At 45.2% G+C, this 109,170-nt stretch overlaps 2 protein-coding genes across 2 annotated transcripts; one reads left to right on the forward strand and one right to left on the reverse strand.

Annotated features, from left to right (window-relative positions):
• The first annotated feature begins 32,727 nt into the window (after positions 1-32,727).
• On the forward strand, positions 32,728-54,046 carry CDC37L1 (cell division cycle 37 like 1, HSP90 cochaperone). The gene is made up of 7 exons (XM_064140257.1): positions 32,728-32,894; positions 34,317-34,598; positions 38,814-38,904; positions 40,119-40,234; positions 40,541-40,663; positions 42,896-43,051; positions 53,252-54,046. Exons 1-7 carry the CDS (start codon positions 32,790-32,792, stop codon positions 53,351-53,353), a joined length of 975 nt encoding a protein of 324 aa, XP_063996327.1. The 5' UTR covers positions 32,728-32,789; the 3' UTR covers positions 53,354-54,046.
• Positions 54,047-56,982: 2,936 nt separating this feature from the next.
• AK3 (adenylate kinase 3) lies at positions 56,983-76,419 on the reverse strand. The gene is made up of 5 exons (XM_064140193.1): positions 76,079-76,419; positions 70,181-70,300; positions 66,843-67,015; positions 59,895-60,013; positions 56,983-58,593 (listed from the first exon to the last, which is right to left on the reverse strand). Exons 1-5 carry the CDS (start codon positions 76,224-76,226, stop codon positions 58,464-58,466), a joined length of 690 nt encoding a protein of 229 aa, XP_063996263.1. The 5' UTR covers positions 76,227-76,419; the 3' UTR covers positions 56,983-58,463.
• Positions 76,420-109,170: the final 32,751 nt, after the last annotated feature.

The following is a 109,170-nucleotide window of genomic DNA, read 5'->3' on the forward strand; positions in this document are numbered from 1 at the left end:
AATACGGGCACCACTTTGGTGGCTGAAGCATCCCCAGGATGAGGTGGAGCCAAGGAGGCTGAGTGGGCTAAAGCCTGTCACAGCCATGACCTGAAGAGCATGCCTTAAACATACTGTTTAGGTGAGCAGCAGCAAGGCCTGTGGGGGGCAGGGCGATGGCCCTCCTGCCAGCTCTCCCTGCTCTGGCCCAGCACAAAAGGCACAGGTGCATACAAAAGTCATGGAAAGTCAGTGGCTTCAGGGGCAGTGAGAAAACCTCTAAGACACTCTACACCCTCAGACCCATTTTGTGAACCTTCCAAGCTTACAGACCCATTTTGAGACCCTTTCACAGCATGGTAAGTGCACATGTCCAGCAACTCTGCCCAAGGGGGAGGACTCTAAAAGACAGAGACTATATGAGGCACAAAAGCAGACAGATGAAACTGATGCCCTGACATTGCAGCTCTGAGACCACACTACATGATGGTGGAGCCTGGCATGGTAATAATCCCACTCTCATTTTTGTTATTCTTGTCCTCTCTTGTCTGTCTTTCCTTCCTCTACTCTTTGTAACTTTCATGACAGGGACACCTCCTTCACTGTGTTGCCATTGCCATTTGTATTTAATACTGAGTTCAGCTGGGTTCAGCATTCACTTGGTGCTGGATTCACCTTTGTTTGTCTGCAGAGGATCTTGGCACTTGGTGTGGCACTCTGTGCACAAAGTTTGAGGCTTGGTGTAATGGTAAAGGGTGAGATTTTTTCAAAATTAATATAATTTATTATTTTTTATATTCAGGACTCTCACCACCAACCAATATTTTTAGTAATAGGTTCTTCACAATGGTCATGAAAACATTACACAGAGGAAATGGCGGGATCTAGAACACTTAAGAAATACCTAGCAATAATACAAACATTAAGCCCATTAGAACTGGAAAGAGGTTCTTGTAGTCAATTATACTACTTGCCCACTAGAGGGATTCGAGAGCTCCTTACTGCTTTAAGGCAGAAGGCACTTGGATTCAATTACAAGAAACTTTAAGTATTTACTTACAAAATACAGTATCTGCAGATTCCCAGGGTCAACTACAGTTTCCAGACAGTACCCAAACCCTTCCAAGGAGTTCTGTCAGTGTCTTGTCAGCCCTTAAAGTGTTTAGATCTTCCCAGACACTAGCAGGGTGCTAAGAGAGAGGCAGACAATCTCTGACCTGATTCTCGTTCTCTTTGATGACTTCAGATTTGGCATGGAGTTTGCAGAGTTGCAGGCATATTGTCTTGCAGGTGTGCGGATGGGCACAGTGCTGCTCTGGGTAAGTGAGCCTATCAGGTGAAGGCACTTAATGTCTATTCCCTGGTAAACTAAGGCAAAGCAGGTTTCCAGGTAGACAAACTCAAAATATCAGGGCTTGTTACTGTGTATCAAGCAGATTGTTGCAGAGTGTGGCAGGTACAACGGCAGAGAGCAACGAGACGGAAGCACAGTAAGACAGAACACACTGTTTTTTATCTACTCGTCTCTTTTTATCAGTGTATCCCAAGACTAATGGCTCCTTGGCCACAGAGCTTACCCAATCAGAATGGCAGTTTGCCAAACATGACTATATTAGGTAAAATCAGAGCTTATTTTTACATGTTTAGGGCAGAGCACAAGCAAGTGCACAAACCTGTGCGAGTATCCTGTTGACAAGTTAGTAAGGGAGGTGGAGGAGACTGGAAGGCATCAGGCTTTTGTCTTCCTTTCCCATCCTTGTTTTGCCCGACAGCAGAGAGAGGGAGAGCAGGAAAACATGTCTGGGAAAGCCAGGACATGTTTAGGCCTATTTTAGCCTTCCACAACATTTGGGTTGCATACCCAGTTTCAGGACAATAGTGACTGCTAAAAAAAGAAACTAGAACATTGGCAGAACTTTTCCCCAGGGCTGAAAGGGGAATTTCTCCCAGGACATGAAGACTTTTCAGGAGGCTAATAACTGATTTCACACTTTCAAAGGGCTGATGACTGATAGAAGTATTAAAATGACCTCCCAAAGAGGAACAGGGTAGTTGTCCCTCTCCTTCAGGCATGACCTGTACCCAAAATGGTTAGCACAACCACAAGAGCTGCGGTAGATGGAATAATGCTGATCAAAAGAATCAAAAATTTAAATGCAGTGAGCAAAAGGCAATAGCCTGTATGGTATCAGAAGCAGCCCTAGCAGTTCTCCAACAAGAAAATCATGCCCACTGGCAAGTAGAAGAGGAGGTGATTCAGTGTGGTAAAGGCAATGCAGGGCAAAATAAAGGCTGAGAGTCTCAAAGAACTGTTAGCAAAGGAACGGGAGAAAAACAGGCAGAAGCACTCCTGGAAAGGGCGCTCACTGGAGAGCAAGCAGAGCTTCAGTGAGATCAGGACAAGTGGTATTGGCTGTGTTGTGGAAGCACCAACAGTGGGTAGACTCAAAAGGGAGGTGGCAGAAATGTGGATCTTTTTCCAGTTCATCTGCTCTGGGTAGCCTTCCCTCTACCCACCTCCAAGTAGTAAAGGTAAAACCCCATCTGTTGCTTATGTGTGCCTGAGAGGAGGAGGCAGCATCAGTAATTGCAGAGCTAAGGGAGCAAGAAATTCTAACTCATTCCCTATGGCCTATAACTCCTCTAACTCTCTACTATGGCCAGTCCAGCTGCAGCTAACTGTTGATTACTGGCACTGTCCCACCAACAGTAGTGATAACCTCATACTGCGGAGCTGGTAACAGCTGTCAGAAAGTAGGTTCGCCTGATTTAAGTCACTCTTGTCGTAGAAGAGAGGGGCATTGTGGTCCCCCGTCAGGCAGCTGGCAATGGTTTGCTTTTCTGTGGCAGAGTGTGCAGTCTACTTTTGCTTGCCTTTCCTGAGGTTATCGTCATTCACCCACACTTACACACAAAAGAGGTCAAAATGTATCAGTATATAGAGAGTGCGCTAATTGGCAGCCTTGACACTGCCCTGGTGGTAGAACAGACCCAGAAAGAATTAATTACAGGGTGAACACAAGCCAAAGTTGCTAGGTGGGTGTCAGAATATAGTGTAGGGGAGGCCCTGAAATTAGGCCAAGTCCGTTCAGTCAAATAACAGGAGCCACTTCATGGCAGCAGCAGTGCAAGAAAGAGCACAGAATGAGGGCGTTCAATGCGTATTTCCCAATCACTGCTGCCCTCAAGCAGACACCATTGTAGAACGTACTAAGGGGCTGCTAAAATGAGCACTAAATCTACATGACCCAGGATAAGCACAGCAATTAAGAGACTAAAATGAAGAGTGGCAGGGGAGTAACTGTCTGTCCCAGCTCATTACCTTTTGTACAATGTCACCTGCAATTATGCTCACAAACTGAGAAAAATAAGACCCAGCCATGCCCCTGGTGGCACAAGAGCATTTGACTTCACACAGAGTCCTCCTCCCCCTTAATCTCTATCCATGGGTGGCCACCAACACCCATGGAAAAGAACATGATATTAGTATTTCACAGGTTCACAGAATGCACTGCATTGTAAGGTACCCTCAAAGGTCGTCTTCTCCAAACCCCCTACAGTGAGCAGGGACACCTCGAACTAGATCAGGTTGCCCAGGGCCACATTGAGTCTGATCTTTTACGTCTCCAGGGGTGGTGAGTGGTGCCACATCCAGCTGGCGGCTGTCACTAGTGGTGTCCCTCAGGGATCAGTGCTGGGCCCCATCCTCTTTAACATCTTCATAGAGGATCTGGATGAGGGCATGGAGTCAGTCATCAGCAAGTTTGCAGATGACACTAAGCTGGGGGCAGATGTGCCTGGCTTGGAGGGCAGAAGGGCTCTGCAGCGGGACCTTGACCGCCTGGACAGACGGGCAGAGTCCAAGGGGATGGGGTTCAATAGCTCCAAGTGCAGGGTGCTGCACTTTGGCCACAACAACCCCATGCAGAGATACAGGCTGGGGTCGGAGTGGCTAGAGAGCAGCCAGACAGAGAGGGATCTGGGGGTGCTGATTGATACCCACCTGAACATGAGCCAGCAGTGTGCCCAGGTGGCCAAGAGAGCCAGTGGCATCCTGGCCTGCATCAGGAATGGTGTGGTCAGCAGGAGCAGGGAGGTCATTCTGCCCCTGTACTCTGCACTGGTTAGACCACACCTTGAGGACTGTGTTCAGTTCTGGGCCCCCCAGTTTAGGAGGGACATTGAGATGCTTGAGCGTGTCCAGAGAAGGGCGACGAGGCTGGTGAGAGGCCTTGAGCACAAGCCCTAGGAGGAGAGGCTGAGGGAGCTGGGATTGTTTAGCCTGGAGAAGAGGAGGCTCAGGGGTGACCTTATTGCTGTCTACAACTACCTGAGGGGTGGTTGTGGCCAGGAGGAGGTTGCTCTCTTCTCTCAGGTGGCCAGCACCAGAACAAGAGGACACAGCCTCAGGCTGTGCCAGGGGAAATTTAGGCTGGAGGTGAGGAGAAAGTTCTTCACTGAGAGAGTCATTGGGCACTGGAATGGGCTGCCCGGGGAGGTGGTGGAGTCGCTGTCCCTGGGGCTGTTCAAGGCAGGATTGGACGTGGCACTTGGTGCCATGGTCTAGGCTTGAGCTCTGTGGCAAAGGGTTGGACTTGATGATCTGTGAGGTCTCTTCCAACCTTGGTGATACTGTGATACTGTGATAGGGTTTCAACCACATTCCTGGGCAACCTGTTGTAGTATTTTACCACTCTCATTGTAGTAACTTCTTACATGCAACCTAAATCTATCCAGCATCAGTTTAAAATCATTGCCTCTTGTCCTATCACTACAAGTCCTTCTAAACAGCCCTTCCCCTGTCTTTTTGTAGGCCTCATTCAGATATTCAAGTGTAGCTGCAAGGTCCCCTGGAGCCTTCTCTTCTCCAGATTGCACAGCCCAAATTCTTTCAGTCTGTCTTCATACGAGAGGTGCTCCAGCCCCCTGATCATCTTGCTCTCCTCTGGACTTGCTTCAGTTGATCCATGTCTCTCATGTTGGGAGCCACAGAGCTGGACATGGTACTCCAGGTGAGGTGTCACCAGAGCAGAGTAGAGGGCAGAATCACCTCTTTCAACCTGCTGGCCATGCTTCTTTTGGTACAATCCAGGATGTGATTTGCCTTGTGGGCTGCAAGTGCATGTTGTTGACTCATGCCCAACTTGTCATCCACCAGTACACCAAAGTTCTTTTCTGCAGGGCTGCTCTCAATTTCATCATCCCTTAGTCCTGTTTTAATACTGAGGGTTGCCCCATCCTAGGTGCAGGACCTTGAACTTAACCTTATTGAACCTCATGAAACTCTCCTCAGCTCACTGTCCAGCTTGCCTAGGTCCCTCCGGATAGATTCCCATCCTTCAGTCTTATTAACTGCACCATTGAGCTTGGTATCTGCAGATTTGCTGAGAGAGTGCACTCAGCCTCAACGTCTGTATCATTGATGAAGATATTGAACAGCACTGGTCCCAGTACAGACCCCTGAGGGACACCACTGTTACTCATCTCCATATGGACATTGAGCTGTTCCTCCAGTGCATTGATGCTAACTTCTTGGTGCAAATGGTGGATAAGCCAACTAGGACCTGATACTTACTAACAAGGAGGCTCTGGTTGAAGCAGTGAAGGCTGAAGGCAGCCTTGGCTGTAGAGACTGTGAGATGGTGTTCAGGATCTCATGTGATAGGAACAGAATACTAAGCAGGATCACAACCTTGGTCTTCAACAGGGACAGCTTTGGCCTATTCAAGTAATTGCTAGAGAAAATCTCATGGGACAGGGTACTAGAAGGCAAAGGAGCTCAAGATAGTTGGCTGATATTCAAGGATCACTTCTTCCAAGCTCAAGATCAGAACAATCCAATGAGTAGGAAATCAAGAAAGGGAACCAGGAGACCTGTTGGTTAAGTAGGGAACTGCTGAGCAAACTCAAGTGGAAAAAGAGAGTCTACAGATGATGGAAAGAAGGACTTGCTACTTGACAGGAGTCTAAGACTGTTGTCAGAGGATGTAGGGAGGCAACTACGAAGGCTAAGGCCTCCTTGAAATTCAACCTTGCACAGGAGGTCAGGGACAATAGAAAAGGTTCCTTCAAATACACTGCAGGGAAAACTAACACTAGAGGCAATGCAGGCCCAGTGCTGACTGAGGTAGGTGCTTTGGTGACAAAGAATACAAAGGAGAAGTTACTAAATGCCTTCTCTGTCTCCATCCGCACTGCTGGAGACTGTCCTCAGGAGTCCCAAACCCCTGAGGCCCCAGAGGAAGACATGACAAAGGAGGAGTTTTCCTTGGTTGATGAGGACCTGTTGAAAGGCAGTGAAGGGGAAAAGGATGTGGAGGTCCTTGTGAATGGAAGGTTGGCAATGACCCAGCAAAGTGCTCTTGTGGCCAAGAAGGCCAGTGTCATTCTGGGGTGTATTAGAAGGACTATGGTTAGTAGGTCAAGAGAGGTTCTCCTGCTCCTCTACTGTGCCCTGGTGAGGCCATATCTGGAGTACTGTGCCCAGTTCTAGGGCCCCCAGTTCAAGAAGGACAGAGAACTGCTGAGAGAGTTCAATGCAGAGCCACAAAGATGATTAAGGGAATGGAGCATCTCTCTTATATGGAGAGACTGACGGAGCTGGGACTTTTTAGCTTGGAGAAGAGGATACTGAGGGGTGACCCCATCAGTGCTTACAAATATGTAAAGGGTGCCAAGAGGATGGAGCCAGGCTCTTCTCAGTGATGTCCAATGGCAGGACAAGGGGCAATGCTTGGAAGTTGAGGCATAAAAAGTTCCTTGGAAACAAGAGGAGGAATTTTTTCGCTGTGAGGGTGACAGAGTACTGACAGAGTACTGGAATGGGCTGCCCAGGGGGGTTGTGGAGTCTCCCTCTCAGGAGATATTCAAGACTTGTCTGGATATCTTCCTGTGTGATCTGCTCAGGCAGGGGGGTTGGACTGGGTGATCTTTGGATGTCCCTTCCAGCCACTAACATTCTGTGACTCTGTTGACCACTACTGTTCATATATCCAACTCATTCCTTATCCACTGGACACTCCACCCATCAGATCCTTATCTTTTCAGCTTAGAGAGAAGAGTGTTGTGGAGGACTGTGCAAAGACTTTACAGAAGTCCAACACCTGTTGGTCTTCCCTTGTCTACTGATGTAGTTGCACTATTGTAGAAAGCCACTGAGTTGGTCAGGCAGGACTTGCCCTTGGCAAAACCATGCTGGCTGTCTTGAATCATGTCCCTGTCCTGCATGTGTTCCAGTACAGCTTCCAGGAGGATCTGTTCTGTGATCTTTACAGGCACAGAGGTGAGTCTGTCAGCTTGGTAATTTTCAGAGTTCTTTTTTCACCCTTTTTAAAAAAGGGTGCAACGTTTCCAGAGACTTTACCTGACTGCCAGGCTGTGATGGTTTGGGTGTTCCCCGCCCCCCCACACTTTAGAAATCACCCAGACTAGCCTCAGCTGGCTCTGGGAATACAAATGAAGCTATTTATTTACAGCTAGCACAATAACAAGCAGATATTTACAGTATATACAGTTATAGACAGAAATGTACAAGGTAAAACGTAATACAGAAACACAACTCCCCTTCCAGAAACCTGAGTGCCCAGGAGGGGCTCTCAACCACCCCTGCACCTTCCCCCTGCCCCTCTCAACCTTACCCCAGTCCTAAGGAAGAATAGAGGTTCAGCCAAGAGGTTATGAAGCAAAGGTGGGTTAGGCCAAATGGAAGGTGAGGTTAGGGAGGTAGATGTTGCTCAGCCAGCAGCCCGACGCAGAGCGCGACAAAACGGCGAGAGTGTTATCTAATGTTTTAATTTCTCCTTCAGCAAGACTCTGAGGGGAGTAGACATCACCACTGCTTTCCTTTCACAGCCTATGATCTAGTTCTTCTCACCAAAACATTCTACCCTGCTTCAAACTAGCACGCAGGATTGCTCAGATGTTATGGAGAGTGGCTTTGCAAGTACATTAGCCAATTACCTCAGAACTCTGGGATACATCCCATCAGGCACCATAGATTTATGTATGTTGAGCTTCCTCAGGTAGTCCTGAACTTGATCTCCTTTTTTGGTGGGAGGGACTTTACCTCACTGGTCTGCAGCTTGTGGTACATTGCCTTAGGAGGGAGATGGAGCAAGACTGGCAGAGAAGACTGAGGCAACAAAGTCACAGAGTACCTCAGCCTTCTCCTTGTCTGCTGACACCAGCTCTCCATTCTCACTCAACAGAGAGTTTCTTTAATCTTTCTTTGCTGGTTAATTAAAATTAATTAAGGCAGCTTGGCCTGAAGATACAGCATGGTAAAATGTGCATGATACAACATCATGTGTGCTGCCCATCCTTGGGATTCTTTCTTTGTTTCCTTCACAAACCCAGACTTCTATGGGACAAGTTGTTCTGCTCCACGGGAACCAATATGGTGTATACAACTCCTTGGCAAGACACAGATTCCATGTGTAATATAGGCCTGGCCTGTTAGGCAGCTAGGACAGCATCAAACTAATCCTGGCTTTGACCCCCTGGTCAGAGGGGTGGAGTCCTCTGTTCTGCTGTACCAAACTGTAGTTGTTTGCAGTACCTGCCATGAAAATTCCCCTGAAGTGTGGTTGATATGAAGCCTTAGAACTCTAATCAAGGATGATGTGCACTGGTTGGGGCTACTCATCGGAAGGATGACAGAATTGGGATCAAATCTGTAATGCTACCAACAGCTGATACAACAGTGTTGAAACGTGTGGCCTTCCATATGCCTATTATCCTGTAAGTGGAACATCTGTAAACACTCATCCAAGCATCACTCTTCTTAATTATGCCAACAGTTGCAGTTGTAAAGCAGCATGGCTTTACAGCAAACACAGCTCCTTAGGCATCAGCTTGGCAGGCTTCAGTGGGTAATTTATTATCCAACAGTGGAACATCACTGTGACCGTTTGGGTGTTACCTGCACCCCCCACTCTTATGAAATCACCCAGACAAGACTCAGACAGATGGACATGAAGGAATGAAGCTTTATATTTACAGCTTAGCACAATATACAACCAGATATTTACAATAGATACAGCCACATGTAGAAATATGCAAGTTAAAAGTAATACAGAAACACAACTCCCCTCCCAGAAACCTGAGTCCCCAGTGTCCTGGAGTCCTGTACCCCTAAATTCCTCTCCTGCCCGGACTTCGAGGGGAAAGGGGAAAAGCTGCCTGGTTTCCCCCCCCCTCGCCTGCCCTGCAGCCGTGAAGGGGGCGGGGACTGCCCCGTGAAGGGGGCGACTGCCCCGTGAGTTCCCGCGCTGGAGCCAGGCTGGGATTGGCCGTGCGCTTTCGCGCCTAAAGTGTGGTAACTCTGCCCTTTGTCTAGCGAAGGTTATAAATACTGGGGGTCTTCCCGCCTTTGGGGTTCCTGCTTTGGAGTTTGCCTGTGCCTGGACGTATGTCTCTACCTGAGTTCGCTCACTCTCCTGTGCCTGGACTGCAGAGAGACCAAGGATTCACCTTCCTGTTAGGCACACCTTTGTCTGCCTAACGACCCTTAACGACCCTTAACGACTCCTGCAGCCGCTGGAGGAGGAAGACAGACCGCACGAGCCAGCCTGAGTGAGTTATTTGGCTTAGCTTAATTTAGTAAGAAACCGCTATTAATTAATAGCTGAGTCCTTTTCCAACCTCTGACTTCAAATATATATAGTCAGATTATTGATGGTATCCTTGTAGATTAATTCTCATGCAACTCAACCTGTTTATCAAACTAAATTAATCTTTGTATATATAGTTGTGGGGGCGGGTTTTTGTAAAAATAAAAAATATCTATTTTTGATAAATTTTCGACTCGGCCACGTATTTCTGCCCTCTGCAACACCCAGGAGGGGCTCCCAACCACCCTTCCACCCTCTTTCCACCCCTCTACCTTATCCCAGACTTTGCCTTCCATGCAAGGTGAGTTTGGAGGATCGGCTAGGGTGGTCAAAAAGCAGAAGGATTAGTTTCACAGAAAGCAAGCCAGAGAGAAAAGTACAGGCACCAGCTGTGACAGAGAGCCACTGTGTCTGTTATCTATGTTTTGTGTTCTTGTTTTTTATACATTTCAGCAAGCCTACAAGTGAAGTAGACATCACCACTCTCTCCTTTTCACAGCCTATAATCTAATTTCTCTCACTAGACTATTTCAGCTAGCCTCAAACTAGCACAATCACACAGGACTAAAATGTCTGAATAGAGTATTTTGCATCTTTATGTCTGAATGGAATGTTTTTTCCCACTGTCACTCCTCTCCTCTGCTCTAATTTCTTTTGACTATGTGTAATAAGGGGGGTGGTGGGTAAAATAAATCTCCCAAAACCTCCAGTTCCAGACTGTGGCTCACAGAGTCAGCATCAGCTTCTTCCTTCCTCATGCCCTCAGTCAGCTTCTTCCCATGCTGATGTGGGAGGAGATATGTCATGACTACAGGGATGACCATAAACCGCAGTAAAACAGAGGTCTCTTGGGGGCATGAATTAACTGCTGGCGCCTGCGGCGGTACCTCCGCGGCAGAGGCTGCGCACAAAGGCTGTGCCACAAGAGGGCAGTAGCTGCTGCGGTGGAGCAGTGTTCCAGGGAGTTCTTTGGGGCTCTCACACATGGGTACCCCCCTCCGGGTGCAGTTTCACTACTTTATTGTGGCTTACACACTAAAACCATAACGAGAAACGTATACTGGAAACCACAGTACCTGTGGGTCTCCTTCTACAGCCACAGGGGGAGAAACTACAGTGCTGCCTAACGCATGACAAACAATCCCAAGCAGCTCTACTGACCAAAGGGCAGGCTATACTCAGCCTATCCCGCTGGCCAGCAGGGCTCCTGAGATGTGTAGATAGCAGAGCTGGTCGGCTGTCACCTCGAAAGGTAGGTGTCCACACCATGGGCCAGCACCCGTCAGGCTGGTGAGACTGGTGCCCCCCACAGCTCACCTACCTGTTCTCTCAGCTTATATGTGCTCAGAATTCCGTGACATGTAGCCAGTATGCCCCCGGGGGCTGAACCAAGGAGAACCGAGCTCCTTCCTTACTTCACAAGTTGTCACAGAATGACTTCCCCTACTGCCCAGGCGCATTGCTGGCTGCGGTGGTCACACGAGCCCCCAGCGAGGGGAGCCTTCATCACTCTTCAGCTCCCTCTGCAGTTGGTTGTCCTCTGCAGAGCCTCTCAGGGTCAGTGCCAGCTCCACACACTGTTTAGCCAACACCACATTCCAGCCTCCAATTATAGGGATGGTACCTTTAGGCTCTTATTTTCCTTAGATTTATCACTCAAGGGCTCACAGCCCCTGTTCTTATCTCTGGTAATCTGGCAACTATTGGCCTGTTGCCCTTCAGGCAGACCAGCCACATGCCAATCCTTCCTTCTTACAAGCAGGAAGGCTCTCGGATAGCAGCACTGCTGGTGGTGGGTGAGGGAAATGGCCTATTTCCTCCAGGACAGAGTCAGCAGCTGGTTGTGCCATGCCTTCCCTGGGCCACCGGCTCTGGGGAGCCCTGGTAGCTCTGGTGTGCCACTGGAGCCTTTCCCTTTCAGGTGCTGGCAGTACAGGCCTCACGGTAAGATGCCTCTCCCCTCTCCAGACCAGTAGCACATTTGGAGGGACAAAGGCAGATGAGCCTTGCCTATTGGCACGCACTTGCACATTGCCCAGGGCCTCTGCCTTTCACTCCTGCCTGGGCCTTTTGCTAAACCTGGAGGGGAAGGGAAAGGTTTGCAGAGCAGGGGAAAGGAAAACACCTGTCTCTGCTGCTCCCAAGCTTGGAGGCTCTGGGAAGAGCAGGAAAAAGTCTGAAGAAGGCTGAATGGCAACCAACTCCCCTCAAGCCCTGTTAGGAAACTTTCCTGTGCTTGAGTTAAGTTGATTCTCCACTGTGTCCGTTCATAAGCTTATGTAGTATGTGAGCAGACCTTCATGCCACCACTTCATCTAGCAGAGATCTACTGACTTCCTGGGTAGATGGGAAATTTTAGGGGTATAAATCCTTCTTTTGAAGCTTCTGAAAGGTGAATTGCTGAACTCAACAGAAGCCACTTGCAAACCATGATGCTTCTGTCTTAGACAAGGCATGGCTGCTCCCAGGTGGTGGATGCACCATGGGAAGCAGACTTGCTGGGTATGCAGCAGTTTTTCATTGTAGTGATGAGATACCTCTTACTAGTGACAGACATCCTGTCAAAGCCTGCCTCAACCAAAAGGCAACAAATTCTGAGGTAGCTAGGGCTTTTATAATGCTTTCAGAAGACAGTGCAAACAAAAGATATTAGCATCATAGAATCAATCAGAGTTGGAAGGGACCACAAGGATCATCTAGTTCCAATCCTCCTGCTGTCGGCAGGGACATCCTACCTAGATCAGGCTGGCCAGAGCCCCATCCAGCCTGGCCTTAAACACCTCCAGGGGTGGGGCCTCAACCACCTCCCTGGGCAACCCATTCCAGGATCTCACCACTCTCATGCTGAACAACTTCCTCCTCACATCCAGTCCGAGCCTACCCACCTCCAGGTTTGCTCCATTCCCTCTAGTCCTGTCACTACCTGATAGCCTAAAAAGTCCCTCCCCAGCTTTTTTGTAGGCCCCCTTCAGATCCTGAGAGGCCACAATAAGGTCATCTCGGAGCCTCCACTTCTCCAGACTGAACAGCCCCAACAGTCTATCCTCATAGGAGAGGTGCCCCAGGCCTCTGATCATCCTCATGGCCCTTCTCTGGACACACTCCAGCACATCCACATCCTACTTCTAATAGGGTCTCCAGAACTGGATGCAGTACTCCAGGTGGGGTCTCACCAGAGCAGAGTAGAGGGGGAGAATCACCTCCCTCGACCTGCTGGCCATGCTTCTTCTGATGCAGCTCAGGATCTGCTTGGCTCTCTGGGCTGCAAGTGCACACTGCTGGCTCATGTTGAGCATCTCATCCACCAGCACCCCTAAGTCCCTCTCCTCAGGGCTGCTCTCCAGCCACTCACTGCCCAGCCTGGATTTGTGCCTGGGATTGCCTCGACCCAGATGCAGGACCTTGCACTTGGTCTTGTTGAACCTCCTGAGGTTGGCTTGTGCCCACCTCTGCAGCCTGTCCAGGTCCCTCTGGATCGCATCCCTGCCCTCCAGCGTGTCTGCTGCACCACACAGCTTGGTGCTGTCAGCAAACCTGCTGAGGGTGCACTCGGTGCCACTGTCCATATCACTGACAAAGATTACAGATGGACCAGAGAAAACAGTTTTTCAACCTGCCTTTAAGCAAGCAGTTAAAGCAGATAATGCTCGCCCTGTTATTACTGATAATATGGCCTCTGCCATGGAGCATATTAACAGGGTGCTCAAAACCACAGTGCAGAGATAGTTGACATGTAACACTTCAAGACACACTGATGTATCACCCAAGTTCATAAAGTGCTACAAATACAGCTTCCAGCAAGCTATCGGATTCAGGCCTGTGGAAATGAACACTTTAAACTCTGCAAGGGTTTGGAAAACCACCTATGGGGTTGAATTTGAGAAAGGTTATGAGCAGGTATTTGCAGATTCAACTTTCATATCAGCCAAAATATATGTTCTGCTGCCTCCCTGCATAATACTTAACAGGTAATGGTCATAAAGCAATTGATGGAACATTTTACCCTGAAGAACTTGAAAAAATGAATCCTGACAAGGACAGAGTCTACAGAACTGAGACAAACATTGCTGCAGAAAATAAGAGAAAAGATAAAACATCTGCTGAATAGTGGCAAGGCTATCCCCAGAAATTTAGCAGTTAACAGGAGCTTCCCACATCCCAGTCACTGAGTGAGTGAATCATAGAACCACAGAATCATAGAATCAACCAGGTTGGAAGACACCTCCAAGATCATCCAGTCCAACCTAGCACCCAGCCCTAGCCAGTCAACTAGACCATGGCACTAAGTGCCTCATCCAGGCTTTTCTTGAACACCTCCAGGGATGGTGCCTCCACCACCTCCCCGGGCAGCCCATTCCAATGCCAATCACATTATCTGTGAAAAACTTCCTCCTAACATCCAGCCTAGACTTTCCCCAGCACAACTTGAGACTGCGTCCCCTTGTTCTATTGCTGGTTGTCTGGGAGTGGTGGCAGAACAGGGTGAAAAGGAAGAATGGAAGACTGGGGATCATAGAGGCATCATGCTGCCTATCAATGCCAGCACCAGCAGCCTTCCACAACACACCATGAACTTTACTGTTGAGTTGGTGGGGAACTTTGAGTCCTTGAGCAAGTGGGAGTTTGGGTAGTGGAAATACAGTACTCACACAGCTGGGATAACATCAGTAGAAATGCTACCTTTGAAATACCACTGCAGGGTGAGATATAGAGATATACTTCACAGAAAGGCTGTTACCTGTCTTCTCTCCATGTTGACTGCCATACTGACCCCCACAAGAGAACTTCAGATATCCATGTCACGGAGTGGAGTTTGTCTGGGTTTCGGGGAATGAAATGCGAGGCCGAATTTGAAAGAATTTAAAAGATTTATTGTTATAAACACTAGGAATCCCCTTCCCCAAACTTATTTGTAACTACCCCACGTAAGTCCTTCACATGCGGTTGCGAATTGAATTACAGAAGGACTATGTATAAGAAATCAGGAATTTAGCAACAGTTTGAAAGAATTTAGGAAGAGAGTCTGTGGTGAAGTGAGAGTTCCACTGGAAGGCTTTGAGAGATTATTCTGGCTTTAGATCAAGCTTTCTCAGTGTCATGGAAGGTAGCAGGGCCCTTTAGCAGGCCTCATTTCTGCACAGGGTCGTGGCTCACATGAAAGCCAAACTATTGCAGAAACCAAAACCAATATTCCTATCTGCCTGCATGAGCTACAGGGCCCCTGGGAAGATTCCTCCTTCGGAGGGGTAAAAGGTAAACATTAGCTCTGTTTTGAGCCAAAAGACCTTGGTTCCCATAGCTCGCTGGACACCTGTTGGGGGCTGACCCCTGGGTGGTCTTATAGGTTGTTTATGGTAAGGATTGTCCAATTGTATGAATTGATTATAATTTTGTACCAATCTGAAAAATTAAGGTAAAAATTGCCTGAACTGGCTAAACACACCTCTCTTGAACACTATAAAAATGCTGCGTTTTGCCTTTATTGAACAACCTACCTACCTACCTCTTCCTCTGCACTTTGAGACCCTCTCGCTCTCAACCCTGCACTCCTTCTGAATGACACCCTGCCTGCACATGCATCGCTCAGCATTCGTACCGCAGCATTACGAATTACGGCCAGCTCGGCACGGACTCGGCAGCGCCCGATCACCGTAAGCCTCGGAAGCCAGGGCCCACCTCGGCATGAACCTGCAGGAGGCTTGGGCAACGCCCTGAACTTCATAATACTTCGAAACCCTGCTGAACTGCTTTGGACAGTGAGTAACTGATGAACCTTTTATCTAAAGACTGAATAATCTCTCAAGACTCAAATGAACTCTCTTAAAATCATAGACTCTCTCCATTTTTGTCATTTTCTATTTTAATCTGCAACCGCGAACCAAGAATCTAAGTGGGATAGTTATAGATAAGTTTGGGGAAGGGATTTCTGATGTGTTAGTAATAAATCATTTAATCTTTTTTACAAATTGGCCTCGCATGTTTTCTAGCGTGGAGAAGAGGAGGCTCAGGGGTGATCTTATTACTGTCTACAACTACCTGAAGGGAGGTTGTAGCCAGGTGGAGGGTGGCCTCTTCTCCCAGGCAACCAGCAATAGAACAAGGGGACACAGTCTCAAGTTGTGCCAGGGTAGGTATAGGCTGGATATTAGGAAGAAGTTCTTCCCAGAGAGAGTGATTTCCCATTGGAATGGGCTGCCCAGGGAGGTGGTGGAGGCACCGTCCCTGGGGGTCTTCAAGAAAAGACTGGATGAGGCACTTAGTGCCATGGTCTAGTTGACTGGATAGGGCTGGGTGATAGGTTGGACTGGATGATCTTGGAGGTCTCTTCCAACCTGGTTGATTCTATGATTATGACTATGACTTCCCCACAAATTCCCCTAAACTCCATTTCACCACACTCAGTTACTCACTGTCCGAATTCAGTTCTGACAGTTCTAAATATCGTGGATTGGGGCGCGCTGCCTGAGCTTCTGCGGGTCCGAGCCAAGCTGGGTGCTGGCGTCCGTCCGGAGGCTGGCGCAGATCAAAGCGCTGACGAGTTGGTTCTGTAACCGTGCCGTGCGTGTGTGTGTGTGTGTGAGACCGAGCGAGAGGTGCAAGCAAGGAAGGGAGGTACTTTATTAGGATAATGCAGTCTCTTTTATACCATTCAGAGGAGGCGTATCCAGCCAAACCGATGCTAGTACAAGTGGACAATACAGATTGGTTCAAAGTTATGTGTAAGGCCGAGATAGGCTATTTTTTACCAAAACAACCTGTGGCACCACCCCAGGGGCTGGTAAGGGTCAGCCCCCAGCAGGTGTGCGTAAAGTGCTCACAGTGCCTCTGAACCAAGGTCCTTTTGCCATAACAACGGCTCATGTTTACAGTTTATGCCCCTCTGGGGGAGAAATCTTCCCACAGCTAGGAACGGCGGTTTAGTCAGTTCCCCAGCAGACGGGTGATCAGGGCGGGGGAGCAAGGTTTCAACTCCTCGATTGATGGTCCTTTTGGCCACAATTTTGTATAAACGAGGGCTCTGCAAGAGGGCTTTGCAACCTCCACTACAATCCAGTAGTGGACTTGGCCAGTGATCCCATTAGAGTGAAAACAAAGCTTAGGCTAGATAAAAGCCTTTCACTTGTTCTATGAAAGGGTTCTATGAAAGTACTTTTGAGGGGACTTCTCTGCAGGTTGCTGCTAAGAAAATCTCTCTCTCTGATCTGTGGGAATTAACTCACTCTATTGCTACAAACATTTTGCAGAGCACCAGGCTGTCAAGGAATTTGTTATTCCATAATTGCTCAGTGTTTGACTGTAATAACAATGAGATCACTACAGTGACATATGATAAGTTGCACTATGTGCTGACAGACCATCAGCATATTGACAAAACATCACTGGAATAAAGACTGAACAGCATAAGCACATCTCATTTTACTTTGCATAAGTGACCATGAAATGCATCTCAGTCCTCAAAGTATTTTAAGAAACCACATCAAAATGACAGTGGTAAAAAATTATGAGAACCATCCTTGAGTGTGAATTATTACAGAGGTCAGACCGGCAGTGGTCTCCCTGGCCACCTGCCTGGTTTGTGTGGTGCATGCTGTGACTGTTGCAGGTGCATTCTGTAGCCTGCTTAGAAAGACCATCCCGTGACTGAAATGGATTTGGAAATTGCCCAGAAGCACATTAACAGCACCACACAAGATACTAAAAAACACAGGTTTGCACATGTTTTCATGTACCAATCTATCTGGAAATGCCAACAAACCTGGGACTTGTTTGTGTTCCAACAAAAGCCACAAAAAGGAAAAGACCCATATCACATCCCCAGAGGGAAGGTCCACCCAAAGCTTTAAAAGAAAAAGGGACACCAAACAATAGTCTCACCAGGACAATAAGAAGAAAAAGAACAAGAAGCCAAGCTGAGTGGTGCAGAAGAAACACCAAACCCAGAAAAAGAGGTCCCATTCTACTTGCAGAAAAAGGAAATATATCTTTAAAGGGAGAGCATATTAGGAAACTACCTTAAAAATCTCCCACCATTGTTCTTGTTGAAAAAGTGCTTTTTGCAGAGGGGTACGCTGCTGCCTACACCAGGTTTGGCGGAGGGGAGAAATTAATTGGTGCGAGATAATATTCTACAAAGATATATATTTATTAAACTCAATGTTCTGGACTCTCAGCACCCCCAACCACTGTATATTAATATTAAAATGGATTCTTACACGGTCATGAAAACATTCTAGGATAAAACACCTACAGTAACTTATTAATAACTAGCAAACATTCAAACTATAAACAGAGAGAGGAGTTTTCCCTGCAGCAAATACCGTTTGGGGTCTATATGCTATTCATCCAGCAGAGTGAGCTGAAAACTGATTTTGCTCTATGGCAGAGGCAACAGATATTTACAGAGGTATTAAAGCATTTACTCACAATTCTTATTAATCAATAATCACCCTCTGGGGCTACATCACAGCCTATGCCTAGTGTCCAATGTTCAGGGGATCTCTGCCTGTGGACTTTGAGGCTGGAATCCTCCCGGCTTGAGGGGAAAGGATGAATCTTTCTGGCTTCTGGGGAAAGGACAGTCTCTGACCTAGTTCTCCTGGCAAAGGATTCAATCTCTGCCTTAGTGCTACTGGATTCTTCTGGATGGTCTGTCCAGGGACCCTTAGCAGGCAGGATCTCAGGCACAGGAGGAGAATGTCGTGCAGTCTCAGCACAGTCTAAAGCTGGCCAGACAGGTCGATCACATGCAGACAATTCAGAGTCTGCTTCCTGGTTAACTCAGCAGCAACGGCGCTTACCTGGCAATTGATAAGGTAGCGGGCATGCAAGGTGTGCACAGCTGGCTTGGAAACCATGAGGTCCACATATATACACATAGGCAGGCTTAAGTGAGCTCTGCAACTTAGGTACACTGGCAGGGGAGTCTGAGCTGCGAGTGGGTCAGAGCACGAGGGTCTGAGCTACGCAGGGGAGTCCGAGCATGTTCTTTATCTGTGTACCTCTACTTATTGAATGTGGGCTGAGATTAATGGCCCTTTTGGCCGCTAGAATGACCAATCAGGTTGGCAGTCAGCCAAACCATACCATAATAGGCAAATGCCACAGTGCCTGGACTTTGCAAATATGGGGATTGCATGGGCTTACACCACAGAAGCACCAGCTGGGTGCATGGGGGCTTACACAACATGTTTACAAACAGAAGTCCTGGCAGGCCAGACTTTACGGCACTAGGTCTGTTGTGCCTCCTTGTGGTGGTTTGGCTTCTATCCCACCCCCCCCACACACACTTTTAAATGCCCCAGCTAACTCAGATGGACTCTGGGAATATAAATGAAGCTATTTATTTACAGCTAGCATAATATACAAGCAGCTATTTACAGTATATACAGTTATATACAGAAATATACAAAGGAAAAGCAATACAGAAGCACAACTCCCCTCCCAGAAACCTGAGTCCCCAGGAGGGGCTCTCAACCACCCCAGCACCTCCCCCTGCCCCTCTCAACCTTACCCCAATCCTGAGAAAGAATAGAGGTGCAGTCAAGAGGTTAAGAAGGAAGGTTAGTGGTAGCGAGGTTAATGAGATGTTGCTCAGTCTAAAGCCAAAAGCAAAGGTGAAGACAAAATGGAGAATGTTATCTAATGTCTACTTCTTGTTCCCATACTTCTCAGCGGGACTGTGAGAGAAGAGACACAACCATTGTTTTCCTTTCATAGCCAATCATCTACTTTCTCTCACCAAAACATTCTAACCTGCTTCAAACTAGCACACTCCTTTTATCCATTTAATGTGTTTACCCCTGGTTTAGGCAGAAAAAAAACATGTCCAGGCAGGGCAAGGCATAAACAAGCCTCTTTTCAGGCCTACAGGTCCTCCACAACAGTGCCACAAAGGTTAGTAGCTGGAGGACAGTATATTAATTACTGCTTTAGATACTGTCATTTAATCCTCCCCAAATGTATCTAAAAAGCTTTGTGTAACTCCTTGACCACAATGTAGTGATAATAGCACCAAGATTATTTTTTAAGAGGAAGACAAGAGCGTACCTAAGATGTGTGTTTACACTGCACAACTTGGTGAAATCAAATCTGGCCCCATGATATTTGCAAACAGAAGAAAATTTGGATGGAGCTAAATGTGATACATGGAATTAACACAGCAATTACTGCAAAAAGTAAAATATGTTTAGGAGGAAAAAAATAATAGTGCATCATAGTGTGGACTCTGCAGGGCTGCAGCTGGGGATGTGTGAACAGCTGTGACAGCTCAAGAGTGGCCTTCTTTGAATCAAAGGCAAATTAAGGAGCTCTCAAATCAGTAGAACTCCCTGCTCACAGAATAGCATTATAAAAGGAGAGTACACATTGTTCTAGGTAGAAAAAGGAAAGTGGCACAGCACTAGTTGGAAGAGGTGCTTTGCCAGCCTGATGTAGCAAAGTACAGAGAGATGAGCAGCTTGCTCGTGTTTCCTGTGGTGCCCTAGCCTTCCGTTAGCCTTTTTTTCACCAGCCACTCACCAGCTTGAGGATTTGTCCTTGTTTTTTGTTAATTATGGGCCTTGGTTTCAAGAGTTTACATTCCATGTGTCTCACAGCAGGTCTGCACCTGGTTTACATTTTGCATTATCAATTTTCAGCATAGCTCCAATACCCCCTTAGGCTTCCTTTCCATAAAATGGACCTCAGCTTCTCCTCTTCTTTATTTCCCCAGACACTTTCTCTTGCAATGTCAAGTGTCAATTCTAGTTATGGAAACTTGCTTCCATATTCCTCAGCTGAACATGGAACTACCTAAATAGGCTACTTTGGAATGTGAAGCACCATCTCTCAGAATAGATGGATCCATTAGTTACTTGCATCATCTTGCCAGTCAGAGTGCTTCAGGGCTTCAACTTCTCACCATACAGCTTCACTTGCCATCTCTCAGTGCCTCAAGTCACTAGATTCTGTTGGGAGTCCCTGTGCTTTTCAAAAGAGGTTTATTCCTAATCAGACCAGTTACCTGAGTAGCAGTAATTTGATTTTAGTTTGCTATCTTAACAGGTGTAAACTGCACAAGAAGCCAGCAAGATCAAAACATGTGCTTGAGGCACTACCACTGCCCTGGAGCATTTCCTCATAAAGTCAATGTTGTGAGGAAAACTGAGTAGAATCCTTTAAACTACAGAGCAGATACGCAGCTCTTTGCTGTTTCATTAGCAGCTCCATTTGCACACTAGTCTTCCTGGTGGATCAGAAGGGCCCAAACTCTACTCTGCCCTGGTGAGATCTCATCTTGAATAGTGTGTTCAGTTTTGGGCTCCTCAGTTTAACAGGGTCAGGAATCTGCTGGAGAGGGCCCAGCGGAGCGCTACAAGGATGATGAGGGGACTGGAGGGCACGGCTTATGAGGAGAGGCTGAGGGACCTGGGGCTGTTTAGTCTGGAGGAAAGAAGACTGAGAGGGGATTTGATAAATGTTTATAAGTATCTGAAGGCTGAACAGGAGCGGGGCACAGGCTCTGCTCACTTGCTCCCTGTGATAGGACAAGGAGCAATGGGTGTAAGTTGCAGCAAAAGAGGTTCTGCCTCAACACAAGGGGAAACTTCTTTACTGTAAGGGTCACAGAGCACTGAAACAGGCTTCTTAGAGAGGTTGTGGAGTCTTCTTCTGTGGAGACTTTCAAGGCCTGTCTGGATGTGTTCCTCTATGATCTGTGTTAGATAGTATTGTCCTGCTCTGGCAGGGCGGTTGGACTCGATGAGCTCCTTGAGTCCCTTCCTACCCCTAACATCCTGTGATCCTGTGAAAGGACACTTTCCAAAACTGTGTCCCAAAGGAATTCCAAAAAGGAATTCCTTACTTAAATAAATAAATAATAATAAAAGTTATTTAAAAAAAAAAACCTGTTCACTTGCCTTCAACTCTGAATTTTGCACTTTAAGCAATTCCTCTTCCCTCCACAAGATTGACAGTCAAATCAAATTATGGTACCTTCAAACTATATTTGCCCCTGCCCTTTTACCTAGAGAAGGAGAAAACAGACCATCAGTGGTGAAGCAAAGAAATAAGCTCTCTACCAGATGGAAAAGACAGTGCTGACATATTACTAAAGGATGATTTGAGGGCAGCATCTGACAGGCCCAGATCCAGTCACAGAAATGAGGAGATGATGCCATTTCTCTGCCTGAATTTGAGCTAGCCTGAGGGTACCCTCAATTCACCTATTCCCTTACCAATATATTGACACCTTCTTTGCATTCAGCTCATTCTTAGGGCCCGAGTTAAAGAGTCATATAATGTAACATTTGTTTAACCAGAGCATGTTTCCAAATTTCTGTTCTAGATGCACAGAAATTATTTTTGCAGTAGGAAGAACTTTCCAACAGTTAGTTTTTCATAAGTCTAATATTTATGTACCTGCAATTAATGCACAAACCCCCAGCTTTTCATGTGAAATAATGGCATTCCTACGTAGAGTAACTACAAGAACTTTCCAAGTGAATCACTGCAAAAACGAGCCTGGAGAGAAGATGCTGCTCTCTATTCAACGCTATTCTAAGATGCAATGGACTCAGATTAATAGAATTCAAGTTGGTTTTATTGCTTGTTTTGCATAATCCAATGCATAGTGCAGCAAGAGGGATGAAATGTAGCATTTTTAGGCTGCTATTGCTGCTTCAGGAAACAACGAACCACAGCAGTAAAATACCAGTCAGTGGAAGGATTTACAAAGATAGGAAAATTAAAGTTCCCTAAGTGATGAGCAAGAACAGGCAGAGTGGAAAAAACAAGGCCTGTACATGGGAGAGAGAGAAAGGGTAGAAAACTAGCATCAAAGTCAATTGGTACAAAGAAACCTGAAAATCTTTTCAGTGCCTAGCTTTTTCACATAATCTGTGGATGAAGGCACATAACTGAACATAAAATTCCACTATTAGGCTTTCTAATACACCTGTCCAGAGAGATCATCCTCACTGTCTGTGAGATTTAAGTGCTAGGAGAGTTCACATTCAGTACATTCTCTGAGGCACTTCCATATTCAGAAAGCACAGGAGTATCCCCTTCTGCTCCAAAGAGACAGTCAAACTCCTGTCCTCACAAAGGTGCTACTAAGTAGATGAATTTCTTCCTTCAGATAGGTATGATAACTACCAGTTTCAGGCAACTTATGAGAAGTTTTCATCTATAATTCTCTATCCACATCAGGATATGCAGGAGTCAGCTTGTACTCTTGGAACAGGAAGTCTCAGATATTCTCTTCATAAAATGCAAGGCCATCCCCTACAGTGAAAGAAGCAAAAAAGCACTCACAGAAAAAGAGCTGTCAGCTATTATCAACAGTTTGAAATGTCAATAGTAGCTGTACAATCAGAAGTCAGTAAATTATGAATGATTTTGATGGAATGTTGCCCCTGTCCTCAAGCACAAAGATGCTGTTAGTAGTATCACAGTATCACAGTATCACCAAGGTTGGAAGAGACCTCACAGATCATCAAGTCCAACCCTTTACCACAGTGCCCAAGGCTAGACCATGGCACCAAGTGCTACATCCAACCTTGCCTTGAACTGCCCCAGGGACGACGACTCCACCACCTCCCCGGGCAGCCCATTCCAGTGTCCAATGACTCTCTCAGTGAAGAACTTTCTCCTCACCTCAAGCCTAAATCTCCCCTGGCACAGCCTGAGGCTGTGTCCTCTCGTTCTGGCGCTGGCCACCTGAGAGAAGAGAGCAACCTCCCCCTGGCCACAACCACCCTTCAGGTAGTTGTAGACAGCAATAAGGTCACCCCTGAGCCTCCTCTTCTCCAGGCTAAACAACCCCAGCTCCCTCAGCCTCTCCTCATAGGGCTTGTGCTCAAGGCCTCTCACCAGCCTTGTCGCCCTTCTCTGGACACGCTCAAGCATCTCAATGTCCCTCCTAAACTGGGGGGCCCAGAACTGAACACAGGACTCAAGGTGTGGTCTGACCAGTGCAGAGTCCAGGGGCAGAATGACCTCCCTGCTCCTGCTGACCACACCATTCCTGATGCAGGCCAGGATGCCACTGGCTCTCTTGGCCACCTGGGCACACTGCTGGCTCATGTTCAGGCGGGTATCAATCAGCACCCCCAGATCCCTCTCTGTCTGGCTGCTCTCCAGCCACTCCGACCCCAGCCTGTATCTCTGCATGGGGTTGTTGTGGCCAAAGTGCAGCACCCTGCACTTGAAGCTATTGAACCCCATCCCATTGGACTCTGCCCATCTGTCCAGGCGGTCAAGGTCCCACTGCAGAGCCCTTCTGCCCTCCAACACAGTCACATCTGCCCCCAGCTTAGTGTCATCTGCAAACTTGCTGATGACTGACTCGATGCCCTCATCCAGATCATCTATGAAGATGTTAAAGAGGATGGGGCCCAGCACAGATCCCTGAGGGACACCACTAGTGACTGGCTGCCAGCTGGATGTGGCACCATTCACCACCACTCTCTGGGTCCGGCCCTCCAGCCAGTTCCTAACCCAGCAGTGGTTGGGGCATTAGCAAGCCTAGGAAGAGTGGTGCAGGAATGACACAGTCAGAATCATTTAGAATTGATGTTGGCAATGTTTAAGACAGCAATTCCTCTTTAGTATTATGTCCTGCTCTCTGTCAGGAAACTTTCAGTTCACATTCTTGAGGTCTGCAGCAAACAAACCCACAGGAAAACAACAAACCAACCACTTACATCTGTACTTGTACCTGAGAAAGAACACAGCAACGTCTGATTTTCTTTCCCCTGCTAGATCTGAGAGATTAATTATTTCTCCAGGAAATACCTTATTCACTTTATCTCTGCTGCTCCAGTTATGGCACACCTGCTTGCTTTGTTTACTGAACATGAAATGAAGAGGGCATAATGGAGGGAAATCAGTTATGTTTTTCAATAGTTTTTAAGGATTTCTTTCAGCAGAGCAGTACTGGAGTTTGGTGCTGTCACTAACTTTGTAACTGTCACAACTGCCCTGAAGTACTTCAGGGATGAAGATGTCCAAAGCTAAGATAGAGGATTTATACAGAGATGTATGCATACAGAGATTATATATATTGTGTGTGCTTATATATAGCATGCTAAATATTGGTCCAGCTAATTTCTCAGTGCTTTCAGTATGATCTGGAGTCTTCTCACTTAGAAAACAATTAATTATTCTAACTATTCACCTGCAGGAGTAAATTTTTTTAGAAGTTGGTATGAGATTACAACATTCTAAAGTTCATTCAGCAAACATGCCATCATAAACTGGTGTTGAAAAACAGTCACCATTACACTGGAAATGCCTTCTCTCCAGAGAACCATCATGTAGTAACTGTCATGGAATTTGGCTGCCCAAACACACAGCATGAGACCAGCATGCTAGTAACTGAGTGTGTAAGTATCCACATTACAAGTGTAAAACAGGTGCAGATCCCTCAGGGACGAGGCACAACACTCAGCAAGTGAAAATTTGGCTTTAATGAAAGCATGGCATTAACATGGTGGCAGCCCCAGTACACCAACACTAATCATCAAACAGGGATCTGATGCGATGGAACCCTGTGTGGGAGTGAAGCTCAAAGGAAAGCAGTCCACAGGTGGATGATAAAACTTGCAGTGATTAAGATATCATACATGCAATGTCCTAGTCTGCTGACCAGCAAAGTCACTGACAATTACATCAGTGCTGTTGTGTAAGTTCTGAAATCCATGGCTGGCCATCATATCAGCATGTGTGCAAGGCTGGGTGCAGATGAAGGGGGAAGAGAACTGTCCCCAGTAACTGTCATAATAAGATAAAACATGTTTCAGACTGTATTTATGTAAGTGAATTATCCCAGATTAAGAAGATAAGAGGTTCTTGGGGGTCTACAGTTGGATGGGAAGAAACAATCTACCTCAGGTTACCATGACAGCAAGATAAGACATGCCTGGGACTCTACAAACCCTGATGGGGGAGATGAACTATCCTGGATTACTATGAAAACACCTAAAATCTGAGTCATGAAAGACATGCAGGTACTATACAGAATAAAGAACAGGTATTCTAACAGGGCCAGAATATGCAGAAAAGACTATTAAACCCTTCAGCATTTTCAAAACACTCATATCCTTCTGAGAGTTGATCACTTAACAGTCCTACCTGTCCTAACATTCAGAGAGAAAATCCACTCTGCCTAGGGAATAAACAAGCATTATATGTTATGACAGCTATACAGCAGCATGATACCCACAAAGCTTATAATAAAGTAAACATATGAGAAGAGGAATACTCTCTGGACTAGCATACATCTTCTTCTTCTTCTTTTCTTTTTTAATGTGTGCGTGTGTCATGTTTAGGCTTTTATGTAGAAATAATCACAGAATGTCATAGAATGTCAGAGGCTAGAAGGGACTTTGAAAGATCATTCAGTCCACACATCCCCACACCCCTGTCAGAGCAAGATCACCTATACAGATCACACAGGAATACGTCCAGGAGTGTTGTGAATATTTCCAGAGAGGGAGACTCCTCAACCCCCTGGGCAGCCTGTTCCAGTGTTCTGTCACCCTTACAGGGAAAAATTCCTCTTTGTGTTCACATGAAACAGATTCTTTATTTGCATCTCTTTTCCAGTATCACTGAGTGTTTTTGACCTCAGAATGACATAAATAATCTTCAATTATACCCAAACCCCTTAAAAGCAAAAAGTAAAGAAGAAAATATTAATACCTGAAGCAAAGCATTTTGAAAAAAAACCCCAAACACACAAAATGTACAAGCAATATTTACAAAACAGGGAATATAATGCATACTTTTAATTTGCCATAGTAGAAAAATAACAGCTTGCCTGTAGTTGTAGGATATATGTGAATAGTCCATAACCAGGGACCTTAACAACAGCACTTACTTGTTGCCCAGTATCCATTTGCCTTTTTACCTGCCTGATAAAAACTACCTGTCTTTAAAAGATTAGCAGTACTATCTGAGAAGATTAAGTCTACTTTATTATTCATGTTCTCTTTGAACATTACTAGGAAACTAGGTCACTATTAGAAATAAGAAAATCAGAGTAAAGAAACTAAAACAGTATGTCTGATTCTAACAGATTATTCAATAGTCTACTCAGAAGATTTTCTTTTCCTTGTGTACCCAGGAATACACAGGAAACGATGGAGGAGGAGGAAATAGCTCTGGAGGACGTCCTGAAATTTATGAGGGAGACAAAGGTAGGGGGCATGGCATAAAACCAACACACGCTAATAGCTCTTCAGTCCCAAATTAAATAGCATGTGGGAAAATATGTACTTAATCAATTACATGAAGATAGGAACTGAATTAATTCAAACTTCATTACATTACCTCAATTTTTTAAAAATAAATTCTACTATTGCAGGTGAATTATTAGAATAGATGTACTGTTTACTCCTGGGACGCTAATCAAAAAGTAACTTTGCAGGAAGAGATGGAGGAAGGACGGCAAAGGAAACAGATGCAGAGCTAGTCCACACTAATCTATAATATTATCCTGATAGTACTAACATTAGAATAAAACAGAAAATTAAAATAGAAACACAGAGGGAAGAAGTATTAGCACAAGGTAACTCTGTGGTTGGCACCTGATGGATTTATAGGACAAGCTTCTGGCTTGAATTTTCTGTTAACTTTACAGTAGTTGCTTGCCCCAGAAGGACAAAAAAATGAGACTCAGTAAAGACAAAGGAGTACTAGCTCAATTAAAGCTAAGAGACTGATAACATTCTAAATTAATACAACCCCTGCTCCTGTAGGTATGACTTTTAAAATCTAGCCATAGGTTACTTATAATGTTGAAACTGAAGGCAGAGTGGTAAGTATTATGATTATTTTTTTCCTCTCCCACGATTCTCTCTCTACAAACAATACATGAGATTTTGGCTTCTAAAAGACTGTCTAGTGATTAAATTAATTATTTCTCTCTGCCTTCAAAACAAAGACTTGCTGACGGGAAAAGGCTGAAAAGCAGACCTGTCAGGTTAGCCTGGTGTTATACTGGTGTCAGAACACAGCCTGTCCTAAAAAAGGAAAAGCAAGTAATTGACTCTAGCAGAGGCAGTAAGGGCTGACACTCAAATGGCTCAATTCAGAGCAATGTGTAAGGGGAGAACTCTACACCAGATCATATACATTAGAATGTCAGAAAAGCAGATAGACAGATCATGGGAATAGATGAACCTACTTCATCATTTTTAGTTTTTCAGCTATTTAAGCATTTTAAAGATCATACTTTGGAGAATTTCAGTTACTGAAGCAGGATCTATGGCGCTTTCAAACACATTCAGGGAAACAGAAATAGTAAATTGGTTGTAACACCAAGTAATTTTCAATCTGGCACTCACAGGAAAATTTCAATACTGTGCTAGTTAGAGCCTAGCTGGGATATTTTGGGTAGAAGAATTAGATTATAGGCTGTGAAAAGGAAACAATGCTGATGTCTACTTCACCCATAGGCTTGCTGAGACGTATAAAAAACAAGAACATAAATATAGATAAAGGAGTCTCTCTCTGGACTTTGGGCTGAACTTTTCTCTTTCACTTGCTTCCTGATTAATCCATCTGCTGCCTAATGGCCCTGGCCAACCCTCCAAACTACCTTGAGCATAACACGGAGTCTGGGATAAGGTAGAGGGCTGGGGAAAAGGTGGAGGGGTGGTTAAGAGCCCCTCCTGGGGACTCAGGTTTCTGGGAGGGCTGTTGTGTTTCTGTATTACTTTTAAACTTGTATATTTCTGTATCTATTGTACATATCTGCTTGTATATTGTGCTAAGCTTTAAATATAAAGCTTCATTCAACTTTCCAGAGCTACTGAGTCTAGTCTGGGTGATTTTACAGGGGGGAAGGGGGTGCAGGTAACACCCAAACCATCACAAATACCTACTGAAAAGAATTCTCCTATTCTTTGTTAGGCTGCTGCTAAGTAAAATCAAAGTTAACTAATACCATGTACCCGTGTTTGTGTACTTTTAGGATACCATTTACATTTTTTAAGCTATGCAATACTCTGGGGGAAAAACAAACAAAAAACCACTTTAAAGCTGGAATTGCTTACTTGTCCCTGTCTGTATCAACTTCAGAATGGTTTGTTCTTCATAGGAAAAAACGACCATGTTTACAGTAGGATACATACAATTCTGTGAACTGTACAACCAAAAGTACAATTAGGGAACCTGTGTTTGGAAAACACTTGAATTCTTGACAGGCCAAGGTCAACTGTATAAGCTTGGAAAAGGCCAAGTGCCAGGTCCTGCACATGGGTCACAAGACCCCTGTGTAGTGCTACAGGCTTGGAGGACAGTGGCTGGAAATCTGCTTGGCAGAAAAGGACCCTGGGGGTGCTGGTTGACAGCCAGCTACCATAAGCCAGCAGTATGCTCAGGTGGCAAAGGAGGCCAACAGCATCCTGGCCTGTACCAGTGTGCTGGAATTGGCTCAGCTGGAGTTAATTCTGCTCAGAGCATCTTTCTAGTGCAGTGTTTTGCAGCACCACAGCTAAGTGTTGATAATACACCAGTGTTTTGGATACTACTGAACTGATCACCTGGACTATGCTTTTCCAATGCTCTCCTGCCCCAAGAATAGGCTGAGTGGCAGGCAAGATCTTGGAAGGGGACACAGCCAAGCCAGCTGATGCAAACTGACCAAAAACAGCAGCTCAGATATATAAAGTGATAGAAGGAAGTATTGGGATGCTCCTTGATGGCGTCTGTCATCTGGAGCAACTGCTATGTGTATTGAAGCCCTGCCTTCTGGGAGTGACCCAACATTGTCTGCTGATGGGAAGTAAAGAATAACATCTTTGTTTGGTTTTGCTTCTGCCTGTGGCCTTTGCTTTTGCCTTGCATCGTATTAAATTGCTTCATTGTCTCTATCTTGATGTATTGACCTTTTGTTATATTTTTCCCCTCTCCTCTGTCCATCTAAGCAGAGTGATAGAATGACTTTGGTGGGCATTTGGCCCCCAGCCAGAGTCAAACCACCACAATCAGGAATTGTGTGGCCAGCAGAAGTAGGGAAGGGATTGTGTCCCTGTACATGGCACTGGTTTGGCCACACCTCCAGGACTCTCACTACAAGAAAGACATTGAGGTGCTGGAGCATGTCCAGAGAACAGCAATGAAACTGGTGATGAGTGTGGAGAATGAGTCCTCTGAGGATAGGCTGAGGCAACTGAGATTATTTAGTCTGGAAAAACGAAGGCTGAGGGGAGACTTCATCGCTCCCTAGAACTACCAAAAATGAGGTGAGATAGACATTTGGCAATGATCCCCTACTGGATTCCTCTGTGGAAGCAGCCTTCTGATGCTGCAGGCAATATCCAATAGTGTATGTCCACGCAGCAGGATCCCAAGGTGAGTGGCAGAGCTTCCAAACTCAGAAATATTTTGAGCACTTCTTCCACGAGTGGGATGATCATGGAATGATGCTGCCTTCACAGCTGCAGGGGAGAGCCAAAACTGCTAGATTCCCCCAGTCTGGGAGGCAGCCGGGAAGTTGGCTGCTGATATGATCCAAGAGTGGCTGGTCTGGATGCCTCTGGTAGCTCTCTCAAAGGATCCAAGGGCTTGTCAAGCCTGCAAATTTGCACAGAAGGGTGCAAAAGTAGGGAGAACCATCCAAAAGCAGGGACGGGGTAAAAACCGAGAGACATGCAAAATGGTAGGAGCCATCCAAAAGTGGGGATGGTCCAGCCATGGCAGGAACCTGTCCTGTCAGGCACTCTATCAGGAGCTCTTTCAAGATGGGGAACTCTCAAGGCAGGACCTCTCACATGGTGGGAACCTTGAAAAAAAATGTATTCACATGAGACTCCTTAGTCTAGCCTTACACACATGCACCAGTCTAAATCTGCAGGATTCTATCTCAGATGGGATCAAATAGGCCCTTTGCTTTAATATATACAGATAATCTCAAAAGGGTGCCAGATTAAGGTCTACCACTGGGAGTTCTCTCATTTAGTATTTTGGATATTTTTATTCTCTCATGTAACAAGGACTGACTTCATAGATCTTAGCATTATACCCAAGAGAAACTTCTGATATCTACAAGGAAATAAATGAATTAACACAATCATTTTTTATTATGTTTGATGAGAAGACCTCATTTGCACAACAATTATCTGCTTAATTAAATAAATGTCACGTAACAAAAATCCCTCCACATCTAATGCAATCCTGTGGTTGCACATTCTTTCTAGATTTTATGCACGTTATCCCAAAGCACTAATCAGAGCTTCCTGTTTGGAGCAAGAGCTCCACAATGGGAAATTGTGGCTATGATGGGGATATGTTCTAATCTTCATGGGGGTATTGTCACTGCAAAAGTATGTCCTCATTTTACATTAGGTTCCATCTCTAAGAACCAATCTTCTAAAACAGCACCCAGCTGCCCAGGCTCTTAGAAGTCAAGATGCATTCACATACACACAGAAATATTAAAAACACAATGTATGTATATACATATGCACATATACATACACATACAGTATGTATACATGGGCACACCTGTTCATATATATGTACCTCAGGGTCACAGAATAAGCAAAGTGACAAGTTTCTAGTGCCCCATTTCTTGAGCTGCTCTACCACACAACCTGCCTGGGGTGACACCTGCTTCTGCTCCCCCCCACCCTCTGTATCACCCCACAGACTCAGCTCTGCTTGAAGCCTCACTGCCGCATTGACTTATGGAAAATGATACTCAGAGGTGATCTCACTGCTGTCTACAACTACTCGAACAGAGGGTGCAGCCAGGTGGGGGTTGGTCTCTTCTGCCAGGCAGTCAGCAACAGAACAAGGTGACAGAGTCTCAAGTTGTGCCAGGGGAGGTATAGGCTGGATGTTAGGAGGAAATTCTTCACAGAGGGAGTGATCTGCCATTGGAATGGGCTGCCCAGGGAGGTGGTGGAGGCACCATCCCTGAAGGTGTTCAGAAAAAGACTGGATGAGACAGTTAGTGCCATGGTCTAGTTGATTGGACAGTGCTGGGTGATAGGTTGGACTGGATGTTCTTGGAGGTCTCTTCCAACCTGGATGACTCTATGATACCTCACAACACTCAGTTGAGTGTTGTAAGGCAAGGCACGTTTATTTGGCACTGGGTGACAGGGGAGACCGCTCCTCCAAAACCCTGCACACCTGTACCTTATTCAGGTAAGGTAATTATGCTACGAAATCATACATATTCAGTACATGGGTAGGGTTAATACAATTAGTTCTAGGAATAGGTGATTACAATCAGATCCTGGGACCCATTTCCGTGATGTCCCGTCTCTTCACGCATGCTCACTGCCACCCGGTGGTGATCTTTTGGAGTCTTTTTGATGAAGGCTTGTCCCCCAGTCTGCCCTCTTTACCTTTTGTCTACCTGGCACCAGTTGCGGGTCACATTCTTGCCCAAAGTTTCTGATGTTGTTGTCTTTGAATACAGTATTCTTCTCCACGGGAGCGTTTCTAGGCCCTCTCACGCTTAAACCACCTGTCTTTGTATATACCTGATCAGTGATGCCGTATCCAGTTAATGATTATCGAGGTTGCTACATTCTGTATTTTCTATCTCCTTTTCCCATATCGTTGCCGACCTGCAGCAGCGATCACTCCGAGCGGTAGCCGGGCCGGTGGGCCGCGGCGGCAGGACAGCGCGGCCGTCCGACCCCCGTTGCCACAGCGACCGCAAGGCCCCCAGCAGCGGAGGTATCTCTCACGGCAACGGCTAGCACCGGAGGGCTGCAATCGCGGGCGCAGTCGCTTGGGTTTTTTGTTGTTGTTGGGTTTGTTTTTAATACAGCTCTTATATATATACACACAGCTGCGCAATCCGTCAGCGCCCCACTGTGCCCTCCAGCGAGGCAGACGGCTCCCCGCCGGCCCGGAAGAGCCCTGACGCAACGGTACTTGCAGCATCGACATGCCGGAGCGCCTCGGCGCTGCCACTCAGACGCGGCCCGCGGGCTCTGGAGGCGGCTGCACTCGGTGGGTAGAGCGATGCCCGCGCACGGCGGCGGGGCCGGCGCTCCCCTGACGCTGCGCGCCCCGCGGGGAGGGCCTCGCGCGCCCGCCCCCGCCCCTCGCCGGCGCTCGTGCGCAGGCCCCGCCCGCCGCTGCCGCCGGGGGGAGCGCGCGGCCCGCTCCTGTTGCCGGAAGTGGCGCCTGCCTCACTTCCGGCGAGGTGTGCAAGCGTCGCGGGCGGCCGGCGGGGGCTCGGCGTTGGGGATGGCGCTGTGGCTCCCGGCCTCACGGAACGGCGGCTCTCCGGAGGAGGAGGATGACGAGCGGGAGCAGGCTCCCACTTGCCCTCGACGCTTGCCAGCAGATCAGGTACTTCTGTGCCCCCCCTACCTCCTGCCGTCCTGGCAGCCCCGCGCCGCTTCTCGTCCTTTGAGGCGCATTTTCCCCGCCGCGGCCGGCGCGGAGCGGAGCAGGTCGGTGCTGCTGCGGGTACCTCGGCTGCCCCGCGGCCGCAGCCCGACCTCGCTGCGCGCACAGGGCCTCGAGTCACCGCGGATGCCGGCGCGTCTAGGGGCGGGAGAGTGCGGAGGTGTCTGCGTCCCTCCGGGGCCGTTCCGCCGCCCTGAAACACGCCAGAAGGAGCAAATGCTCTGCCGCCGTTGAAGGGGGGCTGGGTGGGGTCTGGTGTCCGCCTCCACCCGTGAGTAGCAATTCTAGGTTAGACAAGTGGTGGAGGGAGCTGAGTTGAAGTTACCCCGGCATACTTATGTTTTGAAGGCAAATGGATTTGTGGACAGTGTGTTGCTCTGTTGCCTTAGGCAAGTCGACATTTTATAAATGCACTGTGAGGAATGATATGGAATCTTGGAAGAAAGTGCCATTATATTGGCCTTCCAAACAGTGACGTTTTCGTTTTGTTAATAACCCCACAAATACTGCCATTCCCAAAGTTGGCACGGGTATACCTGCCTGCATTCAAATTTCTTCCCGGTAAATCTTTCACAACTTGTTTTGCTCTTCATGTCTGTCAGCCAGAGGTTATCGGCACCACAGATTTCTCCTGGCACTGGAAGGCTAACTAATGCGTTTGGATGGTTTTCCCCCACTCTTGCTGGGGAAGCATGGCAATATGCTTTAAAGCATAATTTCATAAGTTACTGAATTTGACAGCACACACCTGGAAGTAATATAAGCATTGCTGCTTGGGGAGGTCACTTTTCTCTTCCAGCTGTAAGTGGTGACCTCAGCAGATGTCACCAAAAGGAGCTTATGCTTGTGCTGGGCCTCAGCTGCTTCATAACTTAAATTCCACTTCCACTGTCAGTTCAAGGGAAGATGTTAGACATCTGTTAGGTACTAATCCATATTGGAATGCAGGCGGCAGCAATTACTTTGCTATTGTGATCTGACATCACAGGATTGATACTTTTTTCTTGGAAGAATGTATTCAGAATATTCTCACATTTGGCTGTTGCTAACTTTGCAGGTCAGAGATAGCCAGAGGGCTTTCAGCTGTGCCAGAATTATTTTTACAGTCTGGAGACTATTAGTGATAACGCAGTATTATCCGTGATTTTGCAAATGCATTTGACAAAGTTAAGACAAATTGAATTAGAAATCTTTGTAAAAAACATCTAGCTGCACCATACCACGCTTCATCGTGCCTGCCAATATAATTCTGCATATCTGTGATGCCTTCTGGGTGCATTGTCTTTGGGATTTATGCGTGTCCATGCCTTTACAAACTAAGCTGACAATTTTGTCTCAATAAATGTCTCATTTTCCACACAGACATACAGCCAAGGGATTGAATTAGCCTGCCAAAAAGAAAGAGAGTTTGTGAAGCACTCTGTAGAATGCACATGGAACCTAGCAGAAGCCCAGCAAAAACTTGGTAGCTTAGCACTGCATAATTCAGAATCCTGCGATCAGGAATTAGCTCAAGCAAAGACTGAAGCTGCAGAATTGAGATGGAGAGAGGAAGAGTGGAGAAGAAAAGAAGAAGCACTAAACCAGAGCGAAAGACAGAATCTATGGAACACAGACCCTGTTAGTAAGGAGGTTTTCAATAAGGTATGACTCATATCACTGTGCATGAGAGCAAGTCTTAACCTCTTTTTTTCCTTCCACTTGAGTGTCTTTTGTGTGCAGCAGAGCACAAAACCACAGTATGTGTGAAATGAAATGAATTACAATTTTTTTCTTACTTTTAATCATGAAAGGACACAAACTACACTCATATTACAAATTTGGAGTTATTTCTCTACTGGAAGTGCAAATCAGAACTTGCTTGGGTCATTTAAATACTGGATACGAACCAGCAACGTACAATTGCAGTCCAGGACAAAAACAAAGCATAACAAAACAAAGCGTAGTCAGCAAGGTCAAGTGGCAATTATGGAACCTTGGTGGGATGAATCTTATGACTATAGTGTGGCTATCTTTAGCTACGAGCTGTTTAGAAGGGACAGGAGAGGAAGAACAAGTAGAGGTGTTGCTCTCTATGTAAAAAGGTGGCTAGAGTTGGAAGAGTTGTTACTGAAGAATGGCCATGAGCAGGTTGAAAGCCGGGTAGGTATCAGCGATTTGGACAAAAGAGGTAGCCTTGTGGGGGGAAGGTACTACAGGCCACCCGACCAGGCAGAGCCTGTTGTTGCTTTCTTACTCCAGCGAGAGGAGACATCACAATCACAGGCTCTTATTCTTCTAGAGGATTTTAACCACTCTGACTTAGAACCATAGAATCAGTCAGAGTTGGAAGGGACCACAAGGATCATCTAGTTCCAACCTCCCTGCCATGGGCAGGGACACCCCATGCTAGATCAGGCTGTCTACATCTGTTGGAAAAGTAGCACTGCTAGGTGTAGGCCGTCCAGGAGGCTCCTAGAATACCTAGTTGACAGCTGCTGAAGAGAAGAAATTAATAGCCTTACACAAGGCAATGCATTGTTGAACCTGCTGGTCGCAAATGCAAGTAAAGTCAATAGGGATATCAAAGTTGAAGTCGGCCTGGTCTGCAACATAATGCACCACTGATGTTCACTGTCCTGAGGGATATGAAGCCCATGGGAAGCATAGTTAGGACTCCAAATTTTAGGAAAGCAAGCTTCCAGCTCTTCCAGAATTTAGTATATAGGACCCCTTGGGAAACACCCCTCTGGAACAAGGGAGTGGAGGACAGTTGGCACATCCTTAAGGATGCTTTCCGTGGAGCACAAGAGATCTCAACTCCCACATGTAAGAAATCGGGCAAGGAAGACAAGAGACCACCATGGATGAGCTGTGGCCTGCTGGTTACTGTAAAAGGCAAGTTGGGACGACACGGGGAATGGGAGAAGGGACAGGCATCCTGGGAAGAGTATAAGGATATTACCCGGTTGTGTAGTAACAAGGTCAGGAAGGCCAGGGCACAGGTGGAACTGAACTTGGCAACAGATGTAGGGAAAAACAACAAAGGCTTCTACAGGTACATAACCCAGGAAAGGAAGGTTAAAGAGAGCAACCCACCCTAATGAGCAACAGTGGGGAACTTGTATCAACAGACAAGGAGAAGGCTGAGATTCTCAGCAGCTACTTTGCCTCAGTCTTCACTGGCAACCCCCTTGCTCATGGCTCTTGTATTGATAGCCTACAAGATGGAGACCAGAGAGAAAGTCCCTCCCACTGTCAGTGAAAACAAGGTGTGTGACTGTCTGAGGAACCTGAGTGTGTACAAGTTCATGGGACCTGATGAAGTGCATCCCAGAGTCCTGAGGGAATTAGCTGATGTAGTTACCAAGCCACTCTCTGTGACATTTGAAGTGTCCTGACAGTTAGGTGCAGTCCCTGGGGACTGGAAGAAAGGAGGCATTACCTCCATTTTTAAAAAGGGTAGAAAGGAGGATCCTGGAAACTACAGACCTGTCAGCCTCACCTCCGTGCCTGGGAACGTCATGGAACAGATCCTCCTAGATGCCATGCTAAGGCACATGGCGGACAGGGATCTGATTCAAGACAGCTTTACGAGGGCCAAATCCTGCCTGAGCAGTGTAGTGGCTTTCTATGATAGTGACTGTGTTACTGAATAAAGGACACCCTATGGATGTGATCTATCTGGACTTCTGTAAGGCCTTTGGCTTGGTCCCCCTCAACACCCAACTTGCCAAGTTGCAGATACAAGGATTTGATGGGTAGATTTCTCTGTGGATAAGGAGTTGGCTGAATAGTCACATCCAGAGGGTGGTGCTCAATGGCTTGAAATCCAGATGGAGAGCAGTGACAAGTGGTGTCCCTCAGAGGTCTGTACTGGGATCTGTGCTGTTTATTATTTTTATCAACTACATAGGCAGTGGGATTGAGTGCACCATCAGCAAGTATGCAGATGACATCAAGCTGAGTGGTGCTGTCTGTACACCAAAGGGACCTGGTCAAGCTGGAGAGGTGGGCCTGGGTGAACCCCAGGAGGTTCAACAAGAGCAAGTGCAGGCTTCTGCATCTGGGCTAGAACAGTCCTCACTATCAATACAGACTGGGGATGGAGGTGATAGAAAGAGCCCTGTGGAAAGGGGCTTGGGGATTCTGATGGACAAGAAGCTGGACGTGAGCAGACAGTGTGAGCTTACAGCTCACAAGGCCAGTCACATCCTGGACTGCACCAAAAGATGTGTTGCCAGAAGATCCAGAGAGGTGATTCTTCCACTTCACTCTGCTCTAGTGAGACCTTATCTGGAGTAGTGCATCCAGGTCTGAAGTCCTCAATGTAGGAAGTACATGGACCTGATGAATTAGGTCCAGAAGAGTGCCATGAAAATTATCGGGGTGGAGCATCTCTGCTACAAAGACAGGCTGAGGGAGCTGGGGTTGTTCAGCCTGAAAAATAGGACAGAGACCTAATAGCAGCCTTCCAGTACCTGAAGGGAGCCTACAAGAAGGCTGGAGAGAGACTCTTTACAAAGGCCTAGGCTGAAAGGACAAGAGGCAATGACTTCAAACTAGAGAAGAGCAAATTTGGATGTAAGGAACAGGTTCTTTGCTATGAGGATGGTGGAACACTGGAACAGGTTGTCTAGCGAGATGGTTGGGGCCTCATTCCTGGGGATATTCAAAGTGAGGATTGACAGGGCTCTGGGCAACCTGGTCTAGCTGAGGACACCCCTGCTGACTGCAATAGGGGGCTGGACTAGATGACCTTCAGAGGCCAAATCCAACTCAGACCATTCTATTATTTTACCTCTCTACTTTGCTCTGGCAAGACACAAACTGGGGTACTGTGTCCAGCTTGAGTCCACAGCCTAGAAAAGACATGAACCTGTTGGGGTGGGTCCAGAGGAGGGCCACAGAAGTGATCAGAGGGCTGGGACACCACTCCTGTAAGGAACAGCTGAGAGCTAGGGTTGTTCAGCATGTAGAAAAGAGGGTGCTGAAGAGCCCTTATTGACTGTATTGTGACCTTTCTATAATTAAAGGGGGACTTACAAGAAAGATGGAGGGTTTTTTTTTTATACTGTGTTTTATCACTGCTTGTAGTGATTGGACACGGAATAATGGTTTTAAACTGAAAGGTTACATTTAGATTGAATATAAGGATTTTTTTTTTTTAATGATGGAAGTGGTGAAACAGTGTAACAAATTGCCCAAAGAATTTGGGAATGCCCCATCCCTGGCAGCAGTAGAGGTCAGGTTGAATGTAGCTCTGAGCAACCTGATGTGCTGCTCAAAGATGTCCCTATTCTTGGCAGAAAGGGGCAGAACTAAATGTTCTTTAAATGACCCTTCCAACTCAAACCACTCTATCATTCTGTGTAGAGCAAGTATTGCCAAATGTGCCAAGCAATACTTTCATCACTTGAAGAGTGTTCATTTACTGTGCCAAACTCTTAAAATGTGAAATTGTTAGTTTGCTTCTAATACTGACTACTGTAACACAGGTTATTTAGCAGAAATCTTTCTTTCTCAGCCAGATCTCAACTTTGGTTTCACAACTTAATTTAGACACCTAGTGTCTCCTATTTTCATCGATTTAACTGCACTCAGGCTGTAATGTACGTGATTCTCACTTGTTAACAGTAAAGTACATTACTACTGAAGGAAAGAAGTTTCTCTGAGTTCTTTGTTTAGTAGACTATAGAGAGACTTCCCAACTTTGTTATCATGTATTAGACTTCTTGAAGAAAACCATGTCACGTGTATATATACATGGCTCTAAAATGAGAATGTAGCCCTTTAAATTGTAACAAATGTAATACCTTTCTGTGATGCATACAAGTATGTCTTGAGTTTCTGTGACAATGCCATTTTCCTCTTCCTTAGAGTTTTATTAATCAAAAAAGAAAAGAAATAGAAGATGAAAATATGTCTGAACCACTTATGCAAAAACATGAGCAAAAGATTAGACACTTTGGTGAGTGTGCTTTTTCCAGCATTATTCAGACTTGTACACCATTCGTGTATGGTTGCTCCTTACTTTACAGAATGAATGGTAACAAATTAAAGACCTTGCTAACAGACTGTTCAGCTCTATTTTATAAGGACAGACAATGTCAAAACAAGGTGTAAACTGTAGAAGCTTAGTTCCTGTAAGCAGCAAGTCCTTACTTCTTTAATTAAAAATTAATACTCAAATGAGTTTAAGACCTAAAAACTGAAGTTCTGTCAAATTCCTTTGCTGTTCAGAGGGAAAAGACAGGGACATTCATAGAAATGGAAGTTCTATGTGTAGAATTGCATGGAATTTATCCATAGCCATCTCCTTTTAATAAGTGTTTTTCTGGTGGCTGTTAAGCTGCAAGAGTAATGACTGATTAAGTGCCTGAGTGTGTGCATGTAGTTATTCTTAAAATTATATTTAATTATGCACTAGGTGTCACTTGAGCTCTGTCATAATTGTTTAACCCAGTTAAACACAAAGCAGATCTTGTAAAGTAATCCATAGTTTTGATGTGTCTCTGAGGTGCATTCTGTTGTAAATTATGGGCTGTGGCATACTATAGCCATATTTGGAATTTAGAACAATCAAGAACAGCACTGAGATGACAAAATACGATTCTTGGGTCAAACTGATTTTTTTACTAAGCTATTTGGCTTCTAAGGATCTTAACTATTTTAAATAAGGGGTTTCTAGTCCTGTTAGTGAGCTTTGCAAGCACAAAGTTGAGTCACAGCACTCTTGGAGTATGTGAACAGCAGCAATAGACAGAGGTTTTCTCACATACCTGAATTGGTAAGTGTTATGATGGTGGAATCAGAGGACTTCACTGCTGTGCATTTCAGCAGAAAAAGAAAAAGGAGGCTTTATTGCAAGCTTTTTAACTAAGAGTTGGGCAAAATAACTTTTGTCTAAACTAATGCACTAAAATGCATTACAATACGGGTAATTGTGACTGTTAAAATCTACTTTTAGAATCTTTGAAGTCTGATTATGCCCTTTGGTAATACTCTTTTTGTGTTGGTTAGATATATAAATAAACTCACCAAATTTAACTGCATGATGTCATTCTAAAGTTGGTGAATTGCAAAGGTGTTATTATATATACTGGTATATCAGTGCAAGTAATTTTCTTATTGCATTAAATAATTCATCCATTTCGCATATCTGAACTATGTTTCTCTTAATAGGTATGCTGAGCAGATGGGATGATAGTCAAAGATTTTTGTCTGATCACCCATATCTTGTGTGTGAAGAAACATCTAAATATCTCACATTGTGGTGTTTTCATCTAGAAAGTGAACAGGTATGAAGAAGCTGTAAATTGTTTGAAAGCATACAGTTTGCCGCTTGCACTATAGAAAAGCTAGCAACTTGATCAGTTGTTGTGACTGTGCTTTCCATCATCTCTGCTTCGTTGAAGAAAAACTCTGTAGTGCACTACTGCATGAGTATAGCTACAGCTAATGATCAGTCCACTTGTGTCCCTGTGCATCAGTTCTTGCCTGTTTAGGAACTAGAACAAAGGGAAATTATGTTGAATTTCAGAAATACAATCACAGGAACTGTCTTTAAATCATAACTTTAACTTTTTTTTCTTCCCCCGCCCCAGAAAACAGCTCTGATGGAGCAAGTAGCACACCAAGCAGTTGTAATGCAGTTTATTATAGAAATTGCCAGAAACTGCAACGTTGATCCAAGAGGCTGTTTCCGTCTCTTCTTCCAGAAAGCCAAAGTAAGTTGACTTCACAGGAACATTCAGGTTGGAAAAGACCCTCGGGATCACTAAGTCAAAATGATAACTCTACAAGGTTCACCCCTAAACCATATCCCCAAGCACCACATCCGAGTGACCTTTAAACACCTCCCTGGGCAGCCCATTCCAATGCCTGACCACTGTTTCTCGTGGAAAAAAAAAATGTAATGTCCAGTCTAAACCTACCCAGTTGCAGCTTGAGGCTGTTCCCTCTTGTTCTGTCACTAATTACTTGTGAGAAAAGACCAGCACCAATCTTTCCACAGTGCCCTTACAAGTAGCTGTAGACAGCAATGAAGGCTCCCCTCAGCCTTCTCTTTTTCAAACTAAACAGCCCCAGCTCCTTCAGTTGCTCCTTGTAAGATATGTCCTCCAGACCCTTCACCAGCTTCATTGCTCTCTGCACTTGCTCCAGCACCTCTACATCGCTCTTGTATTGAGCTCCCCAAAACTGAACACAGGACTCGAAGTGTGGCCTCGCCAGACTTGGGTACAAGGAGACAATCTCCACCCTACCCCTGCTGGACACAGCCAGGATGTCATTGGCTTTCTTGGCCACTTGGGCACACTGCTAACTCATATTGAGTTGCTTGTTGTTTACAACCCCCAGGTCCCTTGCTGCCAGGCGACTTTCAAGCCACACTTCCCCAAGTCTGCAGAGTTGCTTGGGCTTGTTGTGATTGAAGTGCAGGACCTGGTATTTGTCCTTCTTGAAGCTCATCCCATTAATGTTGGGGCATGGATCCAATCTGTCCAAGTCCTTCTGTAGAGCCTCCCTACCCTCTTGAAGATCAACACTGCCACCCAACTCATTGGCATCTGCAAACTTACACACTGTCTTCATCATAGTCATTAATAAAGATGTTAAGCAGAAGTGGTCCCAGAACTGATCCTTGGGGGACACCACTTGTGACCAGCCACCAGCTGGATTTAACTTCATTGACCACCACTTTTTGAGCCAGTTTGCCCTGCCAGTGCTTTATCCAGCAGAGCTGTGCTCATGCAAGCCATGAGCAGACAGTTTGTCCATGAGGATTCTGTGTGGAACAGTGTCAGAGGCTTTTCCAAAGTCTAGGTAGACAATATCCACCGCCTTTCCATCATCCAGTCGCCAGGTCATCTTGTCCTAGGAGATCAGATTTGTCAGGCAGGACCTGCCCTTCATGAACTTATGCTGACTGAGCCTAATGACCTGTGTGCTCTCTGTATGGCATGTATTAGCGCTCAAGATGACCTGCTCCATGACCTTCCTTGTTAACAAAGTCAGACTGACAGGTTTCCCAGATCTTCCCTTCTTTTTTTCTTGTAGGTAGGTGTTATATTTGCTATCCTCCAGTCCATTAGGTACATTTGCTATCCTCCAGTCCATTAGGTAATGATGGGAGAAACTCTCGATGTGTTACAAAGGATTTCTGTTTTAGAGGTTTATTCTTAACCATTAGAGACAAAATACTCTATTGGCTAAGGCTTATAGGAGAATGTTTCATTAGCAGTTCTTTTCTAGACAAAATATGTTGGTGTCATTCCAATTCTGAAAAGGAAAGTTTAGTGAATTTTGCTTGTCTCAAAGGGAAAGCAGGATACAGCAGGGAGACAACAGAGGCGTTACAGAGGACTAGTAACTAACAGCAGCAAATACCAGTTTAAGGACTGATTTTGGCTAATTACATCATTGTGTTCACAGTGTACCCATGTATTGTCACAACATTCCATTTAACCTGTGATTCACCATGGGGGGCCAAAATAGCATCCTTTTTGATTGCTGAAATACAGCAAGCCAGAGCTCTGAAGGAGAAATGGAGGAAGGCTGAAACTGTGTTTGCAGACTGTATTCAGTTATTAAAGATTGATGATTTTCAATACTGCCTAAAAGGAATTCAGTTAAAGTGCAAGTCAGCTTGTGTTTACCATTGACCAGAGTGCTACAACAAGCAGCTGTTCTTCAAAGCATAGTGTCTTCCCAGATGAAATAAGAGACTGAAATAAGACATCCATAGATAAATGAATTACTTTATTTCTGTGTACAGAATACTACAAATTGCCTTTAAAAAATCCACATGTGATTTAATTTTAAAGGGAATAACATTATTCTTGAGTTGTTATTCTCCAAAGGAAACGTGTTACTGCGTGGGTTTTCTTCAGCACTCTGTATACTTACAATGCAAAAGTAAATCCTACTGAAATGCAGATATTTTATTTTTCTCTTTGCAGACAGGAGAGGACTATTTTGAGGCTTTTAAAAATGAGCTGGAAGCATTCAAGACAAGAGTGAGAATCTGGTCACAATCACAGGGCTTTCAAACTATGTTACTACGTGATCTCAGTGTCAATCCTGGCCTTGTAGGAGAGCTGACTTCTTCTTTACAGGTGGGTTTGTTATTTCTAGGAATTAAAGTAGGATTAGATCATGTCTTAAACTGTACCTGTGTGAAACGTGAAGAGGATTATTCACAGAACTACTAATACTTGGGATGTATCTTGCAGTATTATCAGTGTGCAAGGCATATACAGGTTTTCTTTTCACTGGTTAGATTTTGAAAGGTGTCAGCTTCAGGTTAAAATAATTTGTTAGTTTAGTGCCTTTGCATTTCCACGCTCAAAATAAACACTGCGTCATAAAACTGGTCAGAAGCTAGAATTGTATTCATAGTGTACCACATCTAGTGAAATGACTTTTCAGTGTAAAATGACAAATCCTTTTCATGGCATCATTCAAGCAAGTCAAGCCTAAGAGAAGTTGTCCAGCTTGATGAAAGAAAACTCAGGGTACTTAGGGGTCTTTTTGTACAGTTCTAGCAATGGCCACATTCTGGAATGAAGATGCAACCATGAAGATTGTAAAAAATGCAGTGTTAGGCAGTGAGTCACAACTGAAACTATCTCCTTTAAATAACTGAAGTACCTCACAAATAAGATACTGCAGCTGAATTTTAAGTAATTGTGTAATCAGTTGTTAGAAATACTGAGAATAAAAAGCTGTGCCATCAAACTTAAAGAATTCCTGACATCATGAGATGATATTGATTGATAAATTTCTCAGAGCTTGTTTTCTTAATATTGCAAAGTTTGTCGTATTTTACAATGGACAACATGAAGTGTTCTGTTAAAATATCTGTAAAATATCTGTTTTTCTCACTCCCATTGATGTGGTCTCAGGCCTAGCCACAGCTGAGCTCCACATGACGGCTTGCACAGTTGACCACCACCCCTTCTTCTCCAGTAGAATGGGAAAGAGAAATGGGGAGCAAAATGCAGAATTGTTCAAGTTGAGATAACAAGTTTAACAGAACAATACAAAGAATGAAGGAACAAGTGGATTAAAAACAGCAGTAAAGAAGTAAAATATTAACAAATAGTGATACAGAATGCAACACCCTCACCTAATGCCCAGACCTGTACCCAAGGGAGAACCACTGCTAACACCTTTCCTCTCTTTCATAGCCTACATATTTAAGGTGTGGAATACCTCACTGGCTGCCACTGCTGCTGTCCAGGGCATGATCAGTCTCAGCTTCTTTTTAAGGAAAGTAACCCTGTCTTAGCCAAACCCAGAATATTATCTGCCCCTTGTTCTGTGACATTTACTTCATGCCAAGCAGAGGTATTTAACAGTTAACATTGCACTATTTAATTCAGTGACTGTTATTAACCAAAATTAAATTGCCTTGCAACACACAGCAGACTTCTGCAACCTCTCCTACATCATTTGCTAGCTGTACCCAGGCCCCTGGACAAAAGCAATCCCATGGATGGGTTTGGCTTTGCCTGAAACCAGACTAACCTGGAGAATCTTCCCTAATACATTCTTCATGTGCAATATGAGGATGTTATCCCCATCTGCAGTACATTGGAGTTTTAACTGGGCAGTGCCAGCTCAAATGGCAGGTCCTCTGGTGGCTTGTTCTAAATGCTTGTTTCAATTTTTCAGGTTCCATCCCACTTTGCTTTCATTGTTGTCTTTTGCAGTCTGTTGCACTCTGTCTGTAGAGTGGTGCATGACAGGGGATGTGATACACCCATTCAGTGCCATGCATTTCAGCTCAGCTGTCTATGAGGCTGTTTCAGAAACAAGTCTCATTGGCTGACTCAGTTAGCTCAGGTGCTGTGTCACCTGAAGATTTGATTTTCAAGGTCCAGAATGATGTTTCAGGCAGTGGCATGGGATGGGTTTTCAGCTATTTAGTAGTAGATTCCACCATAGTGAGAACATGATAATTTGCCTTGACATGTTTGTGGGAGTATGATGAAGATCCTGTACTCAACACTGGTCAGGCCACACCTTGAGTACTGTGTCCAGTTCTGGGCTCCTCAATTTAGGAGAGATGTTGAGGTGCTGGAACATGTCCACAGAAGGGCAACAACGCTGGTGAAAGGCCTGGAACACAAACCCTGTGAGGAGAGGCTGAGGGAGATGGGATTGTTTAGCCTGGAGAAGAGGAGGCTCAGGGGTGACCTCACTGCTGTCTACAACTACCTGAAGGGAGGTGGTAGCCAGGTGGGGGTTGGCCTCTTCTCCCAGGCAACCAGCAATAGAACAAGGGGACACAGTCTCAAGTTGTGCCGGGGTAGGTCTAGGCTGGATGTTAGGAGGAAGTTGTTGGCAGAGAGAGTGATTGGCATTGGAATGGGCTGCCCAGGGAGGTGGTGGAGTCACTGTCCTTGGAGGTGGTCAAGAAAAGACTGGATGAGGTTAATGCTATGGTCTGGATAGGGCTGGGTGCTAGGTTGGACTGGATGATCTTGGAGGTCTCTTCGAACCTGGTTGATTCTGTGATTCTATTCTAAGGTAATCTGCCAGACCTCTGTGTTTTTATATTTAAATCATCCCACATACCACAGGGGCTTAACCATTTAGACTGTATGGCGGGTTGGGAAATTCACACACACACAATAAAATTTACCAGACTCGCTCAGAGGATTTGGAAGTGAGTTAAAGCTGTATTTTACAGCAAAGCTAAGCCAAATTTACAGACATATTTACAAAACATGTATCTACATGTATTCAAAATTGTATACAATTATTTACAGTTTAGAAATAATACAGAAATGAAATCCTCACCCCTAAGACAAAGAAAAGCCCAGAAGGGGCCAATGCCACCCTCTCTCTCCCCCCAGAGAGAAAACCAGCAAAATCTTATGTGTTATCAGTAAAAAGGTTAGTACATGATATGGAGGAGTCAGAAAGGAGTAAAGGAGCAGCAAACAGGCCCAGTGCACAAAAGCCAAGAGAGTAGCATTGTTTATATGTTGCCATTTTATCCCTCTTAGCAAACCAGTAAACCATACAGACTTTATTATTGCTATTCTTTTACAACCAATGCCATAATTTATTTACTTTCTGCTCTGAACTTTCAGGAAAGTCTTTATTCCTCTTATTGGAATATCCCAATAAGCCTCAAACTACCATAGGCTGCTTATTTGCAGCATATGTTTTACATTCATGGATAACCTGTGCAACAGTGTCCACAGTCAAGTCCACCCCTCAATCTCAGGTCCATAGAATCATAGAATCAACCAGGTTGGAAGAGACCTCCAAGATCATTCAGTCAAACCTATCCCCCAGCCCTATCCAGTCAACTAGACCATGGCACTAAGTGCCTCATCCAGGCTTTTCTTGAAGACCTCCAGGCACGGTGGCTCCACCACCTCCCTGGGCAGCCCATTCCAATGCCAATCACTCTCTCTGTGAAGAACTTCCTCCTAACATCCAGCCTATACTTTCCCCAGCACAACTTGAGACTGTGTCCCCTTGTTCCATTGCTGGTTGCCTGGGAGAAGTGTCTCTTCCTTGATGACTCAAGGTGTCATGGGCCCCCTGAGCTGTGAATCATTCACCTTCTTTCCAGTCCGAATCCACCTGCACACCACTTACTCCATGTGGCATTAGTTGCATGGTGGGTAGAGGAGGCCATCTCCTTGAATATCTAGCCCAGCACTGGCAGCTCTGCTTCAGTACCAACCATTTCTGTGGCAGGTTGAATTCCCTATGCTGCCAATATCTCTTTTTCACTTGGAGTAAAGTTGGCCTCAGATCCTTTGTATGCCCAACTTCAAAATCCTAAGTGCTGGCTTTGGGTATCCCTGGGTGCTCTGTGACAGAGGCTTGAGATAGGGCCATTCTTTCCAGCTCCACTGTAGAGCATGTTTTTCATACCATGTCCTGCCCAGACCAACCCGAGGGCTACTGCATGCACTCTCTCCTGTTTATTTTGTTTGAAGGCCTATCCCTGCTCAGGGTCCTGTTGAAATTGTTCTGGGTCATTTGGTAGAGAGGCCTCACAATTAGGCTGTGATCTGGGATATGCATCCTCCAGAAACCCACAGCACCCAAAAGAAAACAGGTTTGCCTTTTTTATTGGTGGGCACAGACATAGCTGCTGTCTTGTTAATCACATCTGTTGGGATCTGATGATGCCCATCTGTTACAGATGAGGAGGAATAAGGTGAGAAATTAGTGTGTGTTTGTTTGTTTGTCTGGCTCCAGCTTCCTCATAATGCGATGCAAAGGTTATAATGGTTCGGTAGTTCAGTTGAGGGTTATCTTCACAACAGGAATTGTTTGAGAACAGCATTTGGAAAAGATAGATCCAAAAGTAGCAGATACACAGCAGGAAATAACTTCCTAGGCACTTAGGAATATATCACATCAACACTGTTTGCAGAATAGAATAGAATAGAATAGAATAGAATAGAATAGAATAGAATAGAATAGAATAGAATAGAATAGAATAGAATAGAATAGAATAGAATAGAATAGAATAGAATAGAATAGAATAGAATAGAATAGAATAGGTTGGAAGAGACCTCCAAGATCATCCAGTCCAACCTAGCACCCAGCCCTACCCAGTCAACTAGACCATGGCACCAAGTGCCTCATCCAGTCTTTTCTTGAAGACCTCCAGGGATGGTGACTCCACCACCTCCCTGGGCAGCCCATTCCAATGCCAATCACTCTCTCTGGCAAGAACTTCCTCCTAACATCCAGCCTAAACTTCCCCCGGCACAACTTGAGACTGTGTCCCCTTGTTCTATTGCTGGTTGCCTGGGAGAAGAGGCCAACCCCCACCTGGCCACAACCTCCTTTCAGATAGTTGTATCCAGCAATGAGGTCACCCCTGAGCCTCCTCTTCTCCAGGCTAAACACCCTGAGCTCCCTCAGCCTCTCCTCATAGGGTGGGAATTACTCTTTTTGTCCCTTTTCATTGGAGAATCCTCCTGAACTGCTACAGCTTCTAACCCATGTGTGTGGTAGGGGAAGACCCAAAGGCAAGAGCTCTCTTGCTCCACAACCGACCCATTTTAATAACAAGCCAAGTCTAATTTTTGTCACACGTCACCAGGAGAGCATGTCCAAAGACCAGGCAAAAGAAGTGGGCATCAGGAACAGATAAGCATCTGTCCTTTCTCCAGACTTGTTCCCATCATGGGGTCTGTATGCCCTGTGGCTTGGAGGAAGGACTCATGTGAGTCCACTGACCCACAGCCCTGGGTCGGGTAAGATGTCTCTCTCTGTCTCCCTCAATCCCAACTTCTCCACTTCCCCCCATCATGTCTTTGTAGAATAGTGTGGTGCTTTGGGTGTACTTCCACACTATCTTCATGTTTTATCCCTGAAAGGGTATTCTGTGAATCTGTGAATCAGTAAAATTAGTCCCCTGACCTTACTTTGTTTGATTGCAAAACCATCTTTCATGAGGATCTGGACTATTTTCTTCCCTTTCTCAAGAATTTCTTCTCTGCTTTCCCATACAACAATGTCATCAATGTATTGAAAGTGTTACAGAGCTCTAGCTTTTCCAGTACAGTCTGGACCAGCCCATGACAAATTGTGGGGCTGTGTTTCCCCAAGACAGTCAGTTCCAAGTTGTGATGGTTTGGGTGTTCCCTGCCCCCCCCACACTTTAGAAATCACCCAGGCTGGACTCAGCCAGCTCTGGAAATATGAATGAAGCTTATATTTACAGCTGGCACAATACACAAGCAGATATTTACAGTATATACAGCTATACACAGAAATATACAAGGTAAAAGGTAATACAGAAACACAACAGCCCTCCCAGAAACCTGAGTCCCCAGGAGGGGCTCTCAACCACCCCTGCACCTTCCCCCTGCCCCTCTCAACCTTACCCCAGTCCCAAAGAAGAATGGAGGTTCAGCCAAGAGGTTAAGAAGCAAAGGTGGGTGGAGGGTGTGTTAGAGATGCAGCTCAGCCGGCAGCCCAAGCGAGAGTGAGAGAAAAAGTGGCGAGAGTGTTATCTAATGTTTTCATTTCTTCTTCCCAAACTCCTCAGCAAGACTCTGAGGGAAGTAGACATCACCACTGTTTTCCTTTCACAGCCTGTAATCTAGTTCTTCTCACCAAAACATTCTAGCTAACTTCTAACTAGCACACAAGTGCCCTGGATACAAACTGTGATCTGCACTTCAGTGCTATAGGAGTAGAGGAGAACACATTAGTCAGTTGTGGTGTGCCACTTGGCTGCCCTTGGCTTGAATTGGTATTGAAGCTCTAGCATGTCTGGCATGGCAGCACTCCTCACTGGTGTAACTTCCTTGAGGTCATGGCAGTGTACTGTCAGTCTCCATTCTCCGCTAGACTTTTGCACTGGACATGACATATTGGTCTGCTGAAGGGTGAGCAGGTTTTGCTTTATCACCCCTTGGCTATCTAACCGATGAAATCAGTTTATGGATGGGAATCAGAATCTCGGTTGATGTGATGTTACTGCTGATGCACTGTTGTGGTAGCACCCTCGTCAAGCCCATCACAGAGGGGGTGCAAGATGTGCAACCATATATTTCCCTCCATGTCCAAAGCAGCTTACCAAAGGCCTACCAGTATGCTCTTGGCTTCCTGTCTTCTGAGGCAGTCTGTGCCAAATACCTATGAGGCCCCTGGACCAGTTGATGTTTTGGGTGTTACCCACCCCCACACTCTTATGAAATCACCCAGGCTACAATCAGCCAAGCTGGAAATTAAGAATGAAGCTTTATATTTACAGCTTAGCACAATATAAAAGCAGATATTTACAATATATACAGCTGTATACAGAAATATACAAGGTAAAAAGTAATGCAGAAACACAATACCCCTCCCAGAAACCAGGGTCCCCAGGAGGGGCTCCCAACCTTCCACCTCCTTTCCACCCCTCTACCTTATCCCAGACTTTGCCTTATGTTCAAGGTGAGTTTGAAGGATTGGCCAGCAGGGTTAGAAGCAGAAGGATTGATTAACACATACAGCAGGTTAAGGCCAAGAATGTAGGCAGCCAGAGACATAGAGGAACTGTGTTATCTATGTTCTTGTTTTTGTACATCTCAGCAAGCCTAAGAGTGAAGTAGACATCACCATTGCTTCCTTTTCACAGCCTATAACCTAATTTTTTTCACTAAAATATCCCAGCTAGGCTCAAACAAGCACAACCAGTCACAGTGGTATGTTTGTTCCACTCTTTCCCAGTTAGATTTACTTCAGCTTCCCAGCACACTCAGGTATTGCGTCTGTGGACCCACACTATGAAGGATGACCGGCTGACTGATACAAAGAGTGTGTATAACAAAATTGTTTTGACAGGCTTTGGTCAGATGTCTCATTTTCTCAACCCTTTGTGGCCCACACTGGGTTCTAAAAGAGCCTGTTGTAGTTTTAAGCCAAGTAGTAACTGAGCCGCTCTTGTCAGACAGCTGACCTCTCGCTCCAGTCCCTCTCCTTATGTAGTGGGTATGATGTCAGTGTGGTATGGAATACCCCACTGGATGGTTCAGCTAGCTGTCCTGGGTATGGCTCCTCCCAAATTCTTCTGGTATCGTAGAATCATAGAATCAACCAGGTTGGAAGAGACCTCCAAGATCATCCACTCCAACCTAGCACCCAGCCCTAGCCAGTCAACTAGACCATGGCACTAAGTGCCTCATCCAGGCTTTTCTTGAACACCTTCAGGGATGGCATCTCCACCACCTCCCTGGGCATTACCCATTCCAATGCCAATCACTCTCTCTGGAAGAACTTCCTCCTAACATCCAGCCTATACTTCCCCCGGCACAACTTGAGACTGTGTCCCCTTGTTCTGTTGCTGGTTGCCTGGGAGAAGAGTCCAGCCCCCTACTGGCCACAATCTCCCTTCAGGTAGTTGTAGACAGCAATGAGGTCACCCCTGAGCCTCCTCTTCTCCAGGCTAAACAACTCCAGCTCCCTCAGCCTCTCCTCATAGGGTTTGTGTTCCTGGCCCCTCACCAGCTTTGTTGCCCTTCTCTGGACATGTTCCAGCACCTCAACATCTCTCTTGAATTGAGGGGCCCAGAACTGAACACAGCACTCAAGGTGTGGCCTGACCAGTGCTGAGTACAGGGGGAGAATAACCTCCCTCGTCCTACTGGCCACACTGTTCCTGATGCAGGCCAGGATGCCATTGGCTCTCTTGGCCACCTGGGCACACTGCTGGCTCATCTTCAGCCTACTATCCACCAGTACCCCCAGGTCCCTTTCCTCCTGGCTGCTCTCCAGCCACTCTGTCCCCAGCCTGTAGCACTGCTTGGGGTTGTTGTGGCCGAAGTGCAGAACCCTGCACTTGGCCCTGTTAAATCTCATCCCATTGGCCTCTGCCCACCTATCCTGTCTGTCCAGGTCCCTCTGCAGGGCTCTCCTACCCTCCAACAGATCAACACCTGCTCCTAGCTTGGTGTCATCTGCAAACTTACTGATGCTGGACTCAATCCCCTCGTCCAGATCATCAATAAAGATATTGAACAAGACTGGGCCCAGCACTGACCCCTGGGGAACACCACTAGTGACAGCTGCCAACTGGATGTGGCACCATTCACCACCACTCTCTGGGCTCTGCCATCCAGCCAGTTATTGACCCAGCACAGAGTGAATATGTCCAAGCCATGAGCTGCCAGCTTGGCTAGGAGCTTCTTGTGGCAGACAGTGTCAACCTTGTCCTAGCTGAATCCAGGACACTCCACCTTTATTTTGCTGGAAAGCTGGGGATACAAAAACTAGTAGTTACAGTGATTGAGGTGCAGGGTTGGAGGAGGCAGGAAATGGGGCAAGGTCCTGCCTTACTCTTCATCAGCCAACTCCCAGTGGTTTGATACGTGAGATCCCTTCTTGACAGCCTAGCCTGGAGGTCCAAAATGTCAAATACACACTACTGCATTATGCCAAAGTCTGTGGATTTCTGGGTTTGTATTTGATTTAGGATGGCAGGGCCCAAAGAGTTGTGGTAAACAGAGTGAAGTCCAGCTGGCAGCCAGTCACAAGAGGTGTCCCCAAGGCTCAGTTTTTGGGACAGTTATGTTTTATATCTATATCAGTTATTTGGATGAGGAGATTGAGGGCAACATCAGCAAGTTTGCAGATGACATTAAATTGAGCAGGAGTGTTGATCTGCTCAAGGGTAGGAAGGCTGGACTGGTTAAACTGGTGAACTAAAGCCAGTGGCTTAACAGAGGTTTAACAGGACCAAGTGCACTTTGGTCACAGCAACCCCAAGTGGTGCTACAGGCTTAAGTAAGAGTGGCTCAAAAGAAGTCTGGTGGAGAAGGATCTGGGGTTGCTGGAGGACAGATAGCTGAACATGTGCCAGTGGTGTGCTTTGGTGGCCAAGGGGGCCAATGGCATGCTAGACTGTATCAAGAACATTGTGCCCAGCAGGAATAGAGAAATGATTGTGCCTCTGTACTCAGCCCTGGTGAGGCCACAGCTCAAGTACTGTGTTCACTTCAGGGCAACACAGTATAAGGACAACATTGAAGTCCCAGAGTATGTCCAGAGAAAAAAGGCTGGTGCAGGGTTTGGAGGTCATGTTGTATGAGGATGGAGATGGTTGTTTTTTTGTAGTCTGGAAAAGAGAAGGCTAAGAGGAAATCTTAATTGTTCTTTAAAAATGCCAGAAAGGAGGTTGTAGTGAGGCTGTTGTTGGTCTCTTCTCCCAGGTAACTAGCAATAAGAGAAGAAGAAATGGGATTAAGTTGTGCCAGAGAAGGTTTAGGCTGGATATTAGGAAAAAATTCTTTTCTGAAAGAGTGATGAGGTATTGGAACAGTCTGCCCAGGGAGGTGGTGGAATTGCCATGCCTGGAGGTGTTCAAGAAGAGTGTAGGTGGGGCACTTCAGGATATAGTTCAGTAGTCACAGTAGTTGGGTTACAGTTGGACTTGATGATCTCAAAGGTCTTTTCCAACTTTATTCTGTTTTTTTTTCTTATTCTGGGTTGTGGGTTTTTTTCCCCCACTCATGTGCAGCATCTTTTCCATCCCCATCTCATATGTTTTGGCTTCATGGCTGAGTGAGAGGCAGGAGGTAAAAGCAGCCAGGCCCTCCCACAGTGCTGGGCTTGGGGACTGGCAGTGGGCAACCCTCTGATTTCATCCTTCCCTTAGCTTTCCTGATCCCCTTGGGAAGGAAATGACATCCCTAGAGATGGGAGCAGAGAGGTTTGGGGAGAAATAATGACCATGCTTCTCCCGAGAAGGGCTGATCCTTGAGGTCCCTTCCAGCCTGGCGTTCAGTGATTCAGTGATAGATAAAAGTATGGAAAATGAAGCTGCTGTTTTTCTCTTGCAGAACACGAGTGATCTACAAGGCTCCATAAGCACAGATGCCTGCAGTTTAAACTCCATCATACAAAGAGATGAAGAAGAATCCAAAATGATGGACACAGTATAGTACTTTTAAGACTGAGGCCAAGTACTTTCTTTTTTTTTTTTTTTTTTTGCTGTTTTGTTTTTGGGGTTTTTTTGTCCTTCAAAGAAACAAACATGGCTATTTTCTTGACACTTATTTTTCTGGGTACTGCACTTTATTTTTGGTGTCAGATTTTTGTTGGTTTTGTTGTTTGGTTTATTGGGGTGGGGGGGAAGGGATTTTGAAGGGTGAGTAATTAAGAAAAACTTTTAATATTGTTTGAAAATGTGCTGCTAGGTTTTTGGTTGTCCTTGAAGAGCAGGGTTCTCAATATTGCCGAATGTGAAACTGGATGTGTTTTCTGCTACTAACCTTGCCTTTAATGATTTTAGAAATTAAAAGTATGAAAAAAAAAAATCTGCACAAATACTATGTTTACAAGAAGCAGTAGATTCTTGGTAGAATCTGCTATTGTCTTACTACAGATGTGGACATGTTTTCTTCTATGAGTGTTGGAGATCACGACTGTATTGATGCTACCTTGCTGATATTATAAGCTCAAATTTGGTTATCACTAATAGCAATAAATCAGTATCTGGTATCAGTATTTCAGATCTGAATGGATTCGATTAAAATACTGGCTTTCTACCTCTACTGAAGGGGATTTAAATGTTAAATTGTGCTTTCATTAAACGTATCTTGGTTTTGTCCTAAAATGTGAGCAGTATTTGTCTACATGCGAGTGATTGTGTGATTTGTCAGAGTCTGGCTCTCCATGTTTGTGAGGCCAAGTCTCATTACAGGAAGAAATTTGATGGAGGGGATGGGAGGAACTCAAAGTGTAAAGGCTGGGCTAAGACTTCAGTTAAAAAAAAAAAGAGTTTCAATACCATTCATATAGAATAAGATGTCATGAAGGGTGTGAAAAATATTTCATGTGCTACTAAGTAAAGTGGGTTTCTGACATTGCCAACTCAAAGTGTAAAATCAATAAAATCTTCCTATTTGATCTGGAAATCCAAATCATGTTTCTAGACAAGGCCTTTCACAGAACCTCTGCAGTCCACATTTCCAACTTGCTGCTAACAACAGTTCTACATAAAAAAATGTTTACAGCAGATTGAAGACTACCATGAAGAAAAATTCTATCTCAAATTATTGGTATGCACTATAGCAGTTGTTCGGCAGACAGAAGATAAAGGAGAGAGAGCAGCTCTGTCCCAGGTTGCAAACTGGATATAACTAGCTTCAGTAGTAGTTTGTATGAATCTGACAGATACTCCAGAGAGGCTAAGTAAACACTGCCTTCTCTTTAATATTTACCTAATTAATAAAGGAAACTAAGGGAAACTACTAAGTTAAAGTTTTTTAACTGAACATTATGTACAAGGATTAGAAGGGTGATGTAGCACAGTGACCTGCAGTTGCTACCATTAGCAGCATCGCTACATCAGTCTAGAAACCTGTGATGAAGCAGGTCCAGAGAAGGGCCATGAAAATGATCAGGGAGTTGGAGGAGTTCTGCTAAAAAGACAGGCTGAGGGATCTGGGGTTATTCAGCTTGGACAGGAGGAGGCTCCTGGGAGACCTCATAGCAGCCTTCCTGAAGGGGGTCTACAAGAAGGCTGGAGAGAAACTATTTGCAAAGACCTGTAGTGACATGATAAGGAGCAAATCCTGCCTGACAAACCTGGTGGCCTTCTATGAACAGGTCACAACTATTAGTAGATGAGGGGTGAGCAACTGATGTAATTTACTTGGACCTGAACAAGGCCTTTGACACTGTCCCACACCACATCCTAGCCTTCAAGCTGGTGAAATATGGGTTTGGTGGGTGGACCACTAGATGGATAAAGAACTGGCTTGATGGCCACACCCAAAGAGTGATTATCAATGGGTCCATGTCCAAGTGGAGACCAGTGACAAGTGGAGTCCCTCAAAGGTCAGTCTTGGGACCAGTCTTCAGCATCTTTGTCGGTGACATGGACAGTGGCACTGAGTGCAGCCTCAGCAAGTTTGCTGACGGCAACCAAGCTGTGTGGTGCAGCAGACAGGCTGGAGGGCAGGGATGCTATCCAGAGGGACCTGGGCAGGCTGCAGAGGTTGGCACAAGCCAACCTCATGAGGTTCAACAAGACCAAGTGCAAGGTTCTGCATCTGGGTCGAGGCAAACCCAAGCCTTGACCTGCAGTGAGTGGCTGGAGAGCAGCCTTGAGGAGGGGGACTTAGGGGTGCTGGTGGACAAGAAGCTCAACATGAGCCAGCAGTGTGCACTTGCAGCCCAGAGGGCCAACCAGATCCTGGACTGCATCAGAAGTGTGGCCAGCAGGTCGAGGGAGGTGATTCTCCCCCTCTACTTTGTTCTGGTGAGACCCCACCTGGAGTACTGCATCCAGTTCTGGAGTCCCCATTACAAGAGGGATGTGGATGTGCTGGAGTGTGTCCAGAGAAGGGCCACAAGGATGATCAGAGGCAGAGCACCTTTCCTGTGAGGACAGACTGAAAGAGCTGGGGCTGTTCAGTCTGCAGAAGAGGAGGCTGCGAGGTGACCTTATTGTGGCCTTCCAGTATCTGAAGATGGGGCTACAGAAAAACTGGGGAGGGACTTTTTAGGCTATCAGGGAGTGACAGGACTAGGGGGAATGGAGCAAAGATGGAGATGGGTAGGCTTAGACTGGACATGAGGAGGAAGTTCTTCACCATGAGAGTGGTGAGAGCCTGGAACAGGTTGCCCAGGGAGGTGGTTGAGGCCCCATCCCTAAAGGTGTTTTAACACCAGGCTGGACGAGGTTCTGGCCAGCCTGATCTAGGGTAGAGTGTCCCTGCCCATGGCAGGGGGAGTTGGAACTAGATGATCCTTGTGGTCGCTTCCAACCCTGACTGATTCTATGATTCAGTGGCTTCAAACTAGAGAAGAGCAGATTTAGATTGGATGTTAGGAATAGGTTCTTTACTGTGAGGGTGGTGAACCACTGAAACAGGTTGTCCAGGGAGGTGGTTGGGGCCCCATTCCTAGAGAGATATTCAAGGCGAGGATGAACAGGGCTCTGGGCAATCTGTTCTAGTTGAGGATGTCCCTGCTGACTGCAGAGAGGATTAGACTAGATGACCTCGGAGGACCCTTCCAGACAGTAATATTGTACTGGTAGTCATTAGACTTAATGTGTCTCAATATTGATAATGGTAAGGCTAGACGTGCAAATGCAGTTCAAGCTATGTCAGCACTACAGCTCTGTAGCTGTTTACAGTCACTACAAAAGAAAGCTGGGACCTGCATTAGCAGGACACAGCTACTTCTTGCCTAGACAGAACTGTTTGTTCCTCGGGTTTTGCTGACTCCTTGAAACTGTCAATCCAGCTGACATTAAGAAAGGGTTAGCAGAGTTCACTGAAAAATAGCAATGTCAGCATTACTCGGACTATTAAAAAGTGTGCTCTGTGAAGGTTTGTAACTGCAGCTATCTAGTGACATAAAATAGTAGTATGAACTCATGAAAACCAGTCCAAAACTTGCCACAGCAATACAACAAAGTTAGTTTGACCATTGGAAATCGTGGTGCTGGCATCAATGAGCACTTTTTTTACAAACAGTAGAAAAAGACATTGAGAAGCCACAGAAAAGACACTGTCAAGATCAGCTGTGTTTAAATTTACAGATTACACTTAATCTGTTTAGTATCTTTCATCTTTTTATTAAGAATCTTATACATCTGCACAGAGGCTTTACCAAATCACATTACACATCACTGAATCTCCATTTCTCATGTCTGCAAGATAGCTGCTCTGAGGACTGAAATTACTCAATTGGCCAATTACCCAAGCAAATGTTAAGGATCATTTAAGCCCACCAAAGGTGTCTGTCTTCCATGGTATCAACCTATACACATGCCAGTTATAGTCTGAAATGGCCTTTTGCAGAAGGGCTCCTCACAGCTTCTGTATGGCCCGAACTAAGAGGAAGCTTTACACCAGACAGATTAGCCTGATGGGTCAAGGCTAATAGTATGAAGTTACAAGGTCAAGTGCCAGGTCCTCCACGTGGGTCACAACAACCCCATGGTAAGTTACAGGCTTGGGGATGTGTAGTTGGAAATCTCCAACTTGGAGAGAGACCTAGGAGTATTGTTTGACAGTCAGTTGAACATGAGTCAGCAGTGTGCCCAAGTGCCCAAGAAAGCCAAGAGCATCCTGGCTTGTATTGTATTGGCCATACTGTGGCCAGCAGGAACAGGGAGGTGATCATCCAGCACTGGTGAGGCCACACCTGGAGTACAGTGTTCAGTTCTGAGCCCCTCACTATAGGAAGGATATTGAGGTGCTGACCATGTCCAGAGAAGGGCAATGAGGCTGGTGAAGGGCCTGGAGTACATGGCCTACAAGGAGTGTCTGAGGGAGCTGGGGTTGTTCAGTCTGGAGAAGAGGAGGCTGAAGGGAGACCTTAACTTTCTCTACAACTACCTGAAGCAAGGTTGGAGCGAGGACGGAGCCAGCATCTTCTTCTTGATGACAAGTGTCAGAACTAGAGAAAATGGTTAGAAACTGCACCAGGCAAGGTTTAGGCTGGATATTAGGAAATACTTCTTCACTGAAAGGGTTGTCAAACAATGGAATAGTCTGCCCAGGGCAGTGGTGAAATCACCATCCCTGGGTGTATTCAAGCAGTGTGTGGACCCAGTGCTTAGGGACACAGTTTAGTGCTGAACCTTCAGTGCGGGGCTGAGGATTAGATCTTTGAGCTCTCTTCCAAACAGATATATTCCATAATTCTAAGATCACACATTCAACAAACATGCTTGCATGTCCTTATTATTGCTTTGCACAGCATTTCTTGAGTAAATCAATCAACACGCTTTGAAATTAAGCTGTTATTCTGAGATGTGTTTCCTTCAGCAGTCAGTATCTGCAAACATAACTATTTTCTGAGTAAGAGACACCAGTACTTGTTAAATTCAATTACTCCATTATAAAAACTAGGTACGTTTAATATTTAAAAAACACAGCATTAAAGTGAGAACCACAGGCAATAGAATTTCATCATAATGTAAGTTAAGGACAGCATTAATTATTGATCAGTCTGGTAGATTACTTAGATTGCAGACCCTTGATTGCAGAATCTCAGTTTTGAGCTATGACAGATGAGTGGATATTAGACCTATTTCCACCTGGGAGTGGCAGCATCTTCCTGGCTTATATCTGGCAACTTGGTTTGGAGGAATGCATAGATATGTGGCCAGATCTTATTGGTTTCTGTCCCAGAGAAGGATTTCAATAATCCTTTTTCCCTAAGGAATAAAAAGAAGACAGTATTAAAGAAGCCAAATTGTTTAATCTCACTTAAGATTGCTCTGAGTGTGGGAATGTATGTGTGATTTCACACCAAGACCAGCCATAACATTGGGAATGGAAGCTGGACATACATTGCTCTGTTCCTCAGAGAGCAATGAATTGTGATTCATAAAACTGACATCTGTCCATAGAGTATTTAATAACAAACTATAAGGAGAAAATAGAATCAATGCAGTCATGTAGCACATGCTGTACATCAGACATCCAAACAGCTACGACTAACCTGGTTAATAAAAAGTTACAGCTGAGGGATGAAAGTGAATCAGACAAGGAAGAAAATCTGGCACAAAAAAGTTACTCTAAATTAGTTATAGCAACTAGTTTAACTGTAAGGCATCTTGCAACAGCTTAGGCCTGTGTCTTACAGTGGCACCCAAGCATTTTCACTTCAGAAAGCTACCAAAGTTGGGAAAATCACTGACAATCCAGAAAAGCTCCTTTAGGACTTAACTACCACAACACAAAGCTTCTAATATTTTGCTCAATGGTTTTGGTAGAACATAATGAATAATGCTGGATATGGAGACAGAGGAAGGACAGTTACTTCAGGATGTTGTCAAATTGAGTCTGACTCAATTAGTCTGAGTCTAAGCAAGGTAAGACTACAAAGCTCTACATAGTAACCTAGTGTTACCTATATATTATCAATGTGTTATCAGCACTTTAACATGAATAAAGCTTTATGTATAATTTTGGCTCTTAAAAGAAATAATTTGTCATTCCATAGTACAAATGGCCATATTCTCAAGTAGCTACATATTCCTAAAGCACCTTGCTAGCTGTGCCTGTCACAGTCCAATTCTTAGAACAGCTGCTTTTAAATCCTCACTAAGAGCTTTTATTTGTATTTCTACATGAGTTCTATTTGTTTCTATTTGCCCTTATTAGGAGGGCTGCTACTTAAACCTCCAGAAGATAAAATACTGTTAAACCTGTCACCTGACTGATTGGAGCCATGTTGAAGAGAGCAGTACTATAATGTACTGAATATTGCATAGCACCCTTTGTAGACCTAAATATGGCTGCAGTGAAAGGCTGTTTTGCCAAGCAGACCCCTGAGGATCTTTCCATGCAGCACTGGAAAACGCAACTGATTTTACTGTGTTGATTTCTTACTGAGTTGATGAAAGAAAAACTGCTGCTTGTACCACATTCACTGTTGCAGTATCTCTGTAACTGGAGAGATCTGTTCCTCACCAATGTGAAGGAAGCTTCTAGAACAGATTTTACTACTTACCGGTAATATTCTAGAACAGGTTTTGTTAGAGCATCGTAAGCCTGCAGCCTCTTGGCAACCGTCTCTGGCTTATCATCCTCACGCTGGACAAGTGGCTCTCCAGTAATATCATCAATGCCCTAATCACGGGTGAAAGCAAACACTGGTGTCTATTTCTTATTTCTCTTTAAGGATGTTTTATGCAATTTCCTATGTAAATATCACTTTCTAGTTCAGGTACAGCTTTCTGCTTATACAGGCTATTCTCCATAGCTTATCTGTAGCATGCTGACTTTCTAGCTGAACAGTCCATTGGTACAGGCAGTGAGCATTAAGTCATAGTACCTTGACTAATTTCTCCTCTGGAACATTTACAGAATATGGGAAATACATAGATAAAATCTTCACACATGAGGGAAAATAATATTGTTGGTAACACGTTCCTGCTTAACAGAGAACAAGCAAAAGACCAACTGGACCTCTAGACCTTTGTTTGACAATGCTGAAATAGGGAGAGGACTTCTAAGATCTGTGCATGTGGCCTTACTGATGCCTTCATTGTATATATCAAATATTGAGCCTTCAGCTTTGCATTAATTATAATGCCATCATATTTTGGTTCTGTTGAGTAAGAAAACATTTTGCAGGTCTATCAGACATCAGAGATAACTGTATTTCAGCTTCATTCCATGGTTTCCTGTAAAGACCACAATCTCTTGTGTTGTAGTGATGTACCTGCTAATTAGGAGAAGGTAAAGTGGAGTGTTCCCTAATAGTAAAGTTCTTGCAGCTGAAGCCCACTCTTTGGCCTACTCTGATAATTCCCTGTTGCAGCTTGCCTATAGTTTTCTGCAATTAACAGCATAAACCACCACATTTTCAATGGTACAACAGTACTGTTTCCAGCTGTTCACTTCCAGTGATTACCTGCTACTTCAGGTGGCTATTTCATAAGAGTGGGGGGGCAGGTAACACCCAAACCATCACATCTTTTATTTTGGCGCCCACCCTGGGGCCAATTAAATTTGATTTATTGCTAATTAAGTCTGGAAGTTAAGATGAAGCCATTTTGTTTACTTTGGGCTATTGCATGGCCTGTTTTCCTCTCTTGGCTCCACTGTTATATTGTTGTGAATCCTGGTTTCCTCCTGTTTGATCTACTGTGGAGGAAGATTAATGGAATGTTTTTCTAATTCAGGGAGTATCTTCTCAGCTGGGTAGGCTTTAATATTACTGAAACTGTTACCAGTGATAAAAACTCTGTTTTTAGTAAGTCAGGAAATATAACAACAGCTGAAAAATATTCTCTGATGAGGGTAATTCTGCCTAAAATTGACTTGTTGAATCCCTGTAGCAAGTTTTACACACATAATACAGTGGCATATTTATCACCTGTGATCTTAGCCCTAATAATTCTGAGTTTAGCACTAATGCTAGCAGGTTTCCTTGCAAATAGAGTTAGAGATAAGGCCTGGAGAAATTGGCCGGTCTCCCAGAATTGATTACCAGCAAGTTTCTCAAAATAAATTTTGTTCAGGGGGAGAGCGAGAGGGGGCTGCCATGTCCACCACTGCACCTCCTCTGACAGGTTCTGGGACAACTGCAAAAGTCTTGGTGGTTGACATTAATGTGGCATGCAGCCAAAGAACAAGTCCGGCTGTTCAAGTCTCTGCTGTTTCTTCACCTAGTTCAAATCCACAGCCTTCTAACCCTAAACCAGATGCAAACTCACAGGCAGCAGGTCAGACCTGCTAGAAGGAACTTCCACTGCCTTTTTGGCTCCAGCCTTTCTTAGAAACATAGAATCATAGCATCAACCAGGTTGGAAGAGACCTCTAAGATCATCCAGTCCAACCTAGCACCCAGCCCTGTTCAATCAACTAGACCATGGCACTAAGTGCCTCATCCAGTCTTTTTTTGAACACCTCCAGGGTCAGCGTTTCCACCACCTCCCTCGGCAGCCTGTTCCAATGGTGATGGTGAAAGCTAAGATGAAACATCTGACAGAGAGTGATTCAAGAGAGGATTTAGGAGAGGGGACCTCTGGTACACAAGAGGATGGAAAAATGCAGCCTTAGAGATTTGACCAATATATTTAGATCACAATACAGTGATGGAAGGAGCTATGTGAGATTGGCTGCCAGGAAGAGAGATGACTCTGAGGAGTTTAAAAGCTCCTAAGTGCTATTAGGAAAGTTCTGTTTCTAGGCCAAGGACAACCAGGACAACCATAGGAAGAGGAGAAGGATGACATCCAGGATTCCAATGATCCCCTCAAAGAGATCAGGGAAGTTAGAAAGGAATACTCAAGGGAATCAGGAGGCCCAATCTTAAGCTGGCTGGTGAGATGCCACACTATTGGTGAAAATTCCCTACAGGTAGGAGACAAGTCTGCAAAGCAGCTAGGGTCACTCACCAAGGAGAGTGCAATGGACAAATGCCTAGCAAGCCCTCTGGGTAAGGTTAGCTTGTGGACATGCCTGCTGTTGGCTGTCCATGAGATATTCTTCCTGAGATGATTTGCAATGGGCAGCTAAGAAATGGAACACCATTGAGCAGGGAATTAAGCTTCTGAAGGAGTTTGCTGTGAAGGAAGTGCTTTATGGAGACCATAGCACACATGAACCTAAGGACATTCCTCTTGGAGCAGGTATCAGAAAGAAGCTTATTAAACTCACTCCTTCATCCTATGCTAACATCTTGACCAGCAGATTTCTATCAAGAAGTAATAATGGAAGGTCTCTCACTGCTGGTGAGCTCACTGATCTACTGAGGTAGAGAGGTAGATGAAGGACAGCTTGTCACATTCTGTCCTAGTCTGTCCATAAAAACTCTGGGTACAGAGATAAAGTTGGCATTAAAGATACCATGAAAGAACTGAAGGAGGAACCTAAAATCTCCATATCAAATCTAGCAAAGGATCCCATCCCTTCATCATCTGAATGGGTGCATGTTTCTGCCATTAGGAACAGACACCCACCTCCTGCAAGGCAATTCCAGCCCAGGAGACAAACTGCACATAGGTCACTGTGGATAATTCTGCATGACCAATTTGGTGAGAACATGAACAAGTGGGATGGTCAACCTACTTCAGTTCTTTCAAAGAGAGTCAGGGAACTGCAGAGTGGCAGAAACAGAGGCAACAATGCCAGAAAGGCAGCTGTCACTTCTTCAGCTCCCCAGAGCAACTGCAATTATTTTAGTAATTGCAGTTTCTCTCACAACACCACCAATCACTGTGTACACCCCACATGCCATGTTCAGCATTAGGGGTGCCTGCCTCCAGCCAGGAGGAGGAAAGGGATAGTGGAGAGAACCGAATCTATTGGAATGTATTCATTAGGTGGCCTGGCAGTTCAAGAGTTCGGAAATACAGGGCTTTAGTTGACACAGGTGCTCAGTGTACTTTGTTGCGATCCAATTACAAAGGGACAGAGTCCATATCTACTTTTGGAATCACTGGTGGATCTCAAGAGTTAACTAAGTTGAAGGCTGAGATCAGTTTAACTGGTAAAGAGTGGAAGAAACATACTATTGTAACTGGTCCTGATGCGCCTTGCATTCTGGGAATTGACTTTTTGAGACAAGGCTGTTTCAAAGATCCTAAGGGTCACAAATGGGCTTTTGGAATAGCATCTGTAGAGATTGAGGATGGTAAATTGAAATTGTCCATTGAACCTGAACTTTCAGATGAAGCTGCAGTCGTGGGACATCATGACATAGAGGATCTGGAAGTGCCAACTGCTACTTAAACTGTGCACCACAGGCAGTACAGAACTAACTGTAACTCTTTGTTGCCCATTCATCAGCTGATTCGTCAACTGGAGAAAGCTCATTCACCTTTCAACAGTCCCATCTGGCCTGTGCATAAACCCAACGGAGACTGGAGGCTGACAGTTGATTTTCGTGCCCTCAACAAGGTGATTCCACCCATGAGCGCAGCTGTGCCGGACATGCTGGAACTCCAGTACGAGCTGGAATCGAAGGAGGCTAAATGGTATGCTACCATAGACATTGCTAATGCTTTCTTCTCTATTCCCATAGCAAAGCAGTGCAGGCCTCAGTTTGCATTCACCTGGAGAGGAATCCAGTACCAGTTCCACTGTTTGCCTCAGTTGTGGAAACACAGCTCAACAATCTGTCACTCAGTCATCCACAATGCACTGGAGAAAGGTAAAGCTCCAGAGCACATACAATTCATTGACAATATCATTGTGTGAGGCTAACTGCTGAGGAAGTCTTCAAGAAAGGTAACAAAATCATTGACATTCTGTTGCAAGCAGGTTTTGCCATTAAGAGAGACAAGGTCAAAGGTATGGTAAGCAATGGTCGAAGAACAAGTATGGTGAAGCCTGGCAGATTGACTACATCAGTTTACTTTGATCTTGTTCTGGCAAGCAGTATGTGCAAACAATGGTAGAGGCCAGCACCAGATGGCTGGAAACCTATCCAGTTCCGCATGCTACTGCACATAACACCATTCTTGGCTTAGAAAGACAAATCATGTGGAGACATGGAACTCCAGAGAGAATCGAGTCAGACAATGGCACTCATATTGTGAAAAACTGGGCCAAAGAGCACAGTATTGAGTGGCTCTGCCACATACCCTACTATGCACCAGCCTCACGGAAGACTGAGCACTACAACAATTTGCTGAAAACCACCCTAAAAGCCATGGGGGGGTGGAACGCTGAAACATTGGGACAAACTTTTAGCACAAGCAACCTGGTTGGCAAGTAGTAGGAGTTCTGTAAACAGAGCAGAACCTGCAGAATCAGATCTGGTCCAAACAGTAGACGGTGATAAAGTGCCTGTTGGGGGAAACTGTTTGGGTATTTTCTCCTTCGAGTGAAGGGAAACCTATCCGAGGGGTGGTGTCTGCTGAAGGTCCTGGTCATACCTACTGGGTAACGCAGGAGAATGGTGAAATCCAGTGTATTCCACAGAGAAATCTAACCTTAGCTGAGAGAGTCTAAATTCAGAGTGTATAACACAAGCTGTTAGGAGTTTTCTGCTCTAGGTATTACCTGGAGTCCAAAGACAGAATCTACAAGAGAATCTACAGTACATGAGCACGAACCCAGTGTCACCTAGGAGTCCCTGTTCTTGTCTCATCTGTGAGGAGACAAACTTTGCTGTTTTCTGAGCTTTTGAATCACCTACATCTGAGAGAACTGGAACGAAGTGTGAACTGAACTTGTAATATCCATTATTGTAAATATTGGTTTAGGCAGATAGTTCTCAGAAAAACTGAGTGAAATAGACAAGTGTGCATTGTGCTAGTTTGAAGCAAATTGGAATATTTTAGTGAGAAGAATTATAGGCTGTGAAAAAGAAGCAATGGTGATGTCTCCTTCACTTATAGGCTTGCTGAGATGCATAAAAACAAGAACATATAGATAAGACAGTCAGTATGTCTGGGTCTCTATCGGAGCCTGTGCTTTCTCCCTGGGCTGCTTTCTGTGTAACTAACCCTTCCGCCTTCTAACCCCCACTTACCAATCCTTCATTCTGATCTGGACTGTAAAGCAAACTCTGGGATAAGGTAGAGAGGTGGAAAGAAGGTGGAAGGGTAGTTGTGAGCCCCTCCTGGGGACTCAGATTTCTGGAAGGGGCATTGTGTTTTTGTATTATGGAACAAAGCTGGAGTTGGGTAGGTTCAGACTGAACCTGAGGAGGAAGTTCTTCACCATGAGAGTGGTGAGAGCCTGGAATGGGCTGTCCAGGGAGGTGGTTGAGGCCCAATCCCTGGGTGATTTCCTAAGAGTAGGGGGGATGCATAACACCAAAACCACCACACATCACAACAGGAAAGTTATTTAAAGTTAAGGATGAAATATAGCTTCAAAAGTTGCACTAAGGCTAACACAAGTTCCTCAAAAATCTTAAGGTAGCAATATACAATAATTATCCTTCAGGTCACTATTCCCCTTTGGGATATCTTAAGACATAACCCCTTTAATCTTTTGACAAGTTTCCCTGACTGGTAAGAGTCCACATCTAATTTTGCAACTCAACTACTCTCATAAAAATGCCCATCCTTGTTAAATAGAGGAAAAGCATTAAGAAGACTCCTCTAACTGAAGATTCAGCTGCATCCTAGATACAAGGAATTAATCCTCAAAAGGAAGGGAAAGGAAGCTGCAGACCTGCGAAACAGGCCAAGAACATGTTACTGTGCAAAAGAGAGTATTCCAGATTAGTGAACAGCTTTAAAAACAGCTCACATTAAAACATAGTGTTTCTTTCTGCAAGGAACACCCCATCCATCACCTTGAGCTTTTACCAGTCATTAGCACACCTTCAGCGGTAAAGTACTACTTTAACGTTTCTGTGCTCCTAGGAGATGAAATGTGCCTTTTTCTTCTGAACTATTATGTTCTGCAAAACAGTATTTTACTGCAATTACCTCTGCTAGTTTGAAGCTAGCTAGAATGTTTTGGTGAGAATGTTTTGGCTGTGAAAGAGTGGTGACATCTACTTCACTCACAGGCTTGCAAGAATCCAAACACAGTTAAGGGAGTTGCTCTCTGTCCAGGCTGTGGGCTGCATTTTTTCACTCTCTAACCTAACCTGACTAATCCACCTGCTTCCTAACCACCCTGGCCAAACCTCCATTCTTCTTTGAGCACAAGGCAATGTCTGGGGTAAGGTAGAGAGGAGTAGGAGAAGGTGGAATGGCAGTTGGGAGCCCCTCCTGGGGACTCAGGTTTCTGGGAGGGCTGTTGTGTTTCTGTATTACCTTTTACCTTGTATAGTTCTGTATATAACTGTATATATACTGTAAATATCTGCTTGTATATTGTGCTAAGCTGTAAATATAAGCTTCATTCAATTTCCAGAGCCGTCTGAGTCTAGTCTGGGTGATTTCCAAAGTGTGTGTGTGTGGGGCAGGTAACACCCAAACCATCACATTACCAAATGCAATGCAACATCTATTTAGTGCCAACATCAGCATGTATTGCTCACCTGCACTTTGGGAGGGCTGAATTCAAGATTGTAAACTCTGCCACTAGCAGGATGGATCCAACGTGCTGTAAGCCGACATTTTATGGTCTCAAATGGCACATCTAGGTCAATCACAGTGTCTATTTGACATTCCTTATCCAGGGCTTTTGCCTGAGCAACTGTTCGTGGGAAACCTTTTCAAAGGAAACAATAAAAATCCAAAGGTAGCATCATAGTGTGAATTACCTGGATTCAGTCATTAGAAAAAATAGTTATCAGACAGACAAAAAACCCACATCATCATACTGTAAATGTTTTTTCATAGTGTCACTTAAATTTATTAAACACCTTCCGGCTTTCATTTCCTCATTTCACTTCATCATCTTCTCAAAAGTGTAGCAAATAAATGCAAAAAGACCCCATACTCCTACATACTACATACCACTGTATTGAATAAAAGCATTTTGAACAATAAAAGCTACAGGCAGTTCACTCAGGTCTGAAGCAACCTAAAAACACTCGTGACAATCCACAGCTGTGTAAGTCTGGCAGAGGTAACTGTTGTGAACCTATTTTGTTCAGTTGCACTAAGCCAAATATATCTACCTGAGACATCCCAGTGTTAGTTTTTCCATAACTACTTTAGAGCAATGTCCAGAAAGTCCAGTGTATCAAAATATCCTCAGGGATGACTGACTGGTAACACTCAAGTTGAACAAGAACTGGTCTCCACTTTAAAGGCACCACATTTTGCCCCATGAACTCTATGGCTCTGGTAGTGTGCCTTCTAAGGCACATGTTAGCACCAAAGGAGACAGTGGAACTTATGAAGGTGTAGGGGAAAGAAAACTAAAGTCTCCAAAAAAAAATGAAAAATGAAAAATTGACCAAAAGAACTTCAGCTGGTCAAAACTAATGTAGAACATACCACTGCACCACAGATTCACAAAGTTCTTCTGCAGTCTCGTGTTCTTCAGTAATTTTTACGTTTCATCATGCTATGCAAGTAAACTTCTCCATAGGCACAAGCATTGGTAGGTGCAAACCAGAAAATCTTTGCATAGCACTGGCTGGTGGTTTCAGGCCCAGTTGCAGCAGAGCAGCTGCTCAGACTCTACCCCTACCGGATGGGAAGGAGGAATCTGGAGCAAAATGGTTGAGATATGGGAGTTCAATAGAAAGATGCAAAGCACAAAATAAAGATCTAATGTACACAACAAGTAATTTAGAATGTAACGTGCTAACCAGTCACTCAGACCAAAAAAAACAGCACCCATGCCACACATCCCTCTTCTATGGAAGACATGACTTACCGAATACCCCACTGGCTGGCCCTGCTATGCTCCTGGACATGACCCCTCCCAGCTTCTTGTGAAAGAATTAAACCCTGTGCTACCTGAACCCAAGACAAGCCCATTGCCTGAGTAAGGAATCAGCCAAGATCTAGCCTTATAACACAAAATAAATATTTTATGGTCTTGTGGTTACTATGTCTTCTCTACCACATCACAAAAGGAGAGGTTACAAACTAGAAAACAAAGCTCTTGCTTGTGCATTATGCGTAATGCACCTGGTTTGCACCACAATCATCAACTGCCCTCATCTCGGGTTCACATTAGCTCATGGAAAAGCTTCTGACTGTTAGGAGCAAAGGGAAAGCCAGGGCTCCAACACTTCTTTTCTTTCTTACTGCTGACAAGTTAGTCACTCAACACCACATATCTTAGTTATGCAGCTTTAGGACTTAGGACTGAGAAACTTTCTCAACAAATTAATGTGCCTTTACAAAAGCATTTCATTCAAATTGAACCAGGGCTTGCTGCATGCAGTGTTTTCTCCATACAGAAAGATTAATCCACAAGATGTAATGAGCTATGAAGAATCCAGTAACGCTGAGAAAAGTGCCTTAATTTGTAACACATAAATCTAAGCAGATTATACCCCATGCCCCATGACTGCTACCTCTGCTATGACTCTAGAAGCCACCAACCTATCCTAAGGCAGTGGAAATGGGCACTGAGTGTACAAACAGATAACTAAACTGAGGTCAGCCTCAGCTGTTTGTTCTGAATTGCACTTACAAACTAAAGGCTTTGTGGTTAACATATTTCAACAGAACTGTATTGTTCCTGCAGAACTGGGTATGCTACAGTTATCTCTAGTGTAATTCAAGCCTCATTATAAATACTAATACAAACAAAATTCCTGCTCCAAAAGTTTAAAGAACACAACACATAAACTAGCACACAGCAGAAATTCATTTACTCTTCTACTGCCTCCACACTGTCCTCCTGCTAAGAGCTGCCAGTGTGCCCAGCTGTACTGTTATACACTCAGATGCACAAGTCTGTAACTGTGTGTACACAGCACCTATAACTAAAGAAAAAAAGAACACCTGCAGCCCTTTCCTTTATTGACTAGGTTTCATTGTGCTGGTTACTGTGGGAACTAAGCTTTTGTCTTCACTAAGGAGGAACATAATGTGACTAAAGTCACCGGAACAGACTACTGTACTAGGACCAATTACAATAAAGTACTACAGGACAGCAAGCACTGTGCATTTTTCACTCCCTCTAAATAAGTAGCCACACCAACTTTTATCTACTCAGACTGGTTGTCAGTAGAATGCAAAAACACACATATCCAGCCTAGGCACTGTCTTTGTGCTGCTCACTCAAGCACAAAGTAATACCATGGGCTGGGGTAACAGGAGCCTTTTAGTTCATGAAGACCGTGGCAAATGCATTTTCTCTCTACTGTGAATGCTGAAGCAATGGGCTTACTCTGCAGAACTGCAAACCAATTCATTCTAGAGAACCAAAGAGCAAATGAAAGAGATATTTGAGAGCACTCAAGTAGTGTTTTTGTAAGTGATTTATTACACACAGCACTGCTGCAGTACTTACTTTCCATACTAAACTTTGTTCTTGCACCACATACCTGCCTCTCTGTTTAAGTTGTACCTCAGCCCCATTCTTCAAAAATGTTCTACCCGCAAGGATTTCAAGAATAAAAAGCTTAAAGAAGATACACTTCTTAATGCATGTTTTAAATGCAGAATAAAGCACAAGAGTTACCAAAATTGCCAGTTTCAAAGCTTGAACTTGAGTGCTGAACTGCTCTAACACATGATTTAAACAACCCCATAATGCTCTGATGGCAAGATGTACAACCAAAGAACCTGGGGCAAACTACCTGCTGAAGGTTCCACAAGCTGACAGCAAACACTGCCCAGTTACTATGACTAGGACTCCCTTATGACTACTGAAGTGCAGCTATCCTGAAGTGACCAAAGCACTCCAAGCTTTCCAGTGCAGATTCTCTACTCGTATACAGTGATATCCAATATGCTAGCTTACCATCCAATAGCCAGTTGTACCGATGTAGGCCTTTTAGCTCATCCAGCATCAGTCGTGTCATGATGTCATCTGGAATAAGCTGCCCTTGATCAATGTAGGACTTGGCAAGGATTCCAACTTCTGCGAAAGCAAGAGAAGTCGCATTACACTATCTCTGACCTCCAGCAAGCGAAAAAAAGCCCAAAAGCCTGAAAAGGAAAAAAAAAATATCAGGATAGCACAGAGCAGTAAAGTTGTAAACAAGACAGACAGTTTGCTCGCTGAAATTTAAAACAACATCATCATTTAGAACCTGAGCATGCAAATACGTATCTGAGTTATTTGATTGGTCCATAGCTCCACGGATGGCAATAGGGCATTCAGTACACCCCTATCCACACACCCTCCAAATAATTTTACAAGTAAGCATTTGAAATCTTGGGTTCCAAAAACTAAAATCAGGAGGCGCCAGCAGATGGAAGAGGCTTCAAAAAATAACTAAAGAGTATCTAAGTTCATAAGACAACAGCCTTCAGGTTTCCTGACAAGAAAGTTGCTTTATCTTGTTTAGTGGCTAGCTAATTGACTTGTGACTTCACTACAAACAGAATCACCTTTGGTATTTACAAGAGCAGTATGCTGTGGGACACGCTTGCCAGATTTGTATTCTTATAACTACTAGAGTTACAAGAGGATGTTTATAAGTGCTGTAAACTATTTATGGAAGTGTCCTGACACTTGTGTTTTCCCATGGAACCTGCCAACCTTGCACCATGCACCAGAGTTTCAGATATCAAACCATGCTCTGGCACAACAGGCAGTAGCATGATGTAGTTCATCCCAGTGACAGGTATAGCTAGATTCTTTTGCCTGGCTTGTGTCCTAGGCACAAAGCTCTGCTATCTTTGTTTAGGAAACAACTACCCAATTATGTACATCATCAAGTATAGCAGCTAGATTGATTTTACTGTGTATCTGCAGAAGCCTTTACTTGTAGCCACTTCAATCTAGTTACACTAAAATAAACAGAAAAGAAAATGGGATGGACTGACATCAACACGAGATACATCCATTTTCAGCAGAAAGCAACAAAGAATGTGAGTCCCATCACTTGATGCAGTTATTTGATTGGACAATAGTACTGAGGCCATTCTCAGACAAGGCAACTGAAAGGCAATAGATGCCCTCAAATAATGCAAACAGTAGCTTTGGTGCTGAAAAGAAAAAAAAAAGTAATAAAAGCACAATTTTGCCTTTTTTTGGATGTTCACATCCACAGTTAGGCTTTCAAAAGTCTGAAGACCATTTAGCAATAGGCACTACTGCACCTTGGCTGGACTACAAATAATTCTTACAACAGGAGGCACCGTCCCTGGGGGTCTTCAAGAAAAGACTGGATGAGGCACTTAGTGCCATGGTCTAGTTGATTGGATAGGGCAGGGTGATAGGTTGGACTGGATGATCTTGGAGGTCTCTTCCAACCTGGTTGATTCTATGATTCTATGGAAAAGAGCCAGACTCCGGTGTTTGTGTCCTCCAGCACAATATAAACTGGAATGGAGGTGACAGTCTGGGTACAAAGTGTCTAATCTTTTCCCTATCTGCCTTCTCTGGTCAGCAAGTCACACCTCACTTCTTATTCTAGTGCACTCTGAACTATGTACCCTGCAAAAGTAGGCAGGGAGGACAAATAAATCATAGTAGGATAACAACCCTGGACTTCTGTAGGGCTAACAATGTACTCTTCAGTGACACTCTTGCAGAAATCCCATGGGCTAAGGCTCTAGAGGGTAAAGGAGCCCAAGAAAGTTGGTTAATTTTTAAAGACCACTTCCTCCAAGCCCAAGCTAGGTGTGTTCCCTTGAGTAGAAAATCAGGTAGACAAGCTAGGAGACTTGCATGGTTGAGCAAGGAGCTCCTCAAGGAAATCTCAGGGAAAGAAGAAACTTACAGTTCATGAAAGAAGAGATTTTCCACTTGGGAGAACTACACAGTAGTCAGGGCATGTAGGAAGGTAACAAGGAAGGCCAAAGCCTTCTTGCAAACAAAACTGGCAAACTAAGTTAAACAGAACAAGAAAGGTGTCTTCAGGTATATCAGTAGTGAAAGGAAGAATAGGGAAGATGTGGGTCCATTGCTGAACGAGGAGGCAGCCCTGATAACTGAGGATGCAGAGAAGGCAGAGCTGCTGAATGTCTTCTTTGCTTCAGTCTTTACACCTAAGGTAGAATTCCCCTATGTACTCCAGACCCTGGATGAAAAAGAGGAAGCCTGGAGGAGGGAATGCTCCCCACTGATTAGTGCAGACTGGGTTAGGGATCAGTTACACAAATTGAACATTCACAAGTCCATGGGCCGTGATGAGATGCACCCAAGGGTGCTGAGAGAACTGCCTGATGTTATTGCTCTGCCACTCTCCATCATCTTTGCCAAATCATGGCAGACAGGAGAGGTGCCTCAGGACTGGAGGACAGCAAATGTCACTCCAGTCTTCAGAAAGGACAAAAAGAGATTCCAGGGAACTATGGACCAGTCAGCCCCACCTCTATCCCTGGAAAAAATGATGGAGTGGCTCCTTCTGGAGGGCATCTTAAGGCCCTTGGAAGAGAAGAAGGTTCTCAGGAGTACTCAGCATGGATTTACTAAGGGGAAATCATGCTTGACTAACCGGATAGCATTTTATGATGCCATAACTGAATGGGTAGATTCAGAGGGACTAGTGGATGTCGTCTACTTTGACCTTAGCAAGGCCTTTGACACCTCCTAGTGAGCAAGCTCACGAAGTGTGGGATGGAGGAGCAGACAGTGAGGTGGATTAGGAACTGGTTACAAGACAGAGTTCAAAGAGTGGTGATCAATGCTGCTAGGTCCATCTGGAGAGCTGTAACTAGTGGAGTTCCCCAGGGATCAGTGCTGGGTCCAAGTCCTGTTCAGTATCTTCACCAATGACATTAATGAGGGCACAGAGTGTCTGCTCAGCAAGACCTGGACAGACTGGAGAGCTGGGCACAGAGAAACCAAATGAGGGTTAACAAGGACAAGAGCAGAGTCCTGCACCTGGGAAGGAACAGTAAACTGCACCAGTACAGGTTGGGAGATGATCTGCTGGAGAGAAGCCCTGCAAAAAGGGACCTGGGAGTCCTGGTGGATAACAAGTTATCTGTGGGACAGCAATGTGCCCTTGTGGCCAAGAGGGCCAATGGTACCCTGGAGCACATTAAGAAGAGTGACCAGTAAATCAAGGGAGATTCTCCTCCATCTCTACTCTGCTATAGTGAGACTACTATTGCATCCAGTTCTGGGCTTTCCAGTTCAAGATAAACAGGGATCTACTTGAGAGAGTTTAGCAGAGGGCCACGAGGATGATTAGGGGACTGGAGCACTGCCTTATGAGGAGAGGTTGAGGTACCTGGGGCTTTTTAGTCTGGAGAATAGAAGATTGAGAGGGGATTTAATAAATGTTTATAAGTATCTGAGGGCTGGGGGTCAGGAGAGGGGGGACAGGCTCTTTTCACTTGCTTCCTGTGACAGGACAAGAAGCAATGGATGTAAGCTGCAGCACTGGAGGTTCCACATCAACAGAAGGGGGAAGTTTTTTACTGTAAGGGTCACAGATCACTGGAACAGGCTCCACATAGAGGTTTTGGAGTCTCCTTCTCTGGAGACTTTCAAGGACCATCTGGATGTATTCCTCTGTTGACTTGAGCTAGGTTGTACGGGCCTGTTCCGGCAGGGGGGCTGGACTCAATGATTTCTTTGAATCCCTTCCAACATCATGTGATCCTGTGATATCTAGATAGTTCAATGTCTACTTCATGCTTGGATCTGTTACTAATTTATACGACAGCACTGCTTTCGCCACAGTGGTCTAATAAATTGCACAAGGCAAAGTCAAAAGAGCATGGTACTCAGCACACTTTGTAGAGACAGATGAGCTTCTGTGTCCAAGGAGTTTTAGGGCACAGCAAGCTGTAAGGTTCTATTATTAGACCAACAGAGCTGGAAACATGCTGCCTCTCTATAAACCTCAGGCTGCAGAGAACTAAAAAATAGGTACAACTGTACCCAAATAGTTGCAAGTTAGGATAAAAAGTGACTCACTTTCAATAAAATTAAAACAAGGCTTCATATGGGTTAATTAGTGGATTTAAAACTCCACAGCAGATTCCTGCAAATTCTACACTAGCTAATTCAGAACAGACTTCATCCCTTAAACCCTTCACTGGCTTATCTCCTTACATTCAGAGTTTTAATGTGTTTGTTACACTTTCATTTCTCCTTCACATTCTTTCATGCATTCAACCCACCTATCACACTTCCCTGATCACTTTTCTCTTCATTACTTCATGGATCCCACCACATATCAAGCAATGGAGTACTTCCAATTATAATTTCCTCTTCTCACACACCCTCCATCTTATTCTGGTTCTCTTTGACCTTGCTTCCAAGACATAATGAAAGAGCACAGAACCCAGAGTGTTCAGTAAATAACAATTTTCTTCTGGAATGTCTCATTCTCTCACTATGTCTTGCTTACACTGAAAGTTCATTACCAGCAACAGTTTTGGTTTTCTGACCTTCTGTAAACAAAAACTTCAGCTTGTGCAATCAGACAGAAGAGGCATGAATGTGATATGACTGCACAGGTAGTACTCCTAGCAAATGTTTAACTTGTAGATACCAGCCATAGTAAAGTCAGTCAACTAAGCCAAAGTCATTGTTTCTACATCGCAAACACAATTGGTGTGAAAAGCGATGTAGAAATCACATCACATAACAATTTCACAATACAGGTATTTTTTCATCTTCTTCAAACATGGTCATAAGCTTTGAAGACCAAGACTATCTGATAACTAAGCATAGCATCACAGTCCTCTGCAATTTCAAAGTGCGGTTAGTAACAAAACTTTGGCTTCATTGCATGCAATCTTAAATGGTTCTTTAAAGGGGTTGGACCCTAATATGAAGAAAAACAGATGTAGAAATCAGGAGGATATGCTTCATGGCTGCAAAAACCCACTGGAAAGAAGGGTTGTAGAATCTCAATTGACAGCCAGAGGTCAAGCTAGCACTATATATAAGTATCATTCACATCATTGCCTAATACAAACAACTGCGTATGCCAACACAGACCAGCTGAAATCCAAGAAAGGGACGAACTTGCTGTAAGATAACTGTAATAAAATAAGACAATGTAAGCAGTCTGAAAACGTTGCCCATTGTTTTTGGCATGCCCCACCTCAGTTATGCCCGCCAGGTCAGGGCAAGGACTCCTGTTTTTGAATAGCTGATAATTCTAGGAGCCGTCTAGTGGAGATCTGGAAAAAGCCTGATTGTCCAGAACTCCTCCTCTTGTCCTGTCTGTTAAAAGCTTCAGTGTCTTTCCCTTTCAGGATGTTTCAGCCGGAAGACTATCACAAGCACCTACAAGAAATGCTGAGTGCTTATGAAAAGCACAAAGTCAAGCAAACAAGTCGGTGTTACGAAGCAAGGGGAACGCGAATTGTCAGGCCCCGGTGACGCTTACAAGAAGGATGTTGAGTGCCAGCTTTTCGATGATCCTCGGCTGAAACCTTAAGGCCCACTTCAGTGGCCTCTGGTCCCCAGGAAGCGCAGCGTGAAGACGCTCAGCCTCGGGGTGGAGAGTACATCGAGGCGGGACTGGGGAATAATAAACCCCTCTCCGAGATGCCCCAGGGGCTTCCCAGACGGGACGAGACGGATGACAGAAGGGGAAAGCACGGATGGGGAGAAAAGGCCGGCCCGGCTGCGCCGGCGGGGCTGTGCCAGGCGGAGGCTGCCTGCCGAGCTGCGTGGGACCGGCTCCCGCGGGGCCGGGGGGACGGCGCCGGACGAGCGGCGGCCTGCCCCTCCCACCCCCCAGCCCCCGTCCCCACTCTGGACCATCCCTGTTCCCACCTGTCTTCTTCTGCATGTTGTCCCTTAGCAGGTCGCCGCTGGAAAGGTGCTTCATGCCAAAGTATTTGATAATCCGAGCGGAGACGGTGCCCTTCCCGGAGCCCGGGGCCCCCATGATGACGGCGCGCAGCGGCGGCGGCACCACCATTCTGCTGCCGCAGCGGGCACGGGCTGCCGGGCGGAGCGCGGCCCGGTCCCAGCGCCACCCTCCCGCGGAGCGCCGCCTGCGCCGCGCTCCTTAGCACCTAGGGCGGGTGAGGTGGGAGAGGGAGCCGAGGCCCCTGCCCCCACGGCAGAAGCAGTGGCAGCTCTTCTGGCTGTCAGTCAGAAGCAGGAAGGAAAGAGCCTTTACGTAAAACTATCGGGGGGGTGGGGTGTGTGTGTGAGAAGGTGCCGGGGGTGTGGGGAAGGGAGGGGCGCCGTGTGGGGAAAGATAACCGAAGCAAATTCACATTTTAGAAAGTCAAACAGAAAACCGCATTAGAGTATCACTGCTCTGACTGGCCTTAACTGACCTCCGCACGTCCCTGTGCCCAGGAGCCCCATTTTGGCTGCCCTCGGAGTTCTTAGTCCCTAGCCTAGCCAGTTTCCACTCTACGTCCTGAACTACCGTGAGAGTGACCTGTGACATTGCTTTTTAGGAGGCTGTCACCCGGCGACGGCTAAACCGTTGACACATCCTCTTGCTGCCGTTCCCTGTTGAGGTGCCATGAGACCTCAGGTGCCAGAGGCTGCGCCCAGACAGTTTCCAGCTTATCCCTCCCCCTGCAACAGCCCTGCTCTTAACTGGTCTCTGACAAATAAGCTCTTAGCTGCAGCTGCATTGCCAAAAACCCAGGTCTGAGCCAAAGCCAAAGCGTTAATGAAATTCATCTTTCTGTTTTAAAATGTGCTTTAATTTCAATGGTTTTACAAGAGATTTGCAACAGCAGCAAAAAAAAAAATCAAATGGAAGTGTGGTACTTAACAACAGGATGTAAACTACCTAGTCCATAAATGAGCAATTAAGGAGGAAAGCGCTGGCTTAGATTAGAAATCTTAGTATGAATATCCATCTTATTATACAGAGCAATGTGAACCTCTGTGGCTGAATCTAGTAGTGCCTTTGTTCTAGAACACAGTAGAACAAAAGAGCAAAACATTCGGGAGTAATGTTCCCAGGGCAACATCTCGGTGAGTCAAAGCAACACAATCTGAAACAAAATGTGGCAACAAAAAAACACACTGAAATGTTAGAAGCTGTGCTGTTCCTTTTAAGCTCCACGCTTGACCACTTCTGAATGTGGAAGCCCATGAAATCTGCAGACAGCATCTGAACATTCCTAAAGCAAATCTGTGGGGAAAATGAAAGGTATTCCACAAAATAAATATGCAACGAATAACCACGTTTGTCAGAGTCATCATTAACCCATATTTCCAAAGTCATCATGCATGAAAGCAGAAATAATTTATCTGCCTGCTAAAGAGGGAACCTGAGGATCAACTTCTCTATGGGCACTATTGAGAAGCTCAGGAAAAAAAACTCCACAGAGCATTGCTAAAAGAATCGTGCAGTTGAAGAGTACATAGAAAGTTGTTTGAATTCCAGAAGAGATACGCAGAGAAGGAGTGGAAGTGGATAGAAAGGCACTTTTCTCTTAAAAACATGCACCCTCACTAACATATGGCCTTTGCAGAAAAAAAGTGGGTATTAATCTTAGAAAAAATCTGTATTAAAATTAATTATTGTTCTACTCTCCTTGACTATTTTTTACCATTCTAAACCTTGTCTTACTGGTTTGGTCTGATAGTTGTGACATAGTCACAAGAAGGAAAGAGAATTGTGGAAAAATCTGTAGTATTGAAATAGGTTTATTGGTTCATTAGTTCATCTGTGATGTTTTGCACAGCTATACTGTATTTTAAAACATGCATTTGATTATTTCTGCAGCTATCATTTTGATGTCTGGAACATGACATTTGATCGTCTTAACTCAGACTTCATTTTTCATATCTCAGCACAGTAACCAGTGTTTGATTAATACAATTTGCGTTGTATTCTGAATTATTGTTCTTTCTGCTGACAGACGAGATGCCCTATGCTCATGTGTAGCATACAGGTATAAGTTAAAATCCTGACTCGTGCTTAGTGAGCTTATCAAAGTTACTCTCATGGTAGCTCAACAGTAATCAAAACATTGTTTCAAATACATCCAAATGTTCTTTTCTGTAGAGAATCTTTTAGCTTTCTCAGCATTTTCCAAGCATTTGTTGTTGTTTTTTTAGGAAGCTTTTTAAGACTTAAATTGTGATGAATTCCTGTTATGTCTTCTCCTTGGACATCTAAATCTTTTCTTTTGAGTTTGATACAAATTCAGAAAATGAGGTGGGTGCAAAACTGTCTGGAGTCAAGGTCAAAGCATTGGGGTTAAAATTTTACACTCCAACAAGAAACTGCTAACAAATGCAGTTTGTAACAGACTACCCTGGGTGCTTGTCCTGTTTACTATCTGTAAATAACCCTGGGATGTGCACTCTCATTAACTTTGCAATTCACAGCAAACAGACCCAAGGGCAGGGCTGCAGTTCAGCAGGATCAGATGAGACAATGGGCTGAGAAAGAACTTGATGATCAATTCAACAAAAGCAAAGTCCTGCACACAGGATGCATTAACTACTGGCAATGGTACAGCCTGGGGACTGACCAGAGAAAGCAGCAGCTCTGCTGAAAATGTCTGGGAGGCTGGTGGAGAAAAAGTTAAGCAAAACTCAGTGTGTGTCTTGGCAGCAATGATGACCAGTAATATTCCAGGCTGTATTAATAGGAGAAACCGCCATGACAGGAGAAACAACTAGCTACCTTTATTAGGCACTTCTTAAATTACACCTGGATATTGTGGCCAGTTTTGGGCCTTTCAGTGCAAGACAGGCATTGATAAGTTGGAGGAGGTTTAGCAGGAAGTGACCAAGATATTCAGAGGCTGGACAAGAGGCTGAGGGAACCACACTTGTTCAGCCTGGAGAGTGGAAAGTCTCAGGGGTGCCTAACAGCAGCCTTCTGACACATATGGGGAGGCTGCCAACAAGGCAAGGCCAGGCTCTTTGCTAGAATGTGTGGCAAGACTCATGGAATCAGGTGGCAGATTAGAAGAAGAGCAGTAGTAGGCTTAACCCCCTCAAGGTTTTTAATACCCAACCAGATAAAGCCCTGAGCAACCTAGTCTGACCCTGCTTTGGATCAGAGGGTGGGCTTGAGATCTGGATGCCAACCTGTTTTAGGTTGTGGTGATGCATTTTTTGAACAAGACAGTCCATATATCATGTTCATTTTTTTAAAGACACCAAGTATCTATCCAGTGAAAACAGACACATATAGGCAATGTGCTTGCAAAATCCCCCTCAGAAATGTGTACCATCAGAAATATTTGAGGGGCAATATTTTCTTCTCTTTTTTTATTTTTTTCCTCAAAAATATTAGATAGAGGTTGAAATTTGTACAATGAAAAGTTGTTAGCTTTGCTTGCCTTAAAATAGCGAAGGTATGACTTTAATAAACCAAAGGCATAGCTGTAGTCATTTATGATTTAATAATGTTCTGTGCTTTGCAAAGGGGGACATAACATTGTCATGTTTGCTGCACTATTCCTATCTTTATTAAACAGTCTGATGCATTATTCCTTCCAGATGCTGAGTATGACAAATAAACATAAATAAAAATAAACATAACAAGAACTGTCCTGACTGTAAGTTGATAAAATTAAAAAAAAAAAAATATTGTTATCATAATTGAAATCTTAATAGCTTCATTTAAAAACTATTATTAATCCAGGTATAAGTGTTACAGAACACAAAATGATATGTCCATACTGAAATGTTTCAATAATACAGGTAAAATTTTCCATGCACACTTCTAAGTTTATTCTGTTTTCTGGGTGTTGTGTTCACCTCTCTCCCCTCCTTCCCTAGACCCCAAGATCAGTGGTCTCATTGAGGTGAGGCAGATGTTACAATGAGTCGTCAGCTTTTGCAATCCTTCACAAGGAAAATCGTGATGTTCATGTTGGTTGTTTCTTCTTTCTCCCTCTAGAGTACACCGAAGTTATTTTTGTATGCATGCTGACATACTTTTACACATTGCTTTATTCTTTATTGATCTGCAGCTCCACATTACATTTGAGTTTCCTATATACAGGAAACTGTATATAGTCTGTCTTAAACATACATTATTAGATCTTTTATTTGTCTCTCTCTTATCTTTAAAAACAGTTGCATCCAGTTCCAGGTCTGCATTACTCTAGCTGAGCACTGGTAAATTGTTTGCAGCTGTGATGTCTCCAGTGCCAACCCTGTGACACATCTCTTTATCAGCTACATATGCTCTGTCTCCACTTCTCAAGGCTCTGGTGTAGTACCAGACTGTTGTGGTAGGCCTAAACAAGCCAAAATAGGCCTGAACACATACTAGCTTGTCCAGACATATTTTTCTGCTCTCCCTCCTGCTGTGAGGAGAAGCAACCTTGGGAAAGAGGACAAAAAACTTGGAGCCACTGAGTCTAACTAAGGACTCTGTCTTGCCCAGACTTGTTTTGCTCCTCTTTACATCCTATGGTAAATAAGGTACACATACTCGGCTTGTGCCTGCCTCATGCAAGGCCTATGTTTCCCCAGACTTGGGTAAAGCAAGCCTGTGGCTTCACCTAATATGGTCAAGCTTGGATATCTGCCATTCTGTTTGGCTATTCTGTGTCCAAAGGCTCATTAGTCTCAGGCTACAATGATAAAAAGAGTTGAGCAGGTAATATAAAGTGCTCTGTCATTGTATTTATGCTTGCCTGCTGCTGCCTGCTGCTATTGCTCTCTGCTTCTGGCAGTGATATGCCTCATTGCCTTCTGCAGCATTATGCTTCGCTAAGCTATAAGTTAGCTCTGATGAACTGCCTGGAAACTGCCTGCCTCAAGTTTACCAGGGATAGGCACCAAACGCCTCTACATGATTGGCCTGCATAGCCAGCATGACACTGTGCCAAAACTGCACATCACGAGACATCCTGCCTATACATGAAAGTCTCCTGCCAAGATGGGAAGTCCTGAAGGTATACAGATCACCCAGAGAAACCAAGAAAAGGTCAGAGATCATCTGCCTCCTTTCCCCAGCACACTGTGAAGTTTGGGAAGAATCAGAAGCCTCAGCAGCTAAGAAAACAATAGAATTCCCTGAAAGCATTTGGGGTACTGTCTGAAGCTGTAGCTAGCCCTCCTAGTCAGGAGATAATTTTTATTAGTAAATACTTAAAACCGCTTGTAATTCACCAATTGCCTTCTGCCATAAGCAGAAAAGTGCTCCTTCAGTCCATCTAGTGGACAAGTGGTATAATTAACCACAAGCCGTATATTGAATCTTCAAGTTCAATCAATGTTTATATTTTTGCTAGTTATTTCTTAAACGTTCTAGATCCTGTATTATTTCTCTGTATAATGTTTCCTTGACTGCTGCAGAAGAACCTAACTATTATTAAAATTAGTGGTCAGGAGTGATGAGAGTTTTGAATATCAAAATTAATAAACAATACTAATTTTGAGAAAATACCATCTTGCAATCAATTTTTTAGCCCTCCATTACACAGACCTGCATTTCTCTACTTTGCCACATCCTGTTAGAAGCAGAAATATGATGTTATACAGTGTCACCGCTTGTTGTTAGTGCCTGTTTAAAACTATACCATGCAAAAAGAGAATGTGTTGAGTGTAACAACTGCTGCTACAGTTAAACGAAACAAAGCAAAGCTGCAAGCAGACCAAAAAATACTCAGACAGACCAAGTCTGACAAGCTTCAATCCCAAGGCCTTGGAAGCTCAGTAGAAGTCATATGGCCTGTTATGAGCAACAGCAATGCTTTATTACAGGACGACACAGTTACAAGTTGGTAGTGATCAAATACAATGTTTTAGTAATTTACAAAATATTTCTGTCTTCCCAGTCTGTCTTTTGAGATATATAATCTATGATGAAGGATCCTACTCTGATCCTATGAAAAGCACTCATCACAGATTGTTCACACGTCCTTCAAAAGAGATAACAGGAAGAGATAGTAAGTTAAAGTAAAACAGAGTAAGATACATGTGTCTCTGAGGCTTTGTGCAAACACTTGGGACATATGTGAACCAAAAGAATTTTTATTTAAAAGAGCTTTATCTGTTTGGACACTTGGAGGCCTCATGCATTAGCAAAAAGCCAACCTCTCATAGAAATCTCTGTAATTACCTGTTTTGTATTATTTGTCAATGTCAGCAGATTGTCCTCTTCTCCAACTGCTACTGTCACAAAAATAAACATCATTCATAAATTTTAAAGGCAAATCAGTAATAGCTTTACATTACAAGATAAAATTTTAACAACTGTCCAGATCATGACAGTTATGCCTCCATGATCTGCCACTAAGCTTGTCAGTGGCATCTCTGGGCAGTTAATAAAGTCTTTGTCCTGACTCCAGAAATCCTCAAACACCCAGCACAACAAGGAACCAGCATTCTCAAGGAAAAGAAGTCCATCTTCTATGTCATTAGATCTTCTATGTCACAGAGAGATGCTGAGGTGCTAGAACATGTCCAGAGAAGGGGAACAAGGCTGGTGAGGGGCCTGGAACACAAACCCTATGAGGAGAGGCTGAGTGAGCTGGGGTTGTTTAGCCTGGAGAAGAGGAGGTTCAGTGACCTCATTGCTGTCTACAACTACCTGAAGGGAGGTTGTAGCCAGGTGGGGGTTGGTCTCTTCTCCCAGACAACCAGCAACAGAACAAGGGGACACAGTTGCAAGTTGTGTCAGGGAAGTATAGGCTGGATGTTAGGAGGAAGTTCTTCCCAGAGAGAGTGATTTGGCATTGGAATGGGCTGCCCAGGGAGGTGGTGGAGTCACTGTCCCTGGAGGTCTTCAAGAGAAGCCTGGATGAGGCACTTGGTGCCATGGTCTAGTTGACTGGATAGGGCTGGGGGATAGGTTGGACTGGATGATCTTGGAGGTCTCTTCCAGCCTGGTTGATTCTATGATTCTATGATTAGTTTTCTGACAGATAGAGATCTCTGATTAGTGGTTTTCAGCATTGATAATTTTCAGAAGAATCTTACCTCAGTTACATGAGGACATTTTGGCTGCCAGTGGACTGAGTCAGTTGTGAGAACACTCGTTTTCATGGTTTTGTTTTCACATGCCTTGGCAAGAAACAGATACTTGTAAATTATTAATATGATAGCAAGGCACCGGAAGCTACAGCGGAAGGATGAGACAAAACTAAAAATACATGTCTGAGAGAACACAGGGTTACATAAAGGGAAAGAAGTTAACCAGAGCAGAAAATTCATTTTAAATAGATGTATTGGACTGGACATCTTCTGCACAAATCAAATGGTTTACTGATAATGGATTTCACAGAACAATGTGTAAAACATCCATAACTCTTGTAGCAGAATCTGGGAGCATTTCATATGTCTCTATTCACAGATGGAGACCCTCTTGATTTCAGCAGGAGCACCCACCCTTTATCACATCCTGTATCCATAACCTCACAGCAAGATGTTATTAGACTAGTATCCTGTAATTATATCTAAAAGGCCTTTGAATGAAAGAAATCAGACAAAGTTGTTCCCAGGAAATAGGCAACAGTAAGTGTCAGAATTCTTTTCCATTAAATATTATCATGAATTTGGTGCTGTTTGCTCTGGAATTCCTTCTGAAACCTGAAAGATCTGTGCAGAGATTTGGCTAAATTGTTTTCAAACAGGAAAACAAAGCACCCATTCAACAAGAGTGCTTTCAGAATTTTTGTGCAGAGAAGTTTGGACACAGATGTATGGGGGTGGAGGGGAGAGGGCCAGGATATGCTGTAACATTTTCTTTACTTTCAAACCACTCAGTTTTCCCTTAGTTTTGCTTATTGCATCACAAAACAGAATTTCAGCTGCACTAGACCCGTTCTCTTTTCTGTCATGTCCTAGGACAAGGCTGTAACTGCCAACAGATTTCTTGCACACAGAAAGCAACATTCCTTTGATTCCTCAAAGACTTGCTTTTTCTAAAAGATGTGTTCATCTGTACATTAATACATCTGCACATATTTGCCCCTATCTCAGAAATCTTGCACATTATGTACATGAGCTATGACTGCAGTCCAGCTGTCATTTTCTGGTCCTCATTTTCCACAGATTTCTCAGGCTGCTTCCATTAAGAAAATTTCATATGCTCTGTTTCAGCACAGATGTGTTATCTTGATCTGAATGTATACTTTTTCTGGGTTTAATTTTCTGCCTTTTCACTCAGGTCACAGAAGTCCCAAGTATCAATACAGGATGCGTCATGAATGAATTGAGTGGAGAAGTTGAGGGTACTGGTGGATGAAAAGCTGGACGTGAACCATCAATGCACACCTGCAACCAAAAAAGCTAAATCTATCCTTGGCTGCATAAAAAGAAGTGTGGCCAGCAAGTGTAGGGACAAAATTCTGCACCCTATTTCACTCTGGTGAGACTTTATCTGGAATACTTCATCCAGCTCTGGAATACTCAGTACAAAAAAGATGGACTTGTTGAAGCAGGTCCAGAGGAGAGGTGTGAAAACAATCAGAGGGCTGGAACATCTCTCACAGAATCACAGAATCATGGAATATCAGGGGATGGGGGCAACCTCAAAAGACCATCTAGTCCAATCCCCCTGCCAGAGCAAGATCACCTACACCATGTCACATAGGAATGCATCCAAGTGAGTTTTGAATATCTCCAGAGAGAGAAACTCCACAACCCCCTTAGGCAGCCTGTTCCAGTGTTCTGTCACCCACACAGTGAAAAAAATCCTCCTCATGTTGCCATGGAACTTCCTATGCCTCAGCTTCCACTCATTGCCTCAGCTTCCACTCATTGCCTCTTGTCCTGTCATTGGGTGTCATCAAGAAGAGCCTGGCTCCATCCTCCTGGCACTCACCCTTTGCATATTTATAAATATTGATGAGGTCACCCCTCAGTCTCCTCTTCTCCAAGCTAAAGAGTCCCAGCTCCCTCAGTCTCTCCTGGTAAGAGAGATGTTCCATTCCCTTAATCATCTTTGTGGCTATGTGCCAGACTCTATCAAGCAGTTCTATGTCACTTGTGAACTGGGAGGTCCAGAACTGGACACAGTACTCCAGATGTGGCCTCACTAGGGTAGAGTAAAGGGGCAGGAGAACCTCTCTCCTCCTACTAACCACACCCCTTTTAATACACCCCAGAATGGCATTGGTCCTCCTAACCACAAGAGCATATTGTTGACTCATGTTCAACCTCCCATCCACTAGGACCCCCAAATCCTTTTCCACTTCACTGCCTTACAACAGGTCAGTCCCCAACCTATACTGATCCCTGGGGTTGTTCTTTCCCAGGTGCAAGACTCTACACTTAGCCTTGTTGAATTTCATTCAATTTCTCCCTGCTCAACTCTCAGCCTGTCCCAGTCTCTATGAATGGCAGCAGCCTTCTAGTGTGTCAGCCACTCCACCCAGTCTGGTGTCATCATCAGACTTGCTGATAGTGCTCTCTGTGCCCTCATTCAAGTCCTTGATTGAAGATATTGAACAGAACTGGTCCCAGTACTGAGCCCTCAGAGACTCCACTAGATACAAGCCTCCAACTAGACGCCATCCGATTGGCTACAACTCTCTGACTTCTTTCCTTCAACCAGTTCTCAATCCACCTCACTACCTGATCATCCAGACCACACTGCTTCAGATTAGCTGCAAAGATGCTATGGGAGACAGTGTCAAATGCTCTACTGAAATCAAGATAAACCATATCCACTGCTATCCATCATCTATCCACCCAGTTATGTCCTCATAAAAGGCTATCAGATTGGTCCTAATGACCCTGTTGTCCTTAGGCATGTCAAGGATAGTGCTGAGGATAAGTTTCTCCATTACCTTGCCAGAGATGGAGGTGAGGCTGACTGGTCTGCAGTTGCCTGGGTCCTCCTTCTTACCCTTTTTGAAAATTGGAGTGACATTTGCCCTCCTCCAGTATCCAGGCACCTCTGCTGTCTGCCAGGACTTACTGAAGATGCACCCATGGGCGTATGCCATCAGGACCCATGGTCCAGATTACTCAACTGTTCCTTAACCTGGTCCTTATCAATGAGGGAAGACTCCTCTGTCACACTTTCCTCTGGGGCCTCAAGTGTCAGGGGCTCCTGAGGACAGTCTCCAGCAGCATAGATGGAGATGAAGAAGGCATTTAGTAACTGCCTTCTTTGTGTCCTCTGTTACCAAGGCACCAACCTCACTCAGCAGAGGGCCTCTAATGTTAGCTTTTCCTGCAATGTATTTGAAGAAGCCCTTCTGTTGTCCTTGACCTCCTTTGCAAAGTTGAGTTCCAACAAGGCCCTAGCCTTCCTAGTTTCCTCCCTATATCCTCTGACAACAGTCTTATACTCCTCCCAGGTGGCTAGCCTCTCTTTCCATGATGCATAGACTCTCTTCTTCCATTTGAATTTGCTCAGCAGTTCCCTACTTAACCATGCAGGTCTCCTGGCTCCCTTTCTCGATTTCCTACTTGCTGGGATGCACTGATCTTGAGTTTGGAAGAAGAAGTCCTTAAATGCTGGCCAACTGTCTGTGCTAGTTTGAAGCAGGGTAGAATGTTTTGGTGAGAAGAACTAGATCATAGGCTGTGAAAGGAAAACAATGGTGATGTCTACTCCCCTCAGAGTCTTGCTGAAGGAGAAATGAAAACATTAGATAACACTCTCGCCATTTTCACTCTCTCTGCCTTGGGCTTCTGACTGAGCTGCATCTCCCTAACTTCACCTTCCACTCACCTTTGCTTTTTAACCTCTTGACTGAACCTCTATTCTTCTTTAGGACTGGGATAAGGTTGAGAGGGGCAGGGGGAAGGTGAGAGGTGGTTGAGAGCACCTCCTGGGGACTCAGGTTTCTGGGAGGGGAGTTGTGTTTCTATATTACTTTTTACCTTGTATATTTCTGTATATAACTGTCTTGAACTCCACCGTCTCGCGGTCATGAAGGCCAAGGCTGCCCTCAACCTTCACTGCTTCAACCAGATCCTCCTTGTTGGTGAGGATAAGATCCAGCAGTGCTCCCCTTCTAGTTGCTCCTCCAGCATTTACATCAAGAAATTATCGTTGATGCACTGCAGGAACCTGCTGGACTGTGGTTGGCTGAGTAACCCTTCCAGCAAGTATTTTAGATCTCCCATGAGAACCAGGGCCTGTGTTTGCAAGGCTGCTGTTGGCTGCCTGTAGAAGGCCTCATCAACTTCCTGATCCTGATCAGGTGTCCTATAATAGACACCCACAAGTGTATCACCTGCGCGGGCCTGTCTCTTAATCCACACGCACAAGCTCTCAGCTCACCCCGCATCCACCCTTGGACAGAACTCAAGACGTTCTACTTGCTCCTCCACCACCTCGCCTTGATGACCTGTCGTTCCCAAAAAGGCCACAGCTGGATGCATTATGTGTGAGCAGATTAATGGCCTGCTTAACCTAGTGGCTGAACTGAAGGACAACGTGAAAAGGGAATGTGAAAGAGTTGGATCTACAGCACCATGCTCTGCAGACCCTCTTAGCAGAGGGAGAGCAGCCAAGAAACAAGGGAGAATGGACACAGGTGGATACCAGAAGGGGCAAGGGAAACCACCTCTCTGGGCAACCTGGGTCAGTGTTTCACCACCCTCAGCACAAAAATAAAATCTTCTCAGTTCTCTTCAGTCTAAATCTTCCCTCTTTCAGCTTAAAACCATCACCTCTTGTCCTTCTGCAACAGGCCCTGCTAGCAGACCTCTGTCTTGCTCCTGGGTCCCTTTAAGTACTGAAAGACCACAAGAATGTCTCCCCAGGCCCTTCTTTCTCACACCTTGAGTTGCCCTGATTTTGTGCCTTTTCAACACAGCTGTACCAAAGTCTGGCTTTGAGTCTGTGATTTGATTTGGGATTGAAGAGAGATCTTGCTGTCTGCCCTTCCAGTTCAGTCAGAGGTCATTTGTTCCAGTGAATAAAGGAGGTCAATTTGTCATGCCAGTTCTGGAGAATAAGGTAGGACTTAGTATAAATATTGTGTCAGAAATATCTTCCTCTTAGATTTTGTTATCTTCATAGAACACCAGGTTTGAAGGAATGTGGAGGATCATTTGGCTACCCAGGGAGGTGGTAGAGGCACCGTCCCTGGAGGTCTTCAAGAAAAGACTGGATGAGGCACTTAGTGCCATGGTCTGGTTGATTGGATAGGGCTGGGGGATAGGTTGGACTGGATGATCTTCGAAGTCTCTTCCAACCTGGTTGATTCTATGATTCTATGATTCTCTTGGCATTCCAGTAACATGAGCTGTCTTACCATGTCTCTGGAATTGCCACCAGGTCACAAGCCTGTGACTGCACATGGATTTCTGACTCCTTCTGTTTGTTGCCCATGCTGCGTGTATTGGTGTATAAACGTTTCAGGGATGGAGTCAAGTACATCGTTTTCAGCCATGAAGGGAGGTAGGCCCTCTGGTTATCTAAGATGCCAACACCCTGGTCCTCAAGCGCTAGGCTATTACACCCAGGGTTCTCAGTAGCAAGGCCAGCTACATCCCAGTCATCTGTCAAAGATAGTTTAAAGCCTTGTAAATGAGCCCGGTCAACTCATGTGCAAGGATTCTCCATCTGCTGCCACTAAACTTGGTGCTGAGGAAACTTCCCTGTGGTCAAGAAACTCAAAGTTCTGTTTGCAGCACCAACCTCTAAGCTATGTGTTAATCACATGGATTTTTTTTTTTTGCCCTTCCTCTCCTGTGGATAAAGTATGAGAGTGCTGGAGTGAAGAAGGCTGCAGGAAGACCTCAGGAGATCTTTTTGTAGTTTTTCAATATATAAAAGGTTTATCAGAAAGGCAGAAAGGGATTTCTTAACATAGTCTGTAGTGGCAGAACAAGATTCAACAATTCCAAATTAAAAGAAAGTAAGTTTAGATTAGGAATTAGGAAGAAATTCTTCACCATAAAGGTGAGGAAACATTGAAGCAGTCTGCCCAGGGATGTTGTGGATGCCTCATCCCTGAAAGTGTTCAAGGCAGATTGAATAGGCATTTAGTCGCCCTGATCTAGTAAATGTCCCTGACCATAGCAGAGGAGTTGGTCACAGGATCACAGGATGTTAGGGGTTGGAAGGGACCCAAGGACATCATAGAGTCCAACCTCCCTGCCAGAGCAGGGCAAGGCTATCTAACACAGATCACAGAGGAACACATCCAGACAGGCCTTGAAAGTCTCCAGAGAAGGAGACTCCATAACTCTCTGGGGAGCCTGTTCCAGTACTCTGGCACCCTTAACAGTAAAGAAGTTTCCCCTTATGTTGAGGCGGAACCTCTTTGCTGCAACTTACACCCATTGCTCCTTGTCCTATCACAGAGAGCAAGTGAGCAGAGCCTGTCCCCCCTCTCCTGTCCAGCCTTCAGATACTTATAAACATTTATTAAATCCCCTACCAGGCTTCTTTTCTCCAGGCTAAAAAGCCTCAGGTCTCTCAGCCTCTCTTCATAAGCCATGCCCTCCAGTCACCTCATCATCCTCCTAGCCCTCTGCTGGACCCTCTCTAGCAGATCCCTGTGCCTCTTAAACTGGGGAGCCCAAAACTGAACACAGTATTCAAGATGAGGTCTCACCAGGGCAGAGTAGAGGGGAGGAGAATCTCCCTTGATCTGCTGGACACACTCTTTCTAACACACCCATGGTCCTTGAAGTTTCATTCCAACCCAAACCATTATATACTTCTCTGATGAAATTCAGGAAAGCATGGACTTGCTACACTTAGATTTAACAAACTTTTCAAAAGCATGGTCAAAGGACTGTGGTCAGAGGACTTTATTGAATAGTAAGATACTTAACTCCATGTGAAGTGAAAAGTGAGAGTCTGTGTGTGTGTAGAAGTATCTTCCACATCATTAATATGACATGGTTCCACAATCCTGGGCACACTGAGCCAGCAGTGTGCCCAGGTGTCCAAGAGAGCCAATAGCATCCTGGCCTGCATCAGGAATGGTGTGGTCAGCAGGAGCAGGGAGGTCATTCTGCCCCTGTACTCTGCACTGGTTAGACCACACCTTGAGGACTGTGTTCAGTTCTGGGCCCTCCAGTTTAGGAGGGACATTGAGATGCTTGAGCGTGTCCAGAGAAGGGCAACGAGGCTGGTGAGAGGCCTTGAGCACAGCCCTACGAGGAGAGGCTGAGGGAGCTGGGGTTGTTTAGCCTGGAGAAGAGGAGGCTCAGGGGTGACCTTATTGCTGTCTACAACTACCTGAAGGGTGGTTGTGGCCAGGGGGAGGTTGCTCTCTTCTCTCAGGTGGCCAGCACCAGAACGAGAGGACACAGCCTCTTTTAGGCTGGAGGTGAGGAGAAAGTTCTTCCCTGAGAGAGTCATTGGACACTGGAATGGGCTGCCCAGGGAGGTGGTGGAGTCGCCGTCCCTGGGGCTGTTCAAGGCAGGACTGGACGTGGCACTTGGTGCCATGGTCTAGCCTTGAGCTCTGTGGTAAAGGGTTGGACTTGATGATCTGTGAGGTCTCTTCCAACCCTGATGATACTGTGATACTGTGATACTGTGATAATCCCAGCAGACTGCCAATAATCATGGGGCAAACCCCACAGAATACCTGTGCTGGAATTCCACATTTATGCTGCTTCCTCTGGCATGAATTCAGTTTCTTCAAGGCATGTAGGTTTATAAAAATGTGGTTTGTATAATGGTAATGAAAAGAGGTAAAGCTATGTGAATGACAGATGCTGCATGCCACCCTAGCCTACATCAGCCAGAACAATTACAGCTAAAGCTAAGCATGGATCTTTCAATGCTTGAACCTGGTCTGCACGCATGAAATAAAGATTTACTGAAGTTATTGCCGAAGAAAAAACGCAGTGATCCTAACTCTGGACCTTTTAAATGGGAATGCTTAGCGGATCCAGTGGAAACCAGAGAACGTTTCCAGGGCCTCGCACACTGCTGGCTGCCAGCTGGACGGAGCACTGCTGCCCTGGCGGCGCTCAGAGCCAGGCGGCCGCCCCAGGCCTGCAGTGCCACTTTCGGCCACTGGGTGTCTCCACACGCCCGCTGCAGGCGCCCTCCGCCGCCCGCCAAGCTCAGGCCGCCGTGAGCTGAGCAGCCGCTGCTCCTTTACGTTGTCCTCTGCGATGAGCCGCGTTTGGGTACGGTGCAGACCGTCCAACCCGCTTGAAATATCTAACACTGACCGATATTTGGCAAAGGGAGGAAATAATGCCGTATCTCATAGATTATGTTCTCATTTTTCTCCTCTGCCTTCAAATACAACCTGCGTGAACAAGATCGTAGAATCAACCAGGTTGGAGGAGACCTCCAAGATCATCCAGGCCAACCTAGCACCCAGCCCCGTCCAGTCGGCTAGACCATGGCACTAAGTGCCTCATCCAGTGTTTTTCTGAACACCTCCAGGGGCGGTGACTGCTCCACCTCCCCGGGCAGCCCATTCCAACAGCAAATCCCTCCCTCTGTAAAGAACTTGCTCCTGACACCCAGCCTGTATCTCCCTCAGGACAGCTTGAGACTGTGTCCCCTTGTCCTATTGCTGGTTGCCTGGGAGAAGAGACCAACCCCCACCTGCCTACAACCTCCCTTCAGGTAGCTGTAGACAGCAATGAGATCCCATCTAATAAGGATCAAGCAATGCTCTCAGGTTATGTTTCAGGAAAAAAAAAATCTTAATTATTTATTTCCATCCGCTCTGGTCTAACCACTGAAAATACACATTCTCATCTACTTATTATTCAACTATTTAAGAGCAGAAAAAAAAAAGGATAATCCTGATCTCAGGATAGTCAACCTTGACCAAAGCTCTATGGCCGCTGTGAAACTCTGAGAGTGGCAGGTGTTAAGGATCCTTCTCGTGTCTGCCTGACAGCGTCTGGAGGAACTGCATGCCCTCTTTGCGCTGCCTCTGTCACTCATGGTTGTTGTGAATTCAACAATTCAGTAGATTCAAGCAGTTTGAAGCAGGGTAGAATGTTTTGGTGAGAAGAAGTAGATTGCAGGCTGTGAAAAGAAAAACAGTGGTGATGTCTGCTCCCCTCAGAGTCTCGCAAAGGAGTTTGGGAAGGAGAAGTGGAAAACATTAGATAACACTCTCGCCATTTTTTGACTCATTCTGCCTTGGGCTGCTGACTGAACAACATCTTACTCCCTAACCTCACCTTCCATTTGGCCTAACCCACTTTGCTTCTTAACCTCTTGGCCGAACCTCTTTTCTTCCTTAGGACTGGGGTAAGGTTGAGAGGGGCAGGGGGAAGGTGCAGGGGTGGCTGAGAGCCCCTCCTGGGGACTCAGGTTTCTGGGAGGGGAGTTGTGTTTCTGTATTACCTTTTACCTTGTATGTTTCTGTATTACCTTTTACCTTGTATGTTTCTGTATATAACTGTATATACTGTAAATATCTGCTTGTATATTGTGCTAGCTGTAAATAAATGGCTTCATTTATATTCCCAGAGCTGGCTGAGTCTAGTCTGGGTAATTTCTAAAGTGTGGGGGGGCAGGGAACACCCAAACCATCACAGTAGGTTACCAGTCATTAGCATGTAGATCCTTTGGAAAAGAAGGGCCTGACAACAAGATGGAGAGAGGGTGCTCTGAGTTCACATAAATGGAAAAAGAATCAGTCTTCAGTGAGGCAGTGCAAGTGAAGAATCATGATCAAAACAACTAAGCAGGAAGCTGGCCACCAGCAATTCAAGATAGAGCAGGGCAAGACCTTGTAGAGTTTTCAAAAAAGCAAGAAAGCACATTTATAAGTTTATGTTATGATCAAAAAGTAATTTCAAATCATATTTGAATGCAAATCCAATCCTTCCAAATGCTGAACGTGGTCTTTGCAATAACTTCAAGCTTTGGTTGTTGTTTTCTGGTTTATTTTCAAATCTTTAAATATTTCATAGATTCATAGGATATCTCAAGTTGGAAGGGACCCATAAGGATCACTGAGTGTTAATTCCCTTCTCTTCACAGGACTACTTAAAACCAGACTATGACTAAGAACATCATCCAGACGCTCCTTGAACTCTGCCAGGCTTGGTGCCATGATTGGTCTTTAAGAAGCCTGTTCTAATGACAAGCAACCCTCTCAGTGAAGAAGGTTATTTGTAACATCAACTCTGAACTGCTCCTGATATAGCTTCATTCCATTTCATGTCCTATCGCTGATGACCAGAGAATGATCAGCACTTCCCCCTCAGCTGCCTTACTTAAGAGAGTTCTAGATTGCAGTGCAGTCACACTTCATTTGGATTTGACATCATAGTTCAAAGCAAGGAAATGCACAATCTGTTTATACCTCTCTGAAGGGCATTTTTCCAACGACTGCAAATGGTAATGTGGAGAGCATAGCTTTTACATCAATTCTCCATATTCTCTCTGAGACAGTTTCTTGGACCTGTCCAGATGCTGTGTAGACAGCCAGTACTCCCATCTAGGCTAAGTTTGAGGTTTTCCTATATCTCACACTTTCTAAGCTTTGGCATTCCTTTGTTTAATTAATCAGCTTTTTATGTGTTTAACAGCAAGACAGGAATTGAAAACTACAATAAAATGTTCTTTGTCACTACCCTGTTTGTCTGTAATTCTGATTAGCCAATATACAACTTAGATTCCACAAATGCATAGAGCAAGGAAGACGCTGCATTTTTCACCTGGTTCCTTAAGGGAGAGATCAACTATAGACTACCTTAGCTATCCACTCTTTATTCCTAAGGCAAAGTAAAAGCAGTAGTGTCCAACCCGAGAACTCTTTGGCTTTAACGTGACTTGAAAGTTAAGAAAAGGAGACTTCAAAGTTAAGAAAGTATAGAAGAAAAAACAGGGGAGTCTGGGATTAATTGTTTTAGGGTACATTTCAACTATTGCCAGTTTAAACAAGAAGCAAGTGTGCCTGATGAGGCTGGCTCCCCTAGTGAGACAGAGTCATAGAATATAATCATAGAAGGCAGTGAGTTGGAAGGGACCTCTCCAGATCGTCTAGTCCAATGGTACCTGCAGTAAGCAGGGAATTCCCCAACTGGATCAGGTTGCTCAGAACCCCATCAACTCTGACCTTAAGTGTCTCCAGGGATGAGGCCTCCATCACCTCCCTGGGCAACCTATTCCAGTGATTCACCGCCCTCATATTAAAGAAATTCTCACAGGCTCACAGGATATTAGGGGCTGGAAGTGACCCAAGTAGATCATCGAGTCCAACCCCCCTGCCAGAGCAGGACAATCCTATCTAACACAGATCACAGAGCCACACATCCAGACAGGCCTGGAAAGGCTCCAGAGAAGGAGACTCCACAGCCTCTCTGGACAGCCTGTTTCAGTCTGGACAGCCTGCTTCAGAAGTTCTTCCTAATGGTGAATCTAAATCTACCCTTCTCTAGTTTAAAAACATTGCCTCATGTCCTAGTGCTACATGCCTTTGTTAACAGTCCATCCCCAGATTTCTTGTAGGGCACCTTCAGGTACTGGAACACTGCTATATGGTCTCCCTGGAGCCTTCTCCAGGATAACAGCCCCAACTTTCTCAGCCTGACTTTGTAGGAGATGTGATCTAGCCTTGTGTTAATTTTTGTGGCCCTTCTCTGGACTCACTCGAGCAGGTGCATGTCCTTCTACCTGGAGCTGAGTAAGACATTTGACTCTATCCCACATGACATCCTGGTCACCAAACTAGAAAAACACAGACTTGATGGGTGGAGCACTGCTGGATGAGGAATTGGCTGGATGGTGGCACACAGAGAGTGGTGATCAATGGCACAATGTGCACCTGGAGACCAGTGACAAGTGGCATCCTTCAGGGGCCAGTGCTGGGACCACTACTGTTTAACATCTTTGTCAGTGATATGGACAGAGGAATCAAGTTTGCAGTTTACAGCAAGTTTGCAGATGACACCAAGCTGTGTGGCACAGTCAACTTGCTAGAGGGCACGGATGCCATCCAGAGGGACCTAGACAGGATGGAGAGGTGGGCCCAGGCCAACCTCATGACATTCAACAAAGCCAAGTAGTGTAAGGTCCTGTACCTGGGTCAGCACGATCCCCAGCACAGATCCAGGCTGGGCAGTGAATGGCTGGAGAGCAGCCCTAAGGAAAAGGACCTGAGGGTCTGGGTTGATGAAAAGCTCAACATGAGCCAGCAGTGTGTACGTGCAGCCTAGACAGCAACTGTGTCCTGGGCTGCATCAAGAGAAGCATGGCCAGCAGGACAAGGGTGGTGATTCTCTCCCTTTGCTCTCATCAGACTTCACCTGGAGTCCTGTGTGCAGTTCTGGAGCCCCCATCAAAGAGGGACATGGAACTGTTGGAGTGAGTCCAGAGGAATGGACACAAAGATGATCAGAGGGCTTCAGCAGCTCTGCTATGAGGACAGGCTATGAGAGTTGAGGCTCTTCAGCCTGGAGAAGAGAAGGCTTCGAGGAGACCTTGTAGAGGCCCTCCAGTATCTGAAAGGGGCCTACAGGAAGGCTGTAGAGGGACTATTTACAAGGTCTTTTATTGAGAGGATGAGGAGTAATGGTTTAAACTGGGAGAGAGGAGATTTAAACTGAGTGTTAGGAAGAAGCTCTTTACAGTGAGGGTGGTGAACACTGCAATGGGTTGCCCAAGGAGGTTGTGGATGCTCCCTCCCCGGAGGTGTTCAAGGCCAGGTTGGATAAGGCCTTCAGTGACCTGTTCTAGTGGGAGGTGTCCCTGCCTATGGCAGGGGGTTGGAACTGTCTTATCTTTGAGGTCTCTTCCAACCTAAACCATTCTACAATTCTATGATTCTTATGTTGAAGGCCTGAGCTGGACACAGAGCTCCAGGTGATGCAGAGCAGAGTGGCAGAATCACCTCTCTCAATGCTCTTTTTTTGATGCAGCCCAGGATGTAATTGGTCTGGGCTGCAAGTGCACATTGTTGACTCATGTCCAGGTTCTCATTCACCAGTACTCCCAAGTCCTTTTCTGCATGGCTTCTTTCTATTGCATCATCTGCTTAGCCTGTATTGGTAAGGAGCAACACCCTGAGCCAGGTGCAGCACCTGTACCTGTACTTGTGAAACCTCATGACCTTCACCTAGGCCCTCTTCCCCAGCTTGTCCAGGACCCTATGGATGACATCCCATCCCTCTGGCATATTGACAGCACCACTCAGCTTGGTGTCATCTTCAAACTTGCTGAGGGTGCACTTTGTTGCACTGTCTGCATCATTCATGAAGATATTTGACAGCACTTGACCCAGTACAGACCCCTGAGGGACACCATCTTCATCTGAACATCCAGCCATTGATCACTAGCCTCTGGATGTGACCAGCCAGTCAATTCCTTATCCACTGAACAGTCCATCCACCAAATCTGTATCTCTGCCACTTGACGAGTCAGATGTTGGAGGGGACCATGTTAAAGACTTTACAGAAATCCTGATAGATAACATCCATTGCCCTTCCCTCATCCACTGATAAAGTCATTCCATTGTAGAAAGCCACTATGTTGTTCAGACAGGACTTGCTCCTCATGAAGACATGTTGGCTGTCTCAAATCACCTCCCTGGCCTCCATGTGCTTTATCAGAGCTTCTAGAATCTGTTCCATGATCTTCCCAGGAACAGCAGTGAGGCTGGCAGGTCAGTAGTTCCCAGGGTCCTCCTTTCTACCCTTTTTAAAAATGGGTGTAACATTTTCTTACTTCCAGTCACCAGAGACTTTGTATGACTGTCAGGATATCATGGAGAGTGGCTTGGCAACTCCATCAGCCAGTTTCCTCAGGACTCTGGGATTCATCTCATCAGATCTCACAGACTTGCATATGTTCAAGATCTTCAGGTGGTCATGAACCTTGTCTCCACTTACATTGGGAGGAATTTGTGGCCCTGATCCCTGTCTCATGGTCCTCCAACTTGGGAGGTGTGAGGAGAGAGGTTGCCGGTGAAGATTGTTATTCTGCAGCAGCCATGGGCCCATGTGAAAAAAAAAGTTCAATTAATATCCCAGGTCCCAGGAGTAACCTGTATGTAGTATCATCTGCCAAAACATGCTATAGAGATGCACCAAATATTATTGTTTAGCCATAGTTTGCAGAGGTCTACTGGTAGCTTAGAAACAGACATTCCCTACTTTTCTGTGCATTCCTGTTTGTAAGAATAGGGAGGGCAGTCCATCCATTGGACAGGCATTCTGATGACACTGATTCGAATTTCTTGTGCATAATTGCACTTTGCAAGTAGAACAAAGTTGGTGTGTTCACATGTGCAGATTTACTGCTCTCTTCTAACATTTCCAGACAGCCTTGGCTGGAGTCTTGGTAGGCCACCATCCAAAGGAGAATCTTCTAAGTCAGTAGTATTGACAGGCTTGTGTTTCCCTTTGTTAAGGAATCCTACTCTAGAACCCAAAATAGTTTAAACAACTGAAGCTGCCTTTTTGCAGGCAAATGCTACTTTTCTAGCTGGTTGGACATTCACTTCTTACCATCACCAGTACTGGCTCCCTAAACACAGGTGGCAATAGCAACTTTCTTGGCAGAGAATGTCAGAGCCAGTGATAGAGCACAGCACTTTGTGTCTTTGTTATAAAAATGATACATAAGTACAGTGTTCAGACAGGCTGATGTAGAGGGAGGAAGGCTTTACACCATTCCAAAGCACTTTATACCTTTCCAAAGACAGCTTTTTAGAACAACAATTATGACTGTCCTTCAGTGTCTTGGGTGGAATTTGGATGCTCTATTTCAGGGGCTTTAAGAATTATGAACCAGAGCTTCAGGAGGAATTCTGGCTGGTATGACTTACTCTTTTGGTATCATCCCGGAAGTGTACCACAGTCAGTAATAATGAGTCTGGATGAGATGCTGATGAAGGCCTATGTATCAACCTATGAGATATACACACATATCACAGAACATGAGAGGTTGGAAGGGACCTCCAGAAATCATCAAATCCAACCTCCCCAGCCCAAGCAGGATCACCTAGGATAGTCCTAACAGGAATGCATCCAATCAGGTTTTGTAAGTCTCCAGAGAAGGAGACTCCACAGCTCCTGTAGACAGCCTGTTTGAGTGCCCCACCACCCTCACTATAAAGAAGCTTCTCCTTATGTTGATGTGAAACCTTCTATGTTCAAGTTTGTATCTGTTGTTCTTGTCTTATTACTGCATACTACTAAAAAGAGATTGGCCCCATCCACTTGACACCCACCTCTCAGATATTCATAGACACTGATCAGATCCCTCTCAATCTTCTCTTTTCCAGATTAAACAGCCCCAGGTCTCCCAGTCTGTCTTCATAAGAGAGATGCTCAAGTCCCCTAATCATCCTCATGACTCTCTGTTGGACTCTGTCCAGCAGATCCCTGCCCAAACCTGGATATAATACTCCAGATGTGGTCTCACCACAAAATAACCTCCCTAGCCCTGCTGGACACACATTTCTATCTTATTATTTGAACCTCTGCAGACAACATCAGGCTTCATTTGTGACCATCAGCTACATGAAGACTAAACCTCCAATCTCTATCCTTTGATATTTTTTCATATCCTTAGTAACAGTATCACAGTATCACAGTGTCATCAGGGTTGGAAGAGACCTCACAGATCATCAAGTCCAACCCTTCACCACAGAGCTCAAGGCTAGACCATGGCACCAGGTGCCACGTCCAATCCTGCCTTGAACAGCCCCAGGGACGGCGACTCCACCACCTCCCCGGGCAGCCCATTCCAGTGTCCAATGACTCTCTCAGTGAAGAACTTTCTCCTCACCTCGAGCCTAAATTTCCCCTGGCACAGCCTGAGGCTGTGTCCTCTCGTTCTGGTGCTGGCCACCTGAGAGAAGAGAGCAACCTCCTCCTGGCCACAACCACCCCTCAGGTAGTTGTAGACAGCAATGAGGTCACTCCTGAGCCTCCTCTTCTCCAGGCTAAACAATCCCAGCTCCCTCAGCCTCTCCTCGTAGGGCTTGTGCTCAAGGCCTCTCACCAGCCTCGTTGCCCTTCTCTGGACACGCTCAAGCATCTCAATGTCCCTCCTAAACTGGGGGGCCCAGAACTGAACACAGGACTCAAGGTGTGGTCTAACCAGTGCAGAGTACAGGGGCAGAATGACCTCCCTGCTCCTCCTGACCACACCATTCCTGGTGCAGGCCAGGATGCCACTGGCTCTCTTGGCCACCTGGGCACACTGCTGGCTCATGTTCCGGCAGGTATCAATCAGCACCCCCAGATCCCTCTCTGTCTGGCTGCTCTCCAGCCACTCCGACCCCAGCCTGTATCTCTGCATGGGGTTGTTGTGGCCAAAGTGCAGCACCCTGCACTTGGAGCAATTGAACCCCATCCCATTGGACTCTGCCCATCTGTCCAGGCGGTCAAGGTCCTGCTGCAGAGCCCTTCTGCCCTCCAACCCAGCCATATCTGCCCCCAGCTTAGTGTCATCTGCAAACTTGCTGATGACTGACTCGATGCCCTCATCCAGATCATCTATGAAGATGTTAAAGAGGATGGGGCCCAGACAATGCAATTTTCCCTGGAATTTTCAGTTGACTTACAGTTAAGTTCCTTTTAGAAGGCACGTTTCAAAAGGATATCACAGAATTGAGGACAATCAAGATAATTTACTACTTCAGAATGGGAATTACAAGGTGTCATGGATTGATCTGAACCTGCTGCTGTTGTTCATACCATGCTGCAGTCACACCAGCTCCAAAAAAATGAAAGTGCTAACTGGATCAAAATCTGTTTGATTAAATAGGGCTGGGTGCTAGGTTGGACTGGATGATCTTGGAGGTCTCTTCCAACCTGGTTGATTCCATGATTCTGTGATTACAGGGCTTGAAGTTCAGATTGCAACAGATTCCTGTTCTGATTGCTGCTTCTGGGTTCCAGGTTCTTGGGTGTTGTCTCTTTTCTGCAGGCATGGCAGCAGAATCATAGGCGGGAATCAGGTAGCACTGGTCTTGGTTTTCTGGTTTGCACTGTTTTTTTCCCCCTGTGCTTCCTCTGCAAATAGGCTAAGATAAGGTAATAGTGCATTGTGTTATTAGATGAATTAGATTATTAGCTAAGGTAATTATGCATTGTGATTATGGTATCTCATGTTATATTAAACTCTTGTCTCATCTCTGCATCTCAACACTGAGTTTTATGTGTTACTTTTCCTCTCACTTTTGTCTTGGGGGAGCAGGCAGATTAGCCTTGTGCTAAACCATTACACAAGGATTTTCTAGGATCATCAACTTATCCTTTGAGGAAACTGACTTCGAAAGTTAAGTTTTGGCTAAATTGCAACCCTTGAATATATTCTAGTTCAAGACAAACTGTGGTCCATTCTCTCTTGTCAAGACATGCATTTTCACATATCTCTCTGAATTTTCTGCTGACCAAGATGTCCTTCCTTTGTGATTCCTTAGAGTTTGTTACTGTAAGTAACAAATAAATAGGGCCATGTTAATCAGGTGTTCCTCTGGGGATCACACAGCAAAGGATGATGTGTGGAGATGCAGGTGACTGTAGTTAAAGCAATTTGCACTAGTAAAGAACTATTTTTTCCCCACAAATATCTCAAAAAAGCTTATTTACAGTATTCCTCCCTTATGTTTTAATGACTTTAAACTTTTTGACAAACTGCTACATAAAACCTTCCCCAGATTCTCAGATTTTCATTTAATGTGCTCTATAGCTAACATAAATTACTACTTGCTTCAAAAGCCTGTGAAGCTGAAAGCACAGAGGTGACTTCCTACTTACATAGAAATACCTGAAGGGAAGGTGAAACAAAGACAGTGGCCAGACCCTTCTCTGTAGTGCTCAGTGACAATGAGGTAATGGGCACAGGTTGAAACACAGGAGGTGCCCTCTGAACATCAGGAAACTATTTTATCATGAGGGTGACTGAACCCTGGCACAGGTCACCATGAGAGGTTACTGAGTCTTCTCCCTCAGATTTATTGAATAGCTGTCTGAGCACTGTCCTAGGGAAATGGCTCTGGATGGTTCTGGTAGAGAAGGGACATTGGTAACCTGCAAAGGCTCCATCTGACTTCACTGACTCTGTGATTCTAAGCTTACAGCCATTCTCTTGCAGACGGTTGAGGAGATGACTATTCTTCCAAGCATTTCAGACAGAGACCTCAATGAGAAATGAGGTCTGCACCAATGTGGTACCATTTCCCCGCCAACAGAGGACCATGGAAGTGGAAATGTGGGGCAGTAGCCCACCAGTCTCCCCAGCTCTAACCTGTGAATGAGCTTGACAGTAATGGAACTGTGCACCTGAACTTGCATATTCTCACTTTACATTCAAAGGCAAAGAAGCAAAGCAATTTGGAAAGAGAGCAGAGGTGCCCAAGCTTTCCCTGCAAAGCTGCAGCAACTGCAGTGAGTGGGACACTACACTGGCCTTCAGGCCTCCTATTTCTGTACTTAGCAGACTAACAGAAGTGATAGTAGCTGTCAGCTCGAGGATTCAGAGCCAACCTCAGCCTGTGATGAAACGGTGTAAGTCCATACACTTGTGTCCTAGCTGTTGAAGATATAGAGTGGAACTGGACAAATGTCCGGGAGACAAAGAGAGAAGTTTGTGTGTACAGAATTCAGCTGGGAGCTGGCTGTATGTTGGAGTTTCAGGATTGGGGAATGCTGGCTCTCTTAAAAACTGTCATGGGATTAAGATCTTTAACAGCAAAGGCCAAAAATCTCAGTGCCTTTGAAGTAACCCACAGGTCTATACAGTAGGGAACAACAGGAGAGCTCTATGTACTGTGAGAACTTCTGGCTGTCCCTTCCTTGCTCCCAACTACACAATCAGTCTTTCTTAAATTAAACAAATGAGTCTTTCCTTGCATTGCTTAAGCCTTGCACCAGATAGATAGCTGAGGGCCTCTTAGGAGCTTTGCAAAGCCAGACCACCAGTTCATCTAAGGGGAAATGAACACATGATCCCTCAGCTGCTCTCCTGAATCTTCAGCTTGCCTCATCCTGCTCTGGAAACACATCGTGGTTTTTCGTAACTGTTTTCCCAACTACCCCTTTGAAGATCCACCTACTCTTCCCTCCACTGCCTTTTCCTTACTGTATCCCTATGCCATACACCCCACCACCTTTGAAATAGATCTGGATGGAGAACTGAAAACTTCATCTTGACCCTCCTTTGTTTGACTGGAAGGTCTGACCATTACAACATTTGACCTGTAGCAGTTCAGATACTGATGCTGGCCAAGTCTTTACTGAAATTTATTTCATTGTGTCTCTCCTGGAGCTCAGGGAAGAACATATAATCCCTTACTATCTGCAAAGAGCACAAAGCAAGATTAGGTCCAGCCTGAGACCTTAAAAGTGCCAGTGATAAAAATAAAAGTAGGAGTAAGAAAGACTCAAAACTTACATAGTACTGTATTATTACCCTTGCTCAAACTGCAGCCCCAAGCAGTGCTACAGGCTAGGGACAGAGTGGCTGGAGAGCAACCAGAAAGAAAGGGACCTGGGGGTACTGGTAGATAGTAGGCTGAAGATGAGCCAGCAGTGTGCCCAGGTGGCCAAGAGAGCCAATGGCATCCTGGCCTGGATCAGGAATCGTGTGGCCAGTAGGACCAGGGAGGTTATTCTTCCCCTGTACTCAGCACTGGTCAGGCCACACCCTGAGTACTGTGTCCAGTTCTGGGCCCTTCAATTCAAGAGAGATGTTGAGGTGCTGGAAAGTGTCCAGAGAAGGGTAACAAAGCTGGTGAGGGGCCTGGAACACAAACCCTATGAGGGGAGGCTGAGGAAGCTGGGGTTGTTTAGCCTGGAGAAGAGGAGGCTCAGGGGTGACCTCATTGCTGTCTACAACTACCTGAAGGGAGGCTATAGCCAAATGGAGGTTGGTCTCTTCTGCCAGGCAACCAGCAAAAGAACAAGGGGACACAGTACCAAGTTGTGGTGGGGGAAGTACAGGCTGGATGTTAGGAGGAAGTTCTTCACAGAGTGATTTGCCAATGGAATGGGCTGCCCAGGGAGGTGGTGGAGTTGCTGACCCTGGAGGTCTTCAAGAAAAGCCTGAATAAGGCACTTAGTGCCATGGTCTAGTTGACTGGATAGGGCTGGGTGCTAGGTTGGACTGAATGATCTTGGAGGTCTCTTCCAACCTGATTGATTCTATGATTCTATGATTCAGTTTGCTGCTTGCTTACCTGAACTAGCTAAGGAAGAAGTGCAGAGGGCTACTGAGGGAGAGCACCCAGTTTGTTTAAAAAAAACAAACACAACCCCCCCTCCCCCCAAATAAATGCCCACAACCCAACCACAAATAAATTGCAGCAATTTCATTCAGAATTCTTGTGGAAATCAGTGTGTCACAGGGCCTATGAACAGCCTGTGAACCCTTCATGGGTCCACCCTTGATGTAGACTCTCACTGCTAAAAAGCTGAACAAGTACAGCTTTGTCAAACAGGTAGAAGCTTTTAGTTAGTGACTGCTCTGATCACCTGGTGATTATAGCTCTGAAATGCATCTTATTATAGGAATGTGATTATGCAGGTGAAACATGGTTTAGGCTGCAGCCAACAAGAAGTACAGAAGGAAACAGCAACACCAGTGTCTTGGTCTGGAAGTTGGGAAGGAGATGTGGTTCTTGTTTTGAACATTTCCACGAGTGAAATTAAGATACAAACAAGGTCATATATCACAATGGCAAAGAGGAAAAGGAAGGAGGGAAGGAGGGAAAGAAGGAGGGAAGGAGGGAGAGAGGGAGGGAGGGGGAAAGGAAGGGAGGAAGAAAAGGGAGAGAGTGGGAAAGAGGTCAGGAGAGACAGTTACTACCCTATAGTCCTTCTTTGGTGGTAGAGCGGGTGCAGACGTCCTGAGACGCTGCCTCCAGCCTGAGATGTGCCTAGTGATGTTCCCCCAACTAAGCTGGCATTGCCCAGGCTTTTATTATGTTCCTGGTTCATTCATCTGGGCAGCTGATATCTTGATAGGCAGAGATGACACATCAGACAGGTATTCAGGATCATAGAATCATAGAATCATAGAATCAACCAGGTTGGAAGAGACCTCCAAGATCATCCAGTCCAACCTAGCACCCAGCCCTAACCAATCAACTAGACCATGGCACTAAGTGCCACATCCAGTCTTTTCTTGAAGACCCTCAGGGACGGTGCCTCCACCACCTCCCTGGGCAGCCCATTCCAATGGGAAATCTCTCTCTCTGTGAAGAACTTCTTCCTAACATCCAGCCTATACCTACCCTGGCACAACTTGAAACTGTGTCCCCTTGTTCTATTGCTGGTTACCTGGGAGAAGAGGCCACCCCCCACCTGGCTACAATGCCCTTTCAGGTAGTTGTAGACAGTAATAAGATCACCCCTGAGCCTCCTCTTCTCCAGGCTAAACAGGCCCAGCTCCCTCAACCTCTCCTCATAGGATTTGTGCATCTTACCTTTGTTGAGACACCTCAATTCTTAGTGTAATCACCACATCACCAGCTGATCTACACGTTTGAGAGAGGATTTTCTCAAACAGAAATCACATTTCAAACTTTTATCTGTGTTTTCATCTACCACAGCATCTTACAGAAAGGCAAAACTGGGTTATTGTGGGTCAGAAGTGATTCAAAGGCATATTTTGCTTGCAATCCAGATTAAAGCACAACACCCCCCCCAAAAAACAAACAAACAAACAAACAAACCCCAACAAAACAGATGTATGAAAAACATTTGTAGATTTAAAAGTAGAATAAGGCTTATAGCTGAATGCTAAAATATAGAAGCTATCCCTTTACCTTTCTCACATCATATTCTCCCAGAGACAAGCTCACAGTTTAGGAAACACGCTTACTGCAACATTCAGTAACAATCCAGGTCTAATGATATGAAATTGCTCATTTCACAGCAGGAAACTCTGCAGGAAAGTAACTGCCATGCAATTTCCATAGTTAGTAGTAAAGACAACATTTCTTTGTTGAGGACCATAATAGTTAAATTGTGACAGCTATCACTATACTAAATTTGGCAAAGGGATCAAAGTAAAGTAAGAATGGCTTTTAGAGGTATGTTGCCCAGAAAGGGAAGACTGAAGAAAATGTACCCCCTCGTGGCAAATATGACAGAGGGGCTGGTAACAACCGACATGGAGAAAGCTGAGCTACACAACATTTTTTTCCCCCTCAGTTTTCAATTGTAATCTCTCCTGCCACATCCCTAAATCTCCTAAAATTCAAAGCATGGACTGGCAGAATGAAGTCTCTCCCACTGTAGCTGAAGATCACCTTCAAGAGCACTGGACAAACCTGAACATTCACACATCCATTGGACCCAAAGGGATGCATTCCAGGGTCCTGAGGAAACTGGCTGATGTAGTTGCCGGCTACTTTCCATCATACCTGGAAAGATCTGTCAGCCAGGGAAAGTTCCCAGTGACTGGAAAAAGGGAAACATCATGCCCATTTTTAAAGAGGGTTAAAAGAAGGATCCTGGGAACTACAGACCATTCAGCCCCAGCTCTGTGGCCAGTAAGATCATAGAGCAGACCCTCCTGGAAAATGTGCTGAAATGTATGCCAGACAGGGTGACTGGAAATAGACAATGCTGCTCCACCGCGGGCAAATTGTGCCTGACTAATCCAATGACCTCCTACAACACACTGAAGGCATTAGTGGACAAGAGGAAGTGCTACAGGTGCCATCTACTCAGACTCCTGCAAGGCCTTTGATACCGTCTGCCATATGATTCTTGCTGTTAAAATAGACCTATGGGCTCATTAGATATGGACTGTTTGATAGATAAGGAACTGGCTCCTGCAGAAAAAAATACAATTAATGGCTCAATGTCAAAGTAGAAACCAATAACAAGTGGTCCCCCCTAAGAGGCTATATTGGTACCAATGATATTTAATATCTTCATCAACAACATCAACAACCCTCTGCATGTTTGCAGATGATACCAAGCTGAGTTGTGCAGCTGACATGCCTGAGAGACGGGATGCCAGTCAGAGAGGCCCTGAAAGGCTTGAGGAACAGGCCCATGTGAGTATCATGAAATTCAACAAAGCAGAGTACAAGGTCCTGCACCTGGGCTGGGGCAACCCATGGTAACAGTGCAGAATGGAGGATGAAGGCCAGCCCAGCAGAGAAAGATTTGAAGATGAAAAGCTGGACACGAGCCTCATGTCAATGTGCACTTGCAGCCTGAAAAGCAGGTTCTATCCTGTGCTGCATCAGAAGGACATGGACCTCTTGGAGTGTATCCAGTGGAAACTCATGAAAATAGTCAGACAGCTGGAACACATCTCATGCCAAGAAAGGCTGAGACAGAGTTCGGGCTACCAGGGGTGAGGCTCTGCTTGACCTACTGCTTATGAACAGAGGAGGGCTGGTGGAAAATGTGGTGGTCGGAGGCTCTTTGGGGTGCAGTGACCACAAAATAATAAAGTTTTCAATATGCAGTGAAGCTAGGAGGGACATCAACAGAACATCCACACTGACTTCTGGAGAGCAGACTTCAGCTTATTTAAGGAACTAACTCAAAGGGTACTTTAGGAAAAAGCTCTTAAAGACAATGGGGTCAAAGTTAAGCCTACTCAAAGAAAGAAATCTTGTTGGTGCAAGAACAGGCTGTCCTGATGTGCTGAAGGCAGAGCTGCTGGGGAAGATGACCAGACTGAAGGACTTCTGAAGGAATTAAGGGGAGAAAAAAAGAGGGCATAACACCTTTGGAAAGAGGCGGGAGGGGTGACTCAGGAAAAAAATTAAGGATGTTGCCAGGTTGTGTACAAAGAAAATTAGAGAGGCAAAAGCCCAGTTAGAACTTAGACTGGCAAATTCCATGAATGACAATAAGAAATGTTTCTGTAAATATATTAATGACAAAAAGAGAGGCAAGGATAACCTCCATTCTTTATTGGATAAGGAGGGGAATACAGTGACTAGAGATGAGGAAAAGGCAGAGGTACTTAACACCTTCTTTGCTTCAATTTTCAACAGTAACAGCTGGCTTCCTGAGCTGGTAGATGGGGTAAGGGAGCAGAATGGCTGCCCTGTAATCCAGGAGGAAGCAGGTAGGGACCAGTTGAGCCTCTTGGATTCTCACAAGTCTATGGGACCAGACAGCATCCTTTCTAGGGCAATGAGAGAGTTGGCAAATGAACTCACCAAGGTGCTCTCCATCATTTATCAACAGTCCTGGCTCACTGGAGAGGTCCTTGAATACTGGAAGCTGACAAGCCCATTCACAAGAAGGGCTGGAAGGAGGACTTGGGAAATTACAAACCTATCAGCCTGACCTCAGTGCCATGCAAGATGACAGAACAGATCCTCCTGAGTGCAATCACAGGGTATCTACAGGATGGCCAAGGGATCAGATCCAGCCAGCATGGATTTAGGAGGGGCAGGTCCTGTTTGACCAAACTGACTTATCACCAGGTTACCTGCCTGGTGGATGTGGGGAAGGCTGTGGATGCAGTCTACCTGGACTTCAGCAAGGCCTTTGACATTGTCTACCACAGCAAACTCCTGGCAAAGCTGGCAGCCTGTGGCTTGGACAGGGGCACTCTGTGGCTTGGACAGGAGCACTCTGTGTGAGGTTAGGAACTGGCTGGAAGGCTGGGCCCAGAAAGTGGTGGTGAATGGTGCCACATCCAGTTGGCATCCAGTCACTAGTGGTGTCCCCTAGGCATCAGTGCTGTGCCTAGTCCTGTTTAATATTTTAACTGATTATCTGGATGAGGGGACTGAATCCTCCATCAGTAAGTTTGCAGACAACACCAAGTTGGGAGCATGTGTCAATCTGTTAGAGGGTAAGAGGGCTCTGCAGAGGGACCTGGTCAGGCTGGATAGATGGGCACAGTCCAACACCATGAGTTTTACACAAAGCCAAGTGCTGGGTTCTGCCCTTTGGCCACAACAACCCCATGCAGCGCTACAGGCTGGGGAAAGAATGGCTGGAGAGCAGCCAGGCAGAGAGGGACCTGGGGGTACTGGTGGACATCTGAACATGAGCCAGTAGTGTGCCCAGGTGGCCAAGAAGGCCAACGGCATCCTGGCCTGGATCAGGAATCGTGTGGCCAGCAGGACCAGGGAAGTAATTTTTCCCCTGTACTCAGCACTGGTCAGGCCACACCTTGAGTCCTGTGTCCAGTTCTGGGCCCCTCAATTTAAGAAAGATGTTGAAATGCTTGAATGTGTCCAGAGAAAGGCAACAAGGCTGGTGAGGGGGCTGGAGATCAAGCCCTGTAAGGAGAGGCTGAGGGACCTAGGGTTGTTCAGGGGAGATGTCATTGTTTTCTTCAACTCCTGAAAGGAGGTTGTAGCCAGGTGGGGGTCGGTCTCTTCTGCCAGGCACCCAGTGACAGAATAAGAGGACAGTCTCAAGCTGTGCCAGGGTGGGTTTAGTCCGGATGTCAGGAAGAAATCCTTCACAAAGCGATTGGCCATTGGAGTGGGCTGCCTGAGGAGGTGGTGGAGTTGCTATCCCTGCAGGTGTTTAAAAGGAGGCTGGATGAGGTGCTTAATGCCATGGTTTAGTTAATAAGAAGGTGTAGGTGAAAGTCGGACTCGATGATCTCGAAGGTCTTTTCCAACTTGGTTAATTCTGTGCTTCTTTGATTCTGTGAGAAGAGATAGCTCTTGGGAGATACTGTATTCAGCATCGAAACAGTCTCGCCTTGAGTGCTGTGCGCGATTCTGAATCTCAGCGTTTAGGACGGGTGTGAAGGTCCTTGAATCCGTCCAGAAGAGGGCAGCAGAGCTGCGGGGAGGGCTGCGAGGCAGGTCCTGCAACGAACAGCTAACAGGCTTCCCGCTCTCCTGCTTTGGAGATGGGGCATAGGGGGGACCTCATTGCTCCCTACAGATTCCTAAGGAGGAGGACGTGGTAGAGAGGTGCCGATCTCTTCTCCTTGGGATCCAGTGATATGACTCGTGGGGACGGTTCAAATCTGTGCCACGCGAAGTTTGGACTGGGCATGCAATAAAACTTCCCTACCAAGGGGGTGGCCATACCCAGGAACAGGATTCCTGGAGAGGTGGTCAGTGCTCCAAGCCTGTCCGTGTTTAATGCTCTTAACAACATGCTTTAACTTTTGGTCAGCCATGAAGCGGTGGGGCAGTTGAGCTGGATGA

Source organism: Pogoniulus pusillus, chromosome Z (assembly GCF_015220805.1).
Source record: "Pogoniulus pusillus isolate bPogPus1 chromosome Z, bPogPus1.pri, whole genome shotgun sequence".
In the NCBI taxonomy this organism is placed as follows: domain Eukaryota; kingdom Metazoa; phylum Chordata; class Aves; order Piciformes; family Lybiidae; genus Pogoniulus; species Pogoniulus pusillus.

Excerpts from the sequence above, each read along its gene's own strand:
- CDC37L1 (XM_064140257.1), top strand. The coding sequence starts at position 32,790 with ATGGCGCTGTGGCTCCCGGCCTCACGGAACGGCGGCTCTCCGGAGGAG. Across the intron at positions 32,895-34,316 it reads GACGCTTGCCAGCAGATCAG|ACATACAGCCAAGGGATTGA; the intron begins GTACTTCTGTGC and ends TTTTCCACACAG. Across the intron at positions 43,052-53,251 it reads AGCTGACTTCTTCTTTACAG|AACACGAGTGATCTACAAGG; the intron begins GTGGGTTTGTTA and ends TTTCTCTTGCAG.
- AK3 (XM_064140193.1), bottom strand. The coding sequence starts at position 76,226 with ATGGTGGTGCCGCCGCCGCTGCGCGCCGTCATCATGGGGGCCCCGGGC. Across the intron at positions 70,301-76,078 it reads CAACATGCAGAAGAAGACAG|AAGTTGGAATCCTTGCCAAG; the intron begins GTGGGAACAGGG and ends TTGCTTTCGCAG. Across the intron at positions 67,016-70,180 it reads GTACAACTGGCTATTGGATG|GTTTCCCACGAACAGTTGCT; the intron begins GTAAGCTAGCAT and ends TCCTTTGAAAAG.